General features: G+C 41.2%; 3 protein-coding genes across 7 annotated transcripts; 2 read left to right on the top strand and 1 right to left on the bottom strand.

Moving 5' to 3' along the window:
- The first annotated feature begins 25,084 nt into the window (after positions 1–25,084).
- LOC149321601 (uncharacterized) lies at positions 25,085–35,283 on the top strand. The gene is made up of 5 exons (XM_089514686.1): positions 25,085–25,171; positions 25,934–26,065; positions 28,316–28,399; positions 30,859–30,906; positions 35,179–35,283. The coding sequence occupies exons 2-5, from the start codon at positions 25,973–25,975 to the stop codon at positions 35,281–35,283; spliced, it is 330 nt and encodes a 109-aa protein (XP_089370812.1). The 5' UTR covers positions 25,085–25,171; positions 25,934–25,972.
- Positions 35,284–45,294: 10,011 nt separating this feature from the next.
- CUNH3orf18 (chromosome unknown C3orf18 homolog) lies at positions 45,295–64,238 on the bottom strand. 3 transcript variants are annotated; one of them, XM_089525279.1, is made up of 6 exons: positions 64,145–64,238; positions 58,822–58,895; positions 56,689–57,094; positions 55,192–55,217; positions 54,313–54,442; positions 45,295–50,081 (listed from the first exon to the last, which is right to left on the bottom strand). In XM_089525279.1, the coding sequence occupies exons 3-6, from the start codon at positions 56,920–56,922 to the stop codon at positions 50,010–50,012; spliced, it is 462 nt and encodes a 153-aa protein (XP_089381405.1). In that variant the 5' UTR covers positions 56,923–57,094; positions 58,822–58,895; positions 64,145–64,238; the 3' UTR covers positions 45,295–50,009. The 3 variants fall into 3 exon arrangements, with proteins under 3 accessions (XP_089381405.1, XP_089381414.1, XP_089381424.1); XM_089525288.1 differs by lacking the exon at positions 58,822–58,895 and having other exon boundaries at positions 64,145–64,177; XM_089525298.1 differs by lacking the exons at positions 58,822–58,895; positions 64,145–64,238 and having other exon boundaries at positions 56,689–57,142.
- Positions 64,239–66,966: 2,728 nt separating this feature from the next.
- LOC149321599 (MTRF1L release factor glutamine methyltransferase-like) lies at positions 66,967–126,486 on the top strand. 3 transcript variants are annotated; one of them, XM_089525246.1, is made up of 12 exons: positions 66,967–67,051; positions 69,539–69,592; positions 69,811–70,293; positions 73,002–73,093; positions 81,376–81,469; positions 95,610–95,771; positions 97,177–97,241; positions 108,572–108,621; positions 113,766–113,871; positions 114,266–114,361; positions 124,097–124,210; positions 125,104–126,486. In XM_089525246.1, the coding sequence occupies exons 3-12, from the start codon at positions 70,015–70,017 to the stop codon at positions 125,156–125,158; spliced, it is 1,113 nt and encodes a 370-aa protein (XP_089381372.1). In that variant the 5' UTR covers positions 66,967–67,051; positions 69,539–69,592; positions 69,811–70,014; the 3' UTR covers positions 125,159–126,486. The 3 variants fall into 3 exon arrangements, with proteins under 3 accessions (XP_089381372.1, XP_089381382.1, XP_089381392.1); XM_089525256.1 differs by lacking the exon at positions 69,539–69,592; XM_089525266.1 differs by lacking the exons at positions 124,097–124,210; positions 125,104–126,486 and adding an exon at positions 118,935–119,076.
- The last annotated feature ends 17,693 nt before the right edge of the window (positions 126,487–144,179 follow it).

Raw genomic sequence — 144,179 nt, 5'->3', positions numbered from 1 at the left:
AAGCACCCCATTCTGCAACATTTTGTAGTCCATACCTCTCCTCGAAACCATGGCCAACTTAAATCTCCTTGATGTGAAAGCTTCAGTTCTAAGGATGAATAAATCAGAAGAATCAAGGCATCTGTAAACCGCTTTGATCTATGGAAAAGCAGTATACAAATAAAATTTATTATTATTATTATTATTATTATTATTATTATTATTATCTGGTGGTGCAGTGGTTAAATGCCTGTACTGCAGCCACTCACTCACAAACCACAAGGTTGTGAGTTCAGTACCAGCCAAGGGCTCAAGCTTGACTCAGGCTTGAATCCTTCCAAGGTCACTAAAATGAGGGCAATTAGCTTACACATTCTAAACCGCTTAGAGAGTGCTTAAGTGCACTGATTAGCAGTATAGAAATGTACTTGCTATTGCTATCTGTACATGACCTAGAAAATTATAAATGCTTTAATAGTAGCAATGATGATTATTTGAAATACAAAATAAGATTAATTAAGATTTCCCCAAGCATCACATGAGGCACTACAGAAATTCAAGGTTAAGAGATATTCTATTATTTTACCAGGAGAGGTATTGTGAGGAGAATAGAGTTACCCTAAGTCCCAAATAGTCTTTCATAGCATAAACATATCAGCCCAGAGGTAAATTGAGTTCATTGGGGTTTACTCCCACATAGGCAGAATATAGCCTTTAAAAAATCCAGTCCAGTCAACTGTGAACCCCAAAGATCACATAATACTAAAATTCATATAGTGATTCCACCTGGGTTTCTACAAAAAAAAAACCCTACTGAATAATATGCACTTTTCACATTTCTGATTAGATGGAAAATATGATAAATGGAAGCAATCAGTGACCATTCTTCATTAAGATTCAAAGACCCACAATTAGGAAACTATCAGCAAATATAGATGTGTGGTGTCTAAATTAACAAAAGAAGAAGAAAAAACCCTGCATGCAATAAGAATTAAGATTGATTGTATTCCTCAGAGGCCAAGAAGAAAAGATATGACCATTTCATGCAGCAGCCAACACTCCTTAATATGTTATCCAAGTGACAGTTTCTCACAAAGATTTCAATATATGTTATGATATTGAGCTCAGGGTGGACAACTTTGAGGACAGAGGTCTTTATTCTCATTCAGCAATGAATTCTTACTTAAAGAAAGTCTGAATTATGTGGCAGAAGTATTCAATTTGGAAATTATGCTAGCTATTGATATGGGGACCCCTTTTTGCAAGGAGAGAGAAGGCTTGCTTGAGAGTATCTTCAACCTGGGCACCAATTATACCAGGGGTGGAGTTCAGGTTGTGACCTGTTGTTGTTGTTGCTGCTGCTGCTACTGTTGTTATTTCCATAAGGCCTCCAAAAAGTATTTTCTACTCTTTTGCACATGTACATATACACAGCCTTGCAAATAATGGAATCAGAACAAAATGAACAGTTAAAAGTACCCAGTTTGCACATTGTGCACCTCACCTTTGAAATATAGCCTTCATTTTTATAATGGAAAACAAAGCCTTTCTGAACATGTCAGGTTCCTGCAACTCTGATGCATTTTCTTCATTTTGTGTAAACTGTGACCAACCCAGGTATTATATTTATGAGCTGCAAACTGAAATATTAGAGTGTAAAATATGCACCTGGCACAATTAAGGCCACATGTTATGAAATGCATGTATATGTATTATTTGCCACTGGTTGCTTTAACATACACATAAACAGCAGCTGGAAATTATTCATCTCACACATCCATGTATCTTAGCGGAGACAGAGCTAATAATGGGCAGAATCTATAGGTGACAGACATGGAAGGAAGCTCACATAAGGACAGAGTATATACTTTTCTGGTTGCCACAAAAACAAGTATCCAGTACCTTCTTGTAAAATGAACCCTTCCCCTCATGTGCAATCCTATGTTGAGGTGCCAGGGCACACCTCCGCAGCAAATAAGTGGCTCAATGGAAGGGCAGAAGGCTGCTAGACACCACCGGGCTGCAGGTTTTGCTACCAGGAATAAGAAAAGTCCATACCTCCAGTGAATATATTGGAGAGCCATGAACTGTGAGCTCTTCTTTTCTTCTTCTTGTAAAATTTCAGCTGGTTAATACCCAGAAGCCTTGCACACACAGTCAGCAACTGATTTGCCATGAGGGTGCAACCCAGCACCCCAGGCTGAAGCTGTGCTGGGGGCAGAAGGGGAAGCCCAGTGGAAATATACTAGAAGAGTTTTAAATCCTACTGTCACTGACCAGGATCTTGGCCAATACCTACACGTACCTTTCCACAATAGACTTGCTGTGTCTTCATTGTATGTGAAGTTTACATGACAAGCCACCTTCACAGAAATATGTAGGAATTAAATATGGATTGGGAAAAGAACTTGTAAAACTTATCCTTTGGGAATATAACTCATATGGCTCTGAGACCAGCTCATATGGCTCTGGGTCCACACAGCCCCAAAACAGACAGGCCGAAAAATGTGGTTTCTGACCATGTTTGGGGCATACTGTTTAGATGACGCACACCCCAAATGCAGAGGGAAACAGTACCAGACCCATGTTTTCCCCCAAAGAACCAGGTCAAAAAGGAGCAGTAAAATACTGCTGCTTTTGCCAGGCCAGTTCAAAACCACAGTGGCGACCCGGATCAGGGCTGGGCAAGTGCAGTTGCCAAGGCCCCAGTGTGAATCACACTGGCATGGCCATGGACCATGTTTTTTGGCCCGTCTGTTTCAGGTCACATGGGCAGTGCCTACCTGTGTACACATCTGCTTTAATATACAATTTTCTCTGTGACTGATTTTGTCCTAAAAATCTAAAAAAAGGAAAGAAAATCCCTCAAAGTTCTGAGTGGAATATCTTGATGCCTTGTCTGTTTATTAGTGCCAGCTTCCTACATATTTGAAGAGTAAATGAAAAGTGAAAAAGAATCCTGCTTTACATCACTCGGTAAAAGAATACCCAGGCTACTCAAATGTTTGTGCAGTCTTACTCTTAACTTGCACCCTTCCCTTGTGTCAGAGTTGTTGTTATTGTTGTGTGCCTTTAAATCATTTCCAGCTCATAGCAACATTATGGTGAACCATTCATGGGGTTTTCTTGGCAACTTTCTTCAGAAGGGATTTGTTATTGCCATTCTCTGAGGCTGAGAAACTGTAATTTGCCCAGGTCACCCATATGGATGAACCTGGATTCAAACCCTAGTCTACAGAGACATAGTCCAATGCTCAAACTATGCTGTGTCAAGAATAGGTATCCCACTGTACACAGACAACATGATCATCTGAAGGGTGCCATTCAGGGAAAGGCTTCCCTGGTGTTTCCCCAAAGGTCTCCATTTCATCTTTTCATTTGTCTGAGTTCCCAAAAGGCATTTCCTCAGAGCTTTATCACATGATTTCAATAGTAATTGCTTGAATGTGTTCAAAGAATGTCTGGTTGAGGCTGAAGATGTTGTTGGACTACAACTCCCTGTTGCCATAGCCAACATAACTGATGGTGAGGAACACTGGAAATGGGAGTTCAGCAATATCTGGAAAGCCTCACAATTCCAACCCATCATCTAGAATATTGTGCCTTAGGATCTCAGGGAAAAGATCTCTTGGGAAATACCTAAAATCCTGAAGCCCATTAAGAGAAGAGTTGCAGTTATAAATGGGCTCTGAGCAGTTTGTCAGTGAATAGCTGGCAGTGAGTGTGAAACACTGTTGCATCCCTATTAACTCCAAACAGCATCTCTAAATCCTGAAAGTGGTGCTCAGATTTCCAAGTCAATATTAATTTTACACTTGACACCACAGGAGAGTGAGAGCAGCTAGGTTCACATGGGGTCAGTCTAATAAAGAGACAGTAGAGATGGAGGGAACTGCAAGACTGGAGATTGAGTTCACCTACTAGTGAGGCAGAAAATGTCTCTTCATTGCCAAGCACGGCTGCATAGGGCAATGGGGAATCTAGCATTGTAATAAAGGTGAAAGGGGGGTTAACAGTGAGACTGAAGCCCTGTGGGAGATGTCAGATTCATATGTGCAGCATTAACAAGGGAGACATCAGCAAATTTAGCATTAGGTGGAAGCAGCTTTCATTTTGGAAGGAAGGGTACATGAGAATTGTGCAAAGCTATTGGAGTCTCTGGTCAAGAGGCTGGATTTTTGTCCCCAATGAAAGGTGGTAGAATCAACTCTGCACATGATATAATTAGCCTACATAGAACATGCCTGGGCAAGGGATTTCATACTTCACTCAGCAATTAACATTACTATCACGAGAGTGGAAACGTTTTAAAATTCATCTCCGAGCCTTCATAATGAAGAGGAAAATATTAGAGCCTACTGAGTAAGTATGAATTGATTTGTAAAACTGTTCATGGTGAGAAAGCCACTTTTTGGTGAATTTTCCCTTCTATCTTAATTTGATACAATAGTATTTTAAAAGGATCTGCACAGTGTGTGTTTGTCTGACTGGCCATCAGAGAGAGGTGGGGGATTATTTCAGGGCATGCAGTTTTAATACAGGATGGGCATATTCATCAGGCTGCTTTACTGTGCTATTTTATAGTTACTAAGTTATTTGTTAATTTATTTAAATAATAACCCACCTTTCTTCCAAATGGGAACCAAGACAGTTATAACACAGGTTAAAACAACAAATATGAATAAAAAATTAAAAGCTAGCATGGCGTAGTAGTTTGAGTGTTGGACTCTAACTTTACAAATTAAGGTCTGATTCCCAGCTTGGCCATGAAACCCATGGGGTGACCTTGGGCAAGTCACAGGAATTTATCACACAGAGGGCAAAATGGTAAACTCCCGTGCAGAATCAGGATTTTAAAATCCAGGTGTTGTTTGTCAGATGCATTGGCGTGAAAGAGAAATAACATGAAAATAATCTGAACAGAAAGCTTCTTTGTACTTTCAGAATTTAGTGAAAGTAAAAAGTAGCTGGTTTTGATGACTTTGTGTTTGGATTATTTTCAGGTTATTTCTCTTTCATGCTAACGTCATTTGAAAAACATCCTGCAAATGTGGGCTTTTTTCAACTTTCTATTTGGATTAACCCCAAACGTCATCTGAAAAACAACTTGCAAATGTGGGTTTAAATTTAGTTTCCGCACAGAATTCTCAATTTTAGGGGAAGGCAAGGGCAGATTTCCCCTGAACAAATCTTGCAAAAAAAAACCCAAAACCCATGATAGGTTTGCCTTAAGGTTACCCTAAAGGCACACAGCAACAATAGAAAAATTGAAATACAAATTAAATTAAATGCTTAAACCAAGGGAAACTACTTCTTGATGGTCTACCTGCAATTAAAAAGATTTTATGAGTAACTGCTAAAACAAAAGTAAGATGGCCTCATTGGTTACACTTACTTTCAGCTCAGTGTAAATGTAGATTGAAAAACCAGGGCCATCTAGGCCTATCCTGTTCTTAAAGGAAAGAACAACATTAACTGGCGAACTTATCTTCTGCTGACTTTACTACCTTAAACATGATTATATGAACCATTCCTGGGAGAGGAACTAATATGTGCTCTGAATATTCAGTGGCCATTCCCTGTACAATTTCTCCTATCTGCTGTCATTGGTTGTTGTCACCTCTGTGTCCTTTGCTGACTAATGCAGTTGGATTTGGGCAGCAGTGACAAAGGCAACAGATAGATCCAACGGTGAGTGCGGCGGAGAAGCTCTGAAAAGCAGCAACAGTGTGTGTGTGCGGGTGGGGTGATAGCTGGTGGAGAATCTGATAGCGACAATGACAGTGGCATTGTAGCTAACTTGTGTTAGTACTGCAGAAAAGAAGGCAGTGGTTTACCACTTCTGAATGTCATTTACTTTGAAAAACCTTAAGATGAGAAGTGCAAAATGAAGCAAGAGAAAATGCTGGAAGATGAGACCCCCAGGCAGAAAGCATTCAACCAACTATGGGGAAGAGGAAAAGCACGAATACTGTTGTGTCTAATGATGCATCTGGGCTCAAGCTGAAAGGATATTCAGCTGTTGATATGCTCAAAGGTGAAAAGAAATTCAAAGCTATGAAACACACATAATAAGAACATGGAATGAGAGAAGCAAGAATCAGGGGGAGCTAGAAAGTGTAAAATAAGAAAACTAACATTTTAAATTACAATATTTTGAGTAAACAAACTAAAGCGGATTAGAATGGGTCATTTCCCAGTGTTTAACTCTGGAAGCAACAATTTATGAAGAAAGGGTAGTATTAACAGTGAGGCTGTAACACAAGTAGTCAAGGGGTAATATTACAAAATCTGACCAAATACTGTATAGTTGGCCCTCCATATTTGGGGGGGGGGGGTCAGTTCTGGACCACCCCCAGACTTATGCAGTGAAATCTCTTTTCCTGTAGCTTGCATCCATTGTTCCGGGTCCTGTTCTCTGGAGCAGCAGAAAATAAGCTTGCTCCCTCCTAAATATGACATTCCTACAAATATTTAAACAAGGCTATCATATCACCTCTTAACCTTCTTTTCTCCAGGCTAAACATCCCCAGCTCCCTAAGTTGTTCCTCATAGGGCATGGTTTCCAGACCCTTCACTATTTTAGTCGCCCTCCTTTGGACACGCTCCAGTTTCTCAATGTTCTTTTTGAATTGTGGTGCCCAGAACTGGACACAGGAGTTTATCAGACAAGGGAAATTGGAAGTATAATCCAATGGCAATCTGAACGCAATCATGGGGTTTAACATTATTGCGTGATAGACTACCACATGCAAATTCGGGCAATGGCAAGCTATTTTCGGGCAATGGCAAGCCAGTTCAAACGCAATTTGCATTCACATAAATTAGCTGAACTAGCGAATTCACGTAAATGCGTTCTGGCCCCACTTTCTTTTCATTCAAAATTAAGTGAAATTCCTCAGGTGTAATAAAGTCCACAGTACTGGTGAGGTGGGGCCTCACCAAAGCAGAATGCAGTGGCACTATTACCTCCCTTGAACTAGACACTATATTTCTATTGATGCAGCCTAAAATTGCATTGGCCTTTTTAGCTGCTGCAGTGCATTGTTGACTTATGTTCAACATGTGGTCTACTTGGACTCCAAGATCCCTTTCACATGTAGTCTCGTTCAGCCAGGTGTCACCTATCCTATATCTGTCCATTTCATTTTTCCATCCTAAGTGCAGTACCTTACATTTCTCTGTGTTGAATTTCATTTTGTTAGCTTTGGCCCAGTTCTCTAGTCTGTTCAGGTCATTTTGATTCTTGATCCTGTCCTCTGGGGTATTAGCTACTCCTCCTAATTTGGTGTCATCTGCAAATTTGATAAGTATGCTCCCAATTCTGTCATCCAGGTCATTGATAAAGATGTTGAATAGTACTGGGCCCAGGCCAGAGCCCTGTGGGACCCCACTGGTCACTTCTCTCCAGGATGAAAAGGAGCCATTGTTGAGCACCCTTTGGGTTCAGCTGATCAACCAATTACAAATCCATGTAACAGTTACTTTGTCTAGCGCACATTTTACAAACTTGTTTGCAAGAATGTCATGGGGATCCTTGTCAAAAGCCTTACTGAAATCAAGATATACTATATCCACAGCATTCCCTTCATCTACCAAGCTGGTAATTTTATCCAAAAAAAAAAAAAGAGAGAGATCAGATTTATATGGCCTGATTTGTTTCTCTGAAACCCATGTTGACTCTTTGTGATTATGGAATTAACTTCTTGATGTTCACAGACTTTCTGTTTAATAATCTGCTCTAGAATCTTTCCTGGTATTGATGTCAGACTAACTGGACAATAATTGTTGGGATTCTCTTTTTTTCCCCTTTTTTGAAGATGGGGACAATGTTTGCCCTCCTCCAGTCTGCTGGGACTTCTCCTGTTCTCCAGGAGTTCTCAAAGATTATTGCCAATGGGTCCGATATTACATTTGCCAGCTCTTTTAATACCCTTGGGTATAATTCTTCTGGTCCTGGAGACATATTCATTTAGATTAACAAGATATTCCTGTACTATCTCTTATTCTGTGCTGAAATTCCCCTATTCTGTCCTCTGCTCCATTATCCTCAGGTTGAGCACCCTTTGCCTTTTCTGAGAAGACTGAAGCAAAGAAGATGTTGAATAATTCTGCCTTTTTTCTGTCCCCAGTTAGCATTTTGCCATCTTCTCCATGAAGTGGCCCTACCGTTTCCTTCTTCTTCATTTTGTTGTGGACATACTCCCCCAAAAGCCCTTTTTATTGTTCTTAACCTCTCTAGCAAGCCTGAGTTCATTCTGCATTTTAGCTTTTCTGACTTTACCCCTACATGTGCTAGCTATTTGTTTGAATTCCTCTGTGGTGATTTCCCCATTTCTCCATTTCTTATACATGATCCAAAGTGACCAAAAAACCCCTACCTTTTCCTCCAGAAAGGGCCCCAGCTGAAGGGTCTCTGAGGGCCGACTGTAATAAGGCTTCAGACAAATCTATCAATGTAACCATAATCCAAGTTTATGCTACATAGACAGAGGCAAAAGAAGTAGAAATTAAATGATTCTACAGGTATATAGGAAGAAACTGATCATACACCAAAATAGGACATTTTGATAATCATAGTGACTGGAATGCAAAAGCAGGAATCAGAGTCAAACAAAGCCCTGTTTGAGAAATTAGCATAGGATCAAGGAACAAAGCAGGAGAATCACTTGTTACATTTTGTAAGAGTGACAAATTGTTCATTGCAAATACATTCTTCAGACAATCAGCCAGAGGATTCTATACATGCAGGTCACCAGATGGCCGATACAGATATCAAATAGACTATATAATTGGGAGCAGAAGATGGAGAAGTTCCATTCTTTCTGCAAAAACAAGGTCAAGTCTGGATACTGGCACAGAGGTTTAGGGGGGAAGCTTAAGAAGAATATTAAATGAATCATAGTGCCATAATATAATCTAAAGAGCCTATCTAAAGAATTCAGAAAGCATGTAAAGAACAGGTGCATGTTTATGTGTGTTAGTGATCCAAAGTGACCAAAATACCCCTACATTTTCATCCAGAAAGGGCCCCAGCTGAAGGGTCTCTGAGGCACTGCAGATCAGGGTGGTGGGAAATGATGGCTGCAACATTCTCCTGGTCATGAGGCATACTGAGAAACAGAGTTGCTGCAGAACCCATAGGATCTCTCCTGCTGTCAGTGTCACCTGGGGCGGCAACTCATGAAAAGTGGTGGTGGCAGAAGCAGACTAGACCTCTCATCCATCCTCCCACCCAACCTCAGAAAGGGCAGCAGGAGGGAAGGAAGGGTGGATAGAAACTCTGCAATGGTGGCATCCTCCTCCTCCTCTTTCATGCCTCTCCCTCCCCTCTTTTGCTGATGGATGATAAACAACCACACCCACCAGGGCAGCTATGAAGAAACTAAACATGATCTGCAAATGTAATATCATTACATACCAAAATCAGGATCATCCATAACATAGTATTTTTTATTTATTTCTATGTATAGTTATGAAAGCTGGACAGTGAAGAAAAATAACAGGGGGAAAAACTACTCATTTGAAATATGATGCTGGAACAAACTTATGTGCATACCACAGACAGACAAAAAGATGAATAAATGGGTCTGAGAGCAGATCAAGCCTAGAAATCAAAACGACTATACTGAAGCTATTGTACTTCAGATATATCATGAGATGACAAGACTCACTAGAAAAGATGATAATGCTCAATAAAACTGAAGGCAGTAGGAAAAGAGAAAGAGCACACTAAAGGCAGTTTGAGTCAAGGGAGCCATGGTTCTGAGTCTGCAAGACCTCAGCAGGTTAGTTAATAACAGCATTTCTTGTAAAGCTCACATGACATGAGTCAAAGTTGACCTGATGGCACAAAACAAAGTACAGTAATTGAAAACAGTCTGCTCAGCCAGCCACAGATGCTGGAGAAACGTCAGGAATAAACTCTTCTAGAACATGGCCACATAGCCTGAAAAAACCATAAAAAACTATGGATGCTGGCCATGAAAGCCTTCGACTTCACAGTCTGCTCATTCCTTCAACACATCTTGCATGAGACTGTGGTAGTCTTCAAAGGTCTTGTCCTATCCTCAGAACTGTTTTTACATGAAACAGATCTAATGGACACTTTAAGTTTTGGGAAAGCCATGTATAACTCCTCAGCCCACTTCTTATCAAAGCACTCTTAAGAAATGTCATGTCATGTTCAAAATCTTGTGTTTACCGTTCAGGTCTAATACAAGGGTGGGAATCATGTGGCCCTCCAAATATTGTAGGGCTGTAACTCCCAGTATTCCTCACCATTGGCTGTCCTGAGAAGGGTTGGTGGGAGTTGCACCTGGAGGATCACAGAATTTCCCTACCACCACTGGAACAGAACATCAAATAAGGCTTGTACATATACAACTGGGATTCAGGTGTTTCTGTTCTAAGTTATGCGCCACAATATCTCTGGTCAAATCCATTTACAAAAAGGAATTGTTCTATCAAATTGATTAGTAACAAAAATTGATAAATGAAATACACATTAAGCTAGGCAGTTTCTAAATCATCCTTATTTTATATATTCATGCATAAGTCTAGAAATTTTAGTCAAAAAATTGACCCCAAAAAACTGGGTTGACTTATCCATGGATAAATGTAAGTAGTGTACTTTAATTCTCATTAGAGGAGGAGGAGGAGGAGGAACTATCCTTTTCTTTGTGTAGAGTGGCAAAAAAGTGAGAATTTAGTCTGTCCTGGGAGCAGCTAAAAGAAGCACTAACTCCCTCTACTCTCTCATAAAAAGACAAAGACAGGCATAATGTGACATTCTGCTAGTCTGTGTCATTAATATAATTCCAGCCTCTCATATGTTGTGACAGTATTTGTTTACAAGGTGTTACATGAAGTCCACATTCTCTTTCCATAACCCTCACTCCCCTCCAAATGCTTACTCATGGTTCTGCAACTGTTCTATGTTATTGTTTTGTGTCTTCAAGTTAATGCCAACATATGCCAATTCTATAATGGGGGTTTCATGACAAGATTTATTCAGAAAAGGCTTGTCATTTCCTTCCCCTGAGATGAAGGGAGTGGGACTTGCCCAAGATCATCCAGAGGGTTTCCATGGCTGAGCAGGGATTCAGGCCCTGGTGTCCCAGAGTCCTAATCCAGCAATCAACCCATTTATGCAACAGTTGTATAATGTCAATTGTAACATAAACACAACAGTTCCCTGAGACTTCATTCAGTGGCCTGGGATCCACCAAGCTGAAATAAGCACCCTCTTACAATGTTCCCAAGGCATCTTAAACGCTATCGGAATTTGTGGTTTTAGTCTGTTGTGTTTTATAACCTTTGCTTAAATGTAACCTTGATTTATCATTTGAACTCTTTCTACGGTTAGCCATCCTGAGAGTATTTGTCCTAAAGGGTAAGATGTTGTTTTTAAAGAATGGATGGATGAATGAGTATTTGTCAGTATCTTTTATGGATGGGTCTGGTAGACGTTTCACTCTGAGAAGATGCATTTTAAAGACAACAGCATGCCTGTCTCTCATTCTGTTTTCATATGATGAGCTCTGAAATAGCTGTTTAAAGGTAATTTTATTTAATTGCAACTTTTTATGGCTCTTCTATATTTAACTGCGGTTGTTGCAATAATAACTTTGGCAATTTATTTTAAGACAGTAACCTTGGCTTCCTTATTATGATAGCATTGGCAGGAGCGCTTGTCAACTCAGAGCAAACAGAGACTTCATGATGCTGCTAGAGTTCACTCATACATTCTTTTACTGGTGTTCAGTTATTCTCTTTCTAGTCCTGTTCATGCCTCCTCCCAATCCTTGCTAGGAGAAGGGGAAATATCCTATGTGCCTCTCTTGTCCATTTATCTAAAGCCATTCAGTCTAAAGAGTTCTCCAATAGCGCAGATGTCCATCAAACAGGAGATTATGGTAAACCTTGTCAAGCAAGGTCAGTGGAGTTTCAGCATTCCAGACACATTAACTGAGTTTGCTGGTAAACAAGTTTAGCTCAAAACCAAAATGAGGCATATGCCTCTTCCCTTTGGGAGAAATGCAGCTCCCTGAAAGTATTATCAGGGTTTTACAACAGCATTTATATTCAGAGATGTTATATTCTGAGGCAAAACTGGAGAACCTTTCGCTTGCCAGATGTCTTGGACTACAACTACCACAATCTCATATAATGGTATGGGACTGACCACAATTATAGGCCAAAGCACCTGGGGGCAGGGAGGCAAAGGTTCCCTACTCTTGGAGCTCTTATGACACTATGATCCCACATTAATTGCCATGGATATATTCTGTGCAATCATAGTATTTGTAGTTTTCTGAGGTACTAGAGCTCTCTGGCTGAGAATTCTTTACCACTCCCTAAACAGCAGATCCTAGGATTCTATAGGATGTTGGTATGGCAGTTAAAGTGGAATCATAGCATTATATGCATGTAGTGTGAACAGGCCCCAGCTCTAAGGTACTGACATTGGCGGGGTACAGACCGCCCAAAAAGGGTGGTCTGCCAGCACCTTGTTTTGCCATGCGAGGAAGCCACAGTGGACAAACCGCACAGCTTCCTCACGCAGCAAAAAGTGGGTTCTTTCTGCGGCGCCATTGTGACGCTGCAGTGCGCCAATTGAGCACTTGCAACATCACAAGGTGGTCATGACGTGTGGACACTAAGTGTCCTTCACGTCAAAATGGCAGCGCCCATGTGTACAGGGCACCGCCATTTTGGCGCCCTTGTCACATGCTAGGGGTGAGAAACGTATGGGCGGTGTGCCCTCAGACAACCCCTAGCACATGATGAGAGTGCACTATAGGCCCGTCTAGATTGGGCCATTGACAGGTAACAGACTATAGAAAGGGGTGGGAACTGCATAGCCCTCCAGATGTTATTGGACTCCAGCTCCCATGAGCTCTAGCCAGCATAAGCAATGGTGAGGCATGTTAGGAGTTGCTTTTCAACATTAAGAAGGCTGCAGTTTCCATTTTTGTTCTATAGTATGAATACTATAATGTACTGTACTCTACTCTACTATATTATTTTTCATGTGTGCCTTCAAGCTGACTTATGGCAACCCTAGGGCAAACCTATCACAGGGGTTTCTTGGCAAGGTTTATTCAGAGGCTTCCTCTGAGACTGAGAGAAACTGACGTGCCCAAGGTCACCCATTGGGTTTCCATGGGATTCAGACCTTGATCTCTCTGAGTCCTTCATCCAAGGACTCCAGATGTACCTAATGAGTGTGTATTGATCCTTGCACACCACCCACCATTCCAGCTTCTGAAATTCAGATTGCATATGAATGGAAAGTCCACCTACTCCCATATCTGGCTTCATAGTTTGAAATGAAATAAAATGAAATTCTTTATTACAGTCAAAGACCAGCATCAATATAAAATATAGCTTAAAAAATAAAATAGTGCACATAAACAAATTGCTTTGAGGATAAAAATTTGCCAACCCACTCCCATATCTGGCTTCATAGTTTGAAATCTGCATCTTAACTTGAGCCTGGCTCATAGCCAGTCAGGTTGCTTCCAAACAGACTATATTTGCTAGCTGAACATTTTAGGTGCTGTACACACAGCCCCGAAGGGGCAGCCTCGTGCCACCCCTTTTACAGCCAGATTGGGGCCACAGCAACCAATATGGCCTTTCCATGGCATGAAAAGGAGCCACAAAAAATGGCTCCTTTTTTAGTTGTGGATAGCTGCGGCAGTGCAGTTTAACGGTACTCCTTTGGTGTTGCGTTGTGCAGACACAGCACTGAAGGAGTGCCATGATGCTGTGCGCTGTGCGGTGTGTGGCATCGTGCCACCCCGGGGGCAGCGCTGGGGCGGGATTGTGTAGATGCTATGCCCCAACTCTGCCCCCAAGCTGGCTCAAACTGCCAGTCTGCACAGGGCCCTAGTCTCCTCCATTCAATTGGGTTGGGGCTCTTAGATAAAGGGAGAGTACCTAGGTGGTAAAGCTTTCTTTTCATTGCTAAAGAATCTTTTCATTGCAACCTTTGGCAAATGACCTTTGTTACAGCAGAAGGGGCTTTTCACTGGATGGATGTACAGTTTCCCTTCCGATTCGCATGGCATCTGTTCCAGACCTCCCCTGTGAATCGGAAAAACCACAAATATTTGAGCCCCCCTTGTTTTTAATGGTTGCATGCTCCTACGCACAGCCCCGTGTGCACACCATAGGCACACGCGCCATTTTGTCCCTCCTGGCTTCCCATCTGTGGAAATTCAAAACTATAAACTGGAAGTCAGCGAATCCGGAGGGATGACTGTAATATTCCATAAGCTAGAGAGCATGTGTGAAAAAATGATAGAGAGAAGTATATTTCAGCCTTGTTTAGAGTCATCATTCCACTGTGCCCCAGCTGAAAGCCTTCAGTGAAGATTAAGTACACACCACTGGTTGCAAGTCTCCTCCATAAACACTATGTAAACAGGATGCTAGTGCCAGGCACTTGAGGCAAAGGAAGATCAACACCACCAGCAGAAGCAACAGCAGCATCAAAAAATCACATCCTGCCATGTTAAATAGGCCTTCTCAGCTCAAGGTCATTCAAATCTCTGCACATTACTGGGTTGTTTCTTTTTGCTCCTCTTCATCTTCCCCTTCCTTCCTTCCTTCCTTCCTTCCTTCCTTCCTTCCTTCCTTCCTCTTCATCTACTCAAGTCTAGATGTCAAGACTAGTAGCTGAAAGTGCAACCAAAGTTTAATTCCAAAAAAAGGGAGCAAGTGGAGTGCTGAGAGAGTTCCAATGCTAAGGTGAGGACAGACAAGGCTTGGCAGTTTGTGCTTCCTCTGAAATAGTCCCACTGAAATAGGTAGTGCACAGGGTCTGTCCTCAGTTAGTAGTCCACTGTTTTTCTCCCCCTACTTGTTTTCCTTCCTTTGGTAGTTAGTGGTATCATGAACTGAAAGGAGATGACTCTCCATGCTATTCATTTTTCATTAATAGTTAAAGATGTGTGCACACAATTGCCACAGCAATGCGTTCAGTTCATAAAGGGAAATCCAAATAACGTGTGTGGGGTGGACATGTGTACAAATGTGTCAGTTATGAGAGCCAGCGTGACATCTCAGTGTGGCATAGTGGTTTGAGTGTTGAATTATGACTCTGGAGAGTAGGGTTTGATTCCCAGCAATGCCATGAAACCCACTGGGTGAACCTAGGCACATCACATACTATCAGCCTCAGGAGAAGGCAATGGCAAACCTCCTCTGAACAAATCTTGCCTAGAAAACCCCATGATAGATTCACTTTAGGGTTGCCAAAAGTCAGAGACGACTTAAAGGCACACAACAACAACACTTCAGTCATCAAAACCTCTAACAAGGAAGCTTTTCTTTACAAAGTCTTTTGACACCTCCCAACTCACCTTTTCCTCCTCATTCTCTGTCTAACTGGAAGCTTTTTAAAACAAGAAAATGCTAGCAGGTATGTTAAGCCATGCCCCCCAGAAAGTTAAAGAAGCACAGATCTATAGATGTGGCCACCAAAATGAGAATCATAAGAAAAGTGGAGCTGGGGGGGGGGGGGGATCATCTCCAGATGCATTTTAGAAGAAGCCTTCAGGTAGCCTCTAGATTAAGGTTCAACAAGTTATAGGTAGTGGGGTTTTTTTTAATTATTCAAAGCTTATTTGACCTGGTTGTTTCATTTCACATGTTAGTTTTGGATTTTTTTTTAAAAATGCTGGAAAATGTTTAAGTGTTCTTCCTTTCTGTGGCGCAGGAACCTATCCCTATTCTTTCTATGTTATTTCTGGCTCTGGTACCAAATTTTATTTTAAAGAAGTCATGTCTAATAACATACCTACTTTGTTAACAGAAGTGTGTGCTTGTATGTGTACATATGTACAAGGGAAAATCCAATGAAAACAGAGTCTGATAAAATCCAAAATTGAATCCATCTAACATGTATGTTCAGTTCATTCAATATATTAACTCATATACCACAGTCTATTGGTAAATTACCATTGGGATCTACAACAAAATGCTGCAGTTTGGAGTCATCCTCTCCAGGATTCATGCCATTACTCTACCACTTCCTTATCCACCACCTTCCTTGATCCTTGGAACACTGAGGCCCCATTCTCACTAGCCCATTTGCACTGGATAGAACTGGGCAGACCCAGTTGCCCCCATACCGAATCTCCCCGGGTAGAAGTTCTCACTACCCTTTACCTTGATCGATGCTATTTGCCCCTCTGAAGTTCACATTTGCAGTACCACTTTAAAATGGAGCCTCCTTTGTTGTCACAATCAAATTTACATCTGCTTTCGTTAAAGGTGACATATCCTACAGTCATTGGCCAACAGAACTGGTTCTTTCCCCCCTCCTTTTAAAAAAAAAAAACTGGCGGCAGTGTGCACATATTCTGTCAACTTGTCAAATGTAAAAACCTCCAAGTGTGTGTGTCTGTTTGTGTGTTGTGTGTATTACCCTAAAACGACCCCACCCTGGGGTTTTTTTTGGCAAGGTTGGTTCCAAGGAGATTTGCCATTGCCTTTCCCCTGAGGCTGAGAGAGTGTGATTCCCCCAAAGTTATGGGTTTCCACAGCCTTCCCTCTGAATGCCAGCCTCTAATTTCCCCTTTGCTTCCAGCCCAACATTTCCTCCTCTTTGGAACCTCTTCTCTTCCCTTCCCTTCAAGCCCAGTGCCACCTCCGAAGCCCTTGCCTCCCCCCCATGCCATCCTCTTCCCTTCCCTTCCAGCCAAAAGCATGCACATAATCTGTCACAATAATATTAATAATAATAATAATAATAATAATACCTCGCCTCAGAATGCCATCTCTGCATCCTCTTTCTTTGCTTTCCCTCCAATTGCCACTCCAAAATGCTTTGCATACACATACCCATATGTAGCAAAAGCATTCACACATTGTATCAATTTGCCAAATTTAAAAGGAAACACAAGCATTTGCATATTATGTCACACACACACACACACACACACAAAATAATTTTTAAAAAATGCCACTTGCAAAGTGACATGCCATGCCGGCAGCAAGCAAACGAAAGGGAAATGTAGTACAAGCAGACACATTCTACCAATATGTATCAACCTGTAGAACAAGCATTTGCATAATCTGTCAAAAATAAAATTACAAAAGAGATAAAGAGAGAGAGAGAGAGAGAGAGCTGCCTGTGAGAGGGGAGGCATGTTCCACCCTCTGCCCTCCCTCTGACCTAATCCCTCCCCTTAACTTGACCTGATCATGACTGGGGCCAAGTTCACATTTGCCAGCAGCAGGGAAGAAACAGGTTTTCCTAAAAGACACAGGAAATAATCCACTTTTGGATAAACTGCTCTAAGGAGGTTTGCCCTGGTTTGGGTGTGAAAGACCTAATTCTGATGTGTTTAAACCGGTGCCAATGGGAACATCTCACTTTTAATCCGGGTTACAATTTGGTACAAAAATTAATCTGAATGGCTCCTGAGCTTGCATTTCTTAGCCACAGAGCATATTCAGACCTCAGTGGATTTTTTTAATGTATTTCTTTTGATTTTTTGTATATGTTTACATATCTTAAGGTTCTCCATTGCCTGCTATTACTTCCCTCTTGAGTATAGGTGTTGGCATTTTGGCTAGATAAACTTGTATACTGGGAATCAAAGGAGTGGTGATGAGAGATTTTGAACTGAGAATGGATTCATAAACAATCACTTAGAGCTGCAAAAATCTTCTACCTGAGACCATGCTGCTTTTAAGAGATTCACATGGAAGCATGATGCAAAACAGTTGCGTTGCCACTGAGCTTCAGACAAGGTATGAAGCAATGGAGCAGTCTGACCAGCCCAATCCTGTTTAACCTCCAGGACTAGCCCTATCTAAATGGGACAGATGTCTCAGGTGGCAGGTGTGAGGAAGTTGTTGCACAGTGTTGAAGTTGTTGCACTGAGCTTCAGGAAGAGTCATACAAAGAATGTAGGGAAGTCTCTGAAGACCAGGGACAAAACATGACAGCAATCTCCAAAGATTTCTACCCATTTTCCAGGAATTTGGATCCTGGAAAACACTATGTTGTGTTTTCCTATATGAGATGAGCTTCCAAAGAATAGCACACAAACTAATGGGTTGAAATTACAAGAAGGAACTTTCCAATTAAATGAAGAACTTCCTGATGATAAGAACTTTTTAAAAGTGCAACAGACTACTTCAGAAGTTGATTGACAATCCTTCAATGAACGTTTTTAAACTGAGGTTGGATGACTGCCTTTCAGGGATGCTTTAGTTGTGGATTTCCACAGTTCGAGGTTGAACAGGAAGTGGAAAGGGAAGTGTAGAAAGGGCGGCCCTAAGTTTTACACTGTGTGAGCCCATGAAGCTCCGTGTTATTATTTTTATTATTTATTTAATTTTTATGCTGCCTTTCTCTCAGAAAGGGACCCGAGGCAGCTCACAAGATAAATGTTATCTTGTCAGAAAAAGTTGGATACCTTTCCTTTGAACTGCAATGCCATCCCCTCCCTTTTTGCTAGGATAACACAGATCTAGCACAGGACTTCTCTATATTAACTGCCTTTCACTATCACCATCCAAAAGACCGCACAAGCTGTACTTCCAGCATTATACAGATCCTATCCTTTGCAGCTCCAGTATTTCGCCATCACTGGATCATTCACACATGAATATATCCAATTGATGCTGTGACCATAAAGTAAGAAACATTGACATATAAACCAGCCCAAAGTAGCCAAGTTACCTGTGACTCTTGTCAACCTTGGAATAGTACAGCTGGGAATGACACAGGAAAAAGAAAGCTATTGCTCATTTGCTAGTGTTAGGGGTGAAACACACCATTAAAATAAGCAGGTTTCTGGCTGGCTTCGAGGTGGGGCGTTTAGACGATGCAGGTCTTGAAGCTGGTCGGAAAGCACACCCAAGCTGTGCTATGGGGAGAAAAGCTGGACTAAAAGCTGCTTCTTCCCAAAAACTGTACATCTTCACATGTGTGTATAAATGCACCAATGCCAGGGTGGCTCTAAAGGGAAACTCTTCCAAAACCCTAAGCTAATTGTGCATGGAAATACACTTTTGCATTTAAGAGGGATGAAGCTGCTGTACCCAAGCAGTGAGGGTGGCAATGCCCAAAAGAGAAACCGTGACACCTCTCATGGAGATGAGTACAACATACACAAAACTGACAGTCAAAGAGGGGGACAGGGGGTTAAGGGGGGCATGATTGTACTTTGCTGGCATCTGCATGGGCACACTTCTGCTCTGATGCCCTATCCCAGTGAAGTGCTGCACATGTGAATGTGTGCAGGTTCACAGGGATGGCCATCCAGTGGGATGGCATCTGCCAGATGTTTGCTTCTGCAAAGGAGCACAGGGATGGTGGGGGGTGGGGAGTAAAAAAATAGGACTCCGTGGTGCAGATTAAAGTCACACCATGTGGTCATGACATGCACACTCCAGCCAGCTTGGGAGCAGGCAGTGCAGTTGGTGGGGTTTCAGTGCGGCTTTGGAAAAGGCAACTTCAAGCCATTTTTTCCTGCTCATCTGTTTTGCCTCATAGTTAGCTAAATAGATCTACAAACTAAATCTAGCTTCCTTATGACTTGCAGTATATTTTAAGAAAACAAGCATGCATATCGTTTGAAAACCAACTTGGTTGCAAACATAGGACTTGAACAGCCCCATTGCAAAACTCTTTTTTCAGTGGTCATTTTTTTAGACATCACATGCTGACTTGGACTTGGGTCATCTTTATATATCTGTTCCTTGAAAGTGTGAAAAAAGGAAAAAAAGAAAATTAACTAATAAACATGGAGGAAGGGCACCACCACATGGACAGCAGGAGCACTTCATCAGACAAAATACACCAGCTAATTTTTTCCCCATCAGAGAAGCTGTGCAGCTTCAAAATTCTGTGTTTTAATCCTTCCTCCGGCTTCCTTTCTGAAAACTACTCACAAAGTTTCCTTCATTAAAGTAAATAAAATCCTCCACTATAGTATCAGTTCACAAGATTTGTGAAAGTCAACTATTCCTACCTTTTCAATTAAATAACTACACATTGAATAGCTCTTATCCGGAATTCAGAAATCCAAAATACTCCGGAATTCAACATTGTCCATATGGGTGGCTGAGATAACGACACCTTTGTTTTTTGATGGTTCAGGGTGTATATACACACATACACACATTTATGTATAAAATTACCTTCAAGCTATGTTTATAAGCTTGCTCATCATCAGCTTAAAATGTCAAAAGGCATGACACATTTCTGAGTTGGAAGGGCTTCATTTATATGCTGCGCAGAATATAAGAAGGGAACTATAGGGAAATCTTTCAAAAGTAGATCAATCTCCATGATTTTTGTAAAAAAAATCCTGCTTTTCTGCAGAGTTTTTTTTAATTGATTCTGTTGTAATATTTATTGCATGTTGATTGATTTTATCTATAAAGCTGATTTTTTGGAGCCATTTCTTGACAGGAAAGGAAGGGGGTGAGTACACAAAACAATTAATATGATCAAAACATATCCTTTTTCCAAAAGAACTGATGCAGAGAAACAAACCATCAAGAGCTGAATTGAATGTGAAAGAAGTGTAGCCCAGTCTACTCAAAATGGGGGCCCATGAACCAGTGGCTGCCAGTCCACAGTGAGTTTCCATGAATGAAAGAAAGAAACAGTTCTACCATTTATTGGTATATCAGATGGGGGGGGGGAGAGATAACTGCAGGCCCCCCACATCAGATAGCCTGACAAGCATCGATAGCTCATATTATTTCTTTAAAGACCCAAATCCAAGTTTGGGATCTATCCCACCCTTTTAAAATATGTTTAAAATTACATTTTAAAAATATGAGATCTGAATTTTATTCATTCATTTATTTATTTATTTATTTATTTTGGAAGTTGTCTTGGAAATTGTGATTTTCACAGCACTGGAGAAAAAAATGGAATATAAATAAATAACATTAATAACAACATTTAGCAAATATACACACAAGTATGCATTCTTGATTTTATTCAGTTCAGTAAGTCCTATCTTCACTTATCCACATTCAACACCTGGACTATTTCCACCCCAATAATTGTGTAGGGGAAATGGACTTGTTAAGCAGTTCCAAATTTGGAGTCTTCTTGAAGTAGCAAACAAACATAACAGAGAGATGTTTTAAAATGTCACTCTGACTTGGTCATCTTGACTGAGGGGTATTGCCAGAATATCTCCTCCCCCAAAGGATCATCTTTTTGTAGTCCAAGAAAAGGAACTTCTCTAGGGCTGTTGGAGGTAATGAACCTCTCTCTCCATGGGCAGAGAACAAGGGGGTTGGTCTGCAAGTGATCTGTCCAGGAAGCCTCCCCAGCTATCCCAATTTGACAGGGACAGTCCCAATTAATCCTCTGCCATCCCACTTTTTCAGCTGATTTTAAAATATCCCAGTTTCTCCCACCTCCTCCCACTTTTTTCTCTTTGTCTATGACTTGCTTCATTTGGTGCAAACAGAGTACCAAGGGCAAACATAGTTTGCACACAATTGACTCAGTAGCAGGAAGAGGAGATGAAGGGACAGAAGCTTGTTCTTCCCAGTCAGCAAATTGCTGCCGTCTTGACTATACGCAGATGTTGCTTGGCCCCACGTGTCCCAGTTTTCATCTGTGAAATGTTGGAAGGTATGTGATGTCAGATAGCTCTGATGGTGTTCTGGTCTCCCAGTGATGCTTTGCTCATAGTGGCTGAAAAGGGACAAAGGGTGCTGGGTTCACGCTGAGATTAGCTGTGCATTCCTTTTCTCCCTCAGAATGGAGAAAGTATATCAGCTCTGCAGCTATGACAAAATATTTCTGCTCCAATTTTTAATGCCAATCTTTCACTCCCATTGAGGCTGAAAAAATTACACTGGTGCTGGGAGGGAAGGCTGGATCTAAAAAATGAAAAGAGGAGTGAGAAAAAAGCTGCTCACTTTCTACCTTCCATTCTGGCCAGTGCAAGTTTGGAAGTCATAGAAAAATGGCTGTTCCTTTCCTGCATCCATAGGATGGTTTTGCTGTTCTCCTTTATAGCAAACATAATGGATTAACAATGAAAAAGCCATAATATCCCAGCTTTCCTTATCTCCCTAATGTCATAGATAACCTCCCTTCTTCCTTGTGTACCAAGAGTTTGACATGTTGTTGCAGTCATTGCATGAAAACTAACATGTATTTCCTGTTTCATAATCTACTCATTAAAATATCTGGAAATTATTTTAGGAATGCAGGGAAACTGAAATCCATGTCACCTCATCTGTGAACACTGTGCATTGTACTGCTTTCGGAAATCTTTTCTGTTTTCTTTAACAGATATCTAACTTGGAATTAGAAGAAGAGGAAGAAGAGTAGCAGTAGCAAGATCTTTGAATGATCTGTTTAAAGAAATTCCCTTTAATTATTTTTTTTAAAAGGCTGGTGGCTGGCGTGTTATTTGATTTTCTTCTACACTTTCCAAAGGTTTGATTTTTTGGAGCGGATAGCAAGCACATTATTCTTATTACATCACCTGTGTATGCATACTCTTCAACTGTCCCAATTTGGCAGGGACAGTCCTGATTAATTCTCTGTCATCTCACTTTTTCAGCCTTTTTTTAAAAAAAGGTCTCAGTTTCTCTCTTCTCCTCCACTTTTCTTCTTTGTCTTCAGCATAATTCATTTGCTTCAAACTTAGTTCAAAATACATAATTAGTTAGCACTAAATAAACTCATCATGGAGAAGAGGAGAGATGGGAACAGAATCTTGCCCTTCCCAGTTGGCTTAGGCAAAAGCAAATGCATGCAGCCTCTTCTGGCTTGTCTGTTCTTAATAGCAACTTTTGCCATCAGTCATTCTCTGATGTTGTTTGTCCACACATGCCTTAGTTTTCATCTGTGAAATGTTGGAGGGTATGGTGCATGTTAAAGATCATGATCTGTGTTTCTTCATTATCATTAATGTAATTATCATTAGTGTAATTAATGAGTGGGATGCAGTAGCTTAGTAGTTAAGATCCCAATTCTGATGATTGTAAGATCAGAAGGTTGGCAGTTCAAGGCCTGAGTGCTACATGATGGGGTGAGCTCCTGTCACTAGTCCCAGCTTCTGCCAACATAGCAGTTTGAAAGCATGCAAATGCAAGTAGATAGATAGGTATCACTTTGGTGGGAAGGTAACAGTGTTCGGTGCAGTCATGCTGGCCACATGACCACCAAAGCAGTCCTCGGACAACACTGGCTCTCCAGCTTAGTAACGGAGATGAGCACCACCTCCTACAGTCAGTTACGACTAGGTATTCATGTCAAAGGACTACCTTGATCTTTTTATTTTTAAGAGATTTCTGTTACAATGGTGAGTGTTGATATGAGGGAGCTGACTATTCACACTGCTAGGTCAGTTTCATTTGAGTGACCATGTGAGTCTAGACATGAAAGCAGGGGAACCCCATTCAGGTGGTCTTCCCTTTCTCTGTGGTGACTCGGTGCATGATTAGCACAGTCTTCCACCTCTGTTTTCGCTTCTCCAGATAAACGTATTCATATGTGCCCTTGGTAATCTAGCCTCTGCACCTGGCTTTCTGTGCTCTGGAGCAGCCTTCCTTGCATTCCTTATCTGCACAGGTTCAGAGAGCAATAACTTAAAACATTCTCTTCTGCAGACTGTTTGGTGTGAGCCATAGATCATTCAGTGTGAGTGAAATCAGGAAGCCCTTGTTGTTTCCAGTACAGGCCACATGGAGTGGAAATCCTACCACATTAGGCCACAAGGGGTGTGTGTGTGTGTGTGTGTGTGTGTGTGTGTGTGTGTGTGTGTGTGTGTGTTTGGGAGCTGTTGTTGATGTGAAATGAAATAGAGACCACAATGAACCAGGAAGGGCCCCTCTAAATGTCTTAACATTGTCTTCCCACCAAGATATATGGCTTCCCATCTGCCCTTGTCATGAATGGCTTTCTCACCATCATTAATGCCTGCCTAGCTAAGTTATTATTATTATTATCATTAATGGTCCCTTGATAAATGATGCATAAGAAAACAATACAAAAATGCATATTTTAGGGTTAAAAGCATGCAAAATATCTACAGAGGAATGAATCTTTTTTAAAAAATAGTGAATATGTTCATGGTTTGCAGATTGATGTGGAAACAAAATTGTACAGATACATAAACACTTGTCTTACACCAACTCAAGAGTAATATGAGACATCAATGTAGATAAAACAATGTCCTGTGTTTTATACAGGAGAAAGAAACCCCTAGAAAAGGTACAGGTTTCTCCTGAACTTCCACATGCTCACTACAGAAGCAAATCAAAAAAAGGAAGAGGGGAAGAGGGAGAAAAAAAGCGTTCATCCACTTCTTTGGGTGCATATAGAATGCATGTAAAGTGAACATCTGAAGATGTGGGTTTGTATTATGCACAAAAGCGCATGCAAACATTTAAAAATAGTCTTACAGGTGCTGCTCCATTCCTTTTTACCCTCCCCCTCTCCCTCCCTCCCTTCTTTTTATACTGCAAGAGACAATCATGGCTACTTCTTTGACATCTAGTGCCTCAAAGATCTGACTTTAATCCCTAGCAAAGCTTGCTGAACTTGAATTCTTGGAAATTTACAGCCATGTGTCTCATTTCTACTCTGACTTCTGCCAAAAGCCCCTAAAAATTTGCATGCAGACCCAGAATCATCATGCCTCATCTGGAGGCCAGCAGATGTTTCGTTTCTTCAAATGAGAAAGAAACATTCAAGAAATGAGAGTGCACAGCACCGTCCCCTTGCAGGATGGTGGACTAAGGTGTGAAAATACACTGCCCGTTCTATTCATATCACTCTTGTTTCTCTCTCTCTCTAGGAAACTGGTTGGGGATTTCTTCTTCCATTCCTGCCAATTTACTGCAGGATTCCAGCTGAGTTAAAACATGCCCTTTAGAAAGTTTCACTTGCTGCCACAACTCAGGACTGCCATCACGACATCAGAGTAAGACAGCACTCAGTCTGCTTTCCATATCACTAAGTGGGGACAAATTACAGATAGGTGCAGCAACTTGTAAGGCTCCTGAGATTAATGTTCAAAACTAGCTTTCCCCCTCCCCATGGCAGGAAGAGGGTGACTCATTAAATCTCTCTCTGTGTCTTTCTCAATGTCTTATTCCCTCCCTTCCTCCCTGCTTTACATGGCTGAGTCTGCTGGTGAAAACCTAGTGCAGGGGCCCAACCTCTTGAGAGGTAAGTCTGTTCCAATTTTTTCACTTTACTGATGGGTCTGCCTTTCAAATGTGTGTGAGAGATATACTTGTGTGTTACAGCGATCACTTTGCCAGGAAGCTAATAAAGTTTCTAATGTATTCTTGGAATTGGGCGGAGGCGATGGGATGGGGAGAATGGTAGATCTGGAATTGCATCGTGTACCTTCCTGTCTCTATACCTGGCAACTAGTTGTGGGTAGAACTGACTAGCAAAAACTTCCACAGATATCACACAGATCTGACTACCTCTGACTTGATGTTCTATTCCTCTACTACCACCATCTCTCCTGTGCCTCACTTTACTACAAGTCCTTGTGCAAGGTTTTCTGTGGGCTCTATACAAGTACACTAAACTCCTTGGCTTTAACCAGATCTTATCAGACAGTCTTCCCCAACTTTTTTCAGTCTTGTAAGATAGCCTTTGGATGTGTTGGTCTACAGTCGTGGCCATGGCTGGGGAAGGCTGTCATAATAATGGCTGAGAAATGTTGTTGAAAACCTGTTGTGGAGCAAAGGAAAAGGTGAGATAGCATGGGGATATGTTGTCTGAAGGCTGGTCTGGCAGCCCCCAAAGACTTGAATTTGATCATCTTTGTGGAGGGTAATGTTGCATCAGATGTGACTGCATCCTTCTTTCAACCAGTATAGGTCTATGGTGAATGGCATACTTTGCTAACAGATGTACTAAGAAGAAGCAGTGAATCCATGAGATTGCTCCCTTTCTTTCTTTTTTTCTGCTTAGAAGGCAGCCAAAGGAGAGGACTAGTAATAATAGGCCACTATGAGCAATGCTGGAAAGCCAACAGGACCAGAACCAGCCCTTCTGATTGAGGTGCCAAAAAGAAAGAGGGGGCGGCCAAGGAAACAGCCACAGGTAAACATCTATCCTCTTAGTAGTTTGATATTCTGTCTTTCTACAACTTTAGGATCTGTGGGATTTGGTGCTCCTGCCCATTTTGTGACATAATCAGAATCAAGTTGAATGACTAGGACTGAGACTCTCTGAAGTATTCTAATCTGGCGTCTCAGGAGAGCTTTTTGTTGGTATGTACACCCACATATGTAAACAGAAACTACCGGTAACTTGATGGCTCTAAACTTGACTGTTCTTGCAGGAAGGAATCAAATCTTGCCTCAAATCTTAGTTCAGGACATCCATATGTGTCTTAAATCCACAAGGTGGCTTGCATTAAAATTTAAACACACATATATACCCATGTATGCATACAAAATGAATTCATTATTCTCTAGAGTGATACATCTTTGACTGTGAACAACCTTATATAGTATAACCATGATGTATGCATTGCTGAATAATGCAGGTGAGGTAAATATGTGTATGTATTTGGATCATTATGTATTTGAACCACTAACATAGCTTCAAATGGGAGGGTCACAGCCTGGGAGCAGCCACCAAGGAGGGTCTTATGTCCTCTTCAAATGTCCCTGTGAGGTTGTGAGACACAGAGAAAGCCTTTCCACAAAGATCTTAAAATTCAGGAGGGGCATTTAAATGCTCATTGAAGAGATCATTGAATGCTTAGGTCAAGATTGTCTAGGGTTAGGTCATCATATCTCTATGTATGGTTGTGAAAGCTGGACAGTAAAGAAAGCTGATAGGAAGAGAATCAAATCATTTAAAATGTAGTGCTGGAGGAGAGTTTTATGGTTACCATAGACTGACAACTGCCAGCCACCCAGCATGCACACACACACACACACACACAAATAAATGAGTCCAAAAGCAAACCAAGCTTGAATCCTCCCTAGAAATCAAGATTACCTCCAAGACATTCTGACTTCAATAGCCCTGCTCAGGTTTAGCAAACTCAGGACTGTCTTTTCCTTGATTGAGTCAATATACCTGTAATGCATTATTCTTCTCTTCCTATTTCCTCCTACATTACCAATTTATCTTTTCTAATATTGTAGTAAGTCCCCAGTTTTGGGGAAAGTGCAGGATATATTATTATTATTATTATTATTATTATTATTATTATTATTATTGTCATCTCATAATATGTCCAATGTACAATAGATTCAGTTTGGTTATTTTGGCTTCTAGAGCTAAGTCAGGCTTGATTTGATCTAGAACCCATTTACTGATTATTTTCACACTATATGGTATCCACAGAACTCCAGCACCACATTTCAAATAAGATTATTTTCTTCGTGTCAGTTTTCCTAATCATCCAACTTTCACAATGATACAAAGAAACTGAAAATATTAATTTCACCTTGCTAAATTCAGGGATGTCAAGGCTTCTAAAGCATATGGATTTTGAATTAAATTTAAAAATGTAACATTTGAATGTAAATTCAATTTAAAATCCACATGTGAAACTGAGAAATAGGCCATATTTCTGATAGTCACTAATATTCCTTTCAGCTCTACTCCACGTTAATTTGCTTTTTTAAAACGTTGTTTGTGCTCACTTTCTTTAGCACTTCTTCTATTTAAGGTCTTGTTCTTAGCTAGAGATATTCATGTTGTCCCATTGATTGAAAGTTGTTGCTTGCATTTTTTTTGTTCTGAAAATGTTTTAACGTATTTTATTCTGATTTATGAGTAAGATAAAACTGGATCTGAATTTTGACAAATTCCCCAATAAGAAATCAGTCAGCTACCATTCTAGGAGTTATTAATATATTTTTTGAATTAGTCATCTAAAAAACTGCAGAAGGTATGAGTTATTCTTTGTATCCTGAGAGAGAGTGTATCGCTTCATACACATTGAAATTTTGAATAGTTTTGATTAATAAGCTTGTCTTCTGCAGTTGTTGGGTTTCTTCTTCTTCTTCTTTTTAATGGTGCTGCCTTCTCTGTGTGTCCTGTCAGAAAATTCAACTTCTTACACTTTCTGCTCTGCTGTCCCTTCAAGCTGATTCTGACTTATGGTGACCTTATCTTAGTTTTTTTCTTGGAAATACATAACAGAAGAGGTCTGCTATTGCCTTTCTCCTAGGCTGAGGGAATGCAACTTGCCCAAGGAAACCCAATGGGTTTCCATGGCTGTGTGGAGATTTGAAATCTGGTCCCCGGAAGTCCTAATCCAACACTCATATGACTGTAGCACACTGGCTATTGACTGTTGAAATGAATTGCCTTTCTCTGTCCAAACAGGATCCTGCTGGTCCATTGCCACCAAAGAAACCACGTGGAAGACCAAAAGGAAGCAAAAAACAGAGCACTGGTAGTGGGCAGATGGTAAGAGAGAACCAGTGGCAGAAAGAACTTTGAAACTTGTTGGCACTCAGACCATCTTCACGGTGGGAATGAAAGAGAACAAGCATTTTATTTTGCAAAAATCTATACTTCCAGAACACGGCCACATAGCCTGAAAAACCCACAAAAAAAAATATCTGTATTCTGTTGTTGCCTTTTGTCTGGAGGAAACATTGGATAACATAAGAATCTCATCAGCCATTGATGAAGAGTAAATCAAAGCATGTCTGGCTTCTGTTTGCATGAAGAATCTGATGAGCCCTTGGGCCATCTATGTTCCTTCAATAAATGATTTCTGACTTATGGATCTTCTGTTTATATTTTGGACTGTGTAGTTTAATTTGAATAATTGGGCTTTTTAAAGAGATTTTTTGCATTTGTTATATACCTTTACACACAGACACACAGATGCAGACACACACACACACACACACACACACACTCATTTCTTAACTCTTTTTGTTTGTAACTCAACCCATCTCCACCTGTAGATGGAGAATTGGTAGTTGGGGAGAAGGAAGTACAGTCAGCCCTCCTTATCCACAGATTTTTTTATCCATGGATTCAAGCATCCACAGCTTGAAAATGCATAAAAATATACAAATTCCCATAAGCAAACCTTGATTTTGCCCTTTTATATAAGGGATACTATTTTACTATGCCATTATATTTAATGGAACTTGAGCATCCATAGATTTTGATATCCACGGGGAATCCTGGAACCAAACCCCAGCGGATATCAAGGGCCCACTGTATGTGCATCTTTAATTTAAGCCTTTGGATTCCTCTCATTCTTATATTCAGTTAAAGTTTTGAAAATGATCAGGTTCACATTATTCCTTCCAGTGAGTCCTGCCTCTTTCATCATTGGTCACCATTTCTGTTTTTCTGAGTGTAGCCCATTACCACCTATGTATCAACCTCTTGCAAGGCTATTGCTTTTGTCCAATTGCTCAATATTTAATTTCCCATTATTATCATTAATTTTCTGTAGCTAAGGTAGCCTGTGCTCTGAAAGGGTAATTCACCCCCAGACATTGGAGGGAGGCAACTCCACAGTTCAAACCATCATGTATTCTGTCATGTCCTCTTCTTTGACATCCTGAGCATTGCTCTTCTACTTCACTGCCTTTCTACTTCAAAATGGTGGTGGATGTCATCATTATTATCACCCTCTTGTCATTCCCATCTCATCTTTTCCCACATATTACTATTCTTGATCTCTCCTTATCAGTGGATTTCCTCCATATTCTTCTTCTCCTGATGCCAAGGTCAATTATCCTCCTGTCATCATTCTTCCTTCCCGATTGCCTTATTCATCTTCACTTTAAGTTGGTTGACAAGGAGAACACTTTCCATTACCTGAGACCTGTGTCTCATCAACATCTGTGATTTTCCATGTCTCCATCTGGTGCCAATTGTGGTCCTCCTGTGTATGCCAGTGCTGATCTTCCTAACTTGCTTTGTTTGTTTTTTCTTATGTCTATTTGTTTCAAACTGCTAAATGGATTCTTATTTTTCACTTGAAAGTTTCTAAGTGTTTCCTGATCCTCAAAGTCCAGGTCTTCATTTTGGTCTTCCTGTAAATCCTAATTGGTAAAATTGCCCAATGGCTAATATCCTTCAGCATTGATCAAAAGGCTTAGTTAAGCTTTAAAAAGCTCTTCTATAGATCATTCTCATTGATTTCCTAGCACTGGAAAACTCTCAGAACTCCAGGACCTTGTTGATAGCTTCCCCCACCCCTCGAGCTGACACTTTAAGCAGTGACAGGCAGCTGGATGTAACCACACTTTTCCACACAGTGTTCTAGACATATTTGGGGATTTTTTAAAATAATGTAGCTAAAACAGATATCTTTCCCCTCGAAAGACTCCCTGAGACAGGAGGGGACTGATGAAAGCATACTTTGCCCAGTGCTCTCTCAAACCTGGAACCAGTCTGTTCCCCCATGCTCATCCTTTCCTTTTCTGTAGAGTGGGCTTTTGGTATCTGCTGAGGTTTTGTTCCAGGACCTGCTCGTGGATACCAAAATCTGTGGATGCTCAAGTCACATTAAATACAGTGGTATAGTAAAATTATGTCCCTTATATAAAATGGCAAAAGCAAGATTTGCTTTTTGAAATTTATATATTTTAAAAATATTTTAAAGCCATGAATGCATAAATCTATGGATATGGAGGGCTGACTGTACTGCAAATACCTTCTTGGCCATCTCCAAGTTTTACTTTGAATTCTTGTGTGCTGTTTTTTTGTCATTGGTCTATGTCTTCTTCTACTAGACAATTACCCTTTTTAAAATAATTATTCTCCCTTCCCTGTTATCACTAGATGCTGCAAACTAAGAACACTTTAAGTGTATTTAGTACTTTGACTATAAAGACAATGTGTTTTCTGAGGCTAGAGATGGTGATTATTTTTTTTCTTCTCCTTTATTACAGGTGCATGTTTCAGTTGAAAAAAGGCCCAGGGGAAGACCGCGAAAATGGGTGAGTTGTGTGGAATCAAAGTTGGGTTGTGTTCAGCACTCTCCAGCTAAAAAGATATTCTAAAGAAGAAGCATCGGAGATAATTGCACAAAATCTTCCCATTCTATTTTGGAAGTAACCCTTAAAAAGCAAGTTACATCTGGGAAGTCAGCAGCATGAGGCAGAGTTAGGCAATTACCTTAGGCAGCAGATGCTGGGTGGTGTAGAGAGGATGATAGCAGCAGCAGCAACAACCTCTTGCCCATTCGTTTCTCAGAGAAGAGAGCTGTATGTTCTTCCAACTCCTAAACTAATCTGTTTCTGTTATGTATGGTGGAAGATACTGGCTCATCACCTTGAAGTAAGACTCAGTGCCAGTCCAGTTTACTTCCTAGATGGAAATGGGAACAGGGCATTATATTGTCCTTTGTTCCGGCTCAAGGAAGAGAAAGCCTACTACACCCATTCCCATGTCTTATTCAGAAATCAATAGGCTTTTCAGATTTGCAAGGCTAGCTCATATGCATATGGGGACACGCAGGGAGCAAACCTGCCTGAGATTTATGATAAATGAACCTGCTTGAGCCATAAGCAGTATGGCTTGGTGTCACCCAGTGTGGTAATTCATGGTGTCACCCCATGGACCATGTGTTGGGTGGTAGTGATGGCAGCAGACTGGACAGGAAGGCAGGACAATGCTCTGCAATGGCAGCATCCTCCTCTTTTTCCATGACCCTCTTACCCCCTCCCCCTTTGGCAGAGACACCCTGACTGTTGTGAGGGCAACAGGGGGGTTAAGACAGATGGCAAGCAAACATCCCACCAGATATTCACCACCACCACCCCCAAGCGGTCACCTGGTGTGATCTTTACCCCCCTTCCCCATGATGCCCCTGGTCATAAGATTCTCAGGAAAGCACTTTCTCTCATTCCCAGAACCATCAAGGGCTGGTGAGGACATGGGAATTCCCTTCTCTGGGTGGTTAAGCAGGCCCACTCCCTGCTTTTGTTTAACTGCCAAGTAAAGAGCTTTTTATTTAAATACATCTGTAATTATTAACTGGTTGTGCAAAAGGGTCTTTTTATGATGGGTTACTATTTTTTATATTTTTATTATGTTTTAAAATATTTTAAAATTAATAATAGTTTATAATAGAGTATCTTATTTAATTGTATTTTAACTTTTTGATAATCACATTTTTAGTTCTATCTTCTTTTGATCTTGTTGGAAGCCATCTTGGGTCCTATATTGTGTGAAAGATGGGATATATGATATGGAGCCCAGGTGACACAGTGGTTAAATGCTTGTACTGCAGCCACAAGGTTGTGAGTTTGATCCCAGGGCTCCAAGGTTGACTCATACTTTTGTAGGTCGGTAAAATGGGTTCCCAAGGCAGTACAGAAATGTAAATGCTATTGCTATATAAATAAAATAAAAACAAACGTTATCATCAACCAGAACATCTTGAGGTTTAGAGACAAATCCTGGCTCTGCTGGTGAACAGGTTGGGAGCTAGCCTGTTGTCATTGGTGTACTCCTGACAGCTTGGACTGCAATGGCCATTATCCCTGCCCATCCAATTGACATGGGCACTGGGGCTGATGAGGCTTGTAGTTGAATGGAAAATGTTTCCTAACATTTAACTTTCCTCTTTCCATACCATGTTTAAATCCCAGTTTTCAGCCATCTCTCCTTAGAAAGGAAGATTACAAACTAAGAACACTTATAACTTCGAGGGAGATCTGTTGGTTTCAATGGGACTTTCTTCAAAGTAAATATACACATGCGTGCACACTGTAAGAGTTTTTCATCAGTTAATCTTCTTACCACCTACAATGCCCAATAGCTTTTAGATTTTTTCGCCTTGGGTTTTGTGAAAGTTGATTTACCGTAGCCTGTGAAGACAGAAGAGGTTTTTTAGATAAAAGGATCAGCTATTATACCTCATGAGAGACAGTGTGGTTTGAGCAGCATGGTTTGAGCATTGGACTATGACTCTGGAGACTAGGGTTTGAATCCCAACTTTGCCATGTAAACCAGCTGGGTGACCTTAGGTAAGTTACACACTCTCAACCTCAGAGGATGGCAACGGCAAACCCATTCTGATGAAACTTGCCAAGAAAGCCCATGATTTAGGGTCACCATAAGTCAGAAAGAATTTGAAGGCCCACAACAATAACAGTTATCCTTCCTGGTCCAGCTCCTCTTTCAAAACAACTTGTTAATCAATTACTTAATTAGTCACCTGAAGAGGAAGATCTCTTATCAGTCATCAGCAGAAAACCAAATGGTTAAATGTTTTTGGGTTTTGTTTTTGTTGTTTAAAACATTGACAGCCTGCCTTCCCAGAATGGTCAAGGCAACCCCCCCCCCATTCAAAAAACAAACTGTACTTTCTAAAAACACATGCATACACAAATAGGAAGAGGTTGCTGGGGTTGCTAAGGATCTCAAGGGAAACATTCAGATCTGCCACAACAGTGGCCAGCTCTAAGACACCTGCTGGCATAGGCTGCCCTGTGGTTAAACTGCCACAAACACAAGGTGGTGGGGAGAAAGTCTCAGTCATGAGTCACATCATAGCTTTGCAACTGTTCGACATCTCTGGCACATGGCTGTGTATAAAGTGAGATCAGTCACAGGAGAGTCTTGTCCTAGCTAGGTCAAAGTTTTAGCCCAAGGGTTCTTAATGTGTGCTACAAGGTCAAACACAGCTAATCCCTGGTGTACTTCTAGGTGTTTCCTCAGAACACTGACAGTATAGCAAAGGAGATTGTTCACAAACACATGCACATACACACACACACTTATATACTACCTTTCCCCAAAAACTGAGATTAAAGCAAATACAGTTTAAAACACTTATAAAGACATAAGTAAACCATGCAAAAGTTTTTGTTCAAATACAGTTAAACAACCCACTGAATTAAAAGCGTTTAAAACAGATCCATAAATGACAAAAGCTAAAAGTCAGTAAAATATACACTGTTAAAACCCCTTGCAATCAAGGAGTACTCAAGGGTGGTTTTGCCAATTCTTTCCTCTGAAACATACCCTACAGTCCCTGGTATTCATTGGTGGTCTCTTGACCAAGTACTAACCAAGGCTGAACCTGCTTGACTTGCAAGATCAGACAGGATCTAGTGCCTTTAGAGGCCTAAATTGCAGTTTCTAAGATTCTATAGAACAGGATCATGTAAATTGAGTTCACACTAACTGTTAATGTAGGTACAGTCCCATGTACAGCTCCCCAGTGTTGACTGCTCTGCCTTTTATTAACTCCAAAATCTGAAGCAGAGAAAGGTCTTTCCCTTCCCCTGTTATCTCATCTGCTTAACATAATGTGCAAAACACTGAATCTAAGATATCTTACACGTTGTGCTTTAATCCCTATAAGAAGCAGTTGGCCCTTGGAATCTGTGGACTTGCCATCTGTGGATCCAAGCATCCGCAGACAGCAAGCCTGCATCATCCTCAATGGCAGCACATGCATGCAGCCATGCCACCATTAGGAACAGCCTCCATGCATGTGGCTGCACTGCCATTAAATTCAGTTGTCCCCAATGGTGGTGCGTCCATGTGCACACACCATCATGAGACAACATGGGCTGTTCGTAATGGTAGCACACCATTGGGGAGGTCCCCGGAATGGATCCCCCACAGATACTGAGGGCTGACTGTAAATTGGTATTTGTAGTTCAAGCTGTTAAAATGGGCAGCAGTGCTTTAAAAATATGCCAGATTGAAATGTGTGGTACCATAAGGCTCTTGATGCACAATCAGTATCTGTGCTCACTATACAGTTACAGCACTATGTTTCCAATTTAACTGTCATGGCTGCATCCTATGGAATCCTGGGATTTCTAGTTTGGCGATGTACTAGAGTTCCTACCTGGAAATTTTAAATGTCTCTCCATAAACTGCAAATCCAGGATTCCATAGGGTATTGCCAAGGCAGTTAAAGTAGAACCATAGTGCTATAACTGTATTATGTGAAAAGATTCTCTCACTTTGTTTGTGCAGTGATGGATGGTAGGGTGAAATAGACATTTGCTCTGGCCCAGTCGCTTTACTGAAAGTGCACTTTTTCATCCAAGTGATCATAACCATGACCAAGAAACTAAAGTGTAGAACAACCTTGAGAAGTTTGGGGCAAGCATCTCATCTCTAGATTACCTGGCACAGGTTGCTTTTATAAACATTCACTGAGACTGGGGGTTTTTTTACCTCTTGTTGCATGGACATTTTAAAATATTATTTTATATTAGCAGTTGTTTATTTTTCTCTTGCAGCTTGTTGTCCAGGAGGAAGAATATCAGGAAGCCAGTGTTGAAGGTGGAAGTGACCCAAGTTCTGATGTGTGCCCTGCCACTGAAGGTTTGTGTGCCAGTTTTTGAAAGCAATGGAGAAAGCAACTTTACTCTGAAACTGGGGTGGAGGGACCATGACCACAGTTGCAAGAAGGTATATGCCAAGCATTTGCCACTGAGAGTGTTTACAGTTAGAAGGGAAAGAAAGGGAAAGTTTGCAGTTAGAAGGGAAAGTTAGAAGGCCATGTCACTAGATGTGTATCTTATATATCTCTCTTGTATGCTGTTAAGTTCATTAAACGTGTTATGTTATGAGGTAACCTGGAGACTGTCAAACAGTCAAGCACTCTTGATTGTTACAAAAGCAAATAGAGATGCCACTTGATAAATTCTGAGGTGTTTAGCCTCACTTGTTAGAGTCCATTTCCTTTCCAACTCTACTGTTGTATCACTTTGCCCTGCTAAGAAGTCTCGTGACGTCAACACAGCCACAGACTCCTTTGTGATGGTCTCACTTCCTACCCAATTCTCTGTCAAACATGATTTTTAATAGATCCTTAATACCACTTAAAACAACAGCTACAGCATGCTGTACTTTCCCCTTCGGTTCAGAATAACCGCATTTATACATACCTATCTATGCACACACACACACGCACACACCTATCCTAGACAATAAGAATGATAGAAATGTAAATGATTAACGCACTGAATGTTGTAATGCATCTGCTTATAATCTCAGGAGAAAAAAAATGTTACTAGATGCCTGGCTCTTCTCTCTGAGAGGACAGAGGTGTATAGCAACAGAATCGCTAGATGAGTGGTTCCCAAGTGAGCCATGTGATTTTTTGGTAACCCCTGTAGATATGAAATTCCAAAGATCAAGGCAGGTTACAATATAAAAACAGTGTTACAAAGTCACCAAAAAACACATCAATTAATACATATTAAAAGATACAAATTAATAACATCCAATCTAGCACGAATGCAAACAGTAAAGGGAGAGCAGGGGCTACAACTGGGACATTAGGGGAAAGCCTGCTGGAAAAGGAAGGTTTTTAGCCCCTTCCTGAAAACGTCGAGGGAGGTGGCCGAGTGGAGCTCGCCGGGAAGCGAGTTCCAGAGCTGTGGGGCCGAGATGGAAAAGGCTCTCTGTGTTGTTGTAGAGTATTTTGCATCTGGAACTTGTAGTAGTTGCTTCCCGGCAGACCTGAGTGCGCGGGGCGGATTGTATGGAGAGATATATATTAACAATGACAAAAGAAAACACTTTTTCTACAAGGTCTGATGGGGGGGCATAATTTGAAACAGCCACCAAATGACCACAGAGGCTATACCCTTTAAGTCAGCTTTGCTTCATGATGAGGGATTTGTGTGCCTTCAATTCCTGATTCTAGATTTTAAAAGACCCACATGGCACAAGAGGAGCCAAACTGGAAGAAGAATAATCCATGCTGGATCTGGAACAGGGTCCTAGTGTAGATTTCTCCTAGGATTTCAGAAAACCACACTTAGACATGGAAACCCACTGGGACTATATGGACAAGTCATACACTTTGGACTCCAGAGAGACAATGACAAACTCTGAACAAATCTTGCCAAGAAAAACCTTAGGGTCACCACAAGATGGAAATTACTTGAAGGCACACCACCACTACCACTATAATAACAAGGAATTGCTGGAGTCTCCCTTGGAGGTTTCTAAAGCAGATGCTGAATGGTCATCTGTCAGGAGTGCTTTGATTGTGTCTTCCTGCATGGCAGGGGATTGGACTGGATGGCCCTTGAGGTCTCTTCCAACTGTATGATTCTATGATTCTCTGCCATTCACAGAACTTAGAAACAAAGAAAAAATGTTCCACTAGAGTAGAAAGTTAGAAAACTAGTACTCTAATTCACTCTTCATCTCATTCCTCTTTAGGCACAGCCCTTATCAGATGAGTCTGGAACTGGGGGTCTTCAGCACTGGGCGGTTCGAATTCACGTTATTTCGCACAATACCATCATACCTGGGAGTCCCTCCGAATTGGCATGATTCAAATTGGCCAATACGCATTCGCGCGAAGTGCATTCAGTGCAGAATGTTTTGTCACACCGGTGCTCAACATGAGGATTGGCCGATTCGTATCGGCCCCCTCGCACATGCTCAGTGGTGCCCTGCATGGGTTGCGACCTTAAACGCTTCCGGGGTGAAAGGGGAGGTCACGTCATGACAGCCCGGTAAACAGCTGGAGAGCCAGCTCATGCACATTAACAATCGCGATACAACGTGCCCTCTCTACATTCCTCTCTGTTTCCTCTCTACATTCCTGCTTGGTTTTAACGTTACCATGACCTTCCCTTGCAACAAATTAGCAATGCCCGGTTGTACGTGTGTGTGTGTGTGAGTGTGTGAATATGTATTCTGGGGGGGGGGGGGAGGACCAGTTCCAGCGGCTGTCAAAGAGGCTGGATGGCCATCTAAGTAAATGGGGATGCTTTTTTCCTCCTCCTCCTCCCGGCTTGGGAGCCAGCATAAGCTGCATCCCAAGAAGGGAACAGGCGCGGGGCCGCTAGAATCGCGGCGATCGCCGCCGTTCCAGCGGCCCCCGCGCCTCTTCCCTTCTTGGGATGCAGCCTATGCTGGCTCCCAAGCCGGGAGGAGGAGGAGGAGGCTGCCGGAACCACGATTCCAGCGGCCCCCCGCGCCTCTTCCCTTCTTGGGATGCAGCTTATGCTGGCTCCCAAGCCGGGAGGAGGAGGAGGAGGCCGCTGGAACCGCCCCCCCCCCCCCGCTTCCCTGGAACCGGCAAGAGGAAAGACCCACCGGAAGTTAAAATTGGAATCTGGGGGTCTTGCGATGGAATTCAGGATTGGGTAGTCACACCAGAGCCATTCGCACTGAGATCGAACAGAGCCCCAATCCAGGATATTGCCAATCCCCTTATCAGCGCACTGGCCAACACACTCCAAAAAGAGGAGCCAGTACGCATTCAGTTCGGCATCTCGCGCATTCACGTGAGTTCGGATTGGGCCATTCGAATGCTGGTATGATGGTATTGTGCGAAATAACGTGAATTCGAACCGCCCAGTGCTGAAGACCCCCAGTTCCAGACTCATCTGATAAGGGCTCACCTCTGGGAAAGGATGTCACAGGACCACAACCGAATTCAGGAGGTCATTGAGCACCTCATTGACTGTGGCTCAACAGCAGTCTGTTTGTTGATTTGTCACTGAAATAAAATGTATGAAATTCTCATTCTGCCACAACTGATGCAAAATGAAGCCCTGTGCCTGTTTCCACCATTACTGGTGTCACTTGTTTTGTGCGTGTTTTCCCAGTGCTATAACTTATCTCTCATAAGGTTCACTTTTGAAATTGTAGGCTTTGACTGAGAAAGGATTCTGAGATCTCACCTGCATTTGTGTGAAATGAAGCCCACACTATGTTCTTTTCAAGCCTTTACACTCAGCTTTGTGTCTTGTGTTATATATAGAATGATCATGTCCCCAGAAAGCAAGGCTAGTGATTTGATTTAATGAGGAAACATGATCCTAAGTGTTCGCTCAGTGACTCCACTTAATACCCAGGAGATTTCCTAGAAAGTGTGCTCAGATCATTTTCTGCTCTGACCTGAACTGCATAGAAAATAACATCTCACAGGCTAGAGGCTATATTTTATTTATTTATTTATTTATTTCATTTATATGCCAACTTTCTCCCCGGAAGGACCCAAAGTGGTTCACAGACAAAACATTAAAAATCTAGGGCTTGAAAATATATTTTTTTTAATTGGAAAAAGCAAACCTTTGCTTTGCCATTTTATATAAGGGACATTTTACTCCACCATTGTATATAATAGGACTTGATCATCCACAGATTTTGGTATCCATAGGGGGTTCTGGAACCAAACCACAGTGGATATCAAGGGCACATTATTTTTCCTAAAATTACTTTCCTAGGTCAAAATCTGGTTCTCTAACTTCTCTATCTGCTTCCATTTCCTTTTGTAGTTATCAAGTTACTGCTACTGGATTGTCGTAATAGCAATTCAGAGGACGGTTGTTGCTGTTATTGCAGACAAAGAATCATCTGTATAAAACCAGAGTGGGGAATGTATGGCCTTGCCAATGCTGTTGCACCCCATCCCCCATCAGCTCTACTCAGCCAAGCCAATCATCAGGAATGCTGGGAGCTGCAGTCTCACAACTTGGAGGGCCACCCCTGATATAAATTACAACATTTCAAGAAGTACAGGAAAAGCAAACTAGGATGTGTCCTTCAATTCTATTTATGCTTTCTTCTTTGGTCTAGTAAAGACCCATGGTGACATTTTAAGCCCAGATGTCCAAGAGCATAAAAATGACCGTGCTAGTCTGATGCTGTTTATATAGGAAATCAAGATGCTTACTGGAAATGGAAGTAATGCTCCTGTGAACAAACACTGATCTGTCATGATACACCATATTGTAAAAAAAAAATAGTTTCTGCAAGGGGTGATCAGTTTCAACTCTGAAGTAGGACAGCAGATATATTTTTTTATATATTTTTAAAAAAATCACAGGCCAAAGAGGCCTTGAACCACAGACATGGATACCCTATACCCAGCACCATGAGCATAGCTCTTACCCATTGGAAGCTGTTGTCCATTTGCTCTGTGGTATCACAATGCAAATGATGGCCAGGCAGACTTATTGCAGTTCTCCACCCCAGCCATAAGAACAATTAGAGTGTGTTTAAGAACAATTGGAACAGACATACACAACCTTCTCAGTCCAGTGGCTACATGTGATGTGGCTGAGGTAATAGAGGCTACACCTCACCCACAAATCCTCTTTCTTTCCTGGGAGAGAAGAGATACCTTAGAGTCCATTCATGCAGAATAATACAGACGGCTCTTTCTTCAGTGAGTGCGTCAAATGCTGACAACAGTGCGGGTTAGCTGTGATCTTTGGGAACTGCATGTAAGGTTCTGCCTATTGTGCACCCCTGAGGCACAGCATCTGAGCAATGGGAGGGGGGCTGGAATAAACATAGCCATCTATTCTAATGCTTCCTACGCATATAATAAGATGGAAAATGGCAACCATACACAGAAGGACCCTTGTGGGATTGAACCAAAGGCCCTTTAAGCGATCTTCTTTGGTATCACAGTGGCCAACTAGATACCTCTCAGAAGCCTACAAGCAGGGATTGAAGGTATAACAATACTCTGCCCCTCCCACACACACCAACATTGCCTCCCGAAATTTGGAGATTCCACTACAGAGCAATCATGGCTATTAGAGTGATCCAAAAGGGGAGGGGGTGATTTGTGGGTGGCTGACCCATCCAATCCAAAGCACTGCTGGTAGGAGGATTGCAGGAAACTAAGCATGCTAGCACAAGCACTGAAATATTTTATTTTATTTTGCCCCTTATTAGGGCATGTGCTGAGAAGTGGAAGACTTTGGATCTAGTGGATCCAATACTTTCCTATACACAAATCCAGAACATGGATGGCATTTTTCTCTTGCTCCAATGAGCTTACCAACAGAAGAACAGCAAGAGTGAACTGAGGTCTGCAACTCTGTGGCCCCAGGGACATCATTGAACAAACTGTGATTGAAGCCTAGCAGGTATTGAGAGAGTAAGCCACTGCATATTTGTGCAGCTACCTCCTTTCAAAGACATCTAAGTGAAACCGGAAGACCATTCCAAAAAAGAAAAGAAAAAGGTTTGAAAATGTGTTTCTCAAATGTCAAGAAACCGTGACAAGAAAAATTCTGACTCGTCACAGTAGTTCAGCACTTATTCTAAAGTTTGCACATGGCTATTTTGCACAGGAAACAGCATTTTTCTGTACAGCAAATAATATTGTTGTTTTCTCTGCAGAAAACATAGAAATGCTGTTTCCTCTACATACTATTTTCTGTGCAGAAAATGCTGTTTCTGGAGAAAATACTATTTTCTGTGCAAAACAACCACATGTCAATTATATGAAGAATATGTCTCAAACTACAAATGATGAGTTTAAATGCACATTTTTTGAAGATTTTCTCACAATGAGAAGAAAATTGCTAAAATTACAACTGCTTCCTTCAAGAGGAGTGTCAGTGAAGAATTCTATCCCTACACTTAATTCATTCATTTTAGGTAGTACATTTCATAAAAATGTAATGCTAACTAACTGCATTGAGTGAGCCCAAGTTTTGCAAGAGGCAGAAATTCTTGGTTTTGTCCATTGTTTTTCTTATTTTCTATCTTTTGGTTTCTTTCCCAGCAACCTTAATAGAAGAGGTCTCTATAACAGGCCTGTAAACAAGCAAAAACAAGAAAACTAAATTTAAATACTTGTTTGTGTCTTTAAACATTTGCACCTTTGAATAATTTACACACACCTTTTGTGTGTATTGATGCTCTGGCTTTAATAGATTGGTGTATGGCTGAGGGTTTTTTTAGTTCTGAATGTTTTACCACTATTCATGTGCAGTTTGCATATGGTCCTAGATCAAAGCATTATACCTAAAGATGCCTGGACTTCCTTCTGAAGTTGAAATCTTAAATTGCAGCAAGCCCCAAACAGCCAGATTAAATGAGTTTACTGCATTTAAAATGCCACTGTTTGTGAGGAGGCAGAAGAAAGACAGGACTTCTTTCATCTGAGGTCTAAAAGTCTGGGCTGTTCTGATAGCTGATCTTGGTCTTTTTATTTTATTTTTTAAAGCTTTTTACAAGGTTGGTTCTTTGAGTTTACTGTTAATAAACCTGTATCTCCAACACCACCTTTTGGCTTCCAGTTTGGTTGGACTTTGTGCTTCCCTACTTGATATGATAAGCACAGTGGGAGTGCAGGACATTTGCACATCATAAAGCAGCAAACCTTGACTGCTTGAGCTGACAAAAGCATGTAAGCATGTGTTTATACAAAGAGGATGAGGACAGTCCAATATAGGAAAATGGTCCAACTGAATAACTGGCTCAAAGGGAATACAATGAAAAATATACATCTGAGCTGTCCGCTTGTAGATTTATTAAGTTTGCACCATGCACTTGTGTTAAGTGCACACCTTAAATGTAAAATGTGATTGTAATGTCCATGTGCGTCCATGCACACACCTGACAAAGGAGCACATTCAAGTGATATCCAGGAATGAGTGAGGCTTGATGTTACCTGTTCACAGTATATGCTAGCCTAGTATTTTCAACACTGACTTGGTAGTGCCCCTCGGAAGTTTTGGGTAGCCTTCTTTCCTAGCTCAGCCAGAAGATCCCTGGTATTTCTTGGTGGTCTACCAACCCAGTACTAACCAGGCTTGCTAAACTACATTGCCCAGTATTCCTCATTATCGGTTATGCTGCCTAGGGCTGATGGAAGCTCTAGTCCAGTATCTTCTGGAGAGGCCAACATTGCAAATGGCCCAAATCCCGTTTGGATCATTGCAAAATATTCTACATGTGTCTGCCCTTGAAAAGTGCTCAGAAACGTCAAGCGGTCCATAGAGCTGAAGCCAGACTGTTGATTACCTCATTACAGGAGGAACACGGCTCCCTTGTTACATCTCCACTGGCTATCAGTCTCTTTCCAGGTACAATTCAAGGTGCTCATTTATAACCTATAAAGTGCTTTATGATTTTTGCCAGGCTATCTGAAGAACCATATTTGAAGAACCAGGTTTGAGATCTTCAAGAGAGGCCCTTCTTTGGGTCAGGCAAACCTCACAGGCATATCTGATTAGAACGGGGCCTTCCCAGTGTAGTGAGGGGAACCCTGAGACAGGGAGAGCTGAGAGGGCGGAAGTGGGCCAGGTGGGAAAGGAGGGAGGAACCAACCAGGAGGCGGGGCTAGAGAAGGAGGGGCCAAGGTTCCCTGAGGGAGGGATAAAAGAGAAGGGAGAGTGGCGCTCGGGAGGAGGGAGACGTCGCGGAAGAGGAGGACGGGGAGTTGCGGACGAGAGAGGGGCAGTGCAGGTAAAGAGGAGCCCTGGGAGAGATGGGGTCCCAGTATCCCTACAAGCCTGGCTCAGCTTCCAAAAGCGTGGGCCTCACCAGGAGGTAGAGTTAAGGAACCCTCGAACGGAAGGGGATTTTTCTTACTCCGACGAGGAGGAGTGGGCAGGACCCCCCAGAAGAGACCTGGAGGACGAGTGGTGGGATCCTAAAGGGGAAAAGTGGGAGTTTGGCCCTCATCCCCAAGACCACGATAAGGCTGACTGGGAGCCGCTGGAGAAGCACTCTGGTGGACAGAGGAGCGGCGCCTCGGGGGACGCCACGGCTGGGGAGCTCGGAAGTTAAAGGCTTAAGCCTTGGGACTTGGAAACCGAAACTGTTTGGCCCGTTGGCCTTGTTTGTTGAGCGCTAGGGAAGAATATTTTTGTTGGTGGATTAAACACTGTTGCAGCAAAACGTGAGTCCGGCAAGTTTGTTTCACACATGGGCCAGAACTTCCCCTTTCTCTTAATACAATATGCAGCCTGCTACACAAGCCCCGCCCACACCCAGGTACTGGTACTCCCTTCCTATGGAGCCTCTTTGTTCTTTTGTATGCATGTGAAGGGGTTGCTGTTCTTTTAAATCTATCAGGCATTTGGGAACTGACAGCATATAATGAAAGTACCTGTAATAGTGTGATATAACATTTTCATTTCCTGCTTTTTAAAATATACTTTATTTTTACATTTTCAAATATACATAATTCCATCCAGTTATTTCTATATGTCATAATGAGATCCTTCATCCAACATAGCCATATTCTGGCACCTTTCCTCTCCTCCAAGAATTCTCAGAAATTATTGATTGGTTCTTACATCTGCATGATCCCTTCCCCTCCACCACTCCCTTCTCCTTTTGTGTCGTGTCTTGTTAGATTGTAAGCCTGAGGGCAGGGAACCGTCCAATTAAAAAAATTGTATGTACAGCGCTGCGTAAATTTACAGCGCTTTATAAATAAAGGTTAATAATAATAATAATAATAATAATAATGATCCTTTAGTGCATCCACACTGCGGAAATAAACTGCAGTTTGACACCTTTTTAACTGACATTATTCACTACTATGGAATTATGAAATTTTAATTTTGTGAGATATTTACCCTTCCCTGTTGTAGAGCTCTGGTGCCCCCACCAAACTACAAATCCCAGAATTCTATAGCACTGAGACATGGAAATGTGTCATATGAAACTGCTTTATTTCTGCATTGTGGTAACAGCCACAAATTCATTTAGAGTACTTAAATATCCCTTTACTTACTCTTTCTCTTTTCTGGCCTGTAGTCGCTGTACTGAATCGTTTTGTCTTATTTTCACTAGTTTAAGTAGTGGTTTACTTTTAGAAGACTGAAGCATAGAAAGTATTGAATAGATTGACTTTCTCTTGTCCCCAAATAGCATTTCACCATCTTCTCTAAGCAGTGACCCTCCCATATCTTTGTCCTTCCTCTTGCTCCAAACATAGCCCAAAACTTTTTAAAAATAATTTTTAACCTCTCTACTGTGCCTGATCTTATTCTGAGCTTTAGATTTTCTGACTTTTACCCTAAAAGTTTGGCAATTCGTTTGTATTCCTCATTGGTGATTTCCCCCTACTTCCATTTTTTATACGTATCTCTTAAATCTCAGCTCTTCTGATGGTTCTTGTTACATCCACCCTGATTATTTCTTTTTAGACACCTCCCTCTTTTCTTCCTCATTAGAACTGTTTGCATCTGCACTTTACAAAACTGCCATGCACCATGAACTCCCTTCTCTTTGAACATTTCTGACCATGGGATCTCACACAGTATTTCCCTAAGCCTACTGAAACCAGCATTCTTGCGGTCAGTGTTCTTGTTATATCTTTGCATATTTTACATATATATATATTTATCTGTTTCTGTTTTAATTTTTGTAAGTTGCTTTACGCCCCAGTTTTGGGGAAAGGGCAAGGAATATAAATACTCATACCAAACCCTTCTTTGGTAATAAATTAGCAAACTAGAGAAAGAATCAAGGATTCTCCAGTTTGCTTCCTTTTGACTGGTCCATCACAGCCTGTTATAGCTGTTAGCTAAGGGATCTACAGAAACCTATTGCTTAAAAAGAATGAGTTTCCACTACTGAATATCCATATAGGAAGGAAAATTATTCAGAAACAGTGGGGGAGAGGGAAGAGGAGCAAGTAAAAATCATGCTTTATTTCACATAAATATTTTAATAATATCTCAAATACAAGTACATATTATTGTAACAGTTATCCTACAATTATGCAGATACTTCAAGTACCCTATAAGAAAGGGATATTGCATTAGAAGAATACTGTGGCACCAGCCCAACACACACACGCAAACATACACAGACACACACTGGCCCCTCTCTTTTGGTAAAGTCATCAGCACTAGCTTGCCATGGAGCCTTCAACAGAGGGTAGAGGTTGCAGAGTGAAAGAAACAGAGAATCACCAGCCACTTGTCTAAATCCAGTTTTGAGTCCCTATTAGAGTAGACCAATTGAATCAATGGACTTTACACAAGAGTCTGCTTACCAAGTTTCTGATGAATCAACAAGTCTGTTCTGAGACTAACAATTGGATTTAGGCCAGTCCCTCCCTGCCCAGGAAGGACAAGAACTACTTATATCACACCCTGGCACCTTTCAGAGCTTTTGGACTAAAAATTCCAGAATCCACAGCCATTTGGACATGTTGATCAAGAGATGATGCTCGATTGTCTCTTTTGCAGAAATAGCCCATGAACAAGAAAGCTCATGCTCATACCATATATGCAGCAAGTTAATCACTGTGCTTTCAAGTGCCTGAGAATTGCAAGAATTTCAGTTAATGGCACTTCATGGAGCATATTGTTGCCTTTGGGAAACACATTACATCTTCCAGTTGCGCTTTTCTTTCTTTCTTTTTTCCTTCAGTGATGAGAATACTTAGAGAAGCAATGAAATCATTGTGAAAAAGAAAGAAGCAGGGGGAGGAAATACCAATCATATTTAACCATGGCACCTCTGCAAAGCCTAAAGGTGCTTGAGAATTGGCTCAGCTGCTACCCGCTAGAGAGGTGTCATTCTCAGAGGCCAAATTGTCAATTTCTGCAGAGAGAACCCACAGCCTCCAAAGCATTTTGAATCAAGAGTGTATGGACCCTAAACAAAAATCCACAAAGAAAAGCCATCTTACCACAGCCTGGAACTGGGTTTGCTTGTTCCATCTCCTTCACTTTATACCAGCCTCTGTGACTGATGACAATTTCCATGTTAGTGGGATTGCAAATCTATTCCAGGTCCTAGTCTTAGCTTTGAAGATACTATCCAAGATGCTGAATCTATGGGGGATAGACTTCAGTACCTTAGACAGCTCCTTTCAAATCATGATTAAAACTCAGAACAGTTTACTGTTCCACTAACATGGAAGATGCCACCTGCCACTGGTGGGCCCCCAAATGTTGCTGGGTTCAACCTCCCATTAGCTACATCCTACATTGCCAGTGCAAGTGATGATGGAAGTTATAGTCTCCTCTCCCTCTCCTCCATGCAATGCAGCCTGACTTATTATTTTGTAGTGCAGAACTGTAAGAGAGGAAAAAAAGGTTAATTAGGGTCAACTGTGAACCTTAGATTGAACTGAGTTCTTGTACTTGTTCAAAAGGGGTGTTAAATAGGGCTGTTGGAAGGAACTGAGTTGGTTATGTTTGCATGAAAGCCCTGAGGAAAGGAGGTCTTGAAAGGTTTCATTATAATCCCATCTTCCTAATATATATATATATAGCAAAAGACAAGACGATGAGTAAGAAGATTGAAATCAGCAGAGAAGTTCCATTTTATGGAATTAGACAGTGCATACATTCACACAGCCAGCCAAGTGTCTAACAGATCTCCACACAATCATTTTGCAGGCCTAGAGCAGACTCCACTTCTGACTGACAAACTGCATGCATTGAAAAAACCATTAAGTGACAATACACCCATAGCACTGATATACAGATGCATGCATTGCATAGATCACACCACTAACTCATCAGAGTGACAGCTGAGTGTCTTGCATCTGTCAGATAGATCCAGTCTCATGTGATTTAAAGCCTTGCTCTTGCACAAAATAAATATGTCAAACAAGCACTCTTAAGCAAGGAGGAAAGAGAAACTGGGTTGAGAATATGATTGATGGATGGATGGTGACAAGGGGGAGGGGGTCCTGTTTCCCATTTCAGTTTCAAGAAGAGACTGACAAAACTAGGTTGGAGGTGCTTTTCTTAGTTGCATTAGTAGCACAAAAGAGAACAGCTAAGATATAGGCATACATACTGTCAGCACAACTGCTGGGGTCCAACAACCACTGTCAGCAACTCAAACGAGTCCTGGGGTTAAATCAGACCCTTGGAGCAGAGCTGGCAAATTTCTTAGTTGCATTAGTAGCATGAAAGGGAACAGCCAAGATATAGGCATACATACATACAAATTTATATTCTCTTTCTCTCTCTTTCTCTCTCTCATGCACGCACACACTCACAAACATCAACAAGCAAACCACATCATACCTCTCAGCATAAAACCCTGCTTGCATCATACTGCACTTGCCCCACCACTCCTCCAATGGTTTTTGGATGGGTTTCCAACAGCACAAAACTAGTTAACTCCCCACAAACATCTTCACTTACAGTACATTATCTTGAGCCTTAGCACTGAGAAACAGTTCAAGAATCTCGCTCCAGGGATAGACCTTTAGGAACAGAGTGAGGCACTCCTTGGACCCTCTGTGAGCTGGATCAGGCTATCCATGAGCCAGCAGTTCCTTTTCCCCATCTAATTTTTGCTGCTTGAATGTGCCACTTCCCCCATTATAAACTGTTTGCTACACGTTACTGGAGGGGGGGGGGCATTCAGAGAAGGAACAGAATAGAATGTGTTGCTTATGTCTTCTTAAGACATTGATTTTCACAGTGATCATGGTTAACAGAAGGGATTTTAACCTACCAGCTCCCAAGTATGAGATTTGTTGCCCCCCTCCTTCCATATTGTTGACATATGAGAACAACAAACACTTCCCACAAAGAAGGTCCAAAACCAGCATTGTTTTTCCCTTTCATGATTCATTATGCTTGCCATGCTTCTCCCTCTTACTAATTCATTATAGCTATTTAATGTAATGGTGACTTTCTTTGCCTCCTCCAATGTAAAAATGGAAAGACACTGAATTTTAAAATATGAATGAATAAATACATAAATAAATAAATAACCTGGGGGCTTGGGCAGAACCATAAGCATACTACAAAAGATGCAGTAATGAACTAAAGCAAAGCTGACTGGTGCTGCAAGTTTCCTGAGTTTGTAAGCTATCAGTGGGAAGTGAAGTGAAGCAAGCATCATAAGCTTCTGTGAGAAAGATCTGAATGTTTCTTTAAACTGTAAGGTACAGAAAGATTCGGGTACAAAGTTAGTGTGGGAGTTCTGAGCTCAACACACACCACTACACACCTGTATAACTATAATTCTTGGTCCCATGCTCCCTGCCAAAACTTGAGTGAAAGAAAACCCAGCTGCTAACCATTTGGGCACCATCTTTTTTTTAATGGAAAGGTAGGATTTCAACTACCTTAATAAATAAATTAATTAACATATCAACTTCCACAACAAATGGGAAAGCAACATTAAATATGTAGTTTTTAAAGGAATGGAAGGTAATTCACTTTAAATCTGGCTTTAAATAGTCACCAAATGTTGGGGGGATGGTGTTTAAGCATGGAAAACTAGACAAGCCAACTAAGGTCAAAATAAGTCGGTAGAAGTACAACATCACCCTGTCTTTTTTTCTTTTGCTTTGTTTGCAATGTTCTTGCCTACTTTAAAATGGAATATATATGTACGTATGTAGCAGACCCCTGGTAGCAAACAAATGCAGGTTAGACTTTTAACACATTCTGTGTAAAGAATTGGTTTCTGATTGTTACATATACAATTAGTTTCTGATTGTTATGTCTACATGAGAACATGCATGTGGACACATTATTCATCCATAAATGATTGCTCTTCAACCAAGACTCCCTGTCCTTGGATGAAGAAGGATCTGGTGAATGACCTTGAATCTACGTGCGAATATTGCTGGTCCTACTTCTAAGATATTTACTTCCAAGACTAAGTATCAATTAGTGCTCAGAAGGGTTGGTGGATTTGATGAATAAAAGTTCTTCTCCCTGCACCTCACACAACACAGAAGCTGATCACCATCAACAGCAGCATCTCCCAAACTTATAACTTCCCTAAGAGCAACTACTGTAGTTACTGGTAGTGGAAAAACCAATCCAAAGCATCATTTCTGGACCTTGTGATCATGCTTAAGGACAGCTTCTACTACACATTAGGAACATCAGGTGGAACAACCAGTTGCCCCTACAGATGCCCTGAGATGACATTTTGTGTTTATGGCAACAAACAGTTGTTCAGGCTCCTAGACAGGAAGTTACACTCACATAACTGGCAATGGGAGTCATTGTTTCAGTCTATTGTATGCACTGGTTTACGTCTGCCTGCAGAACTCTGTAGTTAGGATACTCTCATAACAACCCAAGAGAGGAAGGGCTTAGAAATTGATGCTCTGGGTTCCATCACTTAACTGTCACTATAAATATTCTGACCAATTAATCTACAAATACCCTCACATCTTCTATTGCACATAGCATGGTATCAGTGTTACCAATCAAACTTGGAGTGTAGTCATGTGGGCCACCTGAATGGCAACAGATGCACCAACAGTGTTCATGTTTCTGAAATATGTTGGTTCACAGAAATTTCTCCCAGCCAGAAGAAAAGGTCATCATCCATGTTAAGTTGTTAATTGGTTGGCATTCTTCTCTCATGTCTCAAATTGAGGAAGCACTGTTCATGCATTGATGGCATTTGCAACATCTGTGAACACAAGGCGATTAGGTCTCTGGAGCACCCCTTGGTTTGTCTATAACAAAAACAAAGGGATATGAAAGGAAAACAGACAATAAAAAAATTAGAACAAATGTGTGTCTTGAACCTTATTGGCCAGTCCTAATTAGCATACACCCACTGACTCAGTTGCTCAATGGTGAGTCAACAAGTAAGTAGATAAATCCCACTTATTCTATTTATTTATTTATTTATTTTCTCCCAATATAAAATCCAAGGTGGTTTACAGCATATATTAACAACAAAGTACAGGTTGAGTATCCCTTATCTGGAATGCTGAAATCTAGTTGGTTGAGATAGTGGCAGCTTTACATTCTCATGGTTCAGTGTACACAAGCTTTGTTCCATGCACATAATTATTAAAAATATTATGTATAAAATTACCCGCAGGTGATGTATATAAAATGTATAGGAAACATAAATGATTTCCATGGTTAGGCTTGGGTCCCATTTCCAAGATACCTCATTATGTATCTGCAGATGTTCTAAAATCCCCCAAAATCCAAAATCCAAAACACTTCTGGTCCCAAGCATTTCAGACAAGGTAGACTCAACCTATACAACTAAAAAACTAAAAACAAAAAGTTAAAGATTAATTAAATAAGCAGTCTGTTTAAAAAGATATTCACCTGCTGGTAGAAAGAGAGCAGAGACCAGCCAGGGTAGCCTCCTATACAAAAAAATTCCACAGAGTGGGAGCACCAGCTGAGAAGGCCCTTTCATGGGTCGCCATCAGACAGGTCTGTGACTCTGGTGGGACTGAGAGAAAACCCTCCCCCAAGGATTTTAAAACTTAGGTCCAAAACATATTCCAGAAATAATCCAGTTTCAGATTGATTTAACTGCCCTCACTCAGTGCTAGGAAATCCTGGGAATTGTAGTTTATTGTGGCCCCAGAGCTCTCTGACAGAGAAGGATGAATGTCTCATAAAGCTACATTTCCCAGAATTCCCTAGCATTGAACCAGGGCAGATAAAGTGCTCTCAAACTGGATTATTTCTGCAGTGTGTTTTGCACCTTAGTCAGGCTGGAGCTCTCAAGGGGGTTCTAGCTTTAGTTGGAACTAAGAAAATGAATTAGACATTTATAATTTATGTACTTTGCTTTCACATGGCTTTGTAGCACCTGCAAGATGTCACATTTGTATTTAGCACCATTGGTTGAAATGTTTAAAGGATAATCTCAGAATGACAGCCATATAGTGAGCCACATTCTTAAAAGATGTGTGTGTTATCATTCAGGTGATCTTAACATTCAGCTTTGAACTAATATTTTCCTGTTGGAAAATCCATGAGGTAGGAAGCAGTCAAAATCATTGTTATGGGGAAAGGATGCACAAATAGAGAAAAAGAGGACCCCAAAAACATGTAACAGGAGTTGCTACAGCTACTTTCATGATTCTTGACTTCGACTCCAGTGACAGAGGATAAGGAAGACTGGGGCAGATATCCATTACAGAGAGAATGGATTTGCCTTTGGGCAAAGAGGGTGTGGAGAGTGTACTGGAAGCTAGATACAAAATCTTGGCTGTGGGACTATGAAAACCTATGGTTTGCCCCATTAAAAAACAACAACTCTGGAGCAATACCCCTTGATCATTGTCTTTGTTTACTATCTACTGATACTTGCTCTACAAAGAGATATGTCCCAGTTCCTTGGTTCCCTCTTGTATAAGGTTTCCTTATTGCAGTTAAATTCAGTATGTTCAGATCCAAGAAACATATTCAGGGGTAGGTGTGTTGGCCATGCAGAAAAGTCCAACAAAATCCATAAAAAAGCAATACCTTTATTGGACCAACTAAAAAACCATAACATACATCATGCAAGCTTTTGAAGCTTCATTGACTTCTTCATTAGGCAAAGATTATACTACACAGCACCTAATTTTTTCCCCAGATGTAACATTACAGCAATTTTTTGAGAAAGTCAATATTTTAGCCTAGGAAAGGGGGCAGTGGCCTCACACAGGTCAGAGATAGCCTAAATCTCTATAGAAATTACTTTGCCTCTGCTAATGGAGTTGAAATTTTATTACCAAGCTTTTATTGCTCTTCAAATAGATGATTTATGTCCTGATCTCTGGCTATTGGCCTATGTTCTTGCCAAGTTTCACTAGCACTCTGGCAAGCTTCTAGTCTGGAAAAGAACCACTGCCCTTGGAGATCAATTCAGATACTTACAGCCCTTCCAAAATTACCCTGCGAAGCTCAAGTCCTGCCTGCCTGCTTGCCTCTCTCTGTATGTGTGTGTGTGCGCGCACGTGTGCTATTTGTATTTCTTCCACTTTGCCTTTTCTTTAACATTTATACTAAACGTTGATATTTTCTGCAGAACTGATTTCTGGTCTACAGCTCTCAATATGCTTTTCAATATGGAAATTAACAGAAAATAAACAGCTTCTCGGCTCATGGTGGTCTACGTCTGTTTCAGCCATTAGACACAAGCTATGAGAATTTCTCCAAAACAACTACAATTTCTATACTATATGAGGAAGGGTTATAACACAAAAAGGAGTCTATTCTATATAGATCACACCACTTCCACAGAAACATACCGGCTCTCCTTATCCATGCTGGCTGAGCTTTCAAAGAAAAATTGGCAGGGAGGGGAAAAAAGACTTCTATGAAATCAGCTAAAATGTTCCTCTATCCCTTCCTCCCACCAGTTCTTTATGAGAACCAAGGCTTAGTTTTAGAATTTGTTTTTGGTGCAGAAGCTCAGTTGGTAACATGCTAAGTAATGGTGGTGAGGACAAACACAGACAAGTTTGAATTGCAAGTTTAGTTAGAAATAGAAAAAGAATTAAGAAGCTGCATATATATCCATACCTATACTTACCTATCTAATTGCTGCTTTGTTGTGCTGACTTTGACGTATGGCAACCCCATTATAGGGGATTCTTGGCAAGATTTATTCAGAGTTTTGCAACTGCTTTCCTCTGACAGACAGTGATTTTCCCAAGGTCACTCAGTAGATTTCTATGGCTGGACAGGGATTCTTTTCAAAGATTGTGTTCGTCTAAAAATGTCCAGGGTGGAGCAGGGAATAAATCTGACTGACAGGTCCATCTTCCAATCATAAAACATGTTTTCAAATGGAATCACCAGTCAGGAGTGGAGAGATGATTATCAGTCTTATAAAACTCTTTGTTATTGATTGTCTATACCCTGTTGTATGTGGTTTTCCCATGTAGTGGGCATGAAATAAAAGTAGTGCATGAAGGATGTTTGTGGCTATCCCTTCTGCATCCAGACAAATCAATCATCCTTTGACGATTGTCCAGGGCGGATATATGTTTCCAATTTATGGCAGCCCTAAAATGAACCTGTCATGGGGTTTTCATGACAAGATTTGCTCACAGTGGGTTTGCCATCACTTTTCTCAAAGAAACTGTGGTTTTTCCAAGGTCACAGAGTGAATTTCCTTGGTTGGCTGAGGAATCATACCCTGGTCCCCGAGTGGTTCAGCCCTCAAATCACTACACTGCACTGGATCTTTGACAACTGCTTAAGACAGTAACAATTTCATAAAATCATAGATTTGGAAGGGACCTAGAGGGCCATTCAGTCCAATCCCCTGCCGTGCAGGAACTCACAATGAAAGCACCCCCAACAGATGGCCTTCCATCCTTTGCTTAAAAACTTCCAAAGAAGGAGAGTTCACCACTCTGCTCCAAAACATACTGCAGAAATAATCTAGTTTGAGACCACTTTAACTGACCTGGCTCAATGCTAGGGAATTCTGGGAAATGTAGTTTTGTAAGACATTTAGACTTCTCTGTCAAAGAGCTCTGGGGCCACAATAAACTACAATTCCCAGGACTCCCTAACACTGAGCCAGGGCAGTTAAAGTGTTCTCAAACTGGATTATTTCTGCAGTGTGTTTTGGACCTCTCTAAGGCAGTATGTTTTGCTGTCGAACACCTCTTACTGTCAGAAGGTTCTTCCTAATGTTTAGGTACAATCTTTTTTCCTGTAGCTTGATTCCATTGCTTCAAGTTCTAGTCTCTGGAGTAGCAAAAACCTCATACCTCATTATTGTTTAAATAAGCCTGGGTTTTTTGGCACTAAACTGGATCATAAATATTCAAACCCCTAGATATACTTTGAAAACTGGCAATGACACAGCAGCTGTGGTTACACGGCCATCTCACAGTAGACTCAATGTAAATCCAGCCTGGAGCCATGTAAAGATCCATGCATCCCCTTAGACCTTTATAGTTTGGTGTATTGGGAGAATAGCAATACCTTGTTCTGAGAGGCCTGCAGAGAAGCAGCATCTTTGCCATGCTCCAGCAACTCTTGCTCCAGCTCATCCTGTTCTTCAGCAGGATCAAAGTTGTACATGGGCATGAGCTGGTGCCGTAGCTTCTCCAGTCTATGAGGGGAAAAATGAGAGTGAAAGTTCCACCATTGTAAAGCCTGTCCTAAAGAGAAACATGAACTTCCCAGTATTTACTCATCCCTGAGGGCGAATTTAAGTGGCAGGAGAATCAAAGCAAGGAGTAGGAATAACACAACCCTCCAGATGTTGTTGGACTGGAAATCCCAACAACCCTGGCCAACATAGCTAATGATGAGGAATGCTGGGAGTTACAGTTTAACATGGTCTTATTCCTACTCCCTATTCTAAGAGCCTGTGCAGACTGGGGGCGTTAAGGCTGGCCTGGAGGCGGAGTTGGGGTGTGGCACCCATATGGTGCAGGCCCCGACTCTGCCCTCATGCCAACATAATGCCGTGCACTGCAGCACACTGTGTGCAGCATCATGGCGTTCCTCTGGCACTGCATTTAGATGACGCAGCACCAAAGGAGCGCCATAAAGCTGTGGTGCAGTGGCTACGTCACCCTTTCCAGGACAAAAAAAGGCTCCTTCTTGTACTGCAGAAAAACCAGATCAGGGCTGCACCAATTTGGCAAAGAGGCAGCTGCAGGCCACTCCTTAGGGGCGGTCTGTGCAACCCCTAAGCCCTCACATCTGCCAATCCCAGTCTTACATTAGAAGCTAGAAAGGCATTTGGTTCAGATTTTTATTTATTTATTTACACATGAACGCTGTCTGGGAAAATCTCTAGGTAGAGAAATTAGGTGCTTAACACTGTTGCATTCAAGGGCAGGGAGTACTTACCGTTTCCTCTTCCTGATATACAAAACCTGAAGGGAAACAAAACAACAACAGAAACGTTTGGTTGTTGGAAGCACATTTTCAGTAAACTTTCTTCTGCCTCTTTCCACTCCAGCTCTGGATAACAGAAATATATACTTTAAGAAAGGGGATAGCTACACAAACCTATTCCAGGAAAAACATATGAATTAGTAGATGGTACTCTTGACTACTGGGGAAAGAGTAGCAGGACAGTCAATTTTCCTAGTTGCATTTTCAACCTTAGCAAGATTGTGGTATTTCTTTATGATCAAGGTGTCTTGCCCAGGAATGATCTCCCAGGAGGCCTTTCTTTCTTTCCTACCACCCTCACAAGTACTTCTGCTGGGAACAAGAGGTGAGGGTCTTCTCAGTGGCTTCCTCCAGGCTCTGGAACTCCCTTCCCCAAACATGTTATACTGGCACCCTCCCTACTTTTTTTTTTAACAAACAAGTAAAACTTTTCTCTTTTGACAGGTCTTTGATGATTGACGATGTAAGATCCATCTCACCAAAATAATGTGCTGAGTCTTGCTAACTGTTGTGCTGGTGTGTGTGTTTTTTAAGGATATGTGTATCAATCTGCTTTTAGTTGTTTTAATTGTCGAATCTTATTTTAACTTTTCTATTCTGTGTTTTTTAACAATATTTTTTTATTTATTGTAAGCTGTTTTAAGTCCCAAACAAGGAGAAAAGGTGGGATGAAAGATGAAGATGATGGTGATAATTTGGGGTATCGCACAGCTGTACTGTGTTGTAATTATGTATTTGCTGGAGATCTGTTTATGTCCTTTGATTCATATGTGTGCATATACACATGAGCTCCAGGTATTTCACTGTAGAAAACAAAATCTTATGTACAAGAAAAGACAATACAGTACAAGGAACGGATGGCTCCATTGAAATGAATGGAGTGACTCTTGCAAACCACTGAAATCCATAAGCATATGGAGTTCCCAAATCTATAAGAAACTGCTGGATGTGGCAGATTTCTGTGACTTTGTGGGTGCACTGGCTTTGAAGGGATTATATTATTTCCTTAGGAATTCTGAATTTCAAATAATTTTCACAGATATATTTTATGTAGTTATAAATGCTGAATGCTCACCCAAGTTGGGTGTAGATAAGAAGGCAATGGATATGGGTGGAACTAGTCTACGTTAGTTGCACTGAAAATGTGTTATTGAAATGTTTATATCTCACCTTATAGATTAGCTGAAAAACTAGTGTATGACTAGTATTCTCCTTGATGGAGCAAAGGACTACTCTTTGAGTCACAGCTGTCAGAAAGCAGATCCTTTGAAAGAAGCCATGGAAGTAAAACTGCTATAAAGCTCTGTAGTTATATGCTAAGCCTCAGACATTTTTTATTCTACTTGAAATATTAAAGTGGATCCCCTTAACTCAGATAATTTCCACTTTCAACACTCCCATCCCCAGTCAACCATTTCCTGCAAGAATCATCAAAGGCCAATATCTTACCATTGCAACAGCCAGTCCAATCACAGTGATGATGCCAAAGGAAAGCAGCATGGTCCCCATGCCAGGACCATTGCCAGCAACTTCAGGGATTTTGGTGCTGTTAAAGCTGCTAGTTTCAGGTGTCATGGTCGTTGTTTCTGAGCTAGTCCCATCTACAGTTGTCCCAGGGTCTGATTCAGAAGTGGTAGTACCACCACGGTACAAAGTGTTTACAGTGGATGTGCTGTAATTCATCTTGAGCAAGTGTTTTCTGTCCTGTTTTTTACTGACTGGTGTCTTGAACAACAAAGATTTTTTAGCTATGAAAGTCCCACTTCTCCTCTTCTTTGATCACAAATCTTGATGGTTAAGCCCTTTCTGACTGATTGCATGTTTAATGGTTCTTCTGAACTGAAGTCCTATTGGCCTAGCAATAGAAGCAGAAGAAAAAAAAACACCAGAATCTGACTCTGTCCCCTGCCAAAAAAAAATATTATAATCTTTAGAACACATGGGCCAGCTCAGGCCTTCTGAGGTTCCTGAAATGGCCAAATCCCCTTCTTCATGGCATCATAGTTTGGCTGTTTCTCACCTTTTGTACAAAGCTTCCTCTATTCTTTAAAAAAAAAACACTGCTGAAATATTTTTAAGTTTTAGCAATAGCAATAGCAGCTACATTTCTATACCACTTCATACTGAACTAAACAGTCTCTAAGCAGTTTGCAATATGTAAGCCTGGGGTGGCAAACTTATTGCATGCGTGCCCTCTCTGGCACGCATACCTATTTTGGAGGGCACACAGAGAGACGGGAGAGCGGGGGAAGAGGAGAAACAGGTGTGCACCTGTTCCTTCTCCCCCCACCCTTGTGGGCCATTAGCTGTCTCTGGAGAAGTTCTGCCCGTGGAAGTCCCACCCCCCAGAGGGCAGAAGTCCCACCTCCCGAAGTCTTGTCCCCCCAGAATTTCCACCCCTGGCACCGGGTAACACCCAATACCAGAACGGCTTTGAGTTTGGGCACTCGGTCCCTAAAAGTCATCACTGATGTAAGCTAAACTTAGTAAGCTAGTTTTGGTTACTTGGCAGTGATAACTTTTAAGTTGAAACAATCTATTTGTGGTTTTGCCACTTTTGGGGAGATTCTACACACCACTGGAACGCAGTCCTCCTGAAAAAACAACTTTTCCAAAACTGAAATCGGACATTGGGCTTAAAGAGGCTACCCACACCTTATAATGTAAGAATGGGCAGGTGAGGAAAGACTCTCATTCTCTCCCCCTCCCCTGCCCCCACCCAGTCCACTTGAAGTGCACCTACACAACAAGGTTATAGCATTATGATTCTACTTTAACTGTCATGGATCCATCCTGTGCAGTGTCACCTTGGGATGTGAAGTCTGACAAGATACTACTTAGAATCCTCTACTAGAGAGTTCTAGTACATTTCTCTGATCTACAGTTAGAGCTCACTAGCAGAGAATTCTAACTACCCACCAATCTACGCACTCCAAGAATTCATGGAATGGCTTTAAAATGGTACCACACAGCTATTACTGGGCAGCATGAATGCTAGCTGCAGAAGAAGAAAGACTTCTTCCTTTGCATTGGGCATGGAAAACAAGAAGTCAGATGAATGGGGAACAAAGTGCTGTGACCCTTGTTTTCCGCTCTGATTGTTAACATTTTTAATGATTAGCCTGCTGAGAGGCAACTAACTTGCTAAGAGGCTACTAGTAGTCTGCATTTCCACAGCACCACCAAAGAAGGATGCAGTCTGGTAACAGAAATTAGGAAATCGTAACTTTTCTGCATGTTAAGAAGGAATTTTCTTCATGATAAAAAAGGATGTGTGAGAGAGGGGGGGGGGACAATGTGCTTCTAGATACACAGATTCTGTCACTTTACAAATGTGCAGTCATTGCCTTGGAAATTTCCACATTTGGGGTTAGGAAGTATAAATTTCTTTGTGACTAGTGTACCATCAGCCAAGCAAGACTGAGTGCAGGCTACTTAAAAGCAGCAGAGATCTATGATGCAATTTTTAAAAATTCAATGATAAACCTAGTTTAACATTACGTCTACATACATTTCTTACTGAAATCCCACAATAAAACAGGTATGGACAACCTGTGACCCTCCAGATGTTGCATCCCTTACCACTGGCTATGCTGACAAAGGCTGATGGGAGATGTCATGCAACTTCATTCGGAGAGACAAAAAGTTGTCCATTGCTGTAATGGAAAAAAAAATAAAAATATAATAGCTATCAAGCAATTAGATGAGCAAACATCCTTTCTGGCTGGGATTCCTATCTTCCTATGGCACTCAAGGAGCCTAAAAGGCATGAAAGCAGTATATATCTCATTTATTTATTCAAATATTTATATCCCAGCCTGTATCTAAAGATCTCAGAGCAGTGTACAATAAAATCAATTGAAAACAAAGTAAATAATAAAATAATTTTAAAAGGGTAAAACCATTTTAAAAACATTTAGCCTTCTTTTCAGCTAGTTTAAAGAAGACAGATTAAAACCAGGCACATCAAATAGTTTAAAATGGTTTTAAACCATGCACATGTGTGGATTTGTGTATCTTCTGTTATTAACCTCCCAGCATTTGCTCCTCTGAGGTACACTGCAGATTTCTCCTCACTGTCATAATCAAGTTATTAAAAAGTGTTTATTCTCACTATCACAACAATTTCCTGTTGCAAATTGTTCTAGAGACTGTCTATGCACATATACTATGTGAAGAAATGATTTTGTTGTTGTTGTTGTTGCTAACTAACATCAGTGAAGGAGCACAGATTCTTCTTTTTGAAGAGAATGAATAATCTCTCTAGTTACTCTTCCTCTATTTCCCCTCTGTGTTTTTTCCTAAGCTAGATGTTGCCAGTAGCTACATGTTTCTTCTTTTGCACGTTGTTGTTATATGTCTTCAGGTCAATTCCAACTTACAGCAACTCTGTCCTAGGATTTTCTTGGCAAGATTTGTTCCTTTAAGGGTGGGAGAGTGTGATTTGCCCAAGGCCACCAAATTGGTTTCAATGGATGAGTGAGGATTTAAATCCTGGTCTCCCAGAGTCCTAGCCTGCATCCACACTGCAAAAATAATCCAGTTTGACACCAAGTGCCATGGCTCAATGCTGTGGAATTCTATAAATGTTACGGCACCAGAGCTGTCTGACAGAGAATGGTAAATATTTCTCAAAACTACAAATCTCAGAATTTCTGAGCCATGGCAATTAATGTGGTGTCAAACTGGATTATTTTTGCAGTGCAGATGCAGCCCTAGTCCCACTCAAACCACTATACCATGCTGGCTCTCAAAAGAGGGATATTTATTTTTCTCTCAAGCTACTCTATAATCTTTTGGGAACTGGAAGGCCAGAATTGTGCCCACTTCAAAAAACAACACAGACATTAAGATGTAACGCTCTCCATAGCTACAAGTGCCCTTGTTTTCAAACTCTCAGACTAAGCGTGCATGGCCTTGGTTTCACTCCCCCTCTTTTTCTGTTTTACACTGTATTTACTTTGATACTGCTGCAGCTGTCAACTGACATGAGTTGACCTGACAATCAGGGAACTTTCAACCACAACCACAACATCCCTTCCTTGATTAGTCACAGCCACTTCAAAACCAGTCAGATGATATAAACAGAAAATACATCAAGTCATACTTGCACCTCATATACCAATTTTGGACTAGAGACCCTTAGCAAAAGCAAAACATCACAAAACAATCTACCCCAGCAGCATGCTGCTGAGAATGAGGGGAATTGTGTAAAAAAGGAACGTCAATTGGACACATTTTCCAGAGCCCTTTTACACTAATAATAATAAATTGTATTTCTTCTAAAGGCAGGGTAAAGCACATTAAAATACAAAACACAATTAAAAACAGAGAAACCCACAGTTAAAACACAATACTATAAAACCATTAAAATACACCTATAAGAGCACATATACAGATTAAAAAGTAATGAGTTAAAATTAACTGGGTAGGCCTTCTGTTATTATTATTATTATTAACCTTTATTTATAAAGCGCTGTAAATTTACACAGCGCTGTACATACAATCTTTTTAATTGGACAGTTCCCTGCCCTCAGGCTTACACTCTAAAAAGACATGACACAAAAGGCGAAGCGAGTGGTGGAGGGGAAGGGGATGAGGGCCAGCAGTTCTTCTCTACCTTCGAGGCCTGGACCAAGGCAGATGGACTGGAGGGAGGACTTGGCTTCTTAATGGATGGTTAATCTTCTTCCAGGGAGGCCTGTTGGAGCTAGCCTGCCTCTCTAGTAGGATAGCGCTGGAAGAGAAAGTGCTGTTTTCCACAACACAATTATAATGCTATGATTCTACTTTAATACTATGGAATCCTGGGATTTGTAGTTTAGGGAGAGGGATTTAGGCTTCTTAATCAGCGCTCCTCCAGTCCCTCTGACTAAACTATAACCCCCAAGATTCCATAAGATTCAGTCATGGCAGTTAACATGGGTTCATAGCACCATAACTGTGTAGTTGTGTGAAAGGACCCTTATACTAAAATCTATTTTGTAAAATAACTTTTCCCCAGCATGTAAGCAGAGTGTGACAAAGTTACTTTTTGGATCACCACTCTCTGACCCTGACCCTCAATACAGTGTAGGACTCTGGGAGTTGTTGTCCATGAAAGCAACTTTCCCAAGCTGTACTACATAATGTTCCTTTTTAGTAATCTTTCTATCTAATTTAACCTGGAACACACTGCCTTGGAGAGTGATGGAATCTCCTTCTTTGGAGGTTTTTAAACAGAGGCCGGATGGCCATCTGTCATGGGTGCCTTGATTGTGTCTCCCTGCATGGCAGAATGGGGTTGGACTGGATGGCCCTTGTGATTTCCTCCAACACTATGATTCTAACCTTTCTAATAATCACCGTTTTAGCAAGTCAGAACTGTATGGCTCAAATGTGCAACAGTGACAGGGGGTGCATTACAAGACAGAGTCCATTCTGATTCCCAAAGAGGTAGGTGCCCTCAGACCCCTTGTCCTTTTGGCCAGATGTTGGAATCAGATGACACCCATCCCCATCCAGCAGAAGAGGAACTTCATTAGAGCATCTTTCCTCTTTTGCCAGTGCTCAGCCATGAAACCCACTGGGTGACCTTGGGCAAGTCACATGCTCTCCGCCTCAGAGGAAGGCAACGGCAACCCCACTCTAAAAAAATCTTGCCAAGAAAACCTCTTGATAGTGTTGCCTTAGGGTCGCCATAAATTGGAGGGCACACCACAGCAACAAAAAGGGATGTTCACAAAGATTTTACTTCCGCTGTACCATCATTTCCACATTTTCTTCAGGATCTGATGTGAGAAACCTGGGAAAGAGGAAGGAAGAAAACAACCAGGCCTGGAGGGAAGCAGGTGGAAACTCTTGAGGGAGAAAAAATGAGAAGACAGGGATGTTGGGATGCAGGAGTCCCTCATCCCCTTTTACTGGTGAGGCCCCCTCTTCTGCTATGGCTCATCCAACAATAATTTGAGAGAGTGGGTTTTGATTACAGACCAAGAGAGGGTCTAGTGGTCTCAAGAAGGGACAGTAGTCCAATTGAGAGTCTTGTAGTGAGAGACTCAGAGTTAGCCAGACTCTGGAAGAGGGGTCTCGGTTGATTAATATCCTGAGGGATATCATAGCCTGAATGGCTGATTTTGGTTTACTACGGAGAGAGAGAGAACAGTGAGATATCTGTAACTAATTTGCCAAGTAAAGATACAATAACAACTGTTCTTCAAAAATACTTAATATACTTCTGTTATTCAAATAAACGTTTATTATTGTTTGAAGAAACTGCTTGGCCCGAGTGTTCAAAACACAAAAATATGCTACTGTATGTTAAAGACCGGAATAGAAGTAGGTTAGGGTGTGGAGTACGTCACAGTTGTTGTGTACCTTCAAGTCATTTCTGACTCATGGTGACCCTATCATGGGAAAATTTGTCCAGAGGCTTGCCTTTGCCTTCCCCTGAGCTGAGAGGATGATGGTTGTTGTTGTTACTGTGTGCCTTCAAGTCCTTCCCAACTTATGGACACTCTAAGAAGAACCTATCATGGGGTTTGTTCAGAGGAGGTTTGCCATTGTCTTTCCCTGAAGCTGAGTGAGAGGATGATGGTTGTTGTTGTGTACCTTCAAGTCCTTTCTGACTTATGGCCCACCCTAAGGTGACCTGAACATGGGGTTTTCTTAGCAAGCTGTGTTCAGAAGAGGTTTGTCATGGCCATTCCCTGAAGCTGACAGGACAGTTGTGGTTGTTGTGTACCTTCAAGTCATCTCTGACTTTCAGTCATAGAATCATAGAGTTAGAAGAGACCACAAGGGGCATCCAGTCCAACCCCATTCTGCCATGCAGGAACCCTCCATCAAAGCATCCCCGACAGATGGCCATCCAGCCTCTGCTTAAAGACCTCCAAGGAAGGAGACTCCACCAGGGAATCTAATGGTGAGGTGGAATCTCTTTTCCTGTAGCTTGCATCCATTGCTCCAGGTCCTGTTCTCTGGAGCAGCACAAAACAAGCTTGCTCCCTCCTCAATATGACATCCCTTCAAATATTTGAACAGGGCTATCATATCACCTCTTAACCTTCTCTTCTCCAGGCTAAACATCCCCAGCTCCTTAAGTCGTTCCTCATAGGGCATGGTTTCCAGACCCTTCACCATTTTAGTCGCCCTCCTTTGGACACATGGCTCCAGTTTCTCAATGTCCTTTTTGAATTGTGGCGCCCAGAAATGGACACAATATTCCAGGTGGGGCCTGAGCAGAGCAGAATATAGTGGCTCTATTACTTCTCTTGATCTAGACACGATACTTCTATTGATGCAGCCTAGAATCGGATTGGCCTTGTTAGCTGCCGCTTTTTAGATGAAGAGGATGATGATGATTGTCTTCAAGTCATGTCTGATCTTTGGGCACCCTAAGAGGAACCTATCATGGGTTTTTCTTGTTCAGGTTGCCATGATCTTCCCCTGAAAGGATGGTTGTTGATGTTGTGTCCCTTCAAGTCATTATCCAGAGGGGTCTGGCCTTTGCCTTCCCTTAAGGGAAGGTGTGTTGAAGCTGAGAGGATGTCGTTGTTATTCTGACTGTGTGCCTAAGTCATTTCTGACTTATGGCAACCTTATCCTGGGGTTTCCTTGGCAGGATTCTTCAGAGGGGGGGGGGGGTTGCCATGGCCTTCCCCTGAGGCTGAGTGAGGGGGTGATGGTTGTTGCTGTGTGCCTTGGAGTCCTTCCTGACTTGTGTCCCCCCCAAGGCGACCCTATCCTGGGGCTTCCTTGGCGAGGCTTGCCCAGAGGGGCCTTGCCCCGAGGAGGCTGAGAGAGTGTGACCTGCCCAGGGCCACCCACCCAGTGGCTTCCCTGTCAGCCGAGGGGAGGGGCCCTGTACCAGCTGGCTCCCCTGGCTCAGCTCCTCCCACCAGGCCGGGGCTCCCTCCCGCCTTACCTGCACCGCAGAGCTCTCGCTCTCTCTCTCTCTGCTGCCAAGGGGCTTCCCGGGGATGGATGCTCAGGCCTTCTCCAGCTGCTTCTGCTTTGATCTCCCCTTTCCTCCCTTCGGATTGGCTGGCCGCGCAGAGCGCTTGGCATCACGATTGGGCCGCTGGGCTGTCACTCACGACGGAGGGCGGGGGGGTGGAGGCGGGACTGGAGGGGCTCACGCGCCCCCGCGCATGCGCGCCCCCGAGTCTCTTTAGTCTTTGGCATTTTGCAGGACGGGATTGTTGCTTTCTTCTCCTCTGGGCTCTGGCTTGGTCTGTCCTGGAGGGAGTGGAGGAGGAGCCCTTTGGTCCTGGGGCAAGGAGGGCTCTCTCTTTCTCAAGGGCCATGCGGCCCAACCCCATCCTGCCATGCAGGAACTCTCAATCAAAGCATCCCCTGGGACACATGGCCATCCAGCCTCTGCTTAAAGACCTCCGAGGAAGGAGACTTCACTACACTCCGAGGAAGGAGTGTGTTCCACTGTCCAACAGCCCTGACTGTCAGGAACTTCCTCCTAATGTTGAGGTGGAATCTCCCTTGAGCTTGCATCCATTGCTCCGGGTCCTAGTCTCTGGAGCATCAGAAAGCTTGCTCCCTCCTCAATATGACATCCCTTCAAGTATTTAATAACCTTCTCTTCTCCAGGCTAAACATCCCCAGCTCCCTAAGGCGTTCCTCATAGGGCATGGTTTCCAGACCCTTCACCATTTTAGTCGCCCCCCAGGCTTTATGCCTTTATGGGATATTAGGCTGGTGAGTAGTAGAGACAGGGCTTTCCTTGTGGTGGCTCCAGTTTGCAGATCTTTTCTTCAGTAAGTATCTATGGTCCCCACATTGGTTTCTTTCAAACAAAAACTTTCACTCAGCTTCTTTCTGAAGGTTTGGTGATTTTATTTTGTGTGTGTTCCCACTGGATGTTTTTTTAAAACTACAATGCTGTGCTCTCCTAGGCTAACATATATAACATGAAGTTGTAAAATACCATTCCCCTGCCCCAAATATAGATTGTATTAAAAAGGTGCAGACTGACCACATCCAGCACTGTGTAAACTTATAGCGCTTTATAAATAAAGCTTTTTTTTAAAAAAAAAAATCAAAACACTCCTAGAAATGTCAATCCATGTTTCTTAGTCTTGCTCAGAATAGACATTTTGGAATTCCTCTTGGACAGAAAGTGGAAATGTCGGACACGTCCTAGGAAAGGAGGAAACCTGGTCGTCTTGAGCTAAAGCAGTGTCAAACTGGATTACTTGTGCAGTAAGGATGCAGCCTTCAAGTCTGCTTTGGACCTTTCCACACAGGGCACAGAAGTAGGGTCAGTTTGCATTGGTCGAGGTGTATGCACGTTATATGGCATTGGTGTTCCACACCTGTGAGCTCAGAATACGTATTGGCCAATGCGATATAATGTGAATACGCTTTGGCCAATGCGTATTCACGGCTGGGTTCCGAACTGAAGGCAGCCGGCTCCTCCGTTTTGCGAGTGCGCAAAATTAGTGTATTCACGGGATCCGTATTGATGGCCAGTGAGAAACCTCTGCTGCTTTGGCTGGTGTGTACATCCAATCCACTGGTTCTCCTGAAGACTACCGGGTTACAAATTTCCCATGATGCTGCGCTGGAATTTCCCCCTTCTCCTTCCGTTGGCCCTTTCCCCTTTCAGGACAACCGCCGGGGCTGGGGAGCGATTTTTCCATTGAACGAGATAAAGCAGAAACCTTTTATGTGTGTGGGGTGGGGAAATGTATATGTATACACACACACACACACACACACACAAAGGTGTGTGTGTAAGCATATACATGCAGCATTACACTTTCGGCTGCTCCACAGTTGGTTTCTGTGTGTGTGTGTGTGTGTGTGTGTGTGTGTGTGTGTGTATATATATATATATATATATAAACACTCATACAGACAAATGTGTGTGTACACATAAAAAAGGCATCTCACTTTTGGATGTACCACTATGTGTGTGTGTGTGTGTGTGTGTGTGTGTGTGTATATATATATATATATATATATATATGTATATATAAGTATGTATGTATGTATTTATGTGTGTGCATATATATATATACACACACACACACATATACAGATGGTGCATACCCCTTTCGTAAGTTGCTAAAGGCAACAATTCTCACGATATTACGCGCTAAACACTGACCTCATTCTTCGCCCCGGAAGTTTAAAATGTTGCCCCCGTTCAGAGCCCCACAGAGCATGCGCAAGGCTGCCGATGCGCATCGGCCAATACACATTGTATTGGGCTTGTGTGGTAATCCAATCTGCACTTGCCTCACTTTGCTTGAATACGCATTGGCCGATTCGCAAAACCTTGATGCGGAAGGCCGTCCAGGTGTGAATGAACAATGCGATATGACGCGAATACGAATCGGCAAAGCGTATTCAGAGAGCGCGGGTGTGAATGAACATTGTGATATAATGTGAATGCGCATCGACCAATGCGAACTGACCCTACTTCTGTGCCCTGTGTGGAAAGGTCCATTGGCTCCTCCATCCTTACAGCTGTAATGGGCCGGTGTCGCCACAAGGGGCCGCCCTCCTCACTCCTGGCGCAGCGTTGACCACCAGAACTGCTGTAATTGGCGGGTATTGCCACAAGGGGCCGCCCTTCTCTCTCTCTCCATCTGCCGCCTCTTGAGTTTGAAACGGATCAGCTGCTTCTAGGAGGCGGAACTTCGGTCCTCTCGGAACCTTCAATACGCCGTCGCTGTTTCCCGGTGGAACGGAAGTAGTAGGGTACCCAAACCGGAAGTGCTTGTTTGTGGGGGGGGTTGCCTAAAAATCTTAAAGCGCATCGGCGTATGGAGGAAAGAGAAAGGCAATTTGATAGTTGGCGCCTCTTTAGGTAAAAAACACAGGAGCTGGGGTTCAAGTTAACATTTCAGGTGCAGCTTGCATGGTTTCCCGGACTCCCTCCTCATGCCCAGGCCAGGCGTCCTCCTTTTCCAGGACATGCCCTACATTCCAGCCTTCTGTCCAGGAGAGGATCCAAAACGTCCTCCATTTGGGGCAGCACTAAGAAGCCCGATGACTGATATTTATATTAAGTGTTGTTAAGCTTTTATCTGGTCACGTCCTCCATTGTCCTCCATTTCCAGGTGCATTGTCCTCCATGGCACTAGGGACCTCTGGTCTCCCTGGGCTTAATTATTATTTTAGATCCAATTGAAAGACAAGTGGGGGGTAAAAAGGCATGGCTAGGTTAAGTCTCTGCGATTCCACTCTGGCCTCCCTGTTGTTGTTGTTGTTGTTGTTGTTGTGTTTCTTCAAGTTGTTTCTGACTTATGGCGACCCTAAGGTGAGCCTATCATGGGGTTTTTCTTAGCAAGTTTCTTCAGAGGGGGCTGACATTGCCTTCTCCTGAGGCTGAGAGAGTGTGACTCGCCCAAGGCCACCCAGTGGGTTTCATGGCCGAGCCGGGATTCGAACCCTGGTCCACAGAGTTATGATCCAACACTTAATCGCAACACCACACTGGCTCCTGCAATCTGACCTAAGTGCAGTTAAGATCTACAATGTAGAAATAATGCATTTTGTCATCACTTTAAGTACTGCATGTCATCTGATGGAATAGTGGGATTCATAGTTTTACAAGGTCTTTAGCCTTCCCTGCCAAAGGATGCAGGTGCCTCACTAAAGCTACAGATCCCAGGATTTTGTAGGATGGAGCCAGGGCAGTTAAAGTGGTTTCAAAGGGCATTATTTCTCCAGCAATGGCAATACTCCTCTGAACAACTCTTGCCAAGAACAAGGCCCCATGCTAAGTTCATCTGAGGCTGCATCCACACTGAGTAAATGATCCGGTTTGACACTTTTTAAACTTCCTTGGCTCAGTGCTATGGCATTCAGAGTGGAGCTCCGTTCTGGGGCCACCACAAACTTCAGTTCCCAGAAAGCCATAGCATTGTGCCAGGGAAGTGATTTGTTCCCGCCATTTCTGTTTCTCCCAAGCCCCACTTCAATGTGTAGAGTGCATTAAAATTAAAAATTAACTTTTTTTTGCTACAACATCTGGGAGCCCCAGCTCCCCATGGCTGTTGGTTTACTTTGGCATGGGATTCTGGGAATTGTAGTTCCAAAAGTAAATTGCCCAAGCTAGTTCTAGTGCACATTGAATATGTAAGGAAGACAGTGGGGATAAGTGCTTATCTTCACCCTTAATCTTCACCCTGCAAGCTCCAGGAAAAGAGATTCCACCTCAGCATTAGGAGGAACTTCCTGACAGTAAGGGCTTCTTGACAGTGGAACACACTCCTTCCTCGGAGTGTAGTGGAGTCTCCTTCCTTGGAGGTCTTTAAACAGAGGCTGGATGGCCATCTATCAATGGGGATGCTTTGATTGAGAGTTCCTGCATGGCAGTATAGGGTTGGACTGGGTGGTCCTTGGGGCCTCTTCCAACTCTATGATTCTAATCCACAAAACAATGATACTTTTATTGGACCAACCAAAACGCACAGAATACATGTTGCAAACTTCCGAAGCTCTACTGGCTTCTTCGTCAGGCAAAGATGTTAAAAATCATACAATTTGGGTCCACACTACAGAAATAACCCAGTTTGACACCACTTTAAGTGCCCTGGCTCAGTGCTAGGGAATTCTGGGAACAGTAATTTTGTGAGACATTTAGCCACCTCTGTCAGAGAGCTCTGGTGCCACAACAAACTACATTATTGTTTATTGTATTTATACCCTGCACTTTAGAAATGCTTTTAAATACTTAATTTGAAAGGGTGTCATATTGAGGATGGAGCAAGCTTGTACCAAATTATTTTGTTTCTGTCATTTTCCTTGTCTGTTTCCTGATTATTGGGGATAATGGAATAAAAAAAATCTAATCTGTAGCTCCGGAAAGGAAGACCATATTGAATACACACCAGATTTGTGCTTTGTAGAGACCTTTTCTATGTCCTTGAGAAATATGGGATATAAATTAAATAAATATTTTACACTGAAGTATTTACTATAGCTTTTTCTCCTTTTATTTCCATGCATTAGCAATCTTTTGAAACCTAGTAACACATAACTTCACCCCAAAGTTGCTTGCTTGTAAAGAAAAATGTTAAAAGCAGTTTAAAACCGACACAAGGAGAATCTTTCCCAGTAGAATGGTTGTATTTAAATATATTATAAGTAGTACTAACTAGGACTTGCTGTGCTCCTGTGTATATAATTGTACTAGATCATATAGGTCATGAGTACAAGAAATACGCATTCTATATAGTGTGTTGAGAAGACAAGTTGTGACGTAACCGAGTGTGTATAGCTTGCATGTGAATGACACTAAAGCAAGCAGATCATACATTTTAAAATATTAACCTTTCTTTTTGTGCAGGAATTCTGTAACACATGAAGTCGTGTTTAGCCTGGGTTGCTGAGGAAGGCAAATGTGAGCATGTTCACTGATCCTTAACTTTTCTATGCAAATATGATTGAAGCCACAGTTGTAGAAATAGAAATCTATTAAGTGTTTTTCATTGTCCAGATATGCAACAGAATTCATGTAGGCTGTGCTCAGTAATCTATTTTTAATTATTCAAGCCCATAGGGAACATTAACCTGTTTTGAACCTAAGAGGTTTCCCTTTGGCTGTCTCTCTTTCTCTAGGTTACTAGAGGACGACTGAATCATCTCAGTGCTCTGCCAGAACAAGGGCATGCGAAGTCTCCTGCTGATATGCTGGTCTATAAGGAATGAAGAGACTGAGGTTTTCTGTAGTGATGATAACTATTCTTGAACCTGACATGTGACAGAGACTTCTGTTACACTTCAGAGACCTAAAAAAGGAGAAATTTCTTCCATTGTTGGAAGATGTTACCTTCTTGTACCATGAAGGTTTTAAACAGTTCTTCATATAGGAAGCTTCTGAGTTTCTTTTCTCACTGTGGACGTTTTGGAATGATTTTTACCAGGAGTTCTGCCCTAAATCCCTGCCACAGACTGTTAAGACAATATTCCTGTCATAAAGCACGTCTGGTGACAACTGCTGATCTGGCCAGCTACTGGCAAGATGTTTTTGAGACCAATGGGATCCCTGAAGCACGAGCTTCTTCAGAATATATTGTTTCTCATATCTTGGGAGCAAAAACAGTTAAGTGCTGTGCGTTAAAAAAAATGTCTTGGGACATACCATTTGTGTGATTCTCCAGCCAATGTTTCTGTGCTCTAGCGCATCACAGACTTATTCTATGAGATAAAGAGTGCTTCTTGTAGGCCAAGGATGAGAAATGTTTAACCCTGCAGATTTTGTTACAGTGAAATGCCATCAGCTCTAGTCAGCATAATCAGAGATGATAGGAGTTGTGATCCAGCAACATCAGAAAAGCTACATGTTTTCCATTGCTGTTGTAGATTTAAAGACTAAGCTGCTCTGCTCTTTTCAGTGTGTGTCACGAATGCACTTGTACCCTACAATAGCATCTGAGTACAGTTTATCCTGTTTGCATCACAGATGCTTCTTTTGGTTTGCTGTTTATATCCTATATAGATTGTAGTGGCTTGTTTACCAGTTACACCATCCAATAAAATGAAATTAGCTCATAAGTGACACACTCTTTTCCCTACCCAGCATGGTAAAAATCTTTCATCAACTAATCCACCTGGTTTCCATGCACAGTGCAGAAGGAGAGACTTTCCTTCTGCAGTTAGTAAAACCAAATGAACTGGCAGAGTGGATCACTCTGTTCTTTTTCCACAAGCGCGAGCATTTTCATGCAGTTTGCAGAGGATGGGAAGCCCCTTCTTCTATGACATGTGGTGGGGAGAGTCTTTTTCCAACTGTCTCACTCTCCTACATTTAATTTATTCACATCTATAACTACTAGGCCGTTTCAAAGACATAGCTGTGTTAATCTGGATCTGTATACAAAGGGACCTTGTAGCACTTTTGAGATTAACTGAAAGAAAGAAATTTGTACCATAAGCTTTCTTATGCTGGGTTGACTTCATCAGATGCATTTGATGGCATAGACCCAGTCTACTAAAGCTTATGGTACAGAGTTCTTCCTCTCAATCCCAAAGGTGCTACAAGATCTCTTTGCAAGTTGTTAAATACAAATCTGCTTGGAAAGGGAATTAAAGAGGAATTCGTGGAAGATTGACAGCCATAATAACTCGGGTTCCATTGTGTTCAGAAGCATGATGCCTACAGATGTAAAATTTCCAGAAATTTTGAAACTGTGAGAAAATACCAATACAGTAGGCCCAAGATATCCACTGGGGTTTGGTTTCAGGATGCCCTGTAGATAACAAAATCCATGGATGCTCAAATCCCATTAAGTACAATGGAATAAGTAAAATGGGGCCCCTTATATAAAATGGCAAAATCAAGATTTGCTATTTGGAATACACACACACATACACATATTCAAGCTGTGGATGGTTGAATCCATGAATAAAAAGTCACTGGATAAGGAGAGCCAAATGTAGCAGGAAAATAGCAGGGGAAATAGCAATATTAACAACCCTTTAGAGATTGCAAGTCACTTTGCTATTTTAGGAATATAAAATATAATTTTGTTTTGCATTAAATTATTCATATTTGCTTTATTTAAAATAATATAAATCGACTTCATGTATAAGTCGAGGATAAAACTTAAGAGTGTATAACAAAGGATTTAAAGCAATGATTCCCACACCCTCCAGATGTTTTGGACTTCAGCTCCCAGAATTTCTGACTGTTGGCCAAGCTGGCTGGGAGGTTCTGGAAGCTGAAGTCCAAAATACTGTACCTGGAGGACCAAAATGTTGAAATCTGAAGGATAAAGCAAAGAAAAACAGTGCCAAAGAAACTTGCAAGATCCCAGCAGGCATATCTGTTTGTGCTCATCCTAAAGACTGGATGGATGAGAGAATAGATGTGGGGAAGGGGAGCTGTCAGAGCTTCTAGTACAGTTTACACTAGGAAATATTTCCTTTTCTTTTTTTCTACAATATCTACTTTGACCTGTAGATAAGTCGACTCAGGGTTTTGGGGTCAATTTTTTGACTAAAATTTCAAGACTTATACATGAGTATGTACATATACTTAAATCTTACATTGTTTCTAGATATAATTTGGAGAGCAGTAAATATATGAACACATTGTCTTAAACATTGTGTTTGTCATTCTAGAAGAAGAAGAAAAAGTATAATCCATTTCCAAGGAAAAAAGGCTTCAAATAAAAAGGAAACAGTTTTTCTAGATTCTCCCTCATTGGCAACAGTAGGACTGTTGCCTTCTTTCCGTACTTGTTGGTTTTGCAGATGCACCGATGACTGGAAAACAGGATGATAGACTACATGGATCCTGTCCTCATTCTGAGCTGTGACTTGCTGGGTCTAACTAGGCAGGACTCATTTATTTTTTGTGTGGTCAGGACTTGGGGAAACTTTTTTGGTTTAAAACTCCCCAAATTCTCCAGGAAGCATGACCACTAGGAGCATTAATCCAAATAGAACTTTTCTAAGACTTCATTCACACTGTAGAAATAATGCAGTTTGCCACCACTTTAACTGCCATGATTCAGTGCTGTGGAATACTGAGTCCCTATATTGGGAGAAAAGTGGGATATATGATGATGATGATGATGATGATTGTAGTTTGTTGTGGTTCCAGAGCTCTCTGGCAGAGAATGGTATACAGTATATCTCTCAAAACTATAAATCACAGAATTCCATAGCATTTAGCCATGGCAGTTAATGTGGTATCAAACTGCTTTATTTCTGCAATGTGGATGCAGCCTAAGTTGGTTAATAGTCCGGTAGTGACACACTTTGATTTGGTTGGTCTTAACACCTCCAATTAACTTCCCTTTTAGTTCCAGAGCTTAAGTGCTGGCAGCCTTTCTGCTCCTCTCTCCATCAGACAGCAGGAACAGGTTGAGCATCTTTGTGTAAAACGCCTAGAAAGGTAAGTGGTTATACCAACATATAGTATTTGCCTTTTTCCAATTACTGTACATAAAGCAGACAAACAGGAAACTCTGCTTATCCTAGGATGCCTGTGGAAGGTGAGGTGCCTAGCAAATGAAGTTAGCTTTGAGGCCTGTCTCATGAGAAAACTGCAATAATATATTACATTTGTAGTTCCTTTTAAGGAGAATCTCTCTGTCTAGCTTAGAAAAGATGCACCCTTAAGTATTACTTAATAATAAAAATGCAAGGCCATTCAGTAAGTGCTAGTGCTAAAAGTAGCCATTGAACTATCCCTCCCACGCTACAATACAGCAGCAGGCCTATAGATTTCCATTTAGCACTTAAATAAATCATGAGTAAATCCCTTGAAATCCACAGGGCTTTAGTAAGAAGAGAGCTGGCAGAGAGATGCAAGTGGCAAGCAGAGCTGGGTTTACAAAAATTCAGAAATTAAGTGGCCTTATATAATTTAAATAAATGAGGTATTTTCAGTGAAACAGGAACAGTGAAGAGAAAGAATATTTTGCTCTCTTAATACCAAAATGTGTTTATATAGAGTAGTTACATAAGGGTATTTATGTAGGACAGTTTATATAGGGCAGCATCCAGTTTTTTAGATTTCTTAGATATTGTATTTTGTAGTTAAAAGTTCTAGATTGTGTTCATTTCTGCATGTGTGTTAAAGTTACAATTTTCTTTATTGATTATTTGTGAGTTTGGAACAGTTAGGATTTAAAAATGGGTATAATGTGGGACTGGTTTATTTTGCAAGGATGAGTTTAATTTCTTGATCTTTCTTTGGTCTGATATTACAGTGATCTAAATACTAATTGATCTTGTTGGAACAGACAGTTGTTCTCACTGTAGACTTTTTAAAATAAAAGATTATAATAGTAATAATAATAATATGTTTTATTTATAAACCGCTATTCCAATTAGATCATAGCGGTGTACAAAAAAGATCAATACACAGAGCAACACAAAATACAATAAACAATATACAATACATAGTTAAAACCACTAAAACATTATACATTAAAACCGCTAAACCAAGACCAGCTAAAATACTTGAAGATATTGCACATTATAGGGGAAGGATCGCATTAACAAGGGACATCGGGGAAGGCATGGTGAAATAAAAAGGTCTTCAATCTCTTTTTAAAGAGGTCTAGGGAGGTGGCGGCGCGGAGTTCCTCGGGAAGGGTGTTCCAGATTCCAGATGCCGAGATAGAAAAAGCTCTCTGTGAGGTAGACACATATCTAGACGAAGGGATCCTCAGCAAATTCTATTGGATGCCAAGTAAAAACATGACTTTTTGTTTGATCCTTTAACGGGCCATTGGAATTAATTCAGATTTGTTCATTTGTTCTGGCTTCCAATTGTTTTAACAAGCTGTAGGACCTTCTGTTTTAATTTGCCATATTTTAAAAAATATGGTTTTAACCCACTTAAATCACTCTTGTTTTAATTTGCAAAGAGATCCTGTGGCACCTTTGAGACTAACTGAGCAAAAGAAGTAGTATTCCATGGATCTCAGTTCATCAAATATAAAAATTTGATCAATCTAAGCATTAGATTTCCTGCTTAAAAACTGGGGTGTGGTTTATATTCTTTAACCTATCCAGATGACAACAGCATCTAGCCATTGTAGCTACTGATAAGAAGACTGGAAATTTTGGCTGGCACCAGGGATGGGGAGTACGAGTGATTTTGGGGTTATTCCTTGTCCTATTCTGGAATAAGATTTTTTTCGTAATGTTACTCCTACTCCTACTCCAGTAAAAACTTCTTACTTCTTTACTCCTGGTTGCTTTGCAAAGCTGGTGTGTGTGTGTGTGTCTATGTCTCTCTCTTTGCCTCCCAGTCCGTTCCCCAGTGCAATATAATAATTTTTTTGGTTTTTTATTTTGGTGTTTGCATGTACAATGTAATAACAGGAATAAGGAGTAACATATATATATAGTGACTCCTTATTCCTACTCCTATTCCTGTAAAAATCTCTTACTCCTTACTCCTACTCCCCAACCCTGCCTCGCATTCTTATTTTTATTGTGATCCCCATTGTTCCCAGCCAGAATTATTGCTGCTATTGGGGGATGATGGGGATCATAGCCCAGTTCATGTAGCTGTAGTCCAAAAAATCTGGAGTGCAACATGTTTGGGAATGTACACCATGTACATTAGGCATTATGTGCTTAATCTGTCTGTTATTAGCTGTATTTCATCCATTATGATGGAAAGATTTTTAGCAAGAATTAATTTGAAGAAGGGTTTATGTTCTCATGAAAAATTACAACACAGACCAGGGTGTGTCAAAGGTAAGCCTTGTTTGAGTTCAGTGGATCTTAATCTAAATATGTGCACATATGATTGCAACTATAGTAAGTTAGGACTTACTTAACTATTGTGGCTTGCTGTACGTTGTCCCAAGATGACCTCTGTTTATAATTCTGTTTGCTGTTTTCCTCTGTCCATATACTTGATGAAAGATGACTAGACAAACCTTCTCTCTCTCTGCTATGAAGCTCCAAAACACACTGCAGAAATAGTCCAATTTGAGGCCGTTTTAACTGCCCTGGCTCAGTGCTAGGGAAATCCTGGGATTTGTAGTTTATTGTGGCCTCAGAGCTCTCAGACAGAGAAGGCTCAATGTCTCACAAAACTACAGTTCCCAGGATTCCATAGCATTGAACCAGGGCAGTTAAAGTGGTCTCAAACTGGATTATTTCTGCAGTGTGTTTTGGACCTAAATTGGTCCCAAAAAGGAGTGTCCTTGGGGCTTCATGCCCCAGGACACCCTGGGAGCTGCCCGGGAGCTGCTGCCAGGAGAGAAAGGGGCCACTCAGCCCCTTTCTCCCGGCTTCGTTCCTGCAGCCTTTTGGTGGCTGCAGGAACGAGGCGCTCCCCAAGAAGGAGCTCCTTCCAGCACCGCTGAAAGGGCGGCACAAGTGCCCTGCAGTGGTGCGAGCATGTCACGCCTGCACCGTGCCATTTGGCTGCGGTGCAGCCATAATGGTAGCGCCTGTGTATACAGGGTGCTGCGATTATGATGCCGCAGGTACGTGCTAGGGTTGCGGGGCGTCTGTAAAAGATGCCCCGAGGCAACCCTAGCATGTATCCAGGCTGGCGCACAGCGCCGGTCTAGAAAGCACCATAGGGCCTGAACAGACAGACCAAAATAAAGCTGCTTCAGATCACTTTGGAAGTATGCTGTTTAAATGCTGCATGCATCCTAAGAGGCTGGAAGCCTCACTCCAGTCCTGAGGAGTGGAACGCAGTTTTTGTGCAGCTTCTGGCCTCTTAAGATGTGTGTGTCATTTAAACAGCATACCTCCAAAGTGACCCAAAGCAGCTTTATTTTGGCCTATCTGTTCGGAGCCATAGTTTCTATTTAGGGAATGCTTTCCTCTTTTTAGGCATCTACTGTATATACCGTATATACTCGACTATAAATCGACCTCATGTATAAGTCGAGGGTAAGTTTTGGGGGCAAAATTATGGATTTTGATATGACCCGTGGATAAGTCGAGGGTAAGACTTAGGGGTATATAGCAAAGGAGCTAAAGGATGAAGCAAAGCAAAACAATGTCAAAGAGTTTACAAAATTCCAGCAGACATAACTCTTTGTGCTCAGTCTTAAGGCTGGATGGATGAGAGAGTAGAGGAAGTCAGTGCTTCCAGGACAGATTATACTCTTGCTTTTCACCAGGGGATGGTTTCTTTTAAATAAGAGTTAAGGTACAGTACTTAAATTGATCCATGGATAAGTTGACTCAGTTTTTTTGAGTCAATTTTTTACCTAAATTTCTAGACTTATACATGAGTATATACAGTACTTGGCTATAAGTTGACCTCATACTTTCCCTTGATCTCCTTATCGACCAAGGCAAATGTGAGAATGGTTGTTAATTATAGTACAGTCCACCCTCCTCACAAGCAGGGGATCCATTCTGAACACCCTGGGTATGGGGAAAAGAGCGTATGCTCAAGCCCATAGAAAATAATGGGGCACAAGCATGCGCCACGGGTATGCATTCCATTACCTCTGCCAGGGCTTGCCTTCTACATAAGCTCAAAGCCATGGAAAGCAAGCCCGCCTATGGGGAGGGCTGACTGTATGCTGATTTTATCAAAAGAGATTGCAACGGATATGAGAATCAGATATCTGTATGTGCCAATAATTACACCATGTAAATATCTGAGTTAAGAGTAATATAGATAAGAAAACTTTTCCAGTACATGTAAATGTGATTAGGATTTGTAGGCAAAGCAGGAGAAAATGAAATTTTAATACCTAAGAGAAGCAAGACTTCAACTGTGAAGTCAATAGTAGAACCCAAATGTCATGACCCTATGCATGTTTACCTAATCATGGTTGGTTTACATTTGGCCATTTGGTTAGATTTATTTAGACAATCCTATCTTAGCCTAATAAACTGAAACATGAATGAGTGTGTGGTTACATATAGAGTTGATTCACTCTTTTCTTTATGTAAGTCAGCAGATAAGCAGTTAACTACCATTCCACATTTTATTTGAACCGGGACACTAAAGTTTATAACTTTGAACACACCAGGCTATGAAACCATAGTTTAAAGTTGGTTTCATTTGCTGGCTTGTTCTGAAGCTATTAGTCAGAATTTCCTGGTTTGGAAATAGCAGCCCTCTATTTTAAATGAGAATTTCTTGGCTTTGCCAGCAGGCATGAAAGGAGGAGCAAAGAGGCTCCACATGGGATTCACAAGGGTCATCCTTATTATCTTACTTTATTAACCTGGAGTATGATCATTGGAATGTGGCCATAAGTTTTTATAGCAAAAGTTATATCTGAGGGTTACAAAACAAACAAGGACTCTGCTGGCCAAATCCTGGAAAGGGAAAATATAAAGAGAATTTAATTGTAGCCTCTTTGACCAGGGAAATTTATTCTTAACACAGTTTTTGCTTAATCTCAGCAAGCAGAAGATGCACAAAGATGGAATCTGCATTATTATAGGGAACAACATGGGAAAGTTATTAGTTCTTTTCTCTGGCATCTTTCATTTGTTATCATTGTTTATCTCCAAAGTATCAGTAACTTCTGAAGAAACCCATATTCCAGTTGTAATAAACTGTGGAAACTGCAATACTTTTTAGAGTTATTCCTTTACAGCTTCTCAGCCTACTTAAGTGCCCAGGATGATGCATTATTTCTAAAACAACTGTTTAAATACAGCTTTAAGAAGCTGCAAAACTAAAACAGTCCCAAAAGCCAACACTAAAATTGTGTTCAAGGACCAAAGGTCATGCAGAACCATGCACATTTGACCACCTAATGGAAGTAAGGAATGAGCCAACCTTCAGATTTATATAAGGAGGAGGGGGTATTGATCTGTTTATAGACTGCAGTTCTACCTGCAAACTACTATATATGACTGGTCCTGTTATGCGGCTCATAAAAGCCAAATTGCTTATGACCTAAAATCATTCTTAATCATAGCCTTCAATCCAGTCAGATGTTCAGAAAATACCTCATTTTAGGGGTTAACATTGTGTTAGAGTGGCACGTAGGAAAGAGATCCAGTCCAGCTGTTTAAAGAGGCACTGAGGCTGTAAAGGCCAGTTTAAACAACTGATCAACCAGCCTGAATGCCTGATTGTTCTTTGATCACCTTATGGATTAACTGATGAGAGAATAAGACTCACACATTTAGCTTGGAGATTTCTCTTGGTGATCTCACAGTTGTTGGCCCAAAACAGATGGGCCCGATAAAGTGACTTCTGGCCGCTTTGGGGATGTGGCATTTAGATTACGCATGCCCTCAAAGTGGCCAGAAGCCACGCTGAGGCTGCGTCAAGCAAGAGCTGACCCTTTTAGGAGTGGATTTAATCCTGTTGGCTCGCAGTTTGGGACCACAGTGGTGGCCAGCTTCAGGAGTGGGCCGTGCAGTCATTGTGGTCCTGGCCTAATCAGGATCGAAGCGGCCAGGGGCTGCTCCTTCCAGGCCATCTGCTTCAGCCCATTGTTGGGAGAACATACAAACCTCTAAGCTCTAATGCAGGTATGCTTTGGTTAATGAAGTAAATGTATTCCTGAGTGTTATTTCCTTAACAGAAAATTTGATACCAGATGCAGAAATGACATGTATTATATAACATATAATAAAAAAAGGGATAGGTTCCTACACCACAAAGAAGAAGAGCAGTTCAACATGCTTCAGTAAATATTTCATTTGAAACTAACACCATAGACATGTGAAATGAAACAGGTCAGATAATCCTTGGACAAATACATTATGATCCTTACAAAGACCACCTGAAGGCTTCTCCCAAAATGCATGCAGGAATTTCTTTCTTTCATCAGCCTCTGCTCTTATGAGTTTCATTTGATGGCAAACCTACAGATCTATGCTTTTTAACATCCTGGGGTAAGCTGATGGGACACTCTTATCTATTCACCTCTTTTCTTTTGTTGCTCAAACATGCTTTATAAGGAATTTAAAGACAGCTGATGCTTACCTTGCTTGTTGTAGGTTGGCGTACACAGTTACAGTAAGTTCAGCTGGAGCAGAATCTCATTTTTTCCAGCTGTAGCTTTACTACATTTTGACTGCAGATATACTGCTGCAGCCTGATGCTGAAAGTCTGTTTCTCTAGCCATCCTCCCAGTGCCAATGCTGTTTTTAAAAAAAACTTTCCAGCTAAATAATGAACAAGGAGAAAAGAAGTTGGGCAGTGATAAAAATACTTTGTAAAAAGGAACTTCTTTGTCAGAGATTTTCTTAACTCAGGTATGCCTGTAGTTTCTCTCTTTGTGTGTGTGTGTGTGTGAAGCAGAAGGCAGCAGAATAGAAAAGGTGCAAGGGACCAAGTTTAGATACACATCATATCTATTAATGCAGACATTTTGAGCACTTCACTTGTCTTAATTACAGTGCCTTTCAAAATTTGGGGTTGATCTGAGAATGGTTTAATTGCCAGGGGATGTGTCATATATATACTCAAATATTCAAAAGATCTCTGATCTTTATTACTTGAATCTGAGTGTGCCTGAGAGCTAAAATGTATAATCATGTCTGATTCTGAATCCATTAATAGTTGATGAATTAAGCATGCTAGATCCTTACTTTGACTTGTTTAAAAAAACACAAAGAGGGAATGTGACTGTATAATCATCTAGTGTTTATGCTTCGTTAGAAGGGGATGCGTGATATACTTGTTATGAGAGAAGGCAACAAAAGTTCTTGATTGAGATAGTTATGGGAATACAGCAGTTGCTTGGTTTTCCCCATAGCATGATAAGTCTGGTTATTATATTCTTTGTATTTATCATTTAATATATGCTGGCCGTTTTAAGAGCACACACACACACAGTGTGCCTCAAAATGCTGAGACGGTTGGCAGAATACCTAATATATTCTATTCTTTACTGGATAAAATTTGCCACATGACATGCTTCTAATTTCTCATAGAGGTCAGTAGAAACTAACTATTTAAAAACGAATAGTAACTACGAAGAAAGTACTATTAGATTGTAGCTTATATGGACTGTCACAATATATCTAGAACGTAAGTGTTTGTATTGCACAGTTAATCTAGCCTTATGGAAGACCAGGAATATATTCTCAATTATTGTGTAGTGCTTATGAAGCATGAAATTTTACAGACCATTTAGTTACATTCATATTCTACATTTTTTTCTAGTGAGGTCAAAGCAACATTCATGACTCTCTTAATTTTATCTTCACAACAAACTTCTGGGGTCGGTCAGGCTGAGACATTGTGGCTGACCTGAGGTCAACCAGTGAGTTTCCTTTCTCTGTGGGGACTTGAACCTAGATCCTGGATCGCAGTCCAAAAACATCTCAGCATTTTGGCTGTCTGCTGTACTTTTACAATTGATGAGATAGATACAGGTTGCTTTCTTGGTGGGTCTTCAGTGGTATGAATTTTTGCTGTTCACTAGTATAGCAAAGTAAATAAAACCAGTGAAAGGAGACTCTGGCTCAATAGATGGCACACAATAGTAGACAGTCAGTCATGGAAAACTGATGGTATCATTTTTAACATCAGTAGTTAAATTCTTTTAGCTTCTCATCAAAGAACATTTGGAAGCTCCCTCAAAGCACTGAGTGTTCCCTTTCTCTTGCACTTCGTTCATTAGGGAAGGTACAGTCAGTACAGTTGTTTGTGTTTTGGAGGGCGGCAGTGGGTTGAATGTGATAATAAGATCTTGTAAATAAAATAATTGGAATGGTGGTCAGGTACACTATGTAACTTGCCTTCTTAATTTCCAGGATGCCAGTGCAGTATGTTCTCGGGGAGTGGGATTTCCATGATTTGACACTCAAGATGAAACCTCCAGTCTTCATTCCTCGACCAGAGACTGAGGCAAGTCTTCAGAAATGGAAATGTTCTTTGCTTCTCTAGTTTGTTATGTTGCTTCAAATGTACTCCCATCCCAAGCCTGTCCTTTGAAGGAAACCCAGTGCCAATTGTCTGTCAGGAAGCTACTGTTTACCTGATCACTTTGGATCTTATGAGTGAGCCTTTTTCCCAGCAAGTTTCACATTTTTTTCTTGATAAACTATTTTGCGTTGGTCTGTCACCACAAATCCCATATACAAAATTATAAGGAGGATTGTTTCTTTGCTTCTATGTACAATAGTCCCAAAGACTTCATGGTAGGTAGATACACAGATATATTTGTTATAGATCTGGTTTTTGCTGCGTGGAGTTTTACTTAGTTAGAGTGAATGGAAAATAGACAAATGGTTAAGGCAGTTCGATAGACTTTAAAGCCTAACTGGTGGATGTCTTACAGCATTGACAGTGGAAGAGATAGGGGTCTGTTGGTTTCCATATTGGTTTGAATTGGTAGGAAATGGGGGTAAAGAAACTTTGGCTGCTTGCTCCATAAAGAGTAAGGAAATAATTTCAGTAAGACGCTTATCTTGTACTTGTTTGCAAGAAGCTATGTTGAACTCAGCGGAGTAGGTAAATATGTGCAGAACTGAGTCTTAGCTGGTCATTTCTATGTTAATATTTCCCATTGACTTCATGAATGGATATCTCCCCTCAGCAAAAACTTCCCTGGATCTTTGACCATGTACAATTCCACATGAGTTCCAAACAGCAAATGTCGTTGAGCTGCATGCAATTCTCTTTCATGCACAAATAGGTCTGCTTTTAAAAAAGCAGTCCTGGATGTTGTAATACTCAATGCAAAGGGCTTTTTAGTCCAATAGGCACTTAACCACAGGACTGCCATCTTGCCAGGATTCAGTGAGCATTGCTTCATCCAGTGATTCCCAAACCTTGATCCTCCAGATGCTTTGGATTTCAGTTCCCAGAATTCCTGATTGTTGGCCAAATTGGCTGGAGCGTTTGGTCCAAAACACCTGGAGGACCAAAGTTTAGGGATCACTGGCCTCATCCAATTCAGTATTACTTCCAAGTACTAATCCATCACCTGCATGGCCCCATCTGGCTTGGAAAACAAGAAGAAATAGAACTGGGTGTTTTCAGCATACCTCATTGACATCTTGTTTCATATCCCCAGATGACCTCTCTCAGTGGTTTCATATAGATAGCTAATAAAAAGCATCCTTTGGTGATTCAGGTGCCAAATCCTTCTTTGTCAAGTGGAGCTTACAAGGTGATGGCCCAAGACAAGACACTGCTGATAATTGTGTCTTTCTGTACCATGCTCTCTTTGTCCTCAAAAAACACCAGTCCCACCCACCCTCAATCATTAAACAAATATCTGCTGGTGTGATGTAAGCAGTGAGTGATAGTATTGCTCAGTCTGCTAATATGTTGCATCATTGCTGCCTGCCTTTGCCATCCTAGCTTAGTTTACTGTCTTAGGCTGGGTCTTACAGCAAGAATTTACAAGAACAGTGGCAATGAACTGCCAATCTCTGTACATTTCAAAAGCAAACAAAATGCAGAGATGAGCTTCTTTTTCATCCTCTAATATAGCTGAACTTCATCCCACTCCCCCTCTGATTTAAATGTAGATGTTGACTAAACTATATTGAATTTGTGGAATTTTCACCTTTTATTGATTGGTTGCATTGTTTGTAAGGGGATAACCTTGATTTTGCTTGCCTGTAATTCACATTCAGTCCATTGTGAAGTTGGAATTTGCATTCAGAGGCATATCATGTTTTAAACAGTTCATGTAGAAAGGGTGGGAAAATTCAGAGACCTAGCTATGTTAGGCCCTGTGCAAACTAGCCTTAAAGGCCTGGTTGGGGGCGGAGTCGGGACGTAGCATTCATATGACACACACTCTGGCTATAACCCCCAGGCGGTGTGACGCCGCACAATGTGCAGCACCACAGTGCTCCTCCAGCGCTACGTCCACATGATGCAGCGTTGAAGGAGCACCATAAAGCTGCAGCTATCACGCCCTTTCCTGGGCACAAAAAGGAGCTAGTTTTTGCAGCTCTTTTCATGCCTTGGAAAGGCCAGATCGGGGCTGCAGCCCCAAATTGGCTGTAAAAGGGGCGGCTGGAGGCTGCCCTTTCGGGACTGACTGCACAGCCCCTTAGTCTGCAAAAAGCAGTATGGAAAGGGATCATGCAGCACCTTCAAGGCTAGCTAAATGATAGCATGAGCTTTTGAAGACTTGAGCCTACTTGCTCAGATGCATGTATAGAAAGGGTGTGTGTTTTTCTTTTCCCCCGAAATATGTAATCTATCTTCTCATAATGCTGGAAGTATTAGGGAGGTAAAATGGTTAACTCACTCTGAATATGTGAAATTTTGCTAAATAAGTGCTATTTTAAAAATAACTTTCCTTATGAGTGCTTGTATGTCATGCCCATTGGCGCTAGTTCACAGTTTGTTCATGGTGTAGGCCAGAGTTTACAAAAGTTTCTTGAATTATTATTCTTGAATTATAAGAAAATACAATTCACTTCATACTCAGATTGAAAGCTGACCAGCCAGATAGCTATAGGTCACCTGGCTGCATCCACTCTGCAAAAAATAATCCAGTCTGAGACCACTTTATCTGCCATTGCTCAGTGATATGGGATTCTGGGAATTGTAATTTTGTGAGGTATTTAACTTTCTCTGTCAGAGAGCTCTGATGCCGCAGCAAACTACAATTCCCAGAATTCTATAGCATTGAGTCATCACAGTGGTACAGATGCAGCCATTGATGGGTGGATACTTTAGCCAACAGGATCTATCAAGATAATGCTGAATGGGAATGTGTGGCTTCCTAGAATCACCAGTAAAGCATGGTATTTATATGATTGTGAATCAGGTGAATGCTTGGCTAGTTTCTGTAACCATCATGTTTCCTAGTTTGGTGTGTCAGTCTGTTGTATTAAAGCAGCTGGTTTTCTCTTTTGGGTGCTTTTCCAGGAATTTCCTATTAAGATGAAGAAAGAAATAGTATCTTGAGAATGCATATAGACTTTAATTAGGTTTCTAAATGTGATCTGAAAAAATTTACTCAAGTAATGAAGCTGGTCTTTCATGCTGCTAGAATAAATATTTAAAAGATATGATAAATCAATCAACTAATCAATTATTCCTATATAAAATATGCTTAGTCCAAACTAATAAATAGCAGTAAGGGCAGAAGGCCATAAGGCATAAACGTATAGCTGAAGGGAGGTAGATGGACAAGGGTCTTCTTGACAGTTTACCCCCCCCCCCCCAAAAAAAAAAAAGCAGAAATAAGATTGATTTCAAATGTTGATAGGTTTTTAAAATAGCAGTAAGGGGCAATCAAAATTAATGACATGCAGTGTTCACAGTTGGGAAATAGGTATTAACAAGTTTCTGTTCTATCTAAATTCCAAATGACAGTATTGATTTCAATTAACTTAGCCATGCATTTTTCTGTAAAAATTGGCATATATACACATTCATAAATTACATTATGTACATAGTTCTGTCTTTGTAAAGGCCCACACCCAATTTCATTCAGTCTATATAAAAGGAAAACTGTTTCAACCCTCAAGTAGGGGACATCTCTTATAATAAGGGACACCTGCTAGCCCTATGAAGAACAATCCTTATTTCTGATCCTCAAATAAGGGACATCCTTTATAATAAGGTACACCTGGCAAACTTATCAGTGGCTAATGTAATATTCTTGTACTGTTCCAGTTCCTTTCTACAATCAGAGGCTAATGTTTCTGCACAAAATCCTCATAGAGGAAAAAGAAATAAGCTCTCTTCTCTTTCACTGTTTTTGAACCCAGAGTCCTTTCACGCTACCCTGTTGTAGCACTATTATTCCACTTTAGCTACATTGGTTCCATCCTGGGGAATCTGGATAAGGAGGGGCATTTAGACTTTGCAGCCAGAGACCTCTGGTGCTTCATCAAACTACTAACCCCTGGATACTGTAGGATGCAGCCATGGGAGTTAACGTGGAACCCTAGTGCTATAATTGTGTAGTGTGAAAGGGCCCAGTGTCACTTTAATAGAGGCATCTGCAGGCTCAAGGAAACCCCAAACCTATCACAAGTACAAAAATAAATAAATACCACCACCACCACCCAAAAAACAAGACAACCATCTACCCCATTTACCCTCAGCCAGTGAAGGCTTGACACCCATTGTGGCCTTCAGCAGTCAGAAAGCAGAGGAAGGAAATCTTGGGCAGAGGGTGAAGAGATTTGGCCTCCTCTAACCTCTTACAGATTGAAGTATTCTGGAGGAGAGCATAGTTTTCTTGCCCCTTCAGGAACTACTTGGGTATGGATTACTGCAGATCACACGTGTCTACTTTTATACCCCTAAATTTCTGTCTTTTCCCCCTGTGTCTCTAACAACAGACATTCTATGCTAATAGACAAAATTCAGTAGCTATTTTAAATGGGAGAAAAATGTGCGTACAATCTGATGAAGAGTGGATGCCTCTCATGAGAGTGGATGCCTCTTTGAGCTTGTTGAAAGAGCTGGTGTTTCTTGATTTCTAGGAATCCTCATTATGGATTATCATTTGCTTTTCTTCTGTTTGTGTGTATTTCAGTAAGAAATAGGTTCAGCCGCCAGAGGGCAATCCAGTTTTTAAACAGAGAGAGAAGTTCTTTGTTGTGACTTCCAGGAATTACAGCTCTCCTGTTAATAGGCTTTCTGCTACTCTATTGACATTTCCCTTTTTAGAGAGACTGAAGTAAGTTTGGTTAAAGTTCATTTTTATTTCTCAAAAATCCCCCCTTTCTTCCAGGAAAAACTTATGCTTACTCTTTGTTCTGTTGTTTCAGAGAATTATGGAGAACATATACACACATCCTCAGCAGTGGCCTTTCTAGGGATGTTTCTATTCTAAAAACCCAGCTACAGCTCTTCCCAAGCAAACTACCAGAATATCTAGTTTCCAAAGTTAGGCTGAGTGCTAGACTTGTGAATCTGCTCCCACCTGCCCCCCCCAAAAAAATCTGAATGTGGAACCAATGCAGGCTGCTTTGTATCAATTTGGTAAAGGAGAATTGTTATCCCCCCCACAAACACACACAGAGAGAGATCTATCTGAGAGATTCAGTCAGTGTAAAATTGAATGAGAAAAATCAGTGTGCTTTCTCCATAAAATGAAAAGAGTTGGATAATGCAAGATGTGGATGAATACTCACCCTGCAAGGCTCCTTCACTACTTGGCCTTCTCCAAAGGAATAGGCCAGGCAGAGGAGGAGGAAGACGGGCGAACACTCACCCCACAAGTCTTCTCCACAAGCCTGAAGAAGTTTAGCCTGTTTTAACTTTGGCCCCTGTCTACTGCCAAGTTGTGTAGGTCTTCCCTAGGAGTAGGTCCCTCCTTGAGGTTATGGGTTAGCCCTCTCTGACTGGCTTTTCCTACTCCTGCATAGTACTGCTTTTCAGCTAATGAACTTTAGAGTCCCATGTACAGCTGAATCTTGAACACTACAAAGGACTTTGAATTCTTATAGCCATGTTTCAGACCTTAACTGTTTTTCTGCCATCCCGTTCTGTACTGTATAACTGTGCTTCTCATTCTATGGACTGATGCTGGGTCTGGAGCCATTGGCTACTGGTCCGTGAAGAGTTTCCAGAAAAGAAAAAAAAATAGCCAAAGAACACAAATTATGTGGGGGATTATGGGCTTCACATCAAAGAGCATGAGATGTACTGCAATAAGACTGCTTGAGATGTACTGCGATGCCATGAAATTATTTGTTTCCATACTTCTATGGCCTGTTTTATTTCTGTGGATTTTTCCCCCTTCTCTGTCATTGTAGCTGCAACATATTGGGTTCCCTTTTTGCCACTACAAGTCTTTCTCTGTAACCACTGGGCGAATATGATATTCTGACATGTCCTGAATTTCCTAAGAGATGAATTTCTTAACATCCTGTCACCTCCAGGAATTCAATTGCTTTTGGCCCTTTCCACAGCTAAACTAAGAAGCCTTTCATTTAATACAAAAGGCCTTGGTGCTTTTGATTCCCTATATAACCGCCTTTTCCCAACAATAAAAAGAAGCCAAAAGGCTTGCTACTTCTGAGAAACCAAGACCAAGGTTTGAATCTTCTCTCAGCCATGGAAACTGATTTGGTGGCCTTGGGCAAGTCACACTCTCACAGTCTTAGAAGAAGGGCAATGGCAAACCTCCTTTGAAGAAATCTTGCCAAGAAAATGTATACTAGGGTTGCCATGAATCGGAGAAGACTTGGAGGCATGAAACAAACAGCAAGGACAGCATTAGTAAAGTAAGAAAGTATTTTAAAAATCAAAGAGAGAAAAAATGCAAAGCAAACTTTAAATAATTCTTTAGTGAGACAAGTAGAACAAACCAATATTCAGAAGGATTCACTCTTCAGACGGGATGGTAGATTCCTTATTTGTGGGTTGGAAACCTTGCCCCATCCCATATACTGCTTTTCCATTCAGACCTGGCCCTTCCAATGCTGCTTTATAGGAAGGAAACAGACCATTAGGTTTTTCTTAGACACTGTTGCGTTTGTGGCCACCATTTCCAAACAATGAGGTGTTTCAACGATTCTAGCACTCATCCAAGTTTCAGCCTTCTTAGAACAAAATCTTAGAACTTGTGCCTCATGGCATTTCTGCAATTTAAGATTTGTTTATTTGCCCAAAAATATAGACAACATAAGACTAAAAATCTCCTAAGTTAGAAATATTTTCATAGAGAAAGAAAAGATCTGCCCTTCCTTGTATACTGTATAATTTATTTATTATTTATTTACTATATTTATACCCTGCTCTTCAGCCAGAAAGGCTCTCTGAGAGGCTTACAGATAGTTAATTAGACATTTCCCTGCCCTCGGGCCTACAATCTAAAAAAGACATGACACAAAAGGAAAAGGGAATGAATTTAGGCACTAGTGTTGGGGAAAGTAGGGCTTGGATCTGGAGGGAGGGGGAAAATGTAGGATGAGGCACAGATTCCTAGCATCTGGGGTTAGAAGGAAAGAAAAGTATGCAATTGGGTGTTTTAAACATTGTACTAATTTGGAGAGGAACAGGATGGTATGAGATATTTTTCTTCAAAATAATGGGGACAGGGTGTGTAAACATGGTCTTATTTATCACTAAATCACCAATCAGGCCACTTGGGAAGCTCACTTGATAAAGCAGAATGGGTAGGAACAGGTTACTGGGTCAATGTATTCTTCTATTGCCGTTCTCACTTACTTTGCTTCAGCTATAGTCCAGTGGGCCCTTCACATTCACTGGGGTTAGGAACATAGGACCCCCATGAAAATGGGGGGGGGGGAGGTGAAATGCAAATAAAAAAAATCACTCTTTTTTTAAACCTGTTTTTTGTTTTTGTTTTTAATGCCTCTAGGAATCTTTAAATCCTCCAATGCAAGTCTGTAGTCAACATCTGGCAGAAGTTGACCACACAATTACTCTGGAGGACCTACAGATGTCTAGAGAATTGTTCTCTCTAGGAATCTCTGTTTTCCAGCATGACATATGGCAGAAGCTGACCATAGAATCATGCTGGGGAGCCTAGAAATTCTTAGAAAGAACATATTAATCAAATCTGTGAATAATCAGAATCGCAAAATTCAAAACAGCAAATGTGGAGGGCTGACTATTATGTTTATAACTGTTTTGTGCTTTTAAAACACATGTTTTTGTTTTCTTTTGTTTTTTAGGTATTCCAAAATGCTCTAATTATAGAGTCCTGTAAACTTATTTTACTTCCTTACTCTGCTGAGCTCAGAGTAGTGAGCAGGGTTTCTTTCCTTTCTGCTTTATCTCCACAACAGTTCTTTGAGATAGAGCAGGCCAATAGAGAGAATGACTAGACCAGTGTAACCCAATAAGTTTCATAGCCCAGTGGGGACATAAACATGGACTTTCCAAGTGTCAGTACAGCTCTCTACTACACCACACACCAGGTCATAACCATGCCCTGTTCACCTTCTACCTCTAATTCTCCTGTTCCTCTTGGCCATTGCTTTAAAAAACGGGTTAGGAACTGGCAGCTCACGATCAAGAAACATCCTTTCATTTCACACTCAAGTAAAAAACAGCCTCCCCAAGAAGTTGATTTCTGGCTACTTCTAGGTTTTCTTTTTCTTGTTTGGGCATTTGTTTTTTGGCAATCCGTGCAGCTCTTGGAGGGTCCCAGGACAAACAATCGCCCTCTGCTTCTGCCACAGTTCCCCATCTGTGCTCGCCATTGATGCCAATGGAATTTGGGGAAAGAAGGGTTGGTTCTCCCCACATGCTACAACTCTACCAAAAAGTGTGCCTTGGCACCAAAATACTCTCTTTTTAAACATGTAAATGCTGTAAGGGTAAGACAGTAAGAGAAGAGGAAGATAAGAACTGGGGGAGAAGAAATGCATACACATACAGAGGAGGGGAGATAGAGGAAAAGTGGAGAATAAAGGTCACAGGTGGTATGCGGGGGGGGGGGGGTCTGTGTGGGATAAGTCTATGTGAGATGCTCTTGCCTTTCCCATCATTGATGGGTAGTCCCTGACAGCTTTTTCCCATTCTTAGTTCTAGGTGAACAGACTCTTTGGAGGGTATGGAAGGTTCAGATCTGCACCTATGGCTTAAAACAAGCAAAGATCAAAAATCCCTCCATGTTGTTTAAACCAAAGCTGAAAAATCTGATAGTGCCTTTGTCCCCTCCCCACCAACTGGAGCAGGGGCCGACAAATTCACTTGGAAATGCTTTGACTCCACAGATCAAGGAAAGAGGCACTCAATTCACCATGCTGTTTTGTAACCTGTGCCAGTGACTCAGGCCGGCAGGATGGCTAGTATGTGGGATGTGTGAGTGACTCGTGCTAAGCTGTGCTAAGTAGGATTTGCATGGTAATAGACCTGTAGGTTGAATACTTCTCCACCAACCTGATGACTCATCTGTCCAAGGCTGTGGGTGTATGAAACTAGGTCAGATGTAACTTCAGTGTTGCTGTGTGCCACGTGGAAGAAGCTACAGGCCACATGGAGAAAGAGCAACCTTCTGTTCATTTCTCTAGCCTTAAACTGTGCCCCAAGCAATTTGATCCCTGATAGTCAGGCTGTGTCCATGGCAGGGTACATATTCCACATAATTTCATTTTGTGCTGTTCAGGTGTGAGCATTTTCTTATATGTATATTTGATATTCTCCTGAAATTGCCAGGAGATAAATAGGTAAGTAAGTAGCTAGATCTTAATAAATGCTGGATAAGTTGTGATAAATGATACAATATACTTAGAAAAAGGAGAGAAACCAAGTGTTAGAATCCTGATGTATTCTATCAGATGTATTGTAACTGTGGATGTTGGGGGGATGGGTTGAGCTTTAGCTTGGCTTTAGAGATAGTGATATGTAGTGCTAGGCTGGACCAGGTGTGGACTATCTGGTGTCCTTGAGGATCTGGCTTGCAGAGGCTGGGAATGCAGTTTCGTTTCTGTGAGAAGAGCAGCTCAGGGGAAAGGAATGGAGGATGGGAACTAGTGAAGGGAAGGAGGGGTCCTGTTGCGCGGGCTTTTGCTAGGGGTGGAGCAGTTTGGTTCAGGGGGGAATTTATGCATTGGTTTGGCTAAGAAGCTGAGTGATGTAGAATTGTTGATTCTGGAACTATCAATAAAGTGCTGTTGATTTATCAATCAAGCTGACTGGTTGATTGTCCAGGATTCTGGTCTTGCACTCTGACACCAAGTGCCATTGTAGCACAATGGATAATAGACTGTTTGACTAAGAGTTCAGAGATCCAGATTCAGGCCCCCACTGAGCTATAAAACTTGGTATGTGGCTTTGGGTCAGTCACACTTCTCAGGCTGACTTAGGCCACTGAGTTGTTGTGAGGATAAAAGGAGGAGGAGGAAGGTCATGCATGCTGCTATGAGCAAAGGTGAGATATAAATCTAACTTATAAATGTAACTCTCCCCCATGTTCATACTTGCCTCGCCATAATAGGGGAACCTCTGGCCTTGCTGTTGTTGGGATTAGTAGCTCATCAATATCTGGAGATGTGTGGTTCTCTCTCCTATCACACTCTCCCTCTGTTCTCTCACTCTCTGTCTTCTCCTTCCCCTTCCCACTGCCCTTTTCTCCCAGATGTTGGAATTTAGCTAATGAGAAATCTTTTCAGAATGGGATTATAGGTCATCCTAAACATATGGATTAGGAAAGGTGGAAAATGGGCCCCTTCCCTATGAAATTGCTATGGAACCTACTGGTTTATGTCTTCATGTTAGACACATATATCTGCAGTCAATTGTGATAAAATTCTCCCAAAGTGCTGAAATCTTTATATGCATAGCACATTGTAATAAAATATCAGAAGGCTACCATGATCAGGGGTGTTTTTGCTGAATAAGGTTTCTAGGTATAGGTACAAACTTCATCTGCAAATTCGAGGAAGAGCTTTGTTATCACTGCTGCCAACAGCACATTCCCATCTCTCCTTTTTCTCTCTCTCTCTTTGAAAAAAGAAAGTGCAAAAGAAATGCAAGTCCTGGATATGGAATTCTGCTTGTGTGTGACCTCAGTTCTTCCTGCAGCTGCTGTAAGAATATTCCATGGGCAACACAGTACCCACTGAAACCATATTTTCCTTCACTGTAAAAAGCAGGGTTATCCTGACCTGACCTTATTAAAGGAGACAATTCAACATGTTCTAATTCTCCCATAACATTTTTTCAAACCCATATGCTATCCATTTCTTGCCTTCAGGCCATTCTAGAGTGCCAAGAAACACTGGTTGTTGTTTTTTCATTGTTTCTAGTAAAATCAACCATATTCCAGAAGAACTGTGGCTTCCGTCCCACAGGTTTTGATGAAAATCCACATGAGCAATTCTTACCATCAGACTTATTGAAGGTGCACCTTTTAGAGTGGCTGGTTGAGGAATGGGATGACCAAGCCAGCCAATACCATTGAGGAGTGGTGAAATGAAAAGGTTGTGTCCAGCCCATACATTAATTTATGAGATAATGTGAAGTTCTCATCTGGGACAGGGACACACTGTGCTGAAACTGCACTCTTGTGAAAATTCCTAACCATTCAACAACAGGATGTTTGTTGTTTCGCTACCATGATGTTTTTGGAGAGATTAATTTTTGAGGTAATTTGTATAAAGTACAACCCAAAGGAGGTGAAGCAATCAGAATCACAATATGAAAACTTCACAGAAGCGGGAATAAGTCCTTAATATGAGCTGCATCTGTGGCACAGAGAGCACAGTACACAACATATGCAAGGAGGAGTATAAATAATTGTATTTATTTTCATGCACATTTTGCAACAGGGAGGAATGCTGGCACAAGTGGTGCTTATCAGGTAAATCTATCTGTGCTGAAATCTTAGGAGTAGAACAGACTGGCAGTTTGATCCGGCTTTCCAGCAGCATGGGGGCATGGCGACTGCACGCCTCACACCCCGACTCTGCTCTCAATCTGGCCTCATGCCGCCCGCCCAACCAGACAGCAGACAGCATTGGGGCATTCCTTCAGTAGAGCAACCAGATGCTGCACCCTGCAGGAGCAGAAAAGAGCCATGGCAGCTAAAAGAGCACTTCTTTTCCTGCCCAAAAAGGAACTGCATTTTGCTGCTCTTTTTTGGCCCTGAAAATCTCCGAATAGGGGCTGCGATGTGCGGTTGCCGCGGCCTCAATCCAGCACTCCAAGGGGTGGCATAGAGCTGCCCCTTTTATGGCCATCTGTTTCAGCCCACAGTTTACATCACATCTGTATTCTTGTGGTCATAAAAAGTTAGATGTTATAACTGTAACCTGGTTTGATGGTAAGATTAGCCAGAGTGGGAATCATGTTACCCTTCAGATGTTACAGAACTGCAACTCCTAGCATCCTTCAGCATTGACTGTGCTGGCTAGAGCTGCTGGAACCTGCAGTCTAAGAATATCTGGAGGCCAACACAATTCTCATCCTTCATGCCTTAAATGAAGGATGAGAAGTGTGTTGTCCTCCAGATATTTTAGCAAGGGAATAGATTTTAAGCCATCCGATTTGGGGAAAGAATTTCAGTGCCTAGATTTGCTCTTCAATACAAAACTTTTGAAATGTTCCTAACCTGATGATATGTAGCCTTTCCTTTTTATTATTGGTGCTGTTGTGCCTTTGTAAAAATGTAGACTCACAAGAAAATATTTTTTTCTTGATATTTTCTCCTTCTCTTCCCCCCCCCCCCCCCCCCCAATATAAGCCATTGTTCTTTATGTTAGGAAAATAAATTCTGAAATGTTTGTGATCATGGACTGGGAAATTTCATTCCTCTTTGAATGGAAAGGAGCAACCTGCAAGCTTATAGAATTGTGTGTGTGTGTTTTAGAATGAGTGTATCCGATATCAGCCACTACTCTAGAATAAATGTTCTGTAACAAACCTGCACTGACTTCTCTACCCCAGGTGCTACATTTTGTTTACAGCCTCCTGTTTCCACAACAACTCTCTGTTCTGTCACACAAATGCATTGATGAGGGGGAATAGCTGGGAAAGATGGATGAGTTTCTTTCCAAGCTTTGGAAGGCTCTGCTGCTCTGTGACCCACTTTCTGGTTGTGTGTTTGCCAGAGTAGAGAGTATGTAAATGCCCAGGTGCCTGGGCAAGTCTCTCCTTATTTCAACACTTCGAGTTTAAATGAAGACTGTGATCCTAGGGGCAGAGACCTGGGAGCAATTTAGGGGCACAGACCTGGAACACTGAAGTTAATGCTGCTAATGTCTGAGTCAGTATAATGTCTAAGTCAGTATATGCAGCGTAACTGGAAAACTTGTTAGAATGTAGATTCCACTGCAGTAGTTATAAACTTTCCCACTACTACCTTAATCTTCAGCACAGTATCTACTGTATATTTCTTACTTTTCTCTCCCTATCATTCCCCCCACGTGCGCGCACACACACACATATTCTGTTGCTGCTTTTCCTACTGGACAAATTATTAGAAGACAATAATTTCACTTCTCTGACTCCCCATCCCCCATGTTTTGGTCTTTATTCCCTTGTTACTTATATTTGTACTGGGTGTTGAAGAACATATCTACTGATACTCTTAATGATGCTGCTGTCAGCATTATGTTCCTTCAAAGGAAAAGTGGCTAATTCAACTTTGAGCTATCTCAAAATTGCCCTATATTGGAAAACTCCATAAATGTGGAAGGCTAGTGTGAAAGATTTGAGCCTTGCATTCTGTTAAACTCACTAATTTATACAATGCAGGATGTCAAGTTGGAGCAAAAGTGTTGCCTTAAAAACTATTAGCATTTCTAAATTGTGAAGGGGAGTATCTTTCCTTCAACACAACAACCTTACAAAGTGGCATCCTTGCTAGTTTTCTAAATGCAGTTAGATTTTTCTTTTTTTCCCCTTTATTTATTTATTTTGCCAAAATGGGGGGAATGGGTTGATTTTGCCACAGCCAGACAGTTCCATATGGTTTCTTTTTGCTGGACATGTATGTCCGATCTTATAAAGGGAGCAGTCAAAATAATGCTTTGCACAGAATGGCAGTGTGGACGGAACAGGAAGTCTTAGGCTCTTTACAGACCGCCGAAATACGGCGGTCTGCCGGCACTGCTCTTTGCTGCATGAGGGAGCTGCTGCGTGCAAACCGCGTGACTCCCTCGCGCAGCAAAACAGGAGCTCCAAAATGGAGCTCCTTCTCGCGGCGCAGCTATGACGCCGCGAAGCGCCGCTGGCGCACTCGTGGCGTCATAGCCGCCGCGACATGTGCGGAAGCACAGCGTCCGCTATGTAAAAATGGCGGTGGCCGTCTGGAACGGCCACCGTCATTTTTTACGCACAGAGCGCGTATTAGGAAGCACCGCACCTCCCTAACCCTAGTACGCGCTCCGCGGGTACTATAATGGTAGTGTGTAACCCGCCTTAGTACCTTAAGCTTATTTTTCTGTACATGTCTGATACTCAATTCCAGCATCTTCCATTTTCCGAATAATGTGCAAGTTCTGAACACAAGGGAAATTCACAACTTGTGTTTTGGATGAAATGGTGCTGGCAGAGGATAACAGGTGTCCAGGTTTTGTGCTCCCTGTCTACTGAATAACAGGGTGGAATGATCACAGTAATTGATTTTCCCTGCTAGGAATTGGTCTCCCTTGTTGTGGATGAAGAATGCAGGAAGAGATTGCTCTCTGCAAGCTGCAAAGAGCCCAGGCTGTCCCCAGAAACCAGTGGCCTTGTGATCCTGGAGATTGGCTGTGGCTCAGGGGCAATTGCTCTCAGTCTTATGAAAAAACTACCTCATGTGAGTGACACATTTGTTATATTCATAAAAATAATGTGTGGATCCCCTTTTCACTTGGACTACTGAAAACAAGTAGAAGGAAGAGCCACTGCTTACAAAACCTCATAAAATTCTGAGGCTGCCTTGGATCCTGTTTTGGGTGAAAAGTGGGATGTTGTGAGAAGAGTGAGATGCTTAAATAAACAAAAAGGAAAACCAGATTGTATCCTAGTTTTGAGGTAATCCTCGCTAGTTTTCAATTGTCCAAAGGGCACTTAAATTGGGAACTAATTGTTCCTGGTGGAATTGCAAAAAAAATTATGGGATGTGGAAAGACTGGCCTAGTGATTAAAAGGCCAGTGCTGGGAAATGTAAGGGAGGTCATGATAGAGCTGGATAAAATAACGCATGGCATGCAGAAAGGGAAAGGTTTCTGATAATACTAGCCCTGTTTAAATACTTGAAGGGATGTCATATTGAGGAGGGAGCAAGCTTGTTTTCTGCTGCTCCAGAGAATAGAACCCAGAACAATGGATACAAACTGCAGGAAAAGAGATTCCACCTCAACATTAGGAGGAACTTCCTGACAGTAAGGGCTGTTTGACAGTGGAACACACTCCCTCGAAGTGTAGTGGAATCTCCCTCCTTGAAGGTCTTTAAACAGAGGCTGGATGGCCATCTGTCGGGGATGCTTTTATTTAGATTTCCTGCATGGCAGGGGGTTGGACTGGATGGCCCTTGTGGTCTCTTCCAGCTCTATGATTCTATGAATCTGAATGATATAGGATTCAGGACAGAGGAAAAACACCAGATATATAAATGGTAAAATTTGTTGCCACAGGATGTCACAATAGCCACCAACTCAGTTATTTTAAAGGGTTAAAACTATCAATAGCGTCGCCTCATGATGGCCTCCAATGTCAGAAGCAGCATAGCATTGTTGCCTTTATTTTTCTGATTTTCAATTTCCCATGGGCATTTGGACTGCCACTCTGAGAAGAGTTATTGGGAGGGCTACAACTCCCCAAAGCCCCTTGCTATGATGAGGGGACTCTAGAGTTTTAGTACAAAAGCTAACCTTTTGAGCTCTTTGGAAAACAGGATTCAAGAGTATGTTGAACTTTGGTCTAATCTGGTCAGGCTTTTTTAATTTTCTTAGAACAAGGTTGCTCTTTTCAGAACGTGTAACATATATCCCACATAATATGAATGAGCAGAAAATATAGAAATGTATCACACAGTAAAATGGTCATATGTTCTCAGTTTTTAAGCCCTTTTGTCATACAACTAGTATAAATTTAGTATGTTTTCCAGAACAATGATCTAGCTCCCCACAGCTGCTCTTTTAATCAAGGACATTCATTTTTACCTGAGAAATGTTTCATGTTGGCTTCTGTTGTGCTTTTTCCCCCTCTCCTATCCTCAGAGCAAGGTCATTGCTGTTGATAAATCAGAAGCTGCTGTGAATCTCACCAAGGAAAATGCAGAGAGGTAAAAATTGCACATCCTGTATGCTAATGTTGAACACCGCTTCACTGAGCTGGCACTTTATATAATCAAAACAGCACAAGGGGGGAAACAGAAAAAAATGCAATGACCCATGTTTAGGATTGAGCCTGCTTGGTGGGTATAGAATGCTGACTGATTCTTGGAAAGGCTGGGGAAGATTAGATAGAACGGAGTATCTGAAATCCTGAATAGGAGCACTTTATATTGTAGCATGATGTTTGTTACAATTTATTTCTTTGTTCATCAGATTTCCCACTGCAAAGGGCTCTGGAGGCTGCCCATGAGACCAGCACATATATATTTGCTTTAATAAGTAACCAGCTTATCTTCCCTAGCATTTGATTTATCATATGGCTGAATCCAAATACAGAATACAGTGAGTTAATTAAAACAATGCTTTAAAAAAATCTTCTGTTTTAGGGAAGAATTAGGGCACTTAAACTTTCACTTATGTGCCAGAAAGCCTAGGGCCTGTTACAGACAGCCAAAATAAAGCTGCTTCGGGTCACAGTGGAGATATGATGTTTCAATGATGCATGCGTCCTAAGAGTCCAGAAGCCACACCAAAGCCATGCTCCAGTTCTTAGGGCTGGAGCATGGCTTTGGTGTGAGTTCTGGACTCTTAGGACGCATGCATCATTGAAACACCATATCTCCACTGTGACTCGAAGCAGCTTTATTTTGGCTGTCTGTAACAGGCCTAGGAATTGCAAATTAAGGCACCTAGGTTTAAACATGCAAACTCTTTAATCAGTAAACACATTTAACTGTTTTTTAAAGTATGGTCAATTGCCACATAGCTTTGAAATACACATACCCGTTGAGTCTCCCTTATCCGAAATGCTTGAGTACAGAAGTGTTTTGGAAAATTTACATATACATGATAAGGAGACAACTTGGAGATGTGGCCCAAGTCTAGACATGAAATCATTTATGTTTCATATACACTTTATAAAACATAGCCTTGAAAGTAATTTTATACATAATATTTTTAATAATTTTGTGCATGAAACAAAGAAAGTGAACTACCAGAAAGCAAAGGTGTCACTACCTCAGCCACCCATGTGGACAAATTTGGATTTTGAAGTATTTTGGATTTTGGATTTCCAGAGAAAGGAGTCTTGACCTGTACTGCTTTTCTTTTACCTTTTAGGCCTGATTCTTTTTCTCTACAAGTACTAGTGGCTGTATCCTAAGATTGTGCTTTATGAATGCAATCAAAAAGAGGAGAAAACTTTTTCTCAAAAAATGAAGCCTTTGGGAAATTTTTTCAAAAAATATTTTATGCAGTTTCTTAATTGAGCTCAGTCCTTGAAATTTGAATAATTAATGCAGCTCAACATTAGATGTATGTATGTAGTACTCAGGTTACCTTTATGCTTATGGTGACCCCATGAATTTCTTAGGCAAGGAATAGTCAGAGGTAGTTTTGCCAGTTCCTTCCTCTGAAAAATAGCCTATAGCACCTGGTATACAACAAAATCCAGAAGGTACAAGCAGTGATACCTTTATTGGGCCAACTCCAAAACATTAAATACATTGTGCAAGTTTTTGAAACTTCGCTAGCTTATTCATCAGGCAAAAATGTTAAAAATCATACAGGAGAGAAAGAGTGAAGATGTTAGAGTCACAGGCCTACATTCTGTCTCTAATCATCCTCTGTTGTCAGTTAAGAGAGTACAGATACTTAGGTATTTCAGTGCAGGCAGAAGCCATTCTCCTTCCTGGCCAAGTGAGGATTAGAGACAAAAGTTGTTAAAAGACAGGTAATAACATTTCAACTCCATTAGCAACAAAAATGTAACTTCCCAACTGTCCCTGCCCTGTGTGAATTTAACTGCTCCTTTCTTAGGCAAGAAATCACTGAATTTCTCAGTCTCTGTACTGTTACATCTGGAAAAAAACTTTTAGGTGCTGTATAGGTAAAACATGTCAGTTGTAGGCCAGTGAAAGAGTTCTATTTTTGTTGGAGGTAGAAAACCTTAAACAGTTAAGTCCCAATCATTTGGCTCCCTTTAGCTTTAAGGTTCCCCTCTTGCAGCTAAATTGGGTATCTTCAAATCCAGGAAACATACGCAGGGGTAGCCATGTTGGCCATGCAGCAAAATACAACAAAATCCAGAATCCACAAGCAGTATATCTTTATTGGGACAACTTCAAAGTATAGAATACCACCACAGGGAATAGTCGCTGCTAAACCTTAGAGGATACATGTGGTGGTGGTGGGGGGGGGGGGGGACTCCTTGCTGAAGGGTACAGAAGCAGTGGTTTGTGGGCCTGACAAGATATCTCTGGAGGAGTGTTGTCTCCCTGGGGCAAAGATCTATGATGTGACAGAGAGGCTGACAAAACTTTTCAAGCCTACTGACCATTACCCCTTCCTTTTGGTCCACTTGGGAACCAATGATACTGCAAGGCACAGCCTTCAGAATATCAGAAGGGATTATGAGGCTCTGGGTAAGAAGCTGAAATAGCTGGGTGCACAGGCTGTCATCTCATCTCTTCTCCCAGTTGATATAAACAACTGGCTCTGCAGATGGTGCCACCAAGAACAATTTGGATTCTGGGATCATAGTCTGCGGTTCCATGAGGAGGGACTTCTTGCAACTGACGGGTTGCATCTCACACCAGTTGGCAGAAACATTTTTGCCAATAGTCTCAAAGATTTTGATCAGGAGGGCTTTAAACTGAGTTATGTGGGGGAGGGAGACAGTATTCTGGAAGGCAAAAAGGCTGGAGAAGATAGTCAAACTGTCAGAGAGAACAAGGCAAACAGTGCAAGGCCCAACAGTGGGAGGCAAAAAAAACTTGCACAGGCAGCAAGTAGGGAGGACCCATAGTCTTAGATGTCTTTACACTGATGCACACAGCATGGGAAATAAGCAAGATGAACTTGAACTCCTAGCACAACAAAGCAAATATGATATAATAGGCATCACTGAAACCTGGTGGGATGAGTCTCATGATTGGAATGTAGGAATAGAAGGGTATAACCTTTTTAAGGGAAATAGGCCAAACAGGAAAGGAGGAGGGATAGCATTATCGAGATGTAGACACCAGTGAAGAGATCCAGGGCATCAATACTGGAAGCCAGGTGGAGAGCATCTGGATAAAAATGAAAGGAGAGGGAAACAACAGGGATGTTACTGTGGGAGTCTGCTACAGACCCCCCAGTCAGATGATGCCTTTCTAGAACAAATGACCACTCACTCAGAAAGAAGAGATGTAGTAGTGAAGGGTACTTCAACTATCCTAGAATGTGGAACAATGGATGCGATGGCCAGGAGTGCTTGGTATCATCTTCGGCTGATACGCCAACTGCGTCCCTACCTGGATCGAAAGGACCTTGAAACTGTAGTACACGCACTGGTAATCTCTCGCTTAGATTTCTGTAATGCACTCTACATGGGGCTACCTTTGTACCAAGTTCAGAAGCTTCAACTAGTCCAAAACGCAGCAGCCAGAGTGGTCACTGGGACCTCAAGGTCAGACCACATAACACCTGTACTAAAATCTCTACACTGGCTGCCAATCAGCTTCCGGGCCCAATACAAAGTGTTGGTTATTACCTTTAAAGCCCTACATGGCTTGGGCCTGAGTTACTTGAGGGAACGCTTCTCCCTATATAATCCGCCCTGCACTCTCAGAACAACCGGGAAGAATTTACTTGAGCATCCCAAGGTGAGATTAACAACTACTCACCAAAGAGCATATACGACTATGGCCCCTACGCTTTGGAATAATCGTCTGGAAGAGCTCCAACTCATTTCTACCTTGGATGCCTTTAAGAAGGTATTGAAAACTTACCTCTTCCGGCAAGCATACCCCCCTGATCTTCTATAAAGAATTCCACCTCTCGAATAGAAGTCTATTTCAGGATGTTAATGAGATTTTTACATTGTATTAAATGTTCTTAGATAGCACATTGTTTTATATTACAATTTTAAATAATTGTTATTAGAATTATTGTTGCATTGTTGAATTGCATATTTTGACTGTAATCCTGCATCGATCTGTCAGGACAGGTGGGGAAACATAAATAAAAATTATTATTATTATTATTATTATTATTATTATTATGTTAGACTAATCTAATCTCTCTTTTTTTGATAAAATTGGTAGATGTAGGGAATGCTGTGGATATAGTATATCTTGATTTCAGTAAGGCCTTTGACAAGGTTCCCCATGACATTCTTGCAAACAAGCTTGTAAAATGTGGGGTAGACAAAGTAACTGTTACATGGATTTGGAACTGGTTGATTGGCCAAACCCAAAGGGTGCTCAACAATGGCTCCTTTTCATCCTGGAGAGAAGTGACCAGTGGGGTCCCACAGGGCTCTGTCCTGGGCCCAGTGCTGTTCAACATCTTGGATGACAGAATCGGGGGCATACTTATCAAATTTGCAGATGACACCAAATTAGAAGGAGTAGCTAATACTCCAGAGGACAGGCTCAAAATTAAAAAATGAACTTAATAGACTACAAACCTGGGTCAAACCTAACAAAATGAAATTCAGTACAGAGAAGTTTAAGAAATTCAATACACTTAGGGCAGAAAAATGAAATGCACAGATATAGGATGGGGGACACCTGGCTTAACGAGACTACATGTGAAAGGGATCTGGGGATCCAAGTAGACCACAAGTTGAACATGAGTCAACAGCGTGATGCAGCAGCTAAAAAGGCCAATGCGATTTTAGGCTGAATCAATAGATATATCGTGTGTAGATCAAGGAACGTAATAGTGCCACTGTTTTCAGCTTTGGTCAGGTCCTACCTGGAATACTGTGTCCAGTTCTGGGCACCACAATTCAAAAAGGATGTTGAGAAGCTGGAGCATGTCCAAAGGAGGGCAACTAAAATGGGAAAGGGTCTGGAAACCATGCCCTATAAGAAATGACTTTGGGAGCTGGGGATGTTTAGCCTGGAGAAGAGAAGGTTAAGAGGTGATATGATAGCCCTGTTTAAATATTTGAAGGGGTGTCATATTGAGGAGGGAGCAAGCTTGTTTTCTGCTGCTCCAGAGAACAGGACCCGGAACAATGGATGCAAGCTACAGGAAAAGAGATTCCACCTCAACATTAGGAAGAACTTCCTGACAGTAAGGGCTGTTTGACAGTGAAACACACTCCCTCGGAGTGTAGTGGCATCTCCTTCCTTGGAGGTCTTTAAGGAGAGGCTGGATGGCCATCTGTCAGATATGCTTCGATTGAGACTTCCTGCATGGCAGGGGGTTGGACTGGATGGCCCTTGTGGTCTCTTCCAGCTCTATGATGCTATGATTCAATATTTAAAAAGCAACAGCAATGGAAGAGTAATGCAGTGTTATCATTTTCAGGTTGCTAACCATTTAACAACAGCACATTATTTCTTAGGCATTATAATGAACATCAGTGATTAATTGCCTTTGAAAAGCAACCTTCCAATCTCTGACTTTGACAAAGTACAGTGGAACCTCACCATACGCGGCCTTGAGCATACGTGCTTAAGCCGTGGCGCGCGCGCGCGGGGCGGAAGGAGCAGCGCATCCCATTCAATTGAATGGGCGCATGCGCCCGCGCCACCGCGCACGAGCCCCATTGTTTACAATGGGGCTCAAGCATAGGCGGAAATCGCCATACGTGGCGGGATCCAGAACGGATCCCCCGCGTATGGTGAGGTTCCACTGTAGTATCATATAAGGTCTCATTAAAATCATTTATCATACGTTGATGAAAAAGTCTGGTCAGATGCAATAATTTTAATTTTAAACAGATGTATATGGTCTTCCCAAATTCTTTTGGGCAACTTGATTTATTGACGGCATCACAAGTCAGTAAGTGTAACTGAGTGAGGAGCAGATGTACATACAATGGGCCTGTAGAATTCACTGGGGTTTGGTTCCAGACACACACACACACCCCATGGATAACTAAATTCATGGATTCTCAATCCCATTATTGACACTGGGGTGGTAAAATGGCTTCCCTATAACATAGCAAAAATCTAGGTTTGCTTTTTCCTCCCCCCCCCCCCTTTAAATATTTTCAAGCGGTGGAAGTCTACCTGTATATGACTTTCTTTGATCCTATAAGTACTACCTGTGTGTGTGTGTGTGTGTGCCTTCTCTTCTGGTTGGTGGGAACATTTCTTTCTTGCCCTTTCTGCAGTGCTGAGACCCATCTGAGCTGTTGCAAATAACCAAACCACTCTGTTGTAAGACTGGTAAATAATCATTGGTGTAGTACATATGCAGGATCACACATTTCAGGAGAAGAGCGCGATATCTGGTTCATAGATTTAGTTAACTCTCCTTCTGAAAGTGGAAGGAAACATGGAGGATAACTATGGCAATGCAAAAGGCCTGAAGCCACCATATGAACTTCTTTTATCAGTTGTATTAGCTAAGGTAGGGATATTATGGTACAAAAAAGTTTGCAGTTGGATACATAAATCTGCTCTATCCTGAGTTAGATACTTGATCCATTTAGCTCATTGACGTGTAAATAATAATAATAATTATTATTATTATTATTTATTTATTTATAGCCCATCCAATCACAAGGAATCCGGGCAGGTTACAACAATAAAAAATATAGAGAATATAATAAAATAAAATACAAAAATTAAATAAAATACAAAAAATAAATGCAATAAAATAAAATAAAAGAGAGCGACGTTAGTTACAGTAATTCACAGTTACGCCTGATGGAAATTGGGCCTGTCTTTTTCACTCCCTCCCAGGTCTGACGATGACAGTTGGGACGGAGGGAGGGCTCCTCTTCTTGAGGCAAGAATATAATTTTTATTAATTTTAATTTAATTCTTCTCATTAATTTAAGAGAAGAATTGGTGGACAGAGTGACGTAAGTCACAGTAAACGGGGAGAGGAACTAGGTAGGGAAGGCCTGCCAGAAGAGATCCAAGAGTCTTCTTAAAGGCTGTAAGAGTAGAAATGTCGCGGATCTCCTTCGGCAGGTCATTCCATAGCTTCGGAGCCGCAATGGAAAAGGCCCTGTGGGTGACTGAAGTTAGCCTAGATTTTATTGGCTGAAGTAGATTCTTCCCCAAGGACCTTAGAGTGCGGAACGGACAGTACGGAAGAAGGCGCTCCCTTCTTTAGGGCTTTAAACGTAATCACCAACACCTTGTGCCTTGCCCGGAAACTAATTGGCAGCCAGTGAAGGGATTTCAAAACCATTGTTATGCGATCATTACGAGAAGTACCTGTAATTAACCTGGCTGCCATATTTTGTACAAGTTGAAGTTTTCGAACTTAGCACAAGGGTAGCCCCATGTAGAGTGCATTACAGAAGTCCAGTTGAGAGGTGACCAGCACATGTACTACTGTTTCAAGGCCTCCCTGCTCCAGGAAGGGGCGCAGCTGGCGTATCAGCCGAAGCTGATAACAAGTGCTCCTGACTGTCACATCCACCTGAGCTGTCAGGTGAAGCGACGAGTCAAGGAGCACCCCCAAGCTGCGGACAGAGTCTTTCAGGTGAAGTGTGACCCCATCCAGAACTGGCTCACATAATTCCATACCTGGGCTTGGGTTTCCTATACTTTGCCTAGTTCTGAATTGAATAAGTGGAGTGCATGTCAAAAATATTTTGCACTTCAAAAACAAAATTCTCTTCCCTTTTCAGTGATCATTTGCAAAAGAGTTCAAAACTATTTAGTAAGAGGCAAATATTTGCAGGGTTTGGAGAAAGAAAAGATGGCAAACATCTGCTCTGCCTCACTAATAAATGATACTGTCTCTTGCCCATGGCAAAGAACCCAGTGGAGTCAGGAGACAGCTGGACATCATCCATTTTGCCCCAAGTACTGTAGTCATGCAAACTGTCCACACCTAGGTCTGGAGTGAAAGTCTCTTGCCAGAGCTTGCTGGCAAATAGTAAAGCCTGCACACCACCTAACTCCTTCATCCCCACCTCCAGTAGAGCAGTATTAAGTCAGGACAGCAGGAACTGCAAACAAGCAATTCAAATCTGTAGAAGTGTAAGGGCTTTGTACAGATATATTTTTGTACCGCTACCACAGTGTCATCATTCACATCAGCATAAAATGTGACGCAGGACTAACAGTAGTAACAACTTTGTCTCCGGCAGAAGTCTTCCCAGGCCTGTTCTTTGAAGTTGATTTAACTAGTAATTCCAGGGACTGAGCCAAGACTCTTTTGTATCTCAAACATAAGTTGTATGACTGAGGCATTGTCCCTTTTAATTTCACAGTCCTTCACTTATTCATCAGTGTTGCCTAGAAAATATGAGCATTGGCAATAATATCGAATGCTGTAATGGTTAATGGGTGTAGGTTCCTCATTGCCTGATGCAGGAGAAGAAAAAGATTCTCATTCCTCAGGGAAAGTGGCTGACTTCCCCACACTGTCATTACTGGGAAAATTATTATTGTACTGTGAATAATTGCAGCCTACTGTTGTGTTCATGGGGCTTTTTGTTGTTGTTTTTTAAACTCAGTATTCCTCTTTGTATGGCTTGGTATGTATACTGTTTATGAGTAGGTGTCAGGAAATCATGTACACAACCAAAGACTAAAGGACTAGGTCTGCTTCCATGATTCCGAAATGGTGTAATAAGGCCTTATTTTAAATTAATGTTTTGGCATTGGATTATTTTACATATTTATTTATTTAAGTATTTCTGCATCACCTCCCAGTTCCCAGGGTGATGAACAAATAAAAACCAATTAAAACAACACAAAGCTAAAACATTTTAAAAGACATTTTTAAAAACTCTGTAAAAACTCTTACAAGCGTCCTAAAAACAATTCTAAATAAACTTGCCCTGTTACCTTGCCTTATTTATCTTGGTTAAAAGTCTAAGGAAGAAATTAAAATAAATAGATGTAAAGGAGATATACATAAAGAGGTGAGGTAATTGGAGCAAAGCAGACTCAGCCTGTTCTCCCATGTGGCTCTTTCCATACTGATTGCTGGCCTATGAGGATCAACCACCTGAATTTTCACATTGCTTGCATGTTGCAGTTGGGCAAACTCTCTCCTTAGCTGCTGGCACAACAGAATCTGATTAGGAGCTGCTGGTGGGAAGCAAACATCCAGCTTTGCAAATTCACCTTTTAATTTCATGTTATAACCTTGAGAGGCTGCCAAGACCCATCTCCCTGCAACTGTTTTCTGTGAAGCCATCATGTTAAGCCATGTTATCTTCTAATCTAAGCTGACTGTGAGCTCGCCCTCCTTTTAAAGCTGTGTGTTATCATGTTAGTGCATCCCTATAGGCAACACTTGATAGAACCATTTTCTGCTAATGAACACCACACCTGTATCTCCCAAAGGCCTCTCATTAAAGACTGGTGCATTTTCTTTTCTGTCTTTCTTTCTCCCTCCCAGTTTTGCCCCTTGTCAGGATTTGCTTTGTGCTTCAGATCCCTGGTACTGAATAATAATTATGTATGCATGGCCATGAGACTTGACACCTCCTCCAGTTATTACCTAAATGCCATTCCAGGCTGTTGTTGATGGTTGTGTAAAGATATGTCAAACAGCTGTTCTGTCTGCATCAATTCATAGAATATATTTCATTTCATTTAATCACATTTCATCTGCCCATCCTGTATAAAGCCTAGGGGAACGTTTACACAATGTTCTCCCATTTTTGCTTCACAACAGTGCAGCAGCTGGCTGAAAGCTGCATGATGAGCTCAGAGACAGAGGACATGAACCCATTCCCTGCCCCATGGTTCATGTCAAAAACTGTCCTGTATACCAGAGTGGTTTGGGTAACCCTGCACCAATATCATTGCCACTCACATGTGTCCCCGCATTTTGTACACTCATTCCATATACAGTATGGAGGACCAGTAAGGCCTGAACATAGGAACTGTGTGTTCCTTTTGTAGTCTGTGTGGGTTTAAGAATGTCACATACAGGTCTAACACCCTGCTCCTCTTTTTCTCCTTGTGCCTACTAATTCCATAATGGCTTTATGAGCCAACTGAACGTGATGTAACTTTTCTTGGTTCTAATCAGAGATGAAGCCCTCCTTAATTTTTTTTTTTTTGGGGGGGGGGACAAGGGTGTCATCTCCTGCTCATAAACTGCTGCATCTTTTAATAGCTGCCTTGATAATATATTTTGGACAAAGTTAGTGTCCAGACCACTTTTTTTTCTGTTGGTCTTTAGCACAAAGCCCACATTGCTCTGCTATGGATGCAAACCCAAATGGTGCTCACCAATGGCTCTTCGTCATCCTGGAGAGAAGTGACCAGTGGGGTGCCACAGGGTTCTGTCCTGGACCCAGTGCTATTCAACATCTTTATCAATGACTTAGATGACAGAATAGGGGGCATACTTATCAAATTTGCCGATGACACCAAATTAGGAGGAATAGCTAATACCCCAGAGGACAGGATCAAAATTCAAAATGACCTTAATTGATTAGAAAGCAGGGCCAAAGCTAACAAAATGAATTTCAACGCAGAGAAATGTATGGTACTGCACTTACGGCAAAAAATTAAATTGCATAGATATAGGATGGGAGACACCTGGCTGAATGAGACTATGTAAAAGAGATCAAGGAGACATGCTAGATTCCAAGGAAACATCTTTGAATTGCAAGTGGGTGTTAAATTTCCTTGACTGAAAATCTACCAGTGACCACATAGCCAAAAAGGGAGGTTCCAGCCTGCAGATTTCCCTCCCTACCTTCTGAACTAAGACCAGAAACAGAAAATGCAGGCCTATGGCTAACATCTTAAATTTTTTTTCCTGTTTGCCTGATGAAGCTAGTGTGACTTTAAAAGCTTGCAACATGAAATTGTGCATTTTGGTTGTCCCAATAAAGGTATCAGAAGTTCAAAGTTCAGTTCCCTGCATGAGCATAAAACCCCACTGGATGACCTTGGGCGATTACATGGAGGTACACAACAACAACAGCCTGTGTGATCAGGAATTTCCAACATAAAATTCATGCCAAGCAATGGAGAGAGTACTGAACTCATGAGACTGAGGTTGAAAACTCACCCATTGAGTCTTGGCTGATCATAAGCGCTTTAGTAGTTCTGAGTTTTGAGAATTTGAAATGGGAATTATGATGGCATGCAGCATGAATAGTAGCTTAATGTAGAAGTGGGATTATAGAGCACAAAATTAGTTGCTTAATAGAAATTCTGGCATTATTGGTGGGTTGCAACAGCAGCTACACATAGTTTTATATTTGAGGTCAAGCAAACAACACAGATACTCTGCAGTTAGATAACTTACCTGTTTATTTACTACCATATGGTTTTGTACCTGGGTGTGAAGGGTTTTAAGAGTGTTTTCAATTATAAAATGTAAGATCTCTTCTCAGTTTGAATCTGCAGGACAGGGTCCATGTTCTTCATCATGATGTCTCTTCATGTAAGTCCCTTTTCTATTTGCTCTTGTTCATTTTAAACGGAACATGTGATATCTGTTTTGCATGAAAATACACAGGCGCTGCAAAAGCATTAACAGTTTAATTATTTCAGTAATTGTCTTTATTTAAACCCTGCTTTTTCCCAAGACTCACACTCAAAGTGTCTTTCAAATTAAGGTTAATTATTTCAATTATTGTCTTTATTTAAACCCTGCTTTTTCCCAAGACTGAGACTCAAAGTGTCTTACAAATTAAAAAAATACCATGGGTAGCTAAAAACGTAAAATCTTAAAATAATATTATACTATCCATAAAATTAAAACCATTGAAAGCATTAAGCATATTTATTATTGTTGTTGTTCTTTACTACTACTACTACTATATAATCGGGTCCTTGGTATCCCTTGGGTTTTGTTCCAGGAGCACCATGGATATGAAAATCTGTGGATGCTCAATGGCATACAGTGGCATAGTAAAATGGTATCTCTTATATAAAATAGCAAAACCAAAGTTTGCTTTCCAGAATTTTTTTTAAAGAATGGATGGTTGAATGTTTGGATATTTATTTAGAGTATTTATATTCCACTCTTCATCTACAAAGGCTCTCAGAACATTTTACAGGTTTGATGATGATGATGATGATGATGATGATGATATTTATTTATATTTTTCCACCTCTCCCGGGTAGATTGAGGCAGGATTACAGCATAGTATAAAATATGACAGAGTCAAAATACAGATAATACAAACAAGTTCATAAAATACAAAATTAGCAATTAAAAACAGGGTTTCACAAGCGACAGTTGGGCAAAATGCTCTCATCCTGTACATGGAAGTGGATCTGTGTTTCACATAAGATCAGGTGGATATTAATTTGACAGTTCACTGCCCTCAGGTTTACAATCTAAAAAGACATGACATAAAAGGAGAAGATAATGGCAGTGGGGAAGAAGATCAAGTCCGGCAGATACTGCTGGTTCCTCTCTCCATCCAAGACCAGGGTGAAGGCCAACTATATATATATATATATATATATATATCCTGAATCCAGAGAAAACGGAAGTACTCGTGATAGGTTCCCCTGGCCTGGGGATGGAGATTTGTCCACCTGTCCTGAATGGGGTCACGCTTCCCCTGAAGGACTCAGTTCGCAGTCTGGGGGTGCTTCTGGACTCGTCGCTCCACCTTACATCTCAGGTGGATGCGACAGTCAGGAGCACTTGTTATCAGCTTTGGCTGATACGCCAGCTGCGACCCTTCCTGGGCCGGGGGGAACTTGAAACAGTGGTACATGCTCTGGTAACCTCTCAGTTGGATTTCTGTAACGCGCTCTACATGGGGCAACCCTTGTACCAAACTCAGAAGCTTCAACTAGTGCAGAATATGGCAGCTAGGTTATGCTCCAGGATTAGCCACATAACACCTATTTTGCAAGATCTTCATTGGCTGCCTATTCGCTTCCGAGCCCAATACAAGGTGTTGGTTATTACCTATAAAGCCCTAAATGGCTTGGGCCCAGGGTACTTGGAGGACCGCCTCTCCCCATATAATTCGCCCCGCACTCTCCGATCGGCCAGGAAGCAATTGTTGAGGGTTCCTGATACGAAGTACACCGTGACTGCACAGAGGGTGTTTTCCAGCTCGGCCCCACAGCTTTGGAACTCTCTTCCCGGCGAGCTCCGCTCAGTTACCTCCCTTGACCTGTTCAGGAAGAAGCTGAAGACCTTTCTCTTCCAACAGGCTTTCCCCCAGACGCTGTGATTTCTGCTCTCTCCCCATTACACTAGCATTTTAAGCTAGTTATTGTTGTGGTTTTTAACCTTATAATTTTTATCTTGTTTTTAATACTCTGATGTATTGTCATCGATTTTTTATGCGGATGCTGTTTGTAAATTTGTACATTGTGTAGTACCTTTGTTGTAACCAGCTTTGATCTCTTTGGAAAAGCAGGCTATAAATAAACAGTATTATTGTTGTTGTTGTTGTTATTATTATTATTATTATTCATTTTTATCCTTCCTTTCTCCTGATAATGGGATTCAAGGCAGCGAACAATATATTTAGAACAACACAATTTAAAACAATGAAAAATACTAATGGAACTGTAAATACAGTGGGCCCTTTTTATCTGCTGCAGTTTGGTTCCAGGACCCCCTGTGGATAACAAAATCCATGGATGCTCATGTCTCATTAAATATAATGGAAAAGGAAAATGGTGTCTCTAATATAAAAGGGAAAATTAAGGTTTGCTATATGGAATTTATACTTTTAAAAAATATTTTCAAGCCATGGATGCTTGAATCCATGGATAAAAAATCCATGGATAAGGAGGGCCGACTGTAGAAGATTTTAAAAACAATTAAACAATATTTCAAGTTAAAAACATTAAACTGTAAAAATATGCTTTAAAAGACTGTTGTTAACTGCCCTCGAGTTGACCCCGACTGATGGCAACTCTCTGGATGAGATATCTCTAAGAGTACTAATCTCTAAGAGTACTAATTTTAAAACTATGAGTAACATCTTCAATTTCTTTCTCCTGTTTACCTGATGAAGAAGCCAGTGTGATGTCAAAAGCTTTCAATATATAATTGTGCATTTTGGTTGTTTCTAATAAAGGTATCATTGTTTGGCTGTTATTTGATTTGCTATATGGCTAACACAGCTGCCCCTATGTAGCCAAGGGTCCATAGGGGAATTTTATTATGTTGTTACTAGTCCAAATATTGCAAGAGGGGGCTGGCTACAAGAGCCCACCGAGATCGTCTCCCGATATGTATACGGAGTAGACCAGGGCCTCCCAATAACTGAAGCTGAGACAGATTACAATAACTAAATGTCTACTTTATTGAAAACATGGGGAACACACACAATGCACACACTCACACACACATTCAAGGCTCAGGAAGGTAGGTTGGAAATGTGGAAAAGATGTTTAGGCTTTGCTAATGGTATACTCACCAAGATGTAGTCTTCCTCCGGGAAGCGAATGGGATGTGGGACAGTGAGACAAGTCTGCTCCGCAACCTGGGTTTGAGCAGAAATGCCGGCTACCAGAACAGAGGTCTGACTGACGTGGAGTAAGTAGACCTTTGGGATGGCGCGCTGAGCAGCCAAAGTTGGGACCTTTTAAGGGCGAAATCTCGCCTGAGGGCAAAGAGTTTTGGTGATTGGAACAAAGGCGTTTAATTGCTTTCTTTCACCTGGATGTCTGGATCTGATAATATCAATGACTTAAGTTGTTCGGACAACAGACTTGAGGAGGGGGTGATAGCTTCAGGGAAGGCAAACATTTTACTCTTCCTGACTTAAGATAATCCCTTCATGCGACTTCCCAGACCTTCTAAGATGTTAATGTGGCTGCTCCCCTCAGGGGAGGTGCACATGTCCTCTCGCTTTGCCAGTAATGGCGGGCAGCCTAGGAGTCTGGTCATCTAAGGGTTATCATTGATTCCAAAATTTATATAAACCAGCATGGGTAACACCTAGATGTTTTATAGTAAAAACAGTTCAGCACACTAAAATGAAGTCTATATTATTTAAAACAATCACTTCCCAAATGTTTGCTGGAAGAGGAAGACCTTTACCCACTGGCAAAAGAAGGAGAAAAGGCCACCTAGCTTCTAGGTGTGGGAGCAGCTACTGAGAAGGTCCTCTCCCACGTTCCCACCAAATGTGCCTGTGAACACTGTACAGTTACTTGCAGAATGCTATTTTCAATAATGGTTTGTTTACCTGTAACATCATTTCCTTGTGCATTACACCCAAACCAGATACAGTGTCACACCAGACATTCACACACTGCTAGAAAAGTGAGGAAATACAGCATAAGTTCATTCAGATATATATACAGTGTAACTTTTTCTCTCTGCAAATATTGTGCTTGGCTTCAGTAACACAGAATGCCTTTGATATCTAAACTTATTCACTATCTGTAACCCTCCCTTGGGCAGAAAGAATTTCTGTGGATTATTATCCATACAGTGATGGTCTCTGGGTTAGGCCATTGCAAAGTGTTTGACGTGAGGCTCCCTCTTGAAAACCTGCCTGAAACTACAGTTAGTTCTCAGCACAGCAAGTAGATTAGTGAGTGGGACTAGGCATTGGGAAGGTATTTTGCTGGGCTTCTAAGAGTTTCACTGGTTTCCATTTTATTTAAGAGTACCATCCAGAGTGTTGATGCTACAAAGCTTGGAACCTGGATGCTTGAAGAAATGCTTGAAGAAAGATCTTTTGTTATCATTATGTAATGATTCCACTGGGTATTACACTCCATTCCAGTTGTTTTGCACCTTGTTCTTTCTAAAGTTGAATGTGATTGATTTTTCTTTTAATGTTCTTGGTTTTAGAGAGAGGCAAGCAGTGGCCTGATTCCTGTGGTCATTCCAGACTTCATAAACCATGGTATATAAAGCTGAAAAGAACATTTGAGCTGAACATTTTTCCTCTCCATATCACGTATTGGCTTTGGCATGAAGATCTTGGTTTCTATTGATCCAGAATTGTCCAAGCATTCACACCAGGAGCTCTGACATAATGTTAATTTACAGACCAGTAAACCAGGACTGCATCTTGACTAATTTTCAGGGCTTTTTCACATGACACAGTTATAGTACTGAAAATCCACTTTAATAGCCATGGCTATCTCCTAGGGAATCAAGATTTTCAGTTTAGGGAGGAGTATTTAGAATCCTCTCCCAGAGAGTTCTTGTCCTTTCTCAAACTACAAACCCTAGGATTCCATAGGATGCAGCCGTATTAAAGTGGAAATATAGTCCAGTGACTGTGTTGTGTGAAAAGACCCCTTGTTTGTCAATCAACTTTGAGTCAGTGTTGTTTGATTCAGGAATAACTATTAACTGTCTTAACAGAGGGTGAGGCTCTGACCTAAGCTAGGGGCAAAGCCAACATATCATGTGGGACAGGAAATCGGCCGCAACTTTTGTTCCCAGTTTCCTGGTATATGGTTTATGAAGCCTAGAAGGATCATGCATCTGAACAAAGCCAAAGTATATCTATCTGCCAGTTATTCTGTCAGACTGTGAAGACTATGTCTGCTGAAGTATACACACATGTAATTTGGGGGAATAATCTTTTGGTCTATTATTATGCCTTAATTTTGTTTTTAATCTTTCCTTCTGTGTAGCTTCTTGGAAATACCTACTGCCTTGGGGTTTGGTAGACACTATAATCAGTAATCCACCTTATGTTTTCCATGAAGACATGTCGCACTTGGCAGCAGAAATCCTCAGGTAGTTAGTTATCTCATTCTGTTTTTTTCTCCCTTGCTCTCTTTGACAAAGACAGCTCAAAATCTACAGACCAGACTGACACAATGTGTTAGAAACATGTATTAGTTTAAAACAAAAAGGAGCCATGTGGTTCATGAGTTTAAAAAATAACCATAATCAGGCTTAGTAATACCTTTATTATGACCCTTAAATTGTTACAAAATTGGTAAGCTTTTAAGTTCTCAAGATCTTGGTCAGGATTGGTTGGAAGCAGGTTAAATCTAAACCCAGAGGGAAAGAGCTAACAGCCTATCCTTCATAATTGTTTTTAAGTGGCATGCATGTTTGGCCATTTTCTGTAGAATGAGATAATACCTTGTTTTCTGAACTTACCTTATTTATTTATTGTTTCTAGTTATGAGGACCTTGATTCCTTGGATGGAGGGACTGATGGGATGTGCGTCATCAGAGAGATTCTGCAACTAGCTTCTTACATCCTCAAGGACTGTGGGTGAGTTCTGATGTTGGCTTTTTTTTTTTTAGACTACTGTAGAGTTCAAAAACTAGAGAAGTGAAGTTTCCTGAAGGATGTTATTCTACTTTCACAGTCAAAATATTTTGGACAGAGAGAAGTACAGGATTCTCCACATAAGAGGGATTTTTGGCTTTCTTAGTTCCTGTCCTTTTTTAACCATTATCCTGGTCTCAAATAAAGGGAGAATTGGGAAGGAGCACATAACTGAGAGGGAAAAATCATGTGTTTGTTTACAGACTGTAGTCTGTTTCTCCATTCTGAGCCCAAAGCTGGAGTCCACATGGAGGCTCTCTTTCTTTCTTGATGTAGGTCAGTAGTGAGGACCATCACCTCTGGTTTCCTTTTAGATAGTTGAGCAAGGGAGCAGGGTATTGTGCTTGGTGGCAGGTCATTTAAGTTGCTTTGCCTTTTATCTTCCCTACCCATATAAGTACACATAAGAGGAGCTAAGTAGTAAAATGTTACTTTTAGTTAAACATTGTTATTTTTATTTCTCAGAACAATGACTATTTGTGGTGTACATAAAGAGGTTGCCAACACAAACAGTTCTTCATGTATAACCTAAGTGCCAACACATCAGGTCTTTAAGGGTCAGCACTGTTGGTTGTAGCAGCTGTTGGTGCCTGGCATGCCTAAAAACCATTAAGTAAGTTGGTCTCTGAAATTGAAAGAGTTTCAAAATTGCAGCAGGAAAGAGGGAATCATAAAAGGATCATTTAAAAAACTGATAAACTGGAGGGCTTGAGTGATGTTAGGTACTTTCTGGAAAGTGATTTTAAAATACTGTAATACAGTGAGTTGCAGCAGTTTCTCTGGATAAAATAAAGGCAGGAAGCAGCTTCTCTGAATGCCTTGTCCTGCTACAACTATGTTTTTAGAAGGTGTGGTTCCCTAGTATTATGGATACACCCATTAAGAAAAAGAAAACTCATTCTGCGAGGATATTCATAAGGAGAAACTAGAAGAAGAGAAACCATGATAGGTGTAGACAAACAAGTTTGAGAAAGATCTCTTTAATGGTTTGCTTCACTAATCAGATTATTACAAGTAGAGGTTTAACTGAATCTCCATTTAATCAAAATAAACGAGTTTGTTAAAAACCATGTCAATATGCTGAATAAGTAACTGCCTGCTGTCTCCTTATACAATTCTAGGGTTTGAGGAAAATGGAGGAAAATTCTAGTACAAATGAAGTACAAACATGGAAAATGTCAGTGTTCTTTCTGTGCAGTAGTTGTGGTGACCTTGGGGTGCTTCCAGAACAAGAACTTCTAGCACTACCAATCAAAAGGCATTATATAATTATTATATCATTCTCTTTTTAATATATATATTTTTTTCTGGGCAAGAAAAAAGAACTTGTGGCAAAACCAACAGTTATAACTGGAAGACACCATAGTCTGTACTGTCTGCTCAGTTGGTGGAGGAGGTAGGGCAGTTTCACAATAAAAATCCATTTTTCATTTATGCAGTGAAAGCTGAGAGTTCTAAGAGTAACTTCAGTTTACTGGACGAGAGGGCAATGCATTAATGGTCAACATGGCTGTTAGCTGAGACTTTTCTTGGCTAAGATCAGCTAATAAGTACAACTACAAAGATTTTATTATTTATGTTTCATTTCATTTACAATCTACTTTTCTCCAAATATGTCTTTCTCTAGCTTACAACAGATTACACACTCACACACACACACACGTTAATATTAAAACAGTGAAATTGATTATCATAATAAATCAACAACTACGTTAAAAATAAAAATACAAAGAATAAATTCAGCACCTGACCCCATTAAAAGCCAAAAGATTGCTTGAACAAAAAATGTTGCTTTCTGAGGGAAGAACAGAGAGGGTGACAGCCTAGAGTGCCCAGGAAGGAAGTTCTGCAACCTAGGAGTAGCCTCATAGAATCACAAAACTAGAGAGTTGGAAAGTTTCCCAAAAGTCACCTAGTTGAATCTCCTTCCAAGGCTCACAGATCTCTGACAGATGGCCATCTAACCTCTGTTCAAAAACAAAAAGTAGAATCCACCACCCACTGAGGCAGTCTGTTCCACCAAGAAATCCCTCTCTTGTGTCTCCATCAGCTTCCCTGTGAGAGTTGTGGGACTGAGAGAAGATCTTAATACACAGGTTAGGCTCAGATTGTGGGAATATAGTCCTTCAGATAGCCTAGGCTCAGTTTTCATAAATCTTTATAGGTCTTAGTCAGCACATTGAATTTTGGCTGGAAATGACTGATCACCAGGTAAGATATTAAAATAGCATTCTGCAGAGACTACTATAAATATTCAACTATAAGTCAACTTCATGTATAAGTCGAAGGCAGGTTTGGGGCCCAAAATTATGGATTTTGATATGACCAGTGGATAGGTCAAAGGTAAAACTTAGTGGCATGTAGCAAAGGATGTAAAGGGCAAAGCAAAGGAAAATTATGCCAAAAAACCTACAGAATTCTGTCAGGCATAACAATTTGAACTCACACTAAAGGCCTGAAAGATGAGATGGGAACTATGATAAATGGTGGCTGGGGGATGTGTGACCAGGCACAGGTGAGGATAAGAAAATGCACACATGTCAAAAAGGATGAAAAGGCAAAGCAAAGAAAATGGCGCCTATGTTAGCAATGATTATAGCCTTTAACTTTAATGTGATTTGAACCCAGAAAAACTGACGAACATGCACAATTGCCTTCTTCAAAGCCTGATTCCTCCTTTTGGAGAAGTGCCAAAGATCTGCCCACTGAGCCATTCAAAAAGATCAGAAGCAGTAGCAGAGAGGAGAGAGTAGCAGGAGTCCATGATTCTTTTAGATGCCCCCAGGATGGGTTACGCTGTCTCACCTTTCACCACTCTACTCAGAGAAGGGGATGGTTCCTTTTTTCATAAGAGCTAAATTACAGCACTTACACTGTCCCTTGGATAAGTTGACCCAGGGTTTTGGGGTCAATTTTTTTACTAAAACTTGTAGACTTATACATTGGTATATACAATAGCTATGCACTAAATGGAAGATCTAATATATATATAGATATAGCAGTAGATCAAAGGGATGTAAAAGATTCAGTTGGGTCAGTAACCACCCCCTCCAAAAAAAAAGAATTAAATGGAGAGTGTGGTGAATCAATGAGAGGAGAACTAGTGACAGAGCACATCAACCAATAAAATAATTATTTGCTTGCTAGTAAAAAGCAATGCCAGTCTAAGCAACACTATTTCAGCCAATGCCACATGATATTTCTAAGTGACTTAGCCAAATTCCTTGATTTCCCAGCAGAGAAGAAAGTGAGACTCCAGAGACTTCTGCATCATGACCCTAGGTGTCTGCCTCTTATTAATGAGAGTGCTTCATCTCATGATGTCAGGGTACACAGCACTGAGCTTAGGCTGTGCAGCCCAGCACACTCTTCCAAAGACTCAAATGGCACTATTGTGGCCTTAGCATTCCAAACAGAGCTATGATTGGGGAACCCCTGTGGTAACAACATCTCTCAGTTCTAATGTTAGAAGGAAAACAGTGCAAATTTTGACCTGGTCAGAACTGGCTCTGCTCCAAGACATCCTTCCCATTAGACTCCCTCAGTGCTGAAGGAGCAGTTCTGCATAGGCTAGAGATGCAGGGTAGGAGAATTAGCACTGACACAGTGGCAGCAGTTTGGCAGGGCAGAGTCCCTGGCTTTGAGAAAGATTTGACCAGTAATATTCAAGAATGTGCTAACCCAACCATCCCAAAATGAAAAGCTTAAAAGGCTTTTAGAACTTAAGCCTTTTAAAAAACAGTCTTAGCTCGGAAGACAATTTGGAGGAGGGCTGAATATTTTCAAGCAATCATGGGGGGGGGGGGGTGTGCACTGTTTTTTCCGGAACACAAGAGAGTAAAAACTGGTAGCAAGTATATCGGTACATTTTTGTGGGTTTTCAAAAGCACTATTGATTTAACAGCCCAAGAAAAGCGCTGATGATTTAACAGCCCAAGAAAAGCATCTTTAAATCTGTCCTGTAAAGTGTGGGCAAGAACCTTGTAATCTCAGGCTTCATGTTTTATAGCAGTACTTTTCATTTTTAACCTCAAAGCATAGCCAGTGTTTCCCAGGAACTGAGAAGGGTTTTTTTTTTAATTTGTTTGTCCTCAAGTGTCCTCTCCTCCTCCCCACTGCAGTGGAGGAAGCAGCACTGAGGGGGAAACATTTTTGGTAGGTCACAAAGGGGCTCCACGTCCTTATGTCAGTGTGACAGCCTGGTTGATTCAAAGGGAGTGTCTTGTGTGGGGAAGCGCTGGAATTCTGAGAAGTACTTAAGAACTTGGGTTTGGCTTTTTCTCCTTCAGTTTATTTTGTTGCCTGAAAGACTGCCATGGGCTCAATCTAGCTGACCATTTTAGGGATATTGGGTACACAGTCATTAAGATGGCTCTCTGTATTCACTGGAAACTTACACTTTGAGATGAAGGATTTATTCTGAGGGGAGGTGTTGAATCCTTAAACTCTGAACAGAAATTGTCCTTGCCAATCCAAACCACACAATATGTGAAAAGTATGATTTCTCTACATCCAGGATTCGTTTTGCTGCTGCTGTTAAAAAGCAGCCACCAGAGGTAAATATCAGAAACGTGGAATAAGAGGAGGAAACTTAACCCTCTTTACTCTGTTATTGTCGGTTCTGATGACAATCTTTCCTACCCAGACAGAAGATGTTGGAACTTATCTTGGGACTAATGGCACATTCAAGAAGGGTGACGTCAAAAAAATTATATTTCATTTATTGGATTTATATCCTACATGTCTCTTTCCCAAAAAAATGAGACTCAAAATGGCCATCCCATTCTTGATGGTCCTCAATTCCTACCACCTGCCAGTGCTATAACAAGAAGAAAAAGACACATTAAGTATAATCAGCAGATATAACATGCATTTAGCCCTTGGTGTATTTAAAACAGATGTAATTTAAGGAGGGGAGTCCAATTCTTTTATTTTATACCCTATATAAAATAACTGGTTTTGCCACCCAGAAAGGGTTGATTCTTTATTTGTTTAAAATATTATATCCTTCCCTATAATCACAAGCTCTCAAAGTAGCATACAAAGAAAATCAGTATTAAAACAATTTTAAAAGTAATAAATAATTTAAGCAACCCAAAAGCATATTAAACAATTTACATCAGATTAAAAGAGTTTAAAACAATGTACCTGTACCGATTTGGACAAAGTATTAGGATCCCATCCCCACCCCTTGCCATGGCTTTGATGTAAAAGCCATGTTTTTCCTTGATGGCACAATGAAGACAATGTCAGTACCAAGCAGGCTTCCAAGGGGAGGGCATCCCACAACTGGAACATAACAGCAGGGAAGGATTATTATTATTTTACTTGTGATATTTTTTACTTTTTTATTTTTTAGATAAAAAAAACAGCCTCAAAATGTTATGTTCCCCATTTCAGTTGTTTCAGGCCCAGAAAAGACCTTTTTAAAGCCAGGAAGTAAACAAAAGTTGATTTCACATCTACCTCCTGATTTGAAAAGGGCCTCTCTTGTGCCTAAAACAGCCTGTGGAAGAGACAGCAACATGATGGAACTGTCCCCATGGGAACTCTTGGAAATATTGTTGCCAGACCAAAAACTGGAGAGGGTTCCTGGGCCCAGGATACCTGAAGGACCGCCTCTCTCCATACATTCCGCCCCGCACCCTCAGAACTTCTGGGCAGCAACTACTGAGGGTCCCAGGGGCTAGACTAACCTCCACAACGAGGAGGTCATATTCCATCGTCGCCCCGGGCCTCTGGAATACGCTGTCCATAGAGCTCCGCTCGGCCACCTCCCTGGCCCAGTTTAAGAAGGAGCTAAAAACCTTCTTATTTCAATCTGCATTCCCCGAATGAAGTTCCAGCTGGTCTTCCCCCCCCCCCCCCCCGACGACAATGGTGATTGGCTGATGGTGTTTCAATTTTGTTTTTAATATGAATGTATTGTATTTTTATGGTGTTTTTGTATTGTTATTGTGATGTTCACCGCCCTGATCGATGGAAGGGCAGTATACAAATAAATTTATTATTATTATTATTATTATTTATTATTATTCTTACACTTTTAATGGTTGTGTAGGAGAGGAGATTTCAGCAGGTGTTGCTTGTCATGTAACCAGGTAATTAGCATCTCCTGAAATTCCCTTTTCTACACAACCATTAAAAGTACAAGATCTGCAGTTTTCAGTCTGGCAATCCTACTTAGGAACTAAAAATGGCATGGGAGGGGTTCCATGGGTCTTTGCCCACTCTTGCCCTGGATGCTTTTTAGAAATCGAAGCTTGAGCATGTTGTAGGAGTGTCAGAGGGCTCTGTGGGAATGGGGGCGGTGGTGCTGTTTCTGCAGACATGGTATGATTTTTATCATGAGAAGTATTTTGTAATGCTTTTGGCATTTTACCCTGTTTGATTTATCTTGTGTGTTTAATATGGCTTATGTACTATGGCTTTAGGAAATGAAATGCAAACTAAGTAGTCATTATTCAGATTAGTTACCAGTAAACAAAAACCTTCAAGCCTGCACTGTTTTTTGGATGGGTTTCAAATCAGGAAGGAACCGTTCTGTCTTCAGCAAGGCTCCCATGTAATCGAGTGAGGCACACTGTATACCGTTCCAATTTCTTAAGTTGTTTTGTCCCTCCCTTTTTGTAGCTGTTCACATGAATTAGCATCCTCATTCCTTCTCATACCAATTCAAGTTTTCCAATATGATGCAAATATAGCCAAGCCCACACATCACCCACACACAAAAGGGAGACATCTGCAAACTTGGCCAATCCCTGAGGGGTATGAAAAAAGAGAAAATAACCCTAAAAAGAAAACCCCTCAAAATAGCCCAGTGATAACTTAATGGTGTTGAAAATTGGTGGAGTGGGAGGTAGGGCATGAAAATCTGACAAGTGAGTGGGAAGGGGAGCAGAACAAAATGGCTGGAGAAAGTGGAAAAGAGACCAAGGAATAAGCAAGGCAGACAGAAATGTCTTATTGTTTGTTAGGAAAGCTCATTTGATGGCTCACTGTAAGACTCTGGTAAATTATCTTCAGGTTCAGAGCCAAGAGCTGTCCACTAGAATCAGTTGAGAAATCAGTTTTTTAAATGCAGCTGGAAAGTGTCCCTGCTCTGTTAAAAATAAATAAAAAACTTTAAATGAGACATTAATGCAGTTTGGCAATGCTTTAGCGGTCATGGTGCCATCCAGTAGAATCCTGGGATTTGTAGTTTGTTGTGGCACCAGAGCTCTCTGACAGAGAAAGCTAAATATCTCACAAAACTAAGGATTTCATAGCATTCAGCCATGGCAGTTAAAGCATTGTCAAACTGCATTAATTCTGTGATGTATATGCAGCCTAAACGGATGGGACGGTGGAACCTGAGGTGACTTGAACCTTGGATGGCAGGTTCATTTTGTCCATGCTGCACTGTACCTGGCAATACTTTGTTTCATAGGTCCTTTTTTTTCTTTGAACCTTCTCCCATATGTTCCTATGACACAATTTTCCATTCTAGCAAAGCAGTGACATCACCAGATAGTAATTTTTATCTGTTTCTATATATGTTTATATACTAGTTGGACAGTTTGTTCCTGTATAACCTATTGGCTCATTATCCAAACTACAATTAGTTTGTGTTTCATTTCCTAAATACCAGAGTCAGAAACCTTCTTCTCTTGGAGCCTGACTGATGAAGAAACTGGGAAGGAGGAACACTTCTAGGAGAAAGGATTTGCAGGGTTTCTCCATCCGACAAAAGAGGAAAGGCTAATTAATTATCTGCCACTTAGGCCGTGATGCTTACTCCTGGGTGCCTTGGGTCTGCCATCATCTCTCAGCCTAACTTAACAGATTTATTGTGAAGGTATAGCTTTTTCCCACCCTAAGAGAAGGTGTCCTTAAGTGCTGGATCAAAATGGAGTAAATAAATAAATGCATTCAATACTTCATTCACATTATGAGGCATGTCTGTTTCATAACATTTAATTCTGGCCTTCAAAACCACCCCAGATGTTTAGCAAGTGTACATGTCACAATCCTCACAGAATTGTGTCACCTCAAAATGTACATGTGGTGCAGGATCATTTCTCTGTGAACACCCCACATCAAACCACCCTACACTTGAAAAATGACAAGACTTTCCTGACCTGTCCGTTTTTTGGGGGTGGTGGTGTTTTTTGTTTGTTTGTTTTCATTTAAAGAGACATTCACAGGAAGTTGTTCCCAGCAAAAAGATCTTTATGTATTCAAGAGATAGCGCACCCACATGGTAGAACTTAATACATGACTGCATGCAGCCGTGTGTGTGTTGATGGCATTGCTGCTGAAAGTGACGGTCTCTGGACCAGTACTGTTCCACAAGCTATTGACTGCCACTCTGTGGAGAGTTTCCAGGAAAGAATGAAACAATTGTAGCCTGGTACAAGTTCTTGTCACAGGGAAAAGAATTGGTGGTCAGTCACCACAGATAGCCTGAAACATATTGGCCTGATACAGACAGCCAAAATAAAGCTGCTTCGAGTCACTTTGGAGGCATGGTGTTTCAATGATGCATCCGTCCTAAGAGTCTGGAAGCTGCACCAAAGCTGCACTCCAGTCCTTAGAACTGGAGTGTGGCTTTGGTGCGGCTTCTGGACTCTTAGGACGCATGTGTCATTGAAACAGCATACCTCCAAAGTGACTCGAAGCAGCTTTATTTTGGCTGTCTGTATAGGGCCATATTGTCTTAGGAGTAATGGAATTCAGACCTGAATTCTATATTGATTTGATTCTATATTGATCCTCAGACAGTCTGGATTGGATGCTGTAATTATTGGTAATAAGTAGCTTTGCGTAGGTTATGATTAGAAATTAGCTCAAGCCTCCATTGATTTTTCAAGCGTGGGTTTTGTTTTTTGTTTTTTGGTAATTTATAATTAAAGTTTTGTTTTGTTTTGTTTTAGGTATAACTGTTAGGGTTGGTATTGCTGAATACCTCTTGAGGCTCTTGCACCATTGAGAGAGCCCATTGAGAATTCCCAGATCTTCTTGCACTATTGTTCTTCTTTATTACTTCTTCCTGTATGGTTCTCTGTCTGTGGGTGACCAGTGAAAGAAGGAAGGAGAAGGAGTAGTAACTTCTGTAAACATCTCCTTTCACACTTTCTGCTGATTGAGGCAAGGAGGTAGTGAGGAAGTAGAGGTAGAATCATTTACAGAGAGGTCCCACAGAAAACATCGTCCCCAGAGGTTCTGCAACAAATCTGGGACTACACTCATATGAGACATGAAATCAAAATACCAGACCTTAGTTCCCCAAGTAAAAGGGAGAGCTTAATTCCACTGGATTTAAAAAACTGTTATCATTTAGACTATTTTTTTATTGTACTTCATGATAGTTTGAGTTGCCCTGTTCTCAGAGCCTAAGAATTGATCTGCGGAGAAGCAAGCGTGTAATTGTGTCAGTACTCTCCCAACTCTTCATTTAATTCAAGCTTAGCATGAGGCTACAAAGCTGCCAGAAGCAAGCAATAAATGTGGTAGAGTTGGAAGCTTAGTGTGGTTGAGCAATAGCACAAAACTTACTTCAGCCTGTGCTTAATTCTGTACAGATTCACAGAACCCATCTCCTCATCATCCCCATGTGACCTTGTAAAGTGTCCCCCTGCCCTCAAGGAAGTGCTGATTAAGCTAGAGTATTCCCTCATTTCTTCCATCTGTTTTCAGGAGTATTTTTCTGGAAGTTGATCCCAGACACCCAGAGATGGTGAAGAACTGGCTGTGCAGTCACCCTGACTTACCCCTCGTTGTCTGTGCCACCCACAAGGACTTTTGCGGAAAGTAAGATGAGGAAGACTCTTGAGTTTTTTCTTCCTTGATCTATTTGTTTGTTGGCTAACTGACTGCTTTTTTCATGCTACTGAAAATCCAAAGTGCTCTGGAATGAGGTGGTGGTAGTGATCATTCATTTATATCCCTCATTTTTCTCAGTAGAAGTAATCAAGGAGACTTACGGGAGTAAAACAAATAGAAATTAAGATTCATCCAGAAACACCAATAAAAATGCAAAGTTATTCTTAAAAGACAATTAACCTATAGAATTAAAACCATATAAACTCTATTAAAAGCACACCATTAAAAGCCCAATTAAGTTGATTTCTAAACTCCTGTCAGGATAAAAAAAAAAGGTTTTCATTTGCCAGACAGACAAGGAGGGTGCCATCCTAGCTGCCCTGGAGAGGGACTTCCAAAACTTGGGAGTAGCCACTGAGAAGGCCCTCTCACTTGTTCCCACCACGTGTTCCCACCAAACATACCTGAGAATATGGTAGGACTGAGAGAAAGGCTTCCCATGAAGATTTTAAGCTTAGAGAGAAAGCCCTTCCTGGAATATCTTTGAGCTCACAGAACAGAGCTAAAATCATAAATATACAAATGCTATCCTCTGAAGTGTCACAGAAGTGTGATAAATGTTGTAAAGAGGTTCTCTGCTTGAAATACTGGGATGCTCTGATGAAAGATTGCTTCAGAGCAATCATGCTTTCCTAAGGTGCATTTATGAAGGGAACGGCTTCAGAATCCAGTAATCTCACGTAGTCCTCAAAAGCTTATGCCATAATCAGTTTATTATATGAGTCTTTAAGGTGCTACGGAACTCTTTGTAGCTTTGTTAAGCTCACTCATAAGCTCGCTCATGCTGCTTAAGGCCATGTTTTTGTCTTCTTTCTATACAGGCTAAGGTTCCTGCATATCCAGAAGCGAAGGCATAAAACCCACAGAAGATCATGAGTACTTCAATTTTCCCAGCATTGTTTTTAATGTCACTGAACCCAGCGAGTATTTTTTTGTTTACAACACAGAGAAAATTCAGTTAGCAAAATTGGCTAAAATTGGCTAAAAAGAATATGGGCAACTTATATATAAAATTACTTCTTACAAGTTGCAATAGACTGATTGTATGGACTTCAATCAAATATTTCAGAAAAACTGGGCTCCTTTTATTAATTACTGGAATAGATATTGATCCACTGAATTAGTTGGGGTGGGTAATTTGTGACACTGCCAATGTTCTTGGGCTGCAGTTCCCATTAGTCCTAGCTAACCTAGCTGCTATGATGAACGATGAAAAGTGTAGTCCAATGTGGACCACAAAGACTCACCCCAGCCTGACAAGTTTCAAATATGAGATAAATGCTATGTAATGTATTTGAACTGAATTTTGTTATTTGAACAGAACATACATTGTATATCCGGGAATGTGTTAGGAAGTGTCACATTGGATATAATCTGCACTGGATTGTATCAGACAACGGAAGGAAAGAAATGGAAAAACCTAAAAAGGTGCTCTTAACATTTCAGAACTGCTGATTAAAATTGGAGAATGACTTCTTTCAAACACCAAATTAACTTTGGGGGGAAAAACAACCCTCAGTGCTATAAAAGGAACACAAGTGTCTGCTTCGTTTCCTAATGCCCGAACTAGTGACTGTAGGAGATGCATTCTGAGACAGCCAGTGCTTTTATGATCACATGCTAGCTTGCCTTGTGGTAATAGATGTGTTGTTCATGTGATCAAAATGTTTTGCCCCTAATGGAAAATTCACAGTGAAAACACGCTGTACACTACTGCATACCCTATAAAACTGAACAAAACTCAACAGTGGTTAAGACTGAGGGAAGAGCTCAACTTTGCATCAGTCAGTCTTTTGACAGGAAGTTTTCATAAATTAAAATGATGAGCAAGTTACAGCTGCCACTTTCTTTAAATCAACAGAATATTTATAATTGCTTTTTAGTTTAGGAGAGCTGAAGGAAAGTCTGCCCCTTTCCTTTTGATCTCTTAATCTGGTGCTAGCAAAAGTTCATTGTAAGGCCAACTGTGCAGGTTACACTGGAAAATGTTAAACTTTCTGGGATTTGAGAGGTATGTGTGCCCCAGATTCTCTTGACATGTGACAGAACATTTTAGGGCACTGCTGCTGGGTTCCCTGGTACACCTGCATGGAGCAGCTAGATGTCTGGGGCCAAATCCAGTAACAGGTAAAGTAGCAAGTTCACTTGTGAGATGTTGACCTCTAATGAATTTCAATTAAACTTACTAATTTGCCTTCTGTTCAGACTTGTTTCCCTTGAGTTTTTGATCGGCAAAAAATTACTACTCCAGAATGAATGTCTGAAGAGGTAGGAAATGAACCAGAAAACAAAAACAAGACAAAACCAATTTTTAAAAAGCATATGTGTTATAAATAATGGAGAATTTTTGTTTCCAAACAGGTGGCTTCCTTCCTAAGCAGAGGTTGCCAGTAGATTATGGACTCTGAATGTGAACAGAAGCTAAATATAGACAAAATAATTCTTGTGGTTTCTAAGTAAAAATTATGTTCAGAGGTTTACTTACTTGTGAACCTCTGGACAGATACTTAAAGAGGCACTCATATAATTATCCTTATTATTCAGTTTTAGGAAATGCTAGTTCTGATGGAGGGGTGGGCAGAGAGTAGATCAGGATGTACTGGTAGGTTACCAAGCGATTAGCAGTATGTCAGCAATAGTTCCCAGTTCCCAGTAATTTAACACTAGCAGCAACAAAGTGGTGATCCCGTCATGCTCCTATGTTAGGCTGCTGTTTTCTTATGTGAAAAGAAGTACTCATCATTAAGACTGGTTAGACTGCCATATACAATTGAGAGGACTTTCTTGGTTCTGCTCCTAAAATGGCATCTCACTTCCTATTGACTTTCTATTTTCTCTTTTTGTACAGGCATTCTTATCTTTGTTGCTTGCCCCTTCAGTTGTTTGTACATAGCTTTGGGAGAACGTAGACCTAAAAAGCAACTAAAAATACTTCTGTAATAATAAACGAACATCTCACATTCATTATATTTTCCAGTGTTTGTTTTAGAGCACCATGTGCAAAGAGAGATTCAAGTTGCTGTGATTCATCTTCAGCACTGTATGTTTGCAATAACTGTTTGTTGTGATCCTTATTTTATTCTTCCTGGTAGTAGTCCTATGAGCTCTATTGCCCGTGTTCATAATTTATGGGCAGGAACTGATGCATAGAGGAATTTGCCTAAAATAGAACTTGAACCCAAGGCCAAGGTCATCAAGCTCTCCACTGCCCCATACTACTGGAGTATATGTCCCTATATTCTAGCCTCCCATTTTTCTCCATTTTATAAATGCTTTCTCCAATGATGGCACATTTTGTCAAATGACATGGCAAATGCTGACCTCGTCGCTTAAGGACATGGGTGGAAGTTGTGTTTCTTTGCCAGAATGCCCTTTTCAAAAAGGAAGCATGCAATTTTTCTAGTACAATTTGTACCTCAGCATCTAATGCAGGTTTGGCAAAACAATACAGAAGCCTTTTAGAATATATTAACATGGCTGCCTCTAATGGGCCAGCAACCCTCCCAGGCCCAATGCTTTCCCCAAGAGGGTAGTTTTGAGCAGGGAAAGTTTATAACTTGACTACAAGCTCTCTGAGGTGTTCGTAATTGCTTCCTAAAGCTACACGCAGGCAATATTGCCATTTTTGTCATTTTACATAATCATATCAGAATTTAATAGGCTTCATTCTTAGTTAGTTAGTTAGCACACTTTTTAATTCCTTGGAGCTTCTATAAAGACAAAGGAGATGTTTTTCTGAAATATAATTGGCAGAAGTTGGGTTGTATTTTTCTCCCCTGAAGCTGCTGGAGATTGGGTTTCTTTGGGGACAGCGTGCTGCATCTGGCTGACAATTTTCAGATTTCCTGGAAAAGCCTCTAGAAATAACATGGGGCTTTGCCAAAGTGCCAGGAGGTGGCGCAGTGGTACCAATTACAGATGCCTAATACTGATCACCAGGCAGACCCCGATGTGGAGACCAAGGGCTGCTCCATTCTCTCTTACAAAGGTGCTTTGCTTTGGGAAATCCGTCTTCTCATTCTGAAACAAAGTAGGACTCTCGTTCCAGAGATGTTGGGCTCCATGTAAGGTTTACCTTCAAACTGGTTTTGGTCACCTTCAGGTCTCTGAAAATGGTAAAGGCTTGTAAGAAGGTTCAGCAGGAGTTGGGGGGGGGGGGCCTGAAATAAATGAAGTAGACTTAGGAACAGATCTGGGGTATATTTAGGACAGGTTAGAACTTGGAAAATGTTTTGTTTTTTGTTTTTTTTAGACCACAATTTGAGTTTCTCATGGCCAGTGTGCATTAGGCATAGGCAGTTAATGGACAATGAACGCCAGCATAGTGGCATAGTTTGAGCATTGGATAATGACTCTGGAGACCAGGGTTTGAATACTGGGTGACCTTGAGCAAGTCAACTCTCAGCCTCAGAAGGAGGCAAAGGCATACCTCCTATGAACATATCTTGCCAAGAAAACCCTGTGATAAGTTCACCTTAGGGTCACCATAAGAAATGAAGACACACAACAACAAAAGTCAGTGGACAGCACATTTTCAGTAATAACAGCACTAACTAGGTGTATCATCAGAGACTCTTCTAATTAATGCTCAGTTCATGGTGAATCGACATGAGAAAGGGCCAACTGGGTACACTTTTCCTCATCCATGCATTTTACCTTTTTTTTTTCTCACACCACAACCACCTTAAATACAGATGGGACAGATCTGAACCCTGAGAATTGTGGTAGGTATGTGTCTCATCTGGTCATCATGGATTGGAAGGCTTTGTCTCGTCTGTCCACTTTTTGTCAAAGTGATCACAGGAACAGGCAACCTTGCTTGATATTGGATGTCTAATTATAAGCAAGTCTCTAGCTGAGCTTTATCATCTCCCAGAAGCTGTGAACAGTTGTGTGGGCAGACCACCCCCCCTCACTCAGTACAAAGTTGAAGTGATTGCAGTAATGAGCCATGAAAAATAAATGGCAAGATCTGCTGACCTTTCTGGGAGGAGGAGGAGGCAGGACACCTGTGTTTTGTTTTCTAAGAAACATTTCTTTGATCCTGTGTTCTGCATGAGTCACATTTGCTTCCCATAACTACAGTCTGGAAGTGAAAGGAATTCTCTTGCTTGAGAACATACTTTGATCTGAAAGTATGATTTCAAAATACAGGGATGAGATTTACATCTCTCCTTTTTTGGTCACTAGTGTGATACCCTAAATCACTGCTGCTACTACTGACAGACTGGCAGGGTTTTTTCCTCCAGGGAGCAAGAGACCAGTACCATGTTTGTGGCATGTTACTATCATTTCTGTATTCTTCCCTGGGCACCTGGTGGCTCTTTCTGTGGACTTCCACTTTGAGTGGTACTGCACTTAACTATAGGCTGGATTGTGGATATAATGGCCTTGCTTAAAACGGGATTTAACTACAACCCCTGAATGTATCAAACTACATTAGACCAGTACTACTCAAAAGTAGTGGTCCATGGATCAGTGGTGCTTCGGGAGCTGTCACCTGCCAGTCTGTAGAGAGTTTCCAAAAAAAGAAAGTCACAATTGTAACCACTGAAAAGAAATGTGGTACTGGTTCCTATCACTTTGGAATGGGGGGATGCCAATCTCCAACATCAGATAGCACAAAAACTGCATTTGACTATATAGGGAGTAGTTGAATGGTTCTGAAGAAATGTTTACAATAGTACAGAAACAGAATAGTCATCACTTGTTCCCAAACTCATTTGGCACTTGTTAGGCTCCTTGGCCCTCACACTTTTTATGCTTGTGTGTGTATCTATGTGTGTACATACAAACCAAAGAGCACGCTGCAAAGCAATGTGCCATCCAACTTCCCGCTCTTTAATTTTTTCCAAGAATATCTCTGACTTCATATGGGACTCTTAGATCATCAAAAGGAGCAGTTGCAATAAAGTGGTTCATTTTGAAATGTGCTCCAACATCCAGAAAGAAAGAAGTAAGCAGGAGTGGAGTAAGCATTCGAGAAGTCTAAAATCTGGGAGATGCATTGGGGGAAGCAAGGTATCTTCTGTGTGCATTCATCATGACTTCTTCCAGCTTGCTTACTGTGTCTCTGTGCCACACTTTAGCGTAGTGTGAATTTTGCCTTCTGTGTGTATGCTTCTTTGAGTGTCAACAGTATTATTGTTGATTGTCTTCACATCTTTTCCAGCTTATGATGACCTTAAAGTGAACCTACCATGGGATTTTCTGGGCACGATTTAATCAGAGCTGGTTTGCCATTGCATTTCTCTGAGGTTGAAAGAGTGTGACTTGTCCAAGGTCACCTAGTGTGTTTCCATGCCTTAATGGGAAGGTCTTCTGTGAAATAGGTATTTAGTTATGCAGGGAGCAGGGATAAGTAATTTGGGAATTTGGTGCCATACTCTGTTGTGTATTCCTTTTTCAGTTTTGATCAATCGATCGATCAATTGATTTGGTCTCAGTGCAGTTACAGTTTGCCTTCTGTGTTGCAGCAAAAACTGTTCTTTCTGTTGTTTGGGTATATTATGATTGTCCATTCGCACTATAGCTGCCAGTTTGTAAAAGCACTTACAACACCTTGTCAAAATTTAAGAAAAACCCAACAAAGGTCAGAAACATCTAGTATAAAGAATAGATTTATTGAGATTCAAGCTGGACGGAAAGCCTGTTACATCTAATTTTAAAAAGGAATCTGGGAAGCTGCTTTTTACCAAACCAGATCATTGGTTCATACTCAAAAGCAGTGGTCCCTGAACTGGTTCAGTCGGCAAACTGTTAGCTGCACGTCTAAGTTTTAAGGAAAGAAAGAAACAGCTGTATCACATGGGTACCAATATAGTGCCAGCTCCTGGTATGCTAGTAAAAAGAATGCCAATCCTCCCACATCACATAGTCTGAAAAGCAATGCTCTAACACAGCAGGTTTTTAGTTACATGATCCATATGACTAAAAGTGGGTCTCCAGTGAGGATTTTTCCTAATCCTACATGCTGATGCCAGGAATTGAACCTAGAACCTTTTGAATGCAAAGTTTGTGCTTTATGAGCCACTGAGCTACAGCCATTCCCTTTCATGTTGTTTTGACTTTTGGGGGCTAACTCTCATGCTTCTGACAGTCATAGCTTTTCTTGTCTCAGGGTACCACTTTCAGTCCCAAATTCTGCCCATGGGCACATTCTATCAATTGCCACTTAGTAGATGAATGCTAACCACTGTAGTTATTGTGCACCTTCAAGTTGTTTCTAATTTAGATGACTCTGGGGTTTTTTGGAAAGATTTGTTCAGAGGGAGTTTGCTATTGCCTTCTTCGGCGGCTGAGAGAATATGATTTACCCAGTGGGTTTCCAGGGCTGAGCAAAGATCTGAGCCCTGGTCTCCAGAGTAATAGTCCAACACTCGAACTACTATACCATGCTGGCTGTGTTCAGACTTAACTCTGAATCTATTTCTGGATGCTCAGAATCTCAGCCAGACATTAGGGGTGTGAGTGGTCATCTTTTCTAGCTGGTTTTTTGTTTGTTTCTGTTTGTTTGATTGATTCTTTCTAAGGGTATAAGAACAAAGTACCTGGTAGGAGATGCAGAAAGGAGCTCCTTTCTTTAATATCTCACTTCCCAAAGTACAGAGTCCTTCATTGTCCCAGTCTCAAGTTGACTGTTTCCCACCCCTGCTCTGAATCTTGCCTCCTCCTTGTTTTTCTGGCCCTATTTATAATTAGCATATAGAATATATAAGTACTGCCTCAAGAAGGAAAGTCTATCACAGTGTATTAATAGTGACTAGCAAATTTCCATTTTGAATAGCAGTGTACTATGGTGGGCCCTTGGTATCTGCTGCAGTTTGGTTCCAGGGCACCCCGTAGATAACAGAATCAGTGAATGCTCACATCCCATTATATACAATGCCATAATAAAATAGTGTCCCTTATATAAAATAGCAAAATCAAGGTTTGCTTTTTGGAATTTATATACTTTTTGGAATATTTTCAAGCCATGGATGGTTGAATCCTTGGATAAAGCATCCATGGATATGGAGGACCAACTATATACACACACTCTTTTTCCCTATGCAAAATAAATTACAGAACTTGTGTATCCCCACTAACTGTGCAGAAAAGAGAATTCTGGAACATAATACTCTTCTGCACCATTTATGCACAAATGTACACAATGGTACTTCTGGTTACAGTGACTGTTGCATTAGAAAAACATTCCTGTTGAGCCAGCCACAAATTGCATGCAGATTTTGGTTTGTGAACCCCTGATGGGTAAGTAGTTATTTACTCTTAGATTGTTATTAGAAGACCACCTTAGTGGCACATGTCAGACTAAACACATCTGTACAAGTAAATACTAAGCTCACAATATCTTAAAGGATTGTTGTGTGATTAATGAACTAATACAATTGAAGTACTCTGGACACTTGAAATGTACTTCATGAATGGTATTTATACTTTTTGTGCTAATAATTTCTGCAAAAGCTATTATACAAAAAGTTTGATCCTCCCTGCAGGATCACTGCATATGATACAGTGTTCCCACTTAGTTGCAACCTCTCTTGGATTACCGGTAGTTGGACGGGGTATTTGAACGTGTGTGTCTGTGTGTGTGTGTTTGTAATATGGCTGGAGAACAGTTCTCACCAACCTTCCTAATGTGGTCAGTGGCAAAGGATGATGGGAACAGTAGTTCATCAGCATTCCCACCCATTTTTCTTCGTCTTATACAAGCACAGACTGGCACCACAAATTATCATAAACCATTTTCCTCACTGTCTAGAAGTATGATTTAATTTTTTTTCTGAAATCTTCTGTACCACCACAAGTATTTTCAACAACTATCAGCACCTACATCCTTTTTATTCCAACCCAGAAGCAACATTATTCTTAGCCTACACTGGCTCCTAGCAATATTTTCAACATTAAGATGAAATCAGTGGAGGAGGAATGAAAGGGGTCCCCTTCTCACAACATTTTTGAACAGTGTTTCTCTCTTAAGGTCTTTGAGAATGCAACAAATGTATGCAAATCATTCAATTTCACTGCTGAGAGCATCACATGTATTGTACATGTTTTTAGATGATAGTTTATTAATAAGACGACTGTTTTAGAGAACAGAAACTAAGTGTATCAAGTATCCTAATTGTGGTTCAGGTAACAAAGTGGAGCATCCTGTGGTTTTCAGAGTTAGACAACAAGCAAAACTGGTATGTCAGTGCTTTGGGGTGGGAACTATTTAGAAAATGTCAGATGTCTATCCACACTTTAAGATCAGAGTCAACTGAATTTAATTTTTATTTTTTAAAAACTATCTTTGCAAAGGGTGTGAATGTAGTGCTAAAAGCTTTGTCATGCCCCTAGCAAGCTCTCAATTAGTATTCTTTAACTGATTTCTGAGCCACCAATTTGCATTCCAGGAATGAACTCTTCTTTACTGTTGTGTAAGTTTGCTTGATTCACATAATGTTGCAATGTATTTTGCAACTCCATGAAAGATATAGGTGTACCTGTTTTGTGGCCAGTTTTGAATTCAGTGATCTACCCACTGGTGCATCCAAGAAGGATATTGTCAGCACCTCCAAGAATCTCAATTTCTACATTTTGTTCAAGTGTAGTGCACTTTGCTATCTCTGAACTTGTTGCCAATCTAGCAGATGTGAAATATTGTCTACCGTATACACTAGCCATCTCCTCCATTGGCACTGACCTAGAAAGATAAATCTGTGCTCTTTGCTGTGAAGAGTCTGTCATATTCATACTTTGGACAGGCCTATGTGGAGACTGGAGATGAACTGGAATATTCTGTTCTCTTATCATGCCTGCAGGCATCACCTAAACAAACAAGGCAGGCTTTACAAGCCCAGGGAAATTTCATCTTGTCCATACCCAAGTTTCAAAGACAGCAGGGTCATCATGCTTTCTGGTGGAAATGATACAGTGCACCAGCACGTTTTTGTAAACACTGGCTGTGCTTCTATCTTAATTTTTAGAGCACAACTAGGAAACCATTGGTTCTCCAGCTGTTTCAGGCTAGAATCTACTAAGTGGCATATGCCAGCTTAACTCTTGGCTATACATGGAATATACTGGGGAGAGCATTGTGCAAGGAGACATTCAGTACCTCCTCCTACAACTTACATAACTCCACACGTGGAACAGCAGCCAGAGCGTCTTGGGTCCAGTTCCACCACCCCTGCTACTGACATGCTGCAGGGATGCACCTGGGCACAGTCTAGATGCCCTTGCACACCTGAGGAAAACAGAGCCCTTTTATTTAAGGAAAAGGCTGTTCACTTTGCCAGCTGCACAAGCTCACCTACAGTGTACTCTGGTACATTTTGTAAGTTTGAGCAGAGGAGCTGTACCCAAGAGCCCAGAGCACCCCCACAATCCACCTATTCTGCCAACATGTTTACTGGGTCTTGGCTGGAGCCTACAAGTCCTTCAATTCCTTCTCATTGGTCATGCTAGGTGAGCTTGATGGGAGTAGGCGAAAACATTGAAAGGGCCAAACATTAGCCACCCTGCCTTTTGACTCATTTGAGAATGGAAAATTACCTGGGAATTTTTTTTAAAGGGGGGGGGGTCTGGGGGCTTTGAGGGAGCTTCAAGGGCCACACCTTTAAGAAGAGCTTTCTGATGATAAGACCTGTTGAACAGTTGAATACTCTGCCTCAGAATGCAGTGGAGTCTCCTTTGGAGTTTTTATACAGATTGGACAGCCCTTTGTTAGGAGTGCTTTGATAGTGTTTTCCTGCATGGCAGGGGATTGGACTGGATGGCCTTTGTGGTCTCTTCCAACTCTATGATTCCATAAGTATATTTGTGTAAGTTGTCTATCAAAGATGCATATGATATCTCATTCTTTCAAAAAAGTTGCTGAAAAACTCAGTGGCAGAGGCCTTTCTTGGTATGTAGAAAGTTCCAAGTTCAGCCCCTGACATCTCCCTCATGAAAGGTGAAGAACCACTTCCAATCAGCACTGAACATATTGGGCTAGATGGATTAATGCTGTCAGTATAATTCAACTTCCTATCACGTTAAAAACAAACTGTGGAATACAGTTGAATTACACTAAAGGTCAAGTGAGCATACAAGTACATGAAGGTTTTGCAGAAATGAATATGAAGCCTATACCAGAAATGTGACACATGATGAGAAGGCATGTTCTATATTTACACATGAACAAATGATTATAGATCACAAATAGAGCGTGCCCACTGTCTCCTCGGTTCCCACCTTTTGCATTTTAGTCTGACACTACTATTTCTCTCATGTTTTCACTCTTGGCTTGTGTGATGTTGGAACATTGGCTGAAGTGTGCGACATGGTCATGGTGATATTGTGGTGAAGGTTATACGAGTATAAAAATTCATAAAAACAACTTGAAGAGCTACATAGTAAACCATTGGGAAGAACTATGGTGGGCATAAAAGTGATATGATGTGAATGTTGGTGTTCTGGGCATCAGTAATTGAAGACTGGACCTAAGAAGATCTTCCATTATGATCTTTCCATTGTGGCTGTCCTGCATCCTTAGGAGACCAATCAAATAGGGTCAGTCTTGATAATCATCAGATAATGATCAGATATTCTGGGAATGTCCTTTGTAGGCCTTCTTTTTATTGAGTGTTCCCTTCAAGTCTTTTGGAGGCCAGTTTGGACCACATGGAAGATATGTTGTTGCCTAAGATACTGTGTCTGTCCTTTCCTCTTACACAGTCCATTACTGCAGGCTCTGCATAGTATAAAGCCAGTTTAGTCATCAGTAAGTGAATGAGAGAAACATCTTGGTAGGCCCCAGTGGGAGGGAGTAGACTCCTCTCCACATTCTGGCTTGAACATGCCAGCCATGTGTTAGTCATGTGGAAATTCAACAGTGGGATCTGCTCCCTTTCAGTGTAGTGGAGTCTCCTTTGCAAGTTTTTAAACAGAGCCTGGATGGCCCTCTGTCAGGACAGGAGTGCTTTTATTGTGTCTTCCTGCATGGCCAGGGGGTTGGACTGGATGGTCCTTGTGGTGACTTTCATCTCTAGGATTCTATAAGTTTATTTCTGTAAGATGGCTATAGTACAGTGCATTGAATGCTGTTTATGAAAATGCAGTGACTTTCACTGTAGTGAGGAAAAGGTCAGCAGCTTGGCAACAATGAGGAACTGAGGGAGTTCCAGTGATGTGTGTCACAGGAAGGAGTAGGAGGCTGGCAAGATCTATTTTAAGCAAAAGATGCTATACTTTGGTTTTTTTAATTTAATTTAATTTAATTTAATTTTTTTAAAAAGTCCTATATAATCTAAGATGCTGAGTCAGGTGGCATTCTCCATATATTGCAATAACTTGACACCAGGCCTGGCCCTATTCTTAGGCAGAGTGAGGTAACCAGCTCAGGCAACGGATTCTGGTGGTCAAGGTGATCAAAAAAAAGAAAGACAAAGCTGTGTGTGCAACTCATGGAGCAGCTGGTCACTCCTGAGCTAGCCTGCTACCTTCAGAAGTGGGGCTGACAGTTAATGGGTTAACTGGTTGCATCAGTGCCTGGCTGTAGCCCAGTATGTAGAGAGATCTTGTAGCACCTTAGAGACTAACTGAAAGAAAGAAGTTAGCAACGTGAGATTTTCTAAAGCTTTAATACCCATCTAGTACCAGTGCTAACATCTGTTTGTGAATATTACCCTAAGGAAACATTCTCTTCCAATAAAAAAAGACCATTCATTCTGAAAGGCAAGATATCCTTTAAATTGCCCAAATAAGCTCTCATTATTGCCATGATCTTGTTAGCAACTGTTACAAGCCCAGGCACCTTTCTGTTGGATGCTTTATCTGATCGCCTGTTAGCAATCAACATGCAAGCTCCTATTAGCATGCAAATTGTCAATCTAATATTCTCCTCCTTGACTGTGCTCCCTTATGTCAATCAAGTTGCTATTCTAAGAACCAAAGCTATTTTCCACCCACTTCAAAAAGCCACTCAATACCTTTTCTGTTTTGTGCCAGCATTATCTGATTGTACTGCATTGCTACCATCCAGAAGCAAAAACAGGACGAAGGGGAGGAGGAATGTAGCACCATCCTTAAAACTAATTGGTTTTTATTTTAGCAAGAGCTTCCATGTACAGTATATAAACTCAATTCTTCAGATGCAGTACAGAGTGCATCAGGTTAAGTACATACACACGCACACACACACACACACACACACACACACACACACAGAGTGTTTGGACGGGATACAGATATACACAAGTTAAAAAGCATATTTATAGGGTCTTTTATGCAGATAGGGTCCAAAGAAGGCTTCTTCAACAGTGGTCCTAATATTGCTTCTTTTAGAGCGCATCTGCATTGCAGAATTAATGTAATTTGACACCGCTTTAACTGTCATGGCCCAATCCTATGGAATCCTGAGATTTGTAGTTTGTTGTGGAACCAGAGTTCCCTGAGAAAGAAAGCTAAATGTCTCACAAACTACAAATCCCAGGATTCCATAGCATTGCACCATGGCAGTTAAAGCAGTGCCAAACTGCATTAATTCTGCAGTGTGGACAAAGCCTGCGAGGAATAAGAACACAATCGTCTTTCCAAAAAACATTTTCAAGCTCCGTAATTTAACTGGCCAGTTAAAATTAACTCTAATAAGCCAGACTGGACATAGGTCTAAGCTTATTTTCAACATCATCAGGTTGAACAAAGTAAGACTCACCCATCAATCTTGAATAAGCATGAACTTTCTTCTCATATTCTCCTCTTAATGTGTAGTACATACTGGAATGAAACCAAGTGATTTTTTTCCCTCCAAAATGTCTTTTCAGATTCATCACAGCAGGTTTCTGAGGATTCCTTCGTATTCTGAATTCTAGAATGCAACTGAAAATTGACTACCCAGAACAATTCTGCTGGATGGGTTTGCGCTAATGCAATGGAAGCAGCAAAAAAAACAACCCAACAACAACAACAAAAAACAGCTTATTTGCTCCCTTCACTGTTAAGTAGGCTTCAAAATGGGCCCTAGCATGTGTTTGATCAGATTTGTCCTGAACCTTTCTCTGTTGTCACACTAGTTGTTGATCTGAATACTTGGCCAGCTTGAGCTCCTTAAAGAACCAAGAAGCCAATGCTCCACATTCAACTAAAGGATGCTTAGGAGGCATTGCATCAGTTCTTGAGTTATCTTTGTTAATGAGAAGGAAGAGTCAAGTTCTCTGTTTTCAGTGGCTTCTGCCACGCTTAAGGAATATTTGGGTGAGAACTAGTTTCACCCTTAGTGCTATATCTTGTGGCATTTTAGTATTGAGGAGAAGGAAGAGTGATAGTTTAAATGTGGAACTAGGGTGTGTGAAAGCAGTAGGTGTTCACAGAACAGTAGCCACAAATAGGCAACAACCCACATGCAAATCATGTATAGTGTGGACATCTTAATGCACCTGGAAGTTGTTGATCATTTCAGTATCTGTTACCTGCCTGCTTGTCCTTCCCAGGGCAGATGATAGGGGTGCCCAGCAACTGTGTCAGTTCTCTTGTTCCTTCACTGATAAACACATATCCTCCAAGATGTCACAGATGAAAACAAGGAAACACTAGGGTTGACACACTAGCAAGCTACAAGAATTCTAGAAATAATCACAGCAACAACAGTGTAATGTAAAGTCCACTTTCTTATGACTAAGAATTTAAAAGTCTCAGTAGTATATCCTTCACCATTTCACAGATGAAAAACTGAGATATGCATGGCCAAGCAACATCAGAGTGTGGTTGAGATGTCAAAAGTTATTAATGATAGAGAACACACAAACCAGGAGAGGTTGCATCAGTTTGCTTTTACCTGATCCTACTGGGAATGGCAAGATCCACCCTTTCCTCCCCCCTCCCCCACCACACTGAATTGAGGAGAAACTATTGAAGTGAAGGGGGATGGAAGCTTATCTCTCTCCCACCCCCATCCTTCCCTCCTTGGACCCCTTTTTCAGCTCCACACCTCTCTTCTTATGGGGAGCCCCTCTTTCCTCTCACAACAACACCCTTTATACTTCCCCAAAACCTGCCCTTGACTTATACGTGTGATCAACTTAAAGTTGAGCATATATGGTATTGAAGGCTATGTAATTACACATTTATTGCAGAATAAATTGTGTGTGTGTATGTGAGTGATTGTGATAAAGCTACTATATCCACAGCATTCCTTTCATCTACCAAGCTCATAATTTTATCAAAGAAAGAGATTAGGTTTGTCTGGCATGACTTGTTTCTCTGAAACCCATGTTGACTTTTTGTGATTATGGCATTGCCTTCTAGATGTTCACAGACTCTCTGTTTAATGATCTGCTCCAGAATATTTCCTGGTATTGATGTCAGACTAACTGGACGATAATTGTTGAGATCCTCTTTTTTCCCCTTTTTGAAGATGGGAACAATGTTTGCCCTCCTCCAGTCTGCTGGGATTTCTCCTGTTTTCCAGGAGTTTTCAAATATGATTGCCAATGGCTCCGATATTACATTTGCCAGTTCTTTTAGTACCCTTGGATGTAGTTCATCTGGTCCTGGAGACTTAAATTCATTTAGATTAACAAGGTATTCCGCTACTATCTCTTTACTTATTCTGTGCTGAAATTCCCCTATTCTGTCCTCTGCTCCATTATCCTCAGGTTGAGCACCCTTTGCCTTTTCTGAGAAGACTGAGGCAAAGAAGGTGTTGAGTAATTCTGCCTTTTCTCTATCTCCTGCCATCTTCTCCACGCAGTGGCCCTACCGTTTCCTTCTTCTTCCTTTTGCTGCGGACATATACAAAAAATCCCTTTTTATTCTTTTTAACCTCTCTCGCAAGCCTGAGTTCATTCTGGGCTTTAGCTTTTCTGACTTTACCCCTACACATGCCGGCTATTTCTTTGAATTCCTTTTTTGTGATTTCCCCCTTTTCCCATTTCTTATACATGTTCCGTTTAAAAGTCAGCTCAGTTGAAAGTTCCTTAGTCATCCATCTTGGTTTCTTGAGACACCTCCCGTTTTTCTTTCTCATTGGAACTGTTTGAAATTGTGCCTTCAGTATCTCCCTTTTGAGAAACTCCCATCCGTTCTGAACTCCCTTATCATTTAGTATTTCTGACCATGGGATCACCCTCAATACTTCTCTAAATTTACTGAAATCCGCTCTCCTAAAGTCTAGAATGTGTGTTTGACTATGCCTGGCTTCTCCTTTCCATTGTATAACAAACTCCAGGAGAACATGATCACTTCCACCTAATGATCCCACCAGTTGCTCCCCATTAACCAAGTCATCCTTGTTGGTTAGGATCCTTTAAACAGAGACTTGATGGTCATCTGTCAGGGATGCTTTGATATTGAGTTCCTGCATGGCAGAATGGAGTTGGACTGGATGGCCCTTGTGGTCTCTTCTAACACTCTGATCTCATGATTCTATTTTTGCACTATGAAGTCAGTTTATGGCAATAAACTTAGGCTAAAGGAAGAAAGTGAGAAGAGAGAGAAACTGTAACATATTAAAACAGCTGAAAAAGTGGGATGACAGAGAATTAAGTGAGACTGGATCTGTCAAATCAGGTCAGTTGGAGAACATGCAAATGTCCATCAGAAGTCTGTTTGGTTTTTTAAATATCCCCCTATCTTTCAAAGATGAGACTCAAAACCCATCATAACAGAATTAGCAGCAGCAAAAATTCTGCTGAAAAGAGCTTGGAAAAGTGTTTTTTCATGAATGCCAACTCCTACAATTCCCCAAACAGCCCAACATGGCAGGGGAATTCTGAGATCTGTAGTCCAAAAAAGTAATTTTTCCAAGCTCGGATTAAAAGCGACTCATATTGAATTAGGAGAGGTAAAGGAAGTCCTGCACCCATTGTCTGTATCCACAGAGAGCTCCTATCATAAAAGGTCAGTGGCTGAAGTAAGCAGTGATACCTTGCATAGATCTTGACTTTCTATATATGTTCACTGAATGTACTGAGTGTTCTGTGGGAGAATCCATCGACTAAGGAGAGGACAGCAAGCATAGCAGCTCCCTTAAGCCTATGTGATATCCCTTTATGATGTCCTCTCAGATGAGCAGCTCATAGGCTTATGAGCCACAAGGTGGGAGGAAATGATTGGCACCTACCTAACTTGGCAACTCAGTCAAAATTCATGAATGCCAAGTCACTGTCTACAGAATCCATTTGGATCACAGAAAGGGCCCAATATGTATTTTTAAGGCTGGCATGTTCAAGGCAGCTCAGTATTAACTGAAAATTTAAACTAAAAATTGATCCCACCAATACTGAAAATTATATTATAAAAGAGTAGCACTAGAATGAGGGCGAGCCACTTCTGTCAGTGGGAGAGAGAGAGAGAGAGAGAGAGAGACTGCAGGGGGTCTCTAACTTATTTAAAAAATGAACCAGGAATCCTGTGATGCAGTTCATCCTTTGGGAGTCTAGAAAAGAAGTAGTGTTTGGGTAAGGAAGTTCATTGTCCATATAAACAGTCTTGCAAGCTGCCCTTTGCCCACTCCTGCATTAGAAAATCACTCTTCACTCCCAATCCCAACTTTCTGTCCTTCTCCACATGAGCTCTCAACACAGCTTGGCTGTACCCTTGGCTGCCCCATTCTGCTCCCAAGGCTCAGCAAGGAAGAGAGAGCAATGACGTGGTGGACATCTCTCCTTCCCTGTTTGCCAACATTTCCTACACCACTCATCCTCTTCCCCCTCCTTGATCAACTACTCAGTCTCCTTGGCTAACATTCTCTCCAGGCATCCCTCTCTGCCCTCTTCCCATCTATGGATCAGAACAAGATGGCTGTCACTATGTCCCCCATTCCTCCCCACTGTGTGGTTAAAGGTATGTTTTGCTCCTTAAAGAGGACTTAGGAAATGCTTACACCATTTCTAGCTAGACATTATTTCTGAGAACCCTTTGGCTAATTGAATAACATCCTAACCGGGTAAAGTTTTCTGGGGGAGGGGGATGGAGAACCTGCAACATATTTCATTGTTCTAAAGCAGTGCACTAAAGAAAACTGCTATAGAGCAATGAAAAGTACATTCTTGCCACCTGAATGATGCACTCTACTATTTTAGAGAGCAGGTTATTGCTACTGACGCTCACACAAAGGAACCTGCTCTCCATTGCAACAGTTTAAACTGACTGTTTTATGCTTCTTTTTCTCGTCTCCTTCAAAAAACACAAAGAAAGGAATCATGGGTGCTTCCTGAAAGAAGACCACAAGCCTGAAAGCATTTTAAATACATCTTTTACTGTATCATGCCTACATGAGCCGGAAATCAGCCACGAGAAGAGAAATTTCCAATCACTGCCAAGCCTAGTCACTGGGAACTTGGTTCTAGTTCACAGCATAGCTTTAAACCAGTTACTTACTATGACCGAGTCTTTAGCAATTCTGGCTGTATCACTCTCATTGTTGGCAGAATTTGGTCTTTGAATGGTAAATGTCTCTTGATTTCAAAACCAGAGTGATCTGGCAGGTATTATTTACTGGTCTTCCAAAAGATATATATAATGAATTCCCCAGCAAAGACTCCTAAACAAACGTAGCAGCTTTATGATAGAGGAATTCACTTATGGATTGAAAATGGACAAAAGCGCAAAGCAGGAATAAATGGTCAGATCTTACAATGGAGGGGTAAAGCAATGAAGTCCCACACCAATCTGTATTGAGTCTGGTGCTTCTTAACTAGATTATCAAGAATTAGGGCTGAGTAGTGAGGTGGCCAGGTGTTCTGATACACTAAATTCTTAAGGTGGTGAGGGCAAAAGTGGATTGCAAATAGTTCCTAAAGGAGGTCTCTAAACTGGGAGAATGGGCTGTAAAATAACAAATGTAATCCAGTATAAACAAATATAAAATGATGCATATTGAGGCAATTGCAGCTACACAAGTACAATGATGAGATCTAAGCTGTCAACAATTAGTTAATTCATTATTCATTTTCATATTATTATTATTATTCATGGAGTACTGAAACAATGAATGGCTGCTAGTTAGAATGACTATATATTTGTTCTACTATAAACTGAAGCTTTCATCTGTATATGAGGTGCTTGGGAACATGAAATGGAGAGTCCAACTGCAGCTATGTCCTGCTTGTAGGCAACAGATTGGCCAGTATTTAAACAGAATATTGTGTTAGTATTCAAAGGCATAGCCATGTTAGTTTGGATCAGTATTTGTATAGATCTTGTAGCACCTTTGAGACTAATTGGGAGCTTTTGTAGATGAAAGCTATGCTACAAATTTGTTTCTCCACTTCATCTCAAAGGTGCTACAAGATCCCCTTGGACTAGATGAAGGAATTGGTCTGGTCTGCCATGATTGTTCTTATGATGCTTCCTAGATAGAAGAAATAGAATTCTATACAAGTAGAAACACAGAATAGGAAGTTTTCCACACGCAAGTCTTTAGCCTCCACACCATTTGTTAGAAATCTTCTAGATAGTTGGCACACCTTCGGAGTTAGCAGTTGCTAATGTTTTCTTTGTCCCAACATGTCTCTGGGTAGCACAAATGCTGAACATAGTAATTTCCAAGCCATGCTCATGCTGTAATAAAGATGTTATTTATTTTTAAGTTGCCACAGAACTGTTGTTTTTGCTGCAACAGACTAACACAACTACCCCTTTGGAGCTATTAATTAAGCAAGCACTGTAATGCTCCCCAAACAACATTGTATTCGCTGTCAGTGTCACTGACAGTACTTTCTAGATTTAATTTTCAGCCACTCTCACAGTCTACAAGTCCATCATGAACCACGTCTATGATATATAAACCTGAAATATTGACTAACACTTCATGCATTTGATAATATGGATTTTTACTGAAAATTCAAGCTATAGCAAATGTGTTTTAAGGCATGATGGACCCGTGAAGTCGAAGGCTTTCATGGCCAGCATCCATAGTTTTTTGTGGGTT

Source organism: Sceloporus occidentalis, unplaced genomic scaffold (genome assembly GCF_023333645.1).
Source record: "Sceloporus occidentalis isolate IW3139 unplaced genomic scaffold, rSceOcc1.0.p SCAF_1, whole genome shotgun sequence".
Classification (NCBI taxonomy): Eukaryota; Metazoa; Chordata; class Lepidosauria; order Squamata; family Phrynosomatidae; genus Sceloporus; species Sceloporus occidentalis.
The sequence above is the reverse complement of the archived record's forward strand: the minus strand, read 5'-3'. Positions and strand labels throughout refer to the sequence as shown.

What these genes read in the sequence shown, in the direction of transcription:
- LOC149321601 (XM_089514686.1), top strand. Translation starts at nt 25,973, where the DNA reads ATGAGCAATGCTGGAAAGCCAACAGGACCAGAACCAGCCCTTCTGATT. An exon ending in GGCCAAGGAAACAGCCACAG is followed by an intron (nt 26,066 to 28,315) that starts GTAAACATCTAT and finishes CTGTCCAAACAG; the next exon opens with GATCCTGCTGGTCCATTGCC. An exon ending in GGGGAAGACCGCGAAAATGG is followed by an intron (nt 30,907 to 35,178) that starts GTGAGTTGTGTG and finishes TTTCTCTTGCAG; the next exon opens with CTTGTTGTCCAGGAGGAAGA.
- CUNH3orf18 (XM_089525279.1), bottom strand. Translation starts at nt 56,922, where the DNA reads ATGAATTACAGCACATCCACTGTAAACACTTTGTACCGTGGTGGTACT. An exon ending in TATATCAGGAAGAGGAAACG is followed by an intron (nt 54,443 to 55,191) that starts GTAAGTACTCCC and finishes TTCCCCTCATAG; the next exon opens with ACTGGAGAAGCTACGGCACC. An exon ending in TGCAGGCCTCTCAGAACAAG is followed by an intron (nt 50,082 to 54,312) that starts GTATTGCTATTC and finishes TTTTTGTTATAG; the next exon opens with ACAAACCAAGGGGTGCTCCA.
- LOC149321599 (XM_089525256.1), top strand. Translation starts at nt 70,015, where the DNA reads ATGTTACCTTCTTGTACCATGAAGGTTTTAAACAGTTCTTCATATAGG. An exon ending in TTATGAAAAAACTACCTCAT is followed by an intron (nt 95,772 to 97,176) that starts GTGAGTGACACA and finishes TCCTATCCTCAG; the next exon opens with AGCAAGGTCATTGCTGTTGA. An exon ending in ACCAAGGAAAATGCAGAGAG is followed by an intron (nt 97,242 to 108,571) that starts GTAAAAATTGCA and finishes ATCTCTTCTCAG; the next exon opens with TTTGAATCTGCAGGACAGGG.